The 142,813-nt window shown below is 42.7% G+C and overlaps 7 protein-coding genes and 1 pseudogene across 8 annotated transcripts in view; 6 read left to right on the top strand and 2 right to left on the bottom strand.

Annotated features, from left to right (window-relative positions):
- The window catches only part of LOC139638856 (ryanodine receptor 1), a gene marked incomplete at its 5' end in the record, with an annotated part of 21,272 nt that extends 9,971 nt beyond the window's left edge, over positions 1 to 11,301 (top strand). The window contains 19 exons of the mRNA XM_071512883.1: positions 2,600 to 2,681; positions 2,776 to 4,085; positions 4,194 to 4,276; positions 4,805 to 4,979; positions 5,391 to 5,477; positions 5,516 to 5,521; positions 6,272 to 6,319; positions 7,132 to 7,275; positions 7,371 to 7,501; positions 7,883 to 7,925; positions 8,038 to 8,171; positions 8,267 to 8,327; positions 8,420 to 8,566; positions 8,776 to 8,910; positions 9,517 to 9,673; positions 10,190 to 10,254; positions 10,369 to 10,469; positions 11,000 to 11,051; positions 11,206 to 11,301. Coding sequence (XP_071368984.1) covers positions 2,600 to 2,681; positions 2,776 to 4,085; positions 4,194 to 4,276; positions 4,805 to 4,979; positions 5,391 to 5,477; positions 5,516 to 5,521; positions 6,272 to 6,319; positions 7,132 to 7,275; positions 7,371 to 7,501; positions 7,883 to 7,925; positions 8,038 to 8,171; positions 8,267 to 8,327; positions 8,420 to 8,566; positions 8,776 to 8,910; positions 9,517 to 9,673; positions 10,190 to 10,254; positions 10,369 to 10,469; positions 11,000 to 11,051; positions 11,206 to 11,301 — 3,057 coding nt within the window. The remainder of the gene's footprint in view (positions 1 to 2,599; positions 2,682 to 2,775; positions 4,086 to 4,193; positions 4,277 to 4,804; positions 4,980 to 5,390; positions 5,478 to 5,515; positions 5,522 to 6,271; positions 6,320 to 7,131; positions 7,276 to 7,370; positions 7,502 to 7,882; positions 7,926 to 8,037; positions 8,172 to 8,266; positions 8,328 to 8,419; positions 8,567 to 8,775; positions 8,911 to 9,516; positions 9,674 to 10,189; positions 10,255 to 10,368; positions 10,470 to 10,999; positions 11,052 to 11,205) is intronic.
- A 3,409-nt stretch (positions 11,302 to 14,710) lies between these two features.
- On the top strand, positions 14,711 to 20,704 carry LOC139638851 (galectin-4-like). The gene is made up of 13 exons (XM_071512877.1): positions 14,711 to 14,801; positions 15,723 to 15,811; positions 16,486 to 16,690; positions 16,995 to 17,108; positions 17,875 to 17,934; positions 18,037 to 18,063; positions 18,189 to 18,272; positions 18,365 to 18,400; positions 18,523 to 18,549; positions 18,645 to 18,674; positions 18,889 to 18,977; positions 19,113 to 19,278; positions 20,299 to 20,704. Exons 1-13 carry the CDS (start codon positions 14,757 to 14,759, stop codon positions 20,443 to 20,445), a joined length of 1,119 nt encoding a protein of 372 aa, XP_071368978.1. The 5' UTR covers positions 14,711 to 14,756; the 3' UTR covers positions 20,446 to 20,704.
- On the bottom strand, positions 20,704 to 51,678 carry LOC139638850 (tyrosine-protein kinase receptor UFO). The gene is made up of 20 exons (XM_071512875.1): positions 51,153 to 51,678; positions 46,788 to 46,998; positions 46,196 to 46,296; positions 45,551 to 45,733; positions 42,850 to 42,930; positions 42,199 to 42,314; positions 39,371 to 39,566; positions 34,015 to 34,154; positions 33,128 to 33,272; positions 32,695 to 32,718; positions 31,464 to 31,593; positions 31,070 to 31,161; positions 28,813 to 28,908; positions 28,324 to 28,401; positions 27,523 to 27,615; positions 27,178 to 27,299; positions 26,457 to 26,566; positions 26,152 to 26,311; positions 25,156 to 25,292; positions 20,704 to 24,196 (listed from the first exon to the last, which is right to left on the bottom strand). Exons 1-20 carry the CDS (start codon positions 51,313 to 51,315, stop codon positions 23,731 to 23,733), a joined length of 2,844 nt encoding a protein of 947 aa, XP_071368976.1. The 5' UTR covers positions 51,316 to 51,678; the 3' UTR covers positions 20,704 to 23,730.
- Positions 51,679 to 67,677: 15,999 nt separating this feature from the next.
- On the top strand, positions 67,678 to 99,808 carry LOC139638852 (cytochrome P450 2F5-like). Of its 2 annotated transcripts, XM_071512879.1 has the most exons (9): positions 67,678 to 67,975; positions 89,422 to 89,584; positions 89,675 to 89,824; positions 90,071 to 90,231; positions 92,767 to 92,943; positions 94,072 to 94,213; positions 98,128 to 98,315; positions 98,486 to 98,627; positions 99,279 to 99,808. In XM_071512879.1, exons 1-9 carry the CDS (start codon positions 67,805 to 67,807, stop codon positions 99,458 to 99,460), a joined length of 1,476 nt encoding a protein of 491 aa, XP_071368980.1. In that variant the 5' UTR covers positions 67,678 to 67,804; the 3' UTR covers positions 99,461 to 99,808. The 2 variants fall into 2 exon arrangements, with proteins under 2 accessions (XP_071368980.1, XP_071368979.1); XM_071512878.1 differs by having other exon boundaries at positions 89,422 to 89,824.
- On the top strand, positions 85,120 to 88,661 carry LOC139638849 (E3 SUMO-protein ligase ZBED1-like; annotated as a pseudogene).
- A 4,076-nt stretch (positions 99,809 to 103,884) lies between the features above and the next one.
- LOC139638855 (uncharacterized) lies at positions 103,885 to 116,592 on the top strand. The gene is made up of 18 exons (XM_071512882.1): positions 103,885 to 104,055; positions 104,307 to 104,469; positions 104,616 to 104,765; positions 105,230 to 105,390; positions 105,765 to 105,941; positions 106,242 to 106,383; positions 106,537 to 106,724; positions 106,905 to 107,046; positions 108,547 to 108,724; positions 109,745 to 109,973; positions 110,921 to 111,083; positions 111,182 to 111,331; positions 111,463 to 111,623; positions 112,431 to 112,607; positions 113,205 to 113,346; positions 113,711 to 113,898; positions 114,162 to 114,303; positions 114,525 to 116,592. The coding sequence occupies exons 1-18, from the start codon at positions 103,885 to 103,887 to the stop codon at positions 114,704 to 114,706; spliced, it is 3,006 nt and encodes a 1,001-aa protein (XP_071368983.1). The 3' UTR covers positions 114,707 to 116,592.
- Position 116,593: 1 nt separating this feature from the next.
- LOC139638853 (cyclin-dependent kinase-like 1) lies at positions 116,594 to 123,834 on the bottom strand. The gene is made up of 10 exons (XM_071512880.1): positions 123,490 to 123,834; positions 122,969 to 123,157; positions 121,975 to 122,096; positions 121,066 to 121,138; positions 120,660 to 120,750; positions 120,071 to 120,271; positions 118,432 to 118,514; positions 118,276 to 118,332; positions 117,437 to 117,589; positions 116,594 to 117,176 (listed from the first exon to the last, which is right to left on the bottom strand). The coding sequence occupies exons 2-10, from the start codon at positions 123,134 to 123,136 to the stop codon at positions 117,075 to 117,077; spliced, it is 1,050 nt and encodes a 349-aa protein (XP_071368981.1). The 5' UTR covers positions 123,137 to 123,157; positions 123,490 to 123,834; the 3' UTR covers positions 116,594 to 117,074.
- Positions 123,835 to 128,329: 4,495 nt separating this feature from the next.
- Positions 128,330 to 140,050, top strand: tgfb1a (transforming growth factor, beta 1a). Its single transcript, XM_071512881.1, has 6 exons — positions 128,330 to 129,097; positions 134,743 to 135,009; positions 136,768 to 136,999; positions 137,479 to 137,629; positions 138,489 to 138,599; positions 138,718 to 140,050. The coding sequence occupies exons 1-6, from the start codon at positions 128,767 to 128,769 to the stop codon at positions 138,763 to 138,765; spliced, it is 1,140 nt and encodes a 379-aa protein (XP_071368982.1). The 5' UTR covers positions 128,330 to 128,766; the 3' UTR covers positions 138,766 to 140,050.
- The last annotated feature ends 2,763 nt before the right edge of the window (positions 140,051 to 142,813 follow it).

The following is a 142,813-nucleotide window of genomic DNA, read 5'->3' as shown; positions in this document are numbered from 1 at the left end:
ATTTGGTGATATTTAGTTGAGTCAGAGTTGGAAAGTAAGCCATGAATTGTGTAGTTTCACTAAAAGATGTGAATGGGACCGGCGTTAGTGTTTGGTTTTATTTTTTTTAATGTTGTATTACTTTCGGTTGGTCAGATTAAATTTGACCCACATGCATGTTGACTTTTATATTAATACAGAACAGGATTAATACAATACAACACAATGTCCCTAAACATTTAATTTCCTGGTGTCCTTTTTGTTTTACCATTCACAGATTCAGAACATTCATTAGCTAAAAGTTATTAGTTAAAAGTCTTTCAAAGTATTACATTTGGCTTTCTGAAACCTGTAGATGCCCTGGTCACCTCTTCAGCCTCCACTGTGTCCTAAAATAAACTTGTTTGAAGTGGTGCAATTAGTTAATGACATGGATGTGAGTTTAGATGGCAGAAACAATCTGATGAAACCCTGTTACTCTCTCTTTCTCTTACTTCCCCACTTAACTGTTCTGATGTTTCACTTTCTCTCATTTTACACATCTCTAATTCTGTATAATGAATCCACTTCACCTAATTGAAGAATCTGTTCATTCTGTACTGACTAGAGCTTTCAGTTTGACAGTCCTTTAGACAATAATGCGTGTCTGGTTTGTGTGAATAATGTGTCTGCAATCTGTCTTGTTTGACCTAACAGGGAGCTGCAGTGTGTCTGACTCAATCTAATCTTGTGTGACAGTGTGATTGCTTACCTGATGCTTCTGATGACAATGCATTTTTGTATTTCTATAACTTGAATATCTCTCTGAGTTTAGAGTTGTAGGCATAGAGCAAAAATAGAACAGGATAAAGGAGATATTGCGGAAGAAGTTGTAGTTTAGTGTTTAAGGTTTTTGTATTTAGGTTTTTAGAAATTTACAAAATCATTTGAATATTGGACTGTAAATATGTTATGTAGATGTAATTTCTTGTGTTTTAAATTGGGCAGTAAAGCTAAACGTGTTTCTTTATCAAAATCTGATTTCCCAAAGCAACACTATACAGAAAATAGCATAGATGTTGGCCTGATGAGGAGTCTAGAGTAGAATTGCTGCTGTCAAAGTTTCACAGAACTAAAAGCTCAAGACCAAATGTATTTACATAAACTTTGAGAGATAGTATGTAGGCCTAGACGAATACAAAAATGAAGTAAAAATGTTGATGGGTAACATTTTTATTCTCATGTGTAACCCCCGTTAGATGCACCCCGATCCCGGACAACGAAATGGCGTAAGAATCTGTGTCTCTTCACTGATGCCATCTCATCCACAGGCCCCTCATGCTTCTTTAAATAACTCACGCTTCATCTCATTCTCCGCTGCCCAGCTTAACGCCTGCATCCTCTTTATTTTCCCCTTCATTTATTTATTCTCTCTGCGGCAGTTAATGTTTTTGTTCCTTTGCATCTCCTGGAACACATCGTTTTTCCTTGTTGGTTTTCTTTAAACAAGCCATCGAGTCAGTTATATTTGTCTATGAAAAGACTCCATTCTGATCATTGCTTATTCAGAGAAGAGACATGAAGTTACTGAAATGCCTGAGGAATTAGTGATAGTTAAGCTGCGTTTTAAAAGTTTGTACCCTGTTCTCTAAGGGGAACAAACTGTACACACCACATGGAGAGATTAAAGACATTTTTATGCCACGCTTTATAGATTTGTTTTGGAAATAGAAATACATATCTCATGATTTACTGTCATTTAGACTCGCTGCGTTCCTTTAGACTCTGAGGAGGCCCCCATGTGAAAGGCAAACATTATTGGTCCTCTAGTTCTTCCTAATTGAAGACATTTTTTTCCCTGTTGCTCCCTAAAGCCTCTTAACCTTCTGCTTAGCGTCTGCTCATTTAGCTCTTGGTGTCTTTGCGCCTGCTTTATTGTACTTGTTTTATTGTTATTTATTGTTTCTGTTGTAGAGGCATTGAAAGGCGCCATTGGTGATTTGACTGCCGTTTGATGCTTGCCTGTCCCGTCCCCCTTTTCCTTTAGATCTCCACCAGCTTGACAACCACCGTAAACAGCCTAGAATTACTTCTGTCTCTTGTTATCTGCTGGTGCAGGTCTTCAGGAGTGCTATGATCAGCGTCTGCAAACATGTTTATGTATTCCTTGCTCCCATGCTGCAGCCACTTTTTCAGGCAAAGGGGAAAGAAAGGCTGTGCTGTTTAACAGAGGCATTTCCCTCCTCTCTATCATTCCTGCCTTACTGTGTCTTTCCAGTGTCTGTCTGGCTGTCATCACATTCAGTGACAATTGTATGTAAGGTATTTGTGATGAAATGTTAAAAATATATATGTATTTTTTTTATTTAAAAATGCAAACCCAGGATCATTTCTGGAGTAGAACACACTCTGAGGTAGTGTCTCTCACACTGTTTTATCTTTTACAATGTATCTAGTTTTGTAATTAACTTTCACAGCAGAAGCCTACCAGAAAGGAGCACATATCCTCTCAAATTAAAAATGCGATTTTATTATATCATTATAATGAGAATTTTTTTAAGTCAGTGTCTGACTGTTAAGAATATTGTTTTCTCTACTGTACGTGTGTTTTCCTTGTGTGCGTTCGGACTTTGTGTTGCAGGACTCCAGTCAAATTGGGCTGTTGAAGGAGCTGTTGGACCTGCAGAAAGACATGGTGGTGATGCTGCTGTCTCTGCTTGAGGGTAAGATTGACATCTCAACCTAATATTATCCTTTCCTATCTATCGCATACTTTCTAGATTTTCTTCATCTCCTCTCACCTCTCACTGCTCTTAGGCAACATTGTGAACGGCACCATTGCCCGACAGATGGTGGACATGCTGGTGGAGTCCTCCAGCAACGTGGAGATGATCCTCAAGTTCTTTGACATGTTCCTCAAGCTCAAGGACATAGTGGCGTCCGATGCCTTCCGTGACTATGTGAGTGACCCCCGTGGGCTAATCTCCAAGAAGGACTTTTCCAAGGCCATGGACAGCCAGAAGCAGTACTCTCCCTCAGAGATCCAGTTCCTCCTGTCCTGCTCAGAGGCCGATGAAAATGAGATGATCAACTTTGAGGAGTTTGCTGACCGTTTCCAGGAGCCGGCCAAGGACATTGGTTTCAACATTGCCGTTCTGCTGACCAACCTGTCGGAGCACGTTCCCCATGACACGCGCCTCCAGAACTTCCTGGAGCAGGCCGAGAGCGTGCTCAACTACTTCCGCCCCTTCCTGGGCCGCATCGAGATCATGGGCGCCAGCAGGAAGATCGAGCGTATTTACTTTGAGATCAGCGAGGCAAACCGCAACCAGTGGGAGATGCCGCAAGTCAGAGAGTCCAAGCGGCAGTTCATCTTTGATGTGGTCAATGAGGGTGGAGAGAGCGAGAAGATGGAGCTCTTTGTCAACTTCTGCGAGGACACCATCTTTGAGATGAACATCGCCGCATCGATCTCTGAGCCAGAGGGAGAGGGTGTAGAAGAGGAAGATGACGACGAGGAGGAGGAAGGCGGAGGAGAAGAGGGAGACTCCGGAGAAGGAGATGAAGCCAACGGAGAGGAGAAATCTATGGAGTCCACCTCAGCCTTCGCCGACTTCCTGAAGAGCGTGGTCGACTTCTTTAACATGTTCACCTTCCGTAACCTGCGGCGTCGCTATCGCAAGTTACGGAAGATGACGGTGAAGGAGATGGTGGTTGGACTGGCGACCTTTATCTACACCGTTCTGATGGGTATCCTGATCTTTGTCTATAGTATATGTAAGGGCTTCTTCACACTCATTTGGAAGGCGCTGTTCGGTGGAGGCTTAGTGGAGGGGGCCAAGAAGATGACGGTGACTGAGATCCTTGCCAGTATGCCGGACCCGACGCAGGACGAGGTTCACGGGGACCTTCCTCCTGAACCGGGGGCCAGAGAGGTACAAGATGCAGACGGAACGGCAGACCACATGGACGCAGGAGGAGGAGAGGAGCAGGAGGAGGATGGGGAGGAGAGGGAAGGTGGACGCCTGCCTGGTTTCGATACTCCTGGTGGACTTGGAGACTTTGGTGAGACGACTGCTGAGGAGCCTCCGACTCCAGAGGGCACTCCGCTGCTGAAGAGGAAACTGGTGAGATGGTCTTTCTGATAGATACTGTATATACAGTATGTTGCTTACTGTTTGTGCGATGTGTGCATTTGCCATTAACCAGTTAATTAACTGCTACCATTGGAACAGTTGGAAGCAGCAGCGGGAGGACCGGGAGAGGAAGGAGAGCCTGAACACGTGGAAGAGCCTCCTCAAGAGACCGAGAAAGCAGAGTAAGTTTTCTACCTGTTGGTGATATACGGCAAAACTAAGCAGGTTTTCTCTCTCTGTGATTTATAAGATAAGACAAGATTAAATTTGATCCCTGTAGGGAAATTGCAGCAGCAAAGGATAGGATATAGAGTAGATTTCAATACAACTAATAAAACATATTTAAGATAACATAACAAATAGAACATACTGAAGATAGAGATACAGTGTCTTTGTCATGCTAAAAAAATAGCGCTATGTTCACTACTGGCAGATTTACAGGTTTACATATGTTTACAGCATATGTGCAAGTGTACATCATCATCTGTTAACATTATCAAATTTGCAGATGGAAGAATATGTGTACACTAATGTGTCCAGACAAGCAAATGTGCATTGTTAGCTATTCACATTATCAAATCAGGTGTTGAAACGTTGGCAGTTCTGTCTCTCTTGGTGATCTATGTTAAAACCTACAAAGTTATTTTGCTTTTGGTAATACATGTTAAAAGCAACCTCACCTAAGTTTCCCTCCTCCGTCTCTCCTCCAGCACCGAGAATGGCGAGAAGACAGAGAAGGCGGAGCCTGAACCCGAGGTAAAAGAGGAAGAGCCTGAGCCGGTAGAGGAGGAGATAGTGAAGACCAAGGCTAAGAAGGAGAAGAAAACTGCCGAGGAAGGCTTCGAGCTGTGGAATGAGCTGGAGATTCAGAGGATTAAATTCATGGTAAGTGATTCCCTCCTTTATAATAATATTCTGTTACAGAATACATTTGAATTCATGTTGTTAATTGCTATTCGCACTGTAAGAGAAATAGATGATTGGAAATTAGTAAAAGCATCATGATCAGGCAGTCTGATGTGGGACGCTTTATTTTACAATGGCCTTACTCCAGTGTGCTTTCTTTGGAAAAGCATGGCAAGTATCTAATAATACTGAGTAAGTACCTAATGAATACCTCCTTCATACATAATGTGCTTACAGGGGTGTAACAACACAATGTAAGCACAAGTACTAACACAGTTTTATTGCTTACACTTTTCCATGTGTTAATACACTGGAATAAGGCAATAAAATGTTACCTGTATGTTTTGGTGAGATTATTGAAGTCTTGCCCTCTTCTTTATTCCCTCTCAGAACTACTTGTCTCGTAACTTCTACAACCTGCGTTTCCTGGCCCTGTTCATCGCCTTCGCTCTCAATTTCATCCTGCTCTTCTACAAGGTCTGTTCTAGATAAAGTGCTGTTTTATGTTTCTTTAGGTTTCTGTGTTTCCCTTCAGCTCAACACTATTCTCACCTAGTATATATGCAATATATTCCAAAAGAACATATACACCATTTGGAAAAAGTGGCACTGATAAAATGATTGTTGGCATGTAAGTGAAAAAGATCTTCTGCACACTTAGATCCATGAAGGTTACAGTTTTGAATTTTTCATTAGTTTTAATTTTTAGATCGTTTTTAATTTTATTTCAATTTCAGTTTAATTTTAATTTGTTTTTATTTAGTTTCAGTTCTAGTTTTTTGTATTTTTGGTAGAGATGGTATTAATAAAGTATAATGATAGAAGTTCAGAACAAGTATTTTGTACATAATTGCAACAGGTATTGTGTAATGCAACAATCATAAATTATTTTTGAAATGTATTTACATAAATTTTTCAAAACATCTTCAACTAACTTAAAGACTACTTGGTTTTATGCTGCACAAATGAAAGGCACTAGCAGACTCAACAGCAATATGAATTCAGACAAGTAAACTATTCGACATGAACAATTCATTCTCTTTTTTACCCTGCACATAAACACAAAGGTGAAGACTAAAAGCATTTCACAGGTATTTTTATTTTATTTCAGTTTATTTTTACGGAAGCCGAGAACAGCCGTGCTTGCAATTATTTTTTTTAATGCCGTTATCTCGAGATCACAAGTTAATTATCTCGTTATCTCGAGATAACAAAGCTCGTTTTCTCGAGATAATGGGTTAATTTATCTTGTTATCTCGAGAAAACAAAAGTCGTTTTCTCGAGATAACGAGATAATTTATCACGAGAAAACGACTTTTGTTTTCTCGAGATCACGGGATAATATGGAGAACTCGAAAGAGTGTCTGGTTCATTTGATCACACCTGATTTCAGCCTTCAAGATCACTGTCATGACTGTCGGGGAGGATTCATAACTGAACAGGAAGCATAAATGTGTAGTTTTGTTTGCTGCAGTTACGATTTACAGCTTAAAAATCAGTTGCTACAGTTGTCAAGACGCCATATGCATGCTAGCATGGCACTCCTGATCTCTGATAAACATTATAAGTAATAGGAGGAAACGACATTTTGTTTTCTCGTGATAACGGGTTGATTATCTCGTTATCTCGAGATAACAAGCTCGTTTTCTGGAGATAACGAGATAATTAACTCGTGATCTCGAGATAACGGCATTAAAAAAAAATATTGTAAGCATGGCTTCCGTATATTTCAGTTTACAACAATGTTTTTTAACACCTAAGTTTCATCTTAGTTTTAGTTTACTATAATATCTACTATAAAACCTTGGATCCATGCATTTGACATTTATTAGGCCAAGGTTTAGTCTGCAATACCCTCATCAGATATCCAATCAATAGCAACTATTTTGACGACAACATCATTCATATCTTTGAAATATTGTTTGAATTTCAGGTAAACTTCCTCCAAATGAACATACATAGCGTTTTGAAGTGAACCCCTTCCTATCTTCCCTCTCTTCTCTCTCTCTGCTCTCTCCAGGTGTCGGACAGCCCCCGGGGCGAGGAGGAGTTCGAGGGTTCTGGTCTGTTTGAGGGTTCCGGCCTGTTTGAAGGTTCTGGCGGCGAGGAGGAAGGGTCCGGAATGGATGAGGGAGGAGACGATGACGATGATGAAGGTCCTGTGTACTACTTCTTGGAGGAGAGCACGGGCTACATGGAGCCTGCCTTGGCCTTCCTCGCTATATTCCACACCGTCATCGCCTTCCTCTGCATCATCGGCTACAACTGCCTCAAGGTATGACAAAAGTCAACCCATTTGTTGACGTTTTGTAGATTTGTAGATGTTTGTAGATTTCATGCAGTTTGTTTGTCCCCCTCATCCCCCTCCAGGTCCCTCTGGTCATCTTCAAGAGAGAGAAGGAGCTGGCCAGAAAACTGGAGTTTGATGGTGTGTATGTCACTGAGCAGCCTGAGGACGATGACATCAAGGGCCAATGGGACAGACTGGTGCTCAACACACCGTAAGAGCCTTGTTACATAGATAGATAGATGGATAGATGGCTAGATTGATGGGCAGTTGGATAAAGAATTGATGCATTTCATTCCAAATTGAGACACCTGTCATTTGAAAAAAAAAAATCTTACAAAGTTATCGTTGACATGAAATTAAAACTGTTTTGGAGCTATTTTAAAGGTGCATTAAGTAATCTATAATGTCCAAATACTGACAATGTTGGAAAATATAATCATCTAGATTTTTAAACTACTCCTGAGTGATGAATTTCATGTAAAGTTTTTTTTCCTGGAAAAGGATATCTAACATTTTAGAATGAAAGCCTTCAGTTTACTGACATTACGCATGAAATTCAGATTAACAAACCTATGGTGTTTTTCGCACACAGCACGTTCCCCAACAACTACTGGGACAAGTTTGTGAAGAGAAAGGTGAGTTTTTGGGACAGCTTTGATTCGACATGTCATTCATTTTTTTCAATGTTTTGCATGGAAATGACTTGGTAAATGACATCTGTGTATGACTATATATGTTTGTGTCTAGGTGCTGGATAAATATGGCGACATCTACGGCAGAGAGAGGATTGCAGAGCTGCTCGGTATGGACTTGGCCTCTCTAGACGTCAGTGCCATGACCCATGAAAAGAAACATGAACCCGACAGCTCCATGTTCACCTGGTATGTAAACTCTTTACAAAAAAGAGTTCAGACTACAATCAGCTTGCAGTAAAAAAATTCACAGAGAACTAACAAGGTTGACCTTCTCTCTGCAGGATTACATCTATTGACATCAAGTACCAGATCTGGAAGTTTGGCGTTGTGTTCACTGACAACGTGAGTTAAGGAAGCAGTGTATGGTGTAGTGTAGACATTGAGGTAAGGTCTGTTTGAGTTCTGTGTTAATGACACTTCTCTTCCTCTTTTAGACCTTCCTCTACCTGGTGTGGTACCTGTTAATGTCTATGCTTGGACACTACAACAACTTCTTCTTTGCCTGTCATCTTCTGGACATCGCCATGGGTGTCAAAACCCTGCGCACCATTCTGTCCTCCGTTACCCACAACGGCAAACAGGTGATGGACGGGCCTGTCTACTGTCTCTATTTACAGTCTCTTATTGTGTTTTGTTCTAACCTACAGCAGCTAAAAGTTTGGAGAATTTTACAGGCTCAAGCATTTTCACTGTAACAATGCGCTGTGATGCTCGCTGCAAGCCTGTTTTCCTGTTAGTAACAATAAACCGACTGACTTGTGCTAATGATCCATCCATCTGTTGATGACAGTTGATGATGACAGTGGGTTTGCTGGCTGTGGTGGTGTACCTCTACACCGTAGTGGCCTTCAACTTCTTCCGCAAGTTCTACAACAAGAGTGAGGACGAGGACGAGCCGGACATGAAGTGTGACGACATGATGACTGTGAGTGATTAGAGGAGAGATCAACCCAATCAGTGACTGTGAGAGTTAGGGTTTTAAAGTTGAAGAATTGATCTGATTTCTGATATAGTTATTTAATGTGTATTCGTTTATTGTATATTGTTTATTGTGGATCCCCATTAGTTGACGCACAAGCGACAGACTAGTCTTTAAAATATCAATACAAGACAGTCAATGTTAAACATGTATGTAAAATTGAAATTACCAATTACAACAAGACAACAGTTAATACCATAATTGCAAGAAAATTAATAATATGACATACACAGTACTTCAAACTGCGAGAGACAATTCATTGAAATCACATAACACTGAATACAACACAGAACTCTAAACTAAAAACCCAGTTAAACAAATTTTAAAATGCAACAGATGAATACAATGGCAGGAGTTTGGATAATAGACTGAATAGTAGTGTTATGGTAAAGGCTAAAAAAGTGATTTTACTTTTGAATTCTTCCTTCCCAGGAATGTGTTATATTTATTTAAGTCAACAGAAATAAAAGTCAAGTTTATTTTGGGTTCATTTTTGCGGTAAATGTGTCATGAAACAGTGAGATGATTCCAACGTGACGTCTGTCTCTCCAGTGTTACCTGTTCCACATGTACGTGGGCGTACGTGCCGGCGGTGGCATAGGAGATGAAATCGAGGACCCGGCCGGTGATGAGTACGAGCTCTACCGAGTGGTCTTTGACATCACCTTCTTCTTCTTCGTCATCGTCATCCTGCTGGCTATCATCCAGGGTATGGACAGTCCTGCCTCTAATATTTTTTTTTCTTCCAAAGTACAGTGTTTCTTTTCTCAAACTTAAGTGCTTTGTAATGTATAAGGGTAATTCAGAACTCCTCACACCCAGTCATTATGCCACATTCACGTCATGTCAGATTTACCATAAATACAAGCTGCCGACTGGGAAAATACATTCATGTCACCAGTTATACTCACATGAATACAATCAGCTTTCCTAACAAAAAGCGATCAATATCTGCTGCAGTTTGTTGGATGGATGTTGGTGTTCCAAAGACACACATGCTTCCAAGTTGCAGCAACGAGATGTCATCCCATTTTTCCTCCTTTTCTGATATGATGTGAACGCTGGCCCTAAGTGGTTTGGGGTGACAGTAACCTTGAGGTTAGAAAAGCGGACTTGTGGCCAGAAGGTTTCAGGTTTGAATCCTGGACCTGCTGGGAAACTGCGAATAAGAAACACTTCCTCAACAAAAAGTTGACTAGTAAGAGCTTGTATGTCTGTGTTTCAGGTCTGATCATTGATGCCTTTGGCGAGCTGAGAGACCAGCAGGAGCAGGTCAGAGAGGACATGGAGGTAAGATGATGACGCTCAGTGGGATTTTGGTGAGCTTGATAAATCCTTCAGTTCTCCTTCAGTTACAAGACAGGGACGTGTGTCATCTAAACCTTTCTCCCTTTCTCCCTCTAGACAAAGTGCTTCATCTGTGGAATAGGGAGCGACTACTTTGACACGACGCCGCACGGCTTCGAGACGCACACCTTAGAAGAACATAACTTAGCCAACTACATGTGAGTTACCTTACATATATGTGAATTAGACCGCCTGAAATACTAACACATTTCCTTGATGTTGCTCAGACTAATCACAATGAGTTTCAGTGTGTTTAACAGAGTTCTCGTGGGCGTTGAAAATCTGAATTTTAGAAAAATAAGGCGTTAAATGCTTTTGATTACTTTGAAAGTACTTGACTTTAATTGACTTATCAATATTCCTCAGCTGTCTGGACCTTCACATCCTGAGGAAAACCCTGTGATGGAGATTTGTGTTGATATAGCAGCAGTTTTAAAATCAGTGACTTCACACATGATTTCTTTACTTTACAAGATCATGAGTAAAAAAAAAAAGAGGACTCTCTGATGTCTGATTTTGACCAATGACATGTCTTACCCCAAAACCTGGCAATTTACTTCCTTGAATTTCACCAAACAAGACCTTGAAAGTCACTGGAAAATCCTTGAATTCAATGTCCAAGTCAGTGTGGGAATCCTGGTACAAGGTTGTGTTATATTGCTCAATATTTCTCTCTCTTTCCCTTCAGGTTCTTCTTGATGTATCTCATCAATAAAGATGAAACGGAGCACACAGGACAGGTCAGTTAAAAAGCAAACTGCAGTCTTCATTGGTTATCTTTTGCCTTCATAAAGGTCTAAAATGATAATTTCTTTTACCGTATCCATTTCTATCCAATGTTGTGACTCTATTATTATCTACCCTCCCCTCTCTCTCTCCCTCGCCGCCTCTCAGGAGTCGTACGTGTGGAAGATGTACCAGGAGCGATGCTGGGACTTCTTCCCCGCTGGAGACTGCTTCAGGAAGCAGTATGAGGATCAGCTGGGATAACATAACCCTACACCCTGACTGTGTGTGTCTGAAGGAGAAAGAGAGAAAGAGAAAAGGTGGGGAGGGAAATTAATTTAAGAGAAAGGAGAAGTTAGAAATTCAGCGATAGAACACATCTGCATCGTGATTTTGTCTTAAGAGATTCACATTTCTCTCTCCCGTTGAACCTATGCACACTTCAACTGCACTATCGCACCCCCTGCAGCAGAATCTTGATGGAATTTATTTGAGAGAGAGCCAACACGGAAGAAACAATACGAGTAAGAGAGAGACATAAACGACATAAGAAGCCTTGGGCCTTTTTATCCTGCTGTAAATACACTACATGGCCTTTCTTTTGGTGTAAATTATAGATTGCCTTGCATATCAAATTGCGCCTATACACACATGCCTCTTTCAGTCGCTCTTGCTGTAAACGTTAGAGTGCCTATAGCAGCGTTCATGCTTTGATTTCATTGCGATCTGATAGTTTTGGTTTTCTCATGAACACTTTTATTTGAGATTGTAGAGTGAATACATTTTATTTATACTGTTTGCGAGGATGGCGAGTTTTTTTTTTTTTTTACGTGACTCCTGCCATTCGGGATTTCATTTCAGACTTCTTCTGGTATTGTGTTGTTTTTTTTGTTTTTTTTTTTAGTTTGCAGGGAGCGCTTGAAAGAAACTGATTTGGATGAGAGCAGCTCACATGTAGTGCCTCTAAAACCCCTGAGGGAGCTTTCACACCCGCTAGGCCGCCTCTCGCTCTTTTTCTTCCTCTCTCAAGGTTTGCAAACTCATCTTCAAACAAGCGATCACTTATGGAAACTCTTGTGCGATCGACGTGCCAGTGCGATCGACAGAGTGTCTCCCGTATCTCTACATGATAAATACTGGTATGAATCCGCTGTATAGACGACCCAGTTTGCACTCTGAAGTCTTATTACGCGTCCCTGGATGTATGTGGTCCCCTATCTCCACTGGTGTCTCTGTGCCATAGAAGATAGCGATGATGTACACACACACACATAGGAGGATGCCATGGTTGTTTATTTATTGTTTATATACAGATCTAATCTTCTGAAGACGACGATTTTAGCCCCGCTGTACTGCCGGGCCACAATCTGTTTTATGACACTTTATGCACAAATAGGTTTTCGTCAGTGCATTGAAATAAGTAATGAATGTATTTAATGTATACATTTTGGCCAAAGTGTCATCTGTATAACTGAGTAATGACTAGGCTGCTTAGAGGCCTTTTGATGAAAAGACATATTTTACATAAATCATAGATACATATATTTTTTTTCTTTAGGGCTTTGATGAATTAAATCAATCCATGCTACTTTGTTGGAAATGAACACTTAATGTGTCCTGTGGGTGAAATCCATAAGGGAAGAAGGAATCTGAAGTTCATGCCCGGTTTGCAGTCAGAAGAGCAGATTAGCTTTTGTGTTTTTGCTAGTTAGGTTTTTATGATAGCTATTTTTAGGAAATCTGCATATCAATTATTTTTCTCAATCAAGAAAGTCATGCGTGATGCGTTGATCTCAGACAGTTCTATCTCACTATGCCACTTTTTAAAATAGATCCTTTGCACACGTGCAAACTCCCACTCTTTCTCTCCATCTTGAGTTTAATGTTGTTATTACTACTCACTATGTCAGAGGGAGAGCGTACGGCAGTGTCTGTTTGCTGAAGACCCTGAAGTGAAGTGTGCATTTACAGAGTCAGTAAATGCTATGGAGCTGAATGGAGATCACTACTTTACACCTGACTGACTGAGTGTCCTCTGACTGAACCCTGTGTTTCAATACAGAATAAACAGATTATTTTAAGATGACCTGGAAAATTTGACCTCATTTTCTTCGTGATTGTCTGTGTGTGTGTGTGTGTGTGTGTGTGTGTGCATCCATGTGGTCCTATAAATGTACATGCAGGCATATGTGTGTGGAAGTCAGCATTTATCTTGCATATAAAACATAAATTTAAATACATTATTAATACATTTGCTAGATTTACATGTGCACAATAATGCGACTAATGCAAATACTGTGAGTAAGGCAATAGTCTGACTTAGTTGTTTACATGATTCCATAACTTGACAACTCCCCACTACTTATTTTGATTATCCAGAGAGAATTGTGTGAATAGGAGTTTTTTTTTTTTTTAACTTGTTTCCTGTTCCGTCCTTATCAAATTTTACATTTTAAATTTTAGCTGTCAGTGCTTTCCCAATGTACGCAAACTTGTTAAGTTGTTCTGACAAATCCACCCTCCTGGAGTTTTTGTGACACTCGTCTCGATGGCTAAACTTTATCTTACTCAAATATCGAAACTACATCGTTAAGCATTAAACTTATTAGGAAACACCCATGCATCTCTATGACAAGCATTGTTCCCTTTAAGATTATGTACATGCAGTATGTGTGTGTGTGTGTGTGTGTGTGTGTGTGTGTATACCAGCACATACTAGTGTTTCTGTTTGCTTTAGGTAGTCAGGCTCGTCTGGACATTTCATGATTCATACACACACCCTCCTGCAATTAGTTTAATTTGAGGCCATTAGAAAGATTATATCTGGTAACTGACTTGAAATATGAGCTGACCTGAGTGCCTTGTGCTGCTCTCCTATACAGGTACAGCTGACGTTGAAGTCCCTCTTTTTACTGCAGTGTTGCTGAAATGTTGCTTCAGCCCTGAAAGGAATTCTTTGGAAAATTCAAAGTTTGCTCTCTTTTCAGCCACCAAAGACAACAGGGAATAGTTTGGTAACCAGTTGTTTGAAAACATTAACATAACATAACATTATACTGATTTTGTTCTATCATGTAACATTCAAGAAGAGAACAGGATGTGGTGCTGCAGTAATAGTGTAGGATGGATTTTGGACAGACACCGTATATTCATGAAGGGGCAGGTACTATAAATTTTAAGTAAATATACATATATATATATATATATATGTATATATGTGTGTGTGTGTGTGTGTGTGTACATGGGTATATGGTTATGCATATATGTATACAAATGACATTAGTCATTAAGTTGAATATTTTGTTTATATATATACATACTCTGTTATTGTTAAGTTAAATTATCATAATACATTGCCATGAACAAAATAAAAATAGCAATAAATCAATCAATCAAATAGCTGTTAAATATGTATCAAGTGGCTGCTTCAGTTTCCAGTCATGTTAGTTTCATCACACACACACACACAAACACACGCTCTCTTTTTCTTTTGTTGTAAAGGGCCACTCCTCTGCTAGGTTAAAGATTAATGTGCATCGTCGTGCTAAAGCAGGCAAAGTAAACAGGGTGATGTGGGTTTGGTTTGGTCCCGGCTCTGGTCCCGGTCTGCCCCTCCCTTGGCCACTTGTATAAAACTGAGCATCCTGAAGTGATCCGTTCCCGACTCACTCAGTAAATCTCCTGCTTCCACCTGCCTGTCCATCTCAGTGACTCTTGCCATGGCGTTTGTTGCTCCTCCTGGCTATCAGCCCGTCTACATCCCGGTAAGTATCCAGACTGATTGATTTTCCAAGTGTTTGATTATCCCTGTATAGCTCAAAGGGTAGAGCATGGCACTCAGGGGCCAACTTAGTGATTTGGGGGCCCTAGGCAAAGGCAAGCATCCCTGACTCCCAACCCTCTCCCTTTTTAATCCATCCTTTCTATACAGTATACTGTATATTACCTTCAAGTAAAGCTGAGAAACATATGCATGCAAGGGCAATTTTTTTTTTTTTTCTGCCCCTCTTGTGTAGCTTTACTTATTTACAAATTGCATTAGAAGTGGAACAGCCCATAGCCTGACTGAGTAGGGGGGCGACCATGACTCAAGATTGAAATTATTTATTGTAACAAAAAAAGTGTTTTTCCAATAAGTAAGACTGCCCCTAATGGCACTAAAACTGCATAAGTTTACCACTGGAGCCACCCATGCTAAAAATATATGGACTTATGGTAGTGTGAGGCGCGTTGGATAGAAATGTTCACCAACAGGCTTTTATCAGGTGTTCCCAAACTTTTCATATCAAGGAAACCCCCCAAAAAAGATTTGCATTAGACCACAGACCCCATTTAATAAGATTTAAGATGTTGACCTATGGAACCCCATCTGAGAAGATTATTATTGTCAGATATGGCTTGGCATAGAATAATATAACTGTATATGTAAGTGAAACGATACCAAAAGGGTGGAGGGTGAAAAGTGTGACGAAAACATCTTTATGCACACAGCCATTGTGCTAACTGCCATGGGAGTGAAATAATAGTGAAATTAAACTGTTGCTCATTTGTCTGGGGAATCCTCAAGGACCCACTTTGTGAATCACTGGCTTAACTTATGACTGAGATTTGAAGTTCCACCTTGCCTACCTGCTTGCATTGTATGGACGCTACATGTAGTTTTGTGTGTTCTATCTATCTTTCAGAGTATTCCCTATCTTGGCCCCATCTATGGCGGCCTGAGGGACGGGGCGTCCATCTACATCCAGGGCTCCATTCCTGAGGACATTACCAGGTGAGCTGGGAACTAACAATATAAAAACTATCTTTCAAGTGTGTGATATATTTATTTTGGAACGTAGTGATATTCCCTGTGAATAATGCACTTTCTAAACTGATAAAAAAAAATATTTAAGAATATTTTTTCTGTCTGCTGACTGAAAGCAGAGAGCCAGTATTGCATTAACCTCCAACTGCTGGGCGAGTTCAGTACACACTGTCTTAATGGTTTCCTAGTAGGCAACAGTGTTATCAGACTGTGATTAATGTCCAGTGGGACATTCTTTGCTTCTTACCGTAACCTTTTGACATGGTTTTAAAACCAAGGATACACCTTGTGTAATCTCACAGTGGGTGGAGTAGGATACTATGCATTGTATGATATCAAAGCAGACCATAGGCACACACCTCCACTTTTATCTATCGTTTGTTCCTCCTCTTTTCAAACTAGTAATAGTTGTGTTCCCAAAGTTACAGTTTACTTTTACAGGCCATTAGCAGACAAAGTAAATACTGTAGACGTTTGACTGTTTCCCCACATATTTTTCTCTTTTGTGTTGAGATGCTTTTTATAAGATCCTCAGGTTTTTACTGCACGCCCCTCCTGCACTGTTAAACTAAACTAACTTATCAGTTACTTCAGGTCCCGGTGACATAATGTAAGTCCCTGGTTCCTGTTGATTTTCACAGGTTCTACATGAACCTGCTGTGTGGAGAGTCTGAGTCCAGTGACATCGCCCTCCACTTCAACCCCCGCTTTGACGGCTGGGACAAGGTGGTCTTCAACTCCTGTGAGAATGGGTCCTGGGGGTCAGAGGATAAGACTCATGACATGCCCTTTACCAAGGGCGAGGCCTTTGAGATGGTCATCTTGGCCACCTCACAGGAATACCAGGTCAGAGCAACCAGAGAGGGAGCTTGTCAAAGTCTAGTGTTTTAAAGACAAAACTGATTTCTCATTTTTATAAACTGGAATCTAACTTGACTCTAATTTGTTTGGAGATCATTACAGTTTCTGAATTTTGCTGAATTCCCCTTAAACAGCTTTATTATAGATGATTGATGTTTGTTATGTTCCTTCGATTACAGCACTTTGTAACTTTATTAAGAAAACTGCTTTACATACAGTCATGAGTATTATTATTAGTGTAGTATGTGCCATGTCACAAGACTTGACTTCGTGTGATTTTCTATTGCAGTTCAAAATCAACGGGAGAGATTTCTACACATTCGCACACCGGATGCCTGTGGAACGAGTGTGTGCTCTGCAGATTGCAGGAGACGTTTCCATCCAGACAATTAATGTCATAGGGGTGAGGCCTCCAGTCCCTGAGGGTGTCAGCTTAATGCTTTGCGCTTTGCAAGGGCAAAAAAATTCAAGAGGCTTAAATCATAAATCATGAACCGCTGATTGCTAACGGCTTTTGCTTTTGTGCCAGGGCGGTCGAGGTGGCATGAATAGGTATCCTGGAGGAATGGGAGTGAGTATATGTGAAACGAGAAAAGGTTCAATATTCTGAAGAGCATTTGTGTGCTTGCTTCTGTTTGACAGATTAAATATATAATTCATAGATGTTTAGAATTTGATTACTTGGAGCTTAAACATTTTAATGAAATGGAATGAAACTGACTTTTGTAAATACAATGAAATGAAGTTTGATCATGTGGTTGCTGGGGTGTTACTAGGTGGTTGCTAGGTGTTTGCTAGGGTGTTACAAAGTGGTTGCTAGGGTGCTACTAGCTGGCTGCTAGATGATTACTAGTGGTTGCTAGGGTGTTAAAAAGGTGGTTCCTAGGTAAATAACAGTGGTTGATAGAGTGTTACAAGGTAGTTGCCAGGTGATAACTATTGGTTGCTACCAGGTGGTTGCTAGGTAATTACTAGTGGTTGCTAGGATGTTACTAAGTGGTTGCTAGGCGAATGGTTGCTAAGGTGGTACTAGGTGGTTCTTGCTGAAACAAGCACACTAATATGACATTTGGAGAGAGGGAGAGAGAGAGGCAGAGAGAACTCTTTCTGTGCACTTTATGCTTAAAATAGGCATGATATATACATGAGTTCTTTGTTTTGTCTTTTAGGGAGGAATGGGAGGAGGCATGGGAGGAGGAATGGGAGGAGGAATGGGAGGAGGCATGGGAGTAAGTATCCTTTCTTGAGAGGCTCGTGTTCATGAAAGCCTGGGATGCTTTTTGAAGTGTCAAAAATTCAGTAATATTTAACATGTTTTACACTTTCAACAGGGAGGATATCCAGGAGGCGGCATGGGGGTATGTTGACAGTGTTGGTGTCTTACTGTCTTTGTATGCAGTTGCCCTTGAATATAATGCAAAATATTGGCGAATATAGTGAAATACATTTCCAGTAACCCTTGCCTCTGGTTATTGACATCCAGGGAGGATATCCAGGAGGCATGGGAGGAGGCATGGGAGGTGGCATGGGAGGAGGCATGGGAGGAGGCATGGGAGGTGGCATGGGGGTAAGAGCTACTATGACTCCTTCTATTTCTAATTTCACCAGTGTCCTGATCATGCTGTCTGCAACTTTTTTTGTTGACATGTTTCTTCACAGGGTGGATATCCAGGAGGCATGGGAGGCGGTATGGGGGTATGTACAATATTTTATCTTGATTGATTTAATTTTCTTTACTTGTTTTTTACACATTTTGATGTTTTGTACCATCTCACCTGATCATTAGACTAAACTAAACAGATTTTTCTACTCATCAGGGAGGCTTCCCAGGATCAAACCTGCCGGTGAGAATGCTGTTTGAGTAGATAAAACATTCATAAAAATTTACTGTTTGTATACCTGTCATTTTGATATCTTGCTTCTGTTAATCTTATTTTAGGGAATGGGTGGGCAACCAGTATACAACCCTGTAAGTAATGTACACTGCATTACAAACAATACTTTCTATTTTCCTTTACTTTTGTATGTTCCACACTTTATTACAGCAAGTGATAAATGAACTGATAAAAATGTAGTTGTTCATAATTATGTCACATCATGTCACGATAAATTCCATTATGTTATATTATGTCACGTCACGTCACATTAAATTAACTCTCTTGTGTGGTCTTTGCTGTTCGAAGCCTGTCCCCTACTCCAACATGATCCCAGGAGGGATGTCCCCTAAGAGAACCATCGTCATCAGAGGCATGCTGCCCTATGGAGCAGAAAAGTGAGTGTGTGTGTGTGTGTGTGTGTGTCTATCATTCTCTCTGTTGTGTGCATGCATGTGTGCGTGTGCATCCATGTATGTGTGCGTTCACTGACACAGCGTACTCTACATACTCTCCTTGTCTCTCTGCTGCAGGTTGTGCATCAACTTCGTGGTGAGCAGGTCCCGGGACATCGCCTTCCACATGAACCCCAGGCTGAGGGAGGGGCTTGTGGTGAGGAACAGCATGACTGGAGGCAGCTGGGGCCAGGAGGAGCGAGAGCTCAGCCTCAACCCCTTCATGGAGGGACAGTACTTTGATGTAAGTCCATCTTCATGTCTGTCATACACAGTGGTGGAAGAAGTACTCTGATCCTTTACTTAAGTAGAAGTACTAATACAGCAATGTAAAAATACTGTATGAAAAATCCTACTTAAGTGAAAGTACATAAGTATTCGCAGCAAAATGTAGTTAAAGTATTAAAGTAAAAGTAGTGGTTTGATCCCTCTGACTGATATTTTATTATATATGACATCATTAGATTATTAATACTGAAGCATCAGTGTGTAAGCAGCATGTTACTGTTGTAGCTGCTGGAGGTGGAGCTAGTTTGAACTACTTTATATACAGTTAGCTAGTTTAGTCCAGTGGTTCCCAACCTAGGGGTCGGGCCCCTCCAAAGGGTCAGCAGATAAATCTGAGGGGTCGTGAGATGATTAATGGGAGAGGAAAGAAGAAAAAACAAAGTTCTGATACACAAATCTGTTTTCAGTTTTTGGACTTTTTTCTCTGAAATATTGGATCATTTGAACATTTATTGAAATGAAACCATGTGAGGTTTAGAGGGAAAAATCACTATTTGGTGGAGCTGTCAACAACTCATAGACATCTGAAATGTGACCCCGACTACACACTGCTTTTTGTAAGACGTCAAAAGCCAAAAAGGTTGGAAACCACTGGTTTAATCTTTAACAATGTGTTGTATTTTAAAAGCTTGTTATATTATCCATTGTGTCAAATCTCCATCTGAAAAGTAACTAAAGCTGTCAAATAAATGTAGTGGAGTAGAAAGTACAATATTTCCCTCTGAAATGTGGAAGTATAAAGTAGCATCAAATGGAAATACTCAAGTAAAGTACAAGTATCACAAAATTGTACTTAAGTACAGTACTTGAGTAAATGTACTTTGTTACTTTCCACCACTGGTCATACAACCTGACTTTTTCTGTCCTTGTGGTCGACTTCTTTCAAATGCTCTTATCATAATTTGCTCCCATCACGTGGTTTTGCAGTGTTTTCATTTATTCTGACTGTCTACAATTTCATGTTTTTGTTCCTCAGATGTCGATTCGCTGCGGGAACCAGAGGTTTAAGGTGTTTGTGAATGGACAGCACTTGTTTGACTTCTTCCACCGCTACCAGCCCTTCACTGAGATCGACATGCTGGAGATAGAAGGCGACGTGCAGATCTCCTACATCCACTTCTGAGACCACACACCCAGCCACTGAACGGTCATAGGTTATTAGATTACATCATGTAATTTTGCAGGTATTATGTGACATTTCAGAGCTTGGTGGGGCCTGGAACATGATGTACGCTCCTGCTGTGTGAACATAAGCCACCATTAGACAAGAAGTTACCTCATCATCATGTATTGTTCCTACCTGGTTAAACTGAATTAATAAACGTCTTTATAACACATTTTTTTATCAGTGAGATTGGTAATGACTAAGGTAAAGCGCAGCCACAGAGCGTATTCACGAATGAACACATTTATTTCATATACAAAATACTGTAGGTATAAAAATTCTGTTTACAAATCAAGGCAGTGACAATATAAATGTAATTATAGCACAGTCTCCTCCCAGATCAACATGCTGTCTGTAGAACCAGGAGAATCATAAACCATACACACATCTACTGTAATACAAAATACTGGCTCTCTGAAGGCACTTTGTAAGGTTGTAAAAATCTGCTTAAAGTGAAAATCTGATTAAAGGCTGAACTGAGCGTGATCATGACGGAGGAATTTCAGTATATACTGGAATCGACTTAGAAGATCAGTTTGTCTTTTTTGTCCATAAACACTCATGTGAAGACCAAAAGTTTCCAAACACACACAGCCTGGTCCAATACAGTTTGTGTATCTGCATTCAAATTGGTAAAATATTGATAAAGACCAAATGAGACCAGTGCCTCAGTCTCTGCACCACTTCCCGTGGTTCGTGTACAATGCAGGACTAATACTTCCTGCATTGAATTAAGTATACAGTACCAAAAGTAATGCGAGAAATGTACACTATGTCTTAGCAAGGAATTTCAGTAATGCTAAGTACCACTGTATACTATCTGATAGGAACTTAGTACCTTTGATTTATACAACTGAGAAACACAGCACCGCACTTAAACAAACCTCGCTCCCCTCCCTAAAATGTGTGTTGGAATATGGTCAAGTCCATCCCAATGAGGAATGCATAAACTCAAGCAAATATATATAAAAAAAAAAAATAAGTGCATGCATGATGCGAAGTTGCAGCTGGTGAACTTCCTCAAAGCGGAGGGTCGGACGGTCTTGTTTTCCCTTGGCTGCTGCTTTCTGTCTCCTCCTCCTCCTCCTCTCTGCTGGTAACAGACCTCTATTTACAGTGCTTAACCTCTAGAAACAAAAATATCTCTGAATAAACGAAAGCCGCAGCGGCAGGGTGACGTCACACGACAGAGGTTAGTCATGTCTCCCGGTCTTGCTCAGTTACGGAAAAAAAAACAGCTTAACGCCCCTGTAATACTTTTACAGGCCTTGCTCCCCCGCCTGTGTGAACATGGAAGCTGTTATTTCATGACAGGCACAACAGTGTCTACAGGCTGACTAAGAATGTACGGAAAGTAATTAAAAACAAAACGAAAAAAGCGTAAAAGATATACAAAATATAGACAAACGTACATTGATATAAAAACGCATGTTAACATTAGTGCAAAGGGTGTAGAAATACAAAAAAAAAAAAAAAAAAAAACAGCATAAAAAAAAATCATACAAAATGTATAATAACACTGTGCTTGAGCCAAAAGCAAAGGTGGAGCAAAGGAGTGTGCCCCACTTTTTGCCTAAGGTAACTCCATCATGCCTATAACCCTACTGTTACCCTATAGTGAGTCTCTCTCCACCACCTCAGATTCCCCACTCATTTGTTCATTTGATAACCCATTTATGGTTTGTACCCTCTTGATGCAACCAGACTTGACTAGTACCTCTGTCCCTGTTGAGCTGAGTCTCAGGTTCCTGAGTTATGACAAAGACGGGAAGACGTGGAAAAGCTTAAAAAGATCACAGAGTGGCCAGACCATATAGATGTGTATAGTTGGATCAGGCCTTGCCACTGTACAGGAGTCAGTGAGGAAAAAGTTGCTCGGTGTGAACTGTAAATGGCTCACGGTGCTCGACGTACAACTCTTGAGGAAAAACCCCTGGAGAAGATGCTGCTAGTTTCTTCCAGAGGCTTGTTAGATGGATACAGTATGCTGTGATACAAACTAGAGTTAGAACAATATTTTAGGCCGATATTTATTTCATTAAATATCGGATATTGATCAGTCAGTGTCGTCCACCTCCGTTATGATGGAGGCTCCTCCCTGACCACAGCTACATAAAACTGTAAAACCTGCAGTGGATTGTTATTTTCTTACTTCTACTTTCTTTACTTATTCCTTTAATTGTTCAGTTATGTTTTAATTTAATGAATTCTTCATTTTAAAGGCCTAATGAAAAATTTCCAGGTGTGAAGGGGAGTTTTACTGTCCCATGATGGTCTACATGGTGATGGTCTACACACCTGGCCAAGAATCAAATCCTGGGGGAAAACACAGAATGCTTGTAGTTTTTTTGGCATGAAAATGGTCAGATGTAAAGATATTGAACATCAGAAAGTACCGACTTCACCCTAAAGATATCGGTAGATATCGGTCAGTCGAACCCCAACACACACAGCATTGTGTTTATCAGACGGCAGCTTCAGTGAAAGACGCTGCTGCTTCTCTCTTTCTGTCTCTCCCTCTTTGAGTTCCCACCAGTCCTCCTGTTTTTTTTCTGCTCTAAATTACATAGAAGCAGAGAGTCAGATGGGTGAGGCCGCTCCACACACACACACTGTTCTCCAGCGCTCGCTCGCTCACTGGAAAGTTCAAGCTCCTGAGTCGGTTCACCAGTTTGTTCAGTTGTACACATGGTACGGCAGTGTCTGAGCTGGTTTCACGGAGACATTTGATTTTTTTTAGCTTAATCGCACGGCAGATATCACTACATTGAATACGGGTGGTTGCGGCAGATGCGGCATATTATTGCTATGTTGACTGGGAATTCGTTTCTCTGATTGTGCTGCAGTGTATGTGGGCAACAGCTAATATGTGCTCTGAATGTTTTTGCTCACTGTTGATGGTCGGTCCTGGTATTCCTCCTCACCCATTAAATTTTACACTCACTTTGATATGTGCTCATTTTAGAAGAGAGAGAGGTGGGGGGGGCGGGGCGGTGAGGAAGAAAATAATCCCAATCGTTCACTTCCTTGGAATGCCTTAGGCTGTGTGTGTGTGTGTGTGTGTGTGAGTGTATTTGTGCAAAACATGTATGTACGGGCACACTGAGTTCATTACAGTCAGTACCAAGAGGCGGGATCGAGTTCTCTGATTGGGGTGGAAGGATGGCACACATTGGCAGCAACCAGTCTTCTCTCAGAGTCTGTTTTTTTTTTTTTTTTTTACAGTGACAGAAAGTGGAGTCGTCACTGCCAGGGCGCTCTCCTGGAGCCGCACCCCTCCCGGTCCTCCAGCACCTCTACCGTCGGGGTGGGAGCTGGGGTGGGGGTGGGGGTGGAGTGGCAGGAGGGCTGGAGAGGCAGCGTGGCGGTGGAGGAGGACACCGGCATGTCCAGGCTCTCCAGGGAGTCGGACAGCGCCCGGTTGGTCTCGTGGTGGGGGCAGAGGACGTAGCGGTTCGGGTGGTGGACCTCCACTGTGGTCACAGAGTCCAGGCCCTTCAGGCAGAGGGGGGAGGGGCCCCCGACGGGCTCGCGGCCCCCGACGGCCCCGAGCTCCGAGGAGGACTCCTCCATGTTGACGTACAGGATCTCGTCGGGGTCCTGGGTGTCCGGCAGGTCCTCCAGGGCCTTTTCCAGCTCGCAGCGCAGAGACTCGAAGCCCGGGCGATCCTTCGGGCTCAGCAGCCAGCAGGAGAACATCAGGGCGTAGCTACAGAGAACAGAAAATTATTATTATTATTGCATTCTTCAGGTCTAAATGTCAGTAAAATATGCCAAAATCAAGTGAAAAGGTAGATTCCAAAATGCTATTTATCCACTTAGGGGGAAAAAAAAACAGTATCATGAAAATAGCGAGGATCCACTCTGTGAAGGTGCTACAGTTTTACCAACCAAAGACTTAAATTACCTACAATCCTTTAAAAAGTACCATAATTTATACTGTGTGACTTTTTTCAAATGGTGGATATCTATATTTTGGATGGAAACTTTTCAATTACACCACAAAAAGTAGAAAAACTATTGAATAATGATGCATACATGTTTCTGTATGCGTGCTTGTCAGTGTTGCAGTTTGGCTTAGTTACATTTTCAGTTTGTGCAGTAAAGTTAGGTTTATTAAAAGAGTCATAAAACCACAGAAAACAATCGAAGCATGAATTGAGTGTCTTGAAAAACAGACAGGAGGCTGGAAAGCATCTTAACCTCTGATGTTAGAGACAGAAGGGTTGGGCGCTCTGTGGAAAAAGACTGTTCTAGTCATGAGGAAAAAGAAATCACGGAGCAATTTTATGTCGATTAGCTGTTTAAAAGACGTCTAAACAGTTATAGACGTCTAGGCTAAAATTAGGGTTTAAAAGTTTAAGTTTAGTAGATGTCTAGTCTTCTGGGGTATGACAAAAATAAAGCATTATCTTGTCCAGATGGACTTCCCTGGTGCATATTTTTTTATATTTACAGCTGTTTATGCAGTGTTTAAGTATATAATAATGTATTCGCTGTTTGGTCTAAAACTACTGTTTGGCTATACACAGCCAAAAAAGATCCTGGACTATGTGAGAGCTAAAGCAGAGACGCCACGTTGAAATGACATCTAGCGCTCAGTGGGAAGCCGCTCCATCAGCTGAGTGTGTTTTGTGAGGAACGTGCAATCAAGAACCAGACACTCACATGCTGTCCAGACAGTCCGGAGGCTGTTTGAGGCGGTTGCCCTGTCTCAAATAATCATAGATCTCGCTGTTTTCGACCCCGGGGTACGGCGTCTGCCCGCGCGTGGCGATCTCCCACATGGTGACGCCAAACGACCACTAAGAGAGAGAGTGGAGGGGGGGGGGGGGGGGATAGTAAGAGGCCAAGAGAGAAGGGAGGGAGAGGGGAAGGGTTGAGGGGTTTTGAATTCCTTTAGGTCTCACACACCTTGCCACACACTCCTCAAACATAAATCCACACTGAGCAAACACTGGCTATGGAAATAACATTGCTCTGTTTGTCTAGGCTTTCAGAACATCCTTCTTTATACATGAGTTACCAAAGAATGTACTTTTTTTTTTTTTTTTTTTTAAAGCTAATGTTGCACAAACATGCATTCACACGTGCATGGACACTAGGACAAATATGCATATCCATGGACTCATATTACCAGCTGTTATTGGTCTTTCACAGATATCAGTAATGGCATTTATTCCATTGATAGCTGCAATACAATTAGCTCAAAACACAGAAGTCTTTGGGTCGTGAGCGGGATATGATGATTTTGTTACTGGTCAATTTTAGAGAATAAACGTATTGCTAATTTTCTCCAGTGAGTGAAATAGGAATTGGACCCAAAATTCTCTATATGGCCAACTGCACATGCACACACACACACACATACACACACACACACACACACACATATAAGGCTGGGCGATATGGTTTAAATCAGTATCATGATAATAATGCTTTTTTGGATATTGATAAAAACTCATACTCAACTTCATACCTCATTTTGTCAGAGTTTTTAAATAAAATTAACTTGTTACCATCAATTTAGACAGCAGAATTGTGTGTCACGATATAAAAAAATCACCATATCATCGCGATACGATTCCACTGAAAGACGATAAACGATAACATTGACTTATCGCCCAGCCCTTCACATCCCACACACATATCAGGTGAACTAACCACGTCACTCTTTGTGGTGTAGACGCGGTCAGCCAAGCTTTCGATGGCGATCCACTTGACGGGCATCTTGGAGATTCGCCCCTGCCTGTAGTAGTCTCCGTTGTAGATCTTCTTGGAGAGGCCGAAGTCGGCCACGCACACGTTCATGTTCTCGTTCAGCCTGAGACGAAGAGACCAAAGAGTTAAAAGCGCCGTGTCATCTGAGACGGAACCACGCAGGACGAAAAAGGAAAGAGAAAGTCCAAGGGAGAACACACATACAGGAACCGAGAGCGTAAAAAAACAGAAGCGGAGACTGTACTTACATGCAGTTGCGGGCAGCCAGGTCTCTGTGGATGAAGTTCTTGCTGCTGAGGTACTCCATTCCCCGGGCGATATCGGTCATGAACTTTACCAGCATTTGAGATGGAAGGTACTGCAGGGCAACATGGAGAGAAACAGGGTTTATTTACACACCCACTACAGCTGGCATTTGCTTTCTGTACAGTAGAGGGCGCTACAACCCATCTCTTTGAGGATCTGCGGCCAGCCTGAACCGTTTGTGCGGAGCTGTGCTGTTCCCCGCTCCAGATATTATTGTCCGCTCCAGTGGGAGGGATAGGATTCAGCGCTGTTGTGTTTTTTGAACGTTTGCCTACATCATGCATATTTCAACATTCTGCAGGAACCTTGTTTTGATTAGACGTTGTGTTTCTCAACCCGGCTCTTCGGGGACTTATTGCGTATAGCGGTTCCCGCTTCCAAATAACCACTTCATCCATTAATAATCACAACTGCAGATAGCAAAGAGAGACACACATCCTATGTTTTCATTATCTCAAAGTGTACGTGCTGCCAAAAAGGTGCGGGTGGGGATTCTTTGTAATAAGTAATATACATCTATGTTGACCTTTGGATCCTATTTTGCTGACAGACTTTGTGGTGAACCCATTAAACCGTTACACCATTAACTTGTGTGTGTGTGTGTGTGTGTGTGTGTGTGTGTGTTCCTGACTCTGTGCTTTCATTGTTTGCAGTCAGACTAACCACAGGACAGTCTCCCAGTCTTGAGTAGAGCAGGTAGCTGTGCAGGTCTCCATGCTTCATGTAGGGCAGGATGACAACAGGCGAGGGGTAACCTTCACTCTCCACAGTCTGCAGACACACACCTGAAAGCAGAGGCGGGACGTCTATCTGTGACAGCTGCACCACCAATGCTGGGTTTAGCATTCTACGCATAGATTGCATACATGTTAATTCAGAGATTAACAAGATTTAACCCGTGACCCCTGATCCGAAACGTTACGTAACTCAATCTTGAATCGGCAAAATTAAAATGAAAAAGTATTGGAGGGCCAAGCGGTATAAATCCTGACTCTGTTTTCCTCTCACCTAGCAGCCTCATGACGTTGAGGTGGTCAAACTCCTTCATGCAGGCCGCCTCGCGCAGGAAATCCTCCATCTCAGATCGGGTACAGATGGCAACTGGAGAGGAGACAGAGGTGCAGAGGTGAGAACATGTGGCGCTGTACAGCTCAGAGGATAAAACACTAACACTGCCAGGCTGAAGGGTTCAGTTCTCACAGGGTGACAAATTAGCTTTTGTTTCAGAGGCAGAGGGTTTCAGAGGGTTTTTCGCCCCCTGATAATTTTATGTAACTATGAAATAATACATTTGGCATATTGGCAAATAAACACTTTTACCACTAAGGTTTGTTTTAACTTCTTTCCCACAGCTGGAAACTGGTGGAGGTCCTTACAGAAAGAGGATAGTGCCCTTTTCCCCAGTCTCTGTCCCCAAGCAGTCCATATTTCATCCCTTAATTGTTGAGCTTTTTACAGCATTGGTTGTTTTTTTGTTGGCGCAGTGGTTTGTGTGGGGTCGGTGTTTTCTTCTAGCTGCTGCTGGCTGCCTGGTGCCAAGCTTTTCTGCTGCTTCAGGCTGCACGCTTGGCTGTTTTCTGATCAAAAAACGCTCCATTTTTATGAGGCGGCATTTTGCGCCCCCCTCGTTTTTTATTTCACTGGCATTTTATGAACTCTCAACTTAATTTCTGACCCTCAGGGCCACTCATAATAACAATAATGGCACTCATGGTACTGAATAGTGCTTTGGATACAAGCGTCTACCAAATGGCCTGTGTTCCTAAGATAAGGGATTGGTTGTAGTCACTATTTATACTGTCTACTTACTCTTCATGGTCTTCACAGCAACTTTGAGAACAAACTCCTCCTGAGTCAGCAGCCCCTCCATCACAGAGCCAAACTCCCCTGAAGCAAAAACAAAAACACACACACAGGACATGAACAAGTCTCTGTGACGCAGTGTGACTAGATTAGATGTCTCTCTGAGCTCTGAGCTTAGTCTGTTAGATTCACAGGTGCGTCTCTCATTGAACAGTGAAGAGTAGTTAAGTTTTCAGGTCTCACAGGCGGGTCACAGAGTCCCGGGTTATCAAATAGTTTACTGTTACCAGTCAGAAGGTATCAGGCTGGTGGAAATTACTTGAGATAAGTGGAATGTCGGCGCTTGTTGCTACGGCAGATAAGTTCTGACCATGTATGTTCTAGGCACCGACCATGATATAAAAATGCTTACAAATGCTCCTTTCACCTTGATGTTTGTCTGACACTCCCTGTGACTGCCCTGATACTTTTCCAGACGAGGAGTGGCACACTTACCCTCTCCCAGGGTCTTTCCCAGGGTCAGTTTATGTCTGTCCACCATCACATCTTGCAGCTTTTGCTTCAGCTCATCGCTGATGCCCAGGCTGTTCACTGAGGGGGGAAAAATAAGGAATTTTAATGGTGCTGGAACACAAAGCTCTTTAATGAAGAACACAGGAGAGAGAGGAAAACAGACAGATTATGCCAAACAGCCTCCCTCGCCTATCCAAAATGGAAAAAACACTAAAACTGAGACAAAAACTAGATGTTAAAAAACCACTGTTGTGAACTGAAATAAAAATAAAACCAAGACTTTGTTAAATAATTTAAACTGAACTAAAACTAACTTGTCTACTTAACTAACTAAAATAAAATAGAAATATACATAAAATAGTTATAGTTTTTGTCTTTTTGTTTATGTGCATGGTAAAAAAAGAGAGAATGACTTTTGAAGTGGTCCCAACTTTAAGTTAAATGAGGATGTGTTGAAAAATGAATGTAAATACCACCGCCACCAACAATGCCAAAAACTAACACTGAGACTATATAAAAACGACTAAACATTTATAAAAAAAAAAAAAAAAGTAAACTAAAACTAAACATTGGTTAAACAAATAAAAACCAAACTAAAACGACCAAACCCACACTGAAAACTAACTGTAGATTGATAAACTATGTGAAAATAAAAACTAACAAACAATCCAAACCCCGCAATCCACACTGCAGCCAGAGAGTCTGACCATTACTCAGGTGGGGGGGGGGGTCAAACGGTCATGAGATCGATCCTGGAGGGACCAGTTGGGGGGGGGGGGAAGGGGGGAGCACAGGAGATGAGGTCAGAGGTATTAAGCTGTTTGAAAATATCCCCGAGTCCCTTCAGTTTCCGCCAGCTGGCTGTCTCCGCGGTGACAGACGACAGCGCTGTTTTCACATCTGGACCGGGATGTGACAAGGGAGCGACACGCCGGGAGATCCCCCCCTCCAACCCCCCCCCCCCCCAACCCCTCCAGCTGCTGCCGCGCTATCAATCTGCCACGCGTCGGACAGCGATGTGCTCAGTCCGCAGGCATGTCCCAACACATGCGAGCGTGACCGGCTATTATCCAACACATGCAATGACTTGGAACCCCCCCGGGTCTTGACTTGAGAATTGAGAATTGAGGCCCAAAAAAAAAATTACTGGTGGACATCAGCGGCATAAATCTCACCCAAACTCTGACCCTCTCCCTTATTCCCAGAGCGCTTACCCCCCCCTCCCCTCCCATTCACTCTCGCTCCACATTATCGCTATCTCCACATCTCTTTCTCTTGGCTCCTCTCATTTTACTCACTGAATAAGTTTTTTCTACTTTTTTTTTCTTCCTTTCTTTCCCTTGGTCTCTTTGTGGTTGCGGCAAGCTGAGACTTGTGTGTATAAGGTCTACCCAAAATTGTGGATACACCAGGGACAATGTCAGGACTTGAATGTGACCAGGCTGTGTGAAATATGACTCTGTAGTCTGTGTTTATGGGTATTTGTGTCTCCAACCATGAGCGCTGACTGGGGCAGGTTGCTGGCTGGTGAAAACACGCCACCTGCTCTCTTCAGCCACTACCTTTTAGGTTGTTGATCTAGGAACTGCGAATTCTGTAGTTGCTCTCACTAGAAGTCACTCTGGACAAGCTTGTCAGCGAAATGCGTAAAATGCAAAATGTAAATCTACGGAGAGAGCGTGAAATTTTGCCCTGCCTGCTGAGAGATCTCAAAATATTTACTGTATTTGCTGCATTCAAAATGTAATTTCACAGAGCATGGTTTCGTAAACTGATTTACTGTACATCTAGTCCTGGGTATGTGATTACAACATTAGATTATATAGTATAAGGGGCACAGTGTTGAGGAATAGGTCAGCTGACTGAGCACTACAGGACTGTCTTCACAGCTGTGAGGATTGGATTAACCCTTCGTTTGTCGCATCCCTGCCTTTGATCAACCAAACCACCTGAGGACCATGATTCCTGTCTTGAGCTGTCAAGAGCAGAGCTGTCTAGTGTGTCATTAAGGCTACAGGTTTCCTTCCTCTCCCCTGTTGGTTCCAGGCCTATGGGGCATGATAGGAGACGCTATTATGCTACTTTTGTGTATCTGTATCTATCCCGGGGACAGATGCAGGTTTGGGCATGCAGGAAGATGCTCTCATCTCCTCCCGCTCCAGGGACAGGTGCAAGCGGAGGCAAAAAGAGAGTCTCATCTTTCACAGGTACGTGCACGGGCAGAGAGAGAGGAACTCACATGTGGCTTCTGTCGTCCTGCGGCTGTAGGTGCGGCGAGCGCGATACCTCACAACCAGCTCCCCGCTCTCCATCATGGGTTCAAACGCCTCTCTGTGAACGCACACACCCCAAAACACAAAACACACAACACACAATAATTAGGGGGTCACTCCAGCAGACGCTAGCGTAAACACAGCTGAAAGCGAGCCATGGCTTCCTAATTCACAAGAATGCACCAATGACAGTTGGTCTTGCAAAACAGATGTCTTCTACTCCATCCAAATGCTTCAGAATGCATGGAGAACTGAGGCAAATAGGTCAAGAGGAAAAAAAAGAAACATGGCTTTTCGGTTTTGGCAAAAGCCATCGAGTCACTCCCTCCCGCCCACAAGGAGCGCTAGCAGCCTACGCACCCGAAGCGAGTCTCCTTGCGCCGCAGCTTGGCCACGTAAACAGCCATGAGCACAGCTATGGACACAGCCCCGGCTATGGCCATCACCACATACCACCAGTGCCAGGAAAAGGCCGGGGGCGATGTCAGACCTAAGGGACGGGGTGGGGAGGGAGAGAGAGAGAGAGAGAGAGAGAGAGAGAGAGAGAGAGAGAGATGAGGGTTTAGTCATGTGGATCTGAAGAGAAGTGAGAGTTCAGGGATGATGCGTAATAAAATGATACAAAGGGTGCAATTCCACTCCCTTATTCCAGTGTATTAACCTGTGGGAAAGTATTGCAAGTACACAAAAATACTGAGTAAGTATTTAATTAAATCTCCTTACATAATGTCCTTACAAGGAAGTAATAACACAACACAAGTTCAAACAATTCCGTTTGTACACTTTGTATTGTGTTGTTACACCCTTGTAAGAACACAGCGTGTCCTAATTAAGTGCATACACAGCATTATATTGTACTTGCAACACTTGTCCATAGGTCAAAATGTGTTACCAAATTAACTAAGTGACCTCAGCCTCTCTGTCCATATTTACAGAGCTGAAAAACCCCTCCAACACATTTCATTTCACTCAGAAAATGCTCCTTTACCTCATTCTCAAAATATCTACAACTCTCTCTTCCTCTAAATTCTTAGTGTCCCATCTCTCACATTAAATGCACTCCACCCCCCACCCCCCACCCGCCCACCCATCACCCCAAGCTACCGCTAAACTTTCTACAACCTCCACCCGCTGTTTTCAACTTTTCTTCCCATTCGCACCCATCCACCCCCTCTTTTCCTCTTTTTTTTTATCTGCCATTCTTGCTGTCTGAATTGTCTGTCTGGCTCTATTAGACTAAGCAAACAGAGATGCTACACTGTTCCTGCCTGTTATAAATATTTATGACCCCCCCACACACACACACACACCCTCCCCCCCCTCCCCCCATCCCCCTTCCCTTTTCCCGTCTCTCAGTGGTCTCCTCTTCTCTTTTTTCTCTTCCTTCCTTTTTTTTTCTGAGATTCACAGGAAGGGAACTATCGGGCGAACGGAGGAACACGGTGATAGAGAGAATAAGAAAGAGAAGTTGTGTTGTTGGAAAAACACCATGAGCTCACTTCCACTGTCACCGTGTCATTATGTGCCCCTCTGAGAGGTCACATCGGAGGGTGTTGATAGGTTAGTGTACACAAAACCCATCATTACTCACCTCTGGATTTCAGTTCCTCCATTTCTGTGGGAGGAAAAAAAGCAGAGCTTATGTCAATATTTTGACTTTGACTTCCAAGAGAAAAATAACATCTTTTGTTCTATAACATCTAAAAAAACATCTATTTATTCTCTGAGAGTTTATATAAAGAGACACCTGACACCTTGTCGTAATAACTGATTGCTGGTATAAATGTACAACTCATTATGGAATGCTATTGAAGTTACAAGCCCAACTAAGACCTTTGGTTATGAAATGATAACACTTTTGAGGGTGAAATCACCCTTATTTATAAAATATTAAACAATTCATTTCAGCAGTCAGTTGTGTGTCAAAATAGATGCATACTCTCTTGGATTTTTTTTATATATTATTTCATTTTGCAGTAGCTTTAGACAGTCCTTTTTATTTTTGCCCCATTCATGTTACTCACCAGGAGCAATAAGGGTCAGGGTCTGGACGGGGGTCCAGGGTCCTTGCCCCGCCCCTGTGTAGGCACACACCCGAAATGACACATTGGACAGGGGCACAGACAGATTGATTGACAGCTCTGTGTCCAATCCAGTATCCACAACAGCCTGTTGACAAAGGGGAAGAGGTAGACAGTCAAGATTGAGCAGACTGGACTTTTTGTTTCCTGGAGACAGAGCTGCTCTGGAGGCAGAAATAATCTGATTGGTTGAGTTAAACCTGAATGGGCGGAGCCAAAAACAAATCTCAGTTTTCAGAGAGCTAGGTAGCTAACTTTCAAACTTGAATGACAAAGAAGAAACTCTGGTCAAAAATATAAATAAAATGACTTCTTTTTTTCATTCATTCATGACATTCATGATCTTTGAAGGTCAGCAGCTAGCTAACTAGCTTACCTAGATAGCTGTAGGCTAGTATGAACTTGGAAGGTCAGCTAGGCTAACTAGCTAACCTTGATAACCTTAGTGTGCTAGGCTTCATAAAATTTGTTTCCTCCTTAGCCCTTGTCTTTTCACTGGGCTTCAGTCTACATTACTTAACCAGAAATTATTGCTATTTATATTTTTTATTTTCAATTTGACCAGAGCTCCTACTTTGCCATAGCCCTTTAGCTAAAACTGCGCTCTGAAAAACTGTTCTTTGGCTCCGCCCACTGAGGTGTAACTCATAATGAGATTATTTCTGCCTCCAGAGCAGCTCTGCCTCTGAGAAATGTTTGTATAACTAAAACTCCAGTGTGTCAGTAATGATCATAATTTGAGTAAAAGAGCACTGACCATATCAAGTTTGTGTTGTGTTATGTTTGTGTTTGTGTATGTGTTTGTGCATGTTTGGGTCTCCCAGACTGACCTGCTCCATGTTGGGGGTGTTGTACTCCAGCATGTACCCCTGTAGATCTCCATTCATCTTCCCAGGAGGCTCCTCCCACATCACCAGCACCTCTGTCCCATTAAGCACCGCACTCACGTTCACAGGAGGGCTATCTGGCACTGAAACACACCGCACAGCAGAGGTTACACAACAGCACTCTCAGGCATTTCACATTTCACACAGCTACATGTTGTATTTCCCATCCTTTCTGTTTTTGTTGTCTTTTTTTTTTATCAGAGTAGGGTTAGGTAATCATGTGTGGTGTGTCAAAGGTTTGTGGGTATGAGCGAGGAGCCGGCAGTGGGCCCGGGGCCAGGGGCCAGTGGGCTGGGGGTTAGCCAGGCGTGTGTTATTTTGACAGCCTGGAGCCTCTAGGGTGTGGATAACTACACCAGCTGGAGGGAGAAGATGTCAGAGAATGTGAAGAATTCGGCTTTATTAGGGCAAAAAAGGCTAGTTAAGGACAGCACGGACCGGCCGCTTCAGCTGAGTTCAGGAGCCACGGCCCTCTCTCTGCCACAGCATGGTCGGACGAACACAGATGGACACATGCTGAGGCCCTCTACTCTGTCTCTGTCTCCCTCCTTCACGCTCTCCGCTTCTTTTTTCTGTCCTCCTCTAGCTGGGCTTTATTCTCTGTTGCTTGCCTTTTTTCTTTCTCACCCTTTGGACCAGAGAGCGAGAAAAAAAAAAAGGCTGTTGGCAGCAGAAAAGCCCAGTGGAGAGAAAAACTAGCTGAATAACATGCTAGAAATAGTGTGAGGAATGTGTGTGTGTGTCTGTGTGTATATATGTGTGTGTGTGTTAGTGCTCTGGATAGTGCAGGCTATCCAAGAACCTTTCACAAGGAGACGACGGTGCTTATTTCCTTTGTTGCCGTTTGAGTTAAGGCTCTCTTTGTCTTTGTTTCTCGCTCTCTCTCTACAAGCTTACAAAGCACACACAGTCGCACACTAGTCGCACACACACACACACACTCATACATACACACACACACCCAGTCAGTGTGAGTTTGGGAAACATGGCCCAGCCTATGGATGATGTTATCAGGAAGCGTTTGGCGGCTGATTGTTTCCACATGTGGTCCCTGGTCTGACTGCCAGCGGCAACAAAAACAACCTCCATGTCCGTCCGTTGCACCACTATGTCTCCACCTATGTCCCCGTCATCCATCCCTCTCTCTCTCCCTCTCTCTCTCTCTCGACCTTCTCCTCTACCTCTCCGCCGTCCCTTTCGGGCCAACCCCGCTCCCCTCCTCCCCTCCCTCTCTTTCTCTCTGTCCCTCGTTCAGCATGATTACATCTCCTCCTTTTCCAAGTTTTCTTCTCTCGTTGCTGCCTTCTCTGTGGTAACGTCTCTCTCTCTCTCTTTTTCGTACAAGGAATCGAGCCATGAGCTCAAGTGAACAAAGATGTTAATTGTCAATGTAAAACTTAAGGGGGGGAAAAAAAATGGCCTTACTTAAGTCCAATTGCAAGATTTGGGAAGTTTTAGGGAGGAAAACTGAAAAAGAGATGTGTGCCAGTGCCTTTGTCTAAAATGCAGAAACAAGAACTATTAAAAAAAAAAAAAAAAAAAATCTCAGGCTCAGTGTCTCGTGTTGTTCCTTTCTCTCCCACATTAAAGCAGCCCAGACTTGGCATGAAGACTAAGAAACAAACGCTTTTCAGCCACGATTAGTTCACAACAGCCGAGGTTAACATCTGCATACATGGCAGACTACTACTGTTTCACATCCTGCTGCATGCTGTTATTGATGAGCCGGTGTCACATAACCCCGCTCCGAGCATTAAACATCTTTTCGGAGGCAGCGGCGTTCCTCTATTTCTCTCTCTGGGCTTCATCATGCGGCTCTCGGTCTGTTTGTCTCTGCGAGGGTCAGCGTGAGGATGGAAAAGGGTCATCTTTAAGCCAAATACTGACTCACAACCCTGGGATCTGGATCCACCGTCTGTTCTCCATAAATAAAAACAAGCTCAGCACTACACAGGAAACATCTTTCCCAGATCAGTCGGAGCATGAATGTCGGTGTCATCAAAAATGTCACAACATCCAAGAACATCCACCTCTTTTAATCTCTTTTTTTTTTTTTTTTTTTTTATTACAGCGGAACAAACTGTTTTCTTTAGCATCTCATACCGTTGAACCGGATTCTGTGAAACAGAGCTGTTTAATGATTGTGGTTCCGTTTTTTTCAGGCAGAGACATTAAACGGGATAAAAAGTGACGCAAATGTGTGTGTGTGTGTGTGTGTGTGTGTGTTGCGCCACGTCGTCATGACTCACTTTCAACTGCCAGAAAGCTAGACTGTCCCGTAATACTGGAGTAATTCAAGCATCGTTTTAGGGGTACAGACAGATGTGACATAACACATAGCATATAGAAATTATGATTCTCCCTGTAGCCATTTAGGGTGCTATACTTCATTCCAGAATATTAGTGTGTGTATTAACCTATGTAAAAGTCTTGGAAGTACACAATATGACTGTTTTGGTAAGTATTTTTTGTGTTTAGATTGTGTTGTTACACACTTTCTCAGAAGATGCTTTTTGTGTGCATGCAATTCACCGGGTTCATTCATTTTCTTTGCTGGTAGGAGAGATGCAATTCTGGAGCTATTTTAAGACGTGAAAGGAAAATCCATTTACAGAATGGATGTGTAAAGTATAATCTCATTGCAGCTTTAGGATCAGGAGTGTGACGTGGGTCGCGCCGCTTCCTCTCCCACCGCCCCGGCCTTTCCCCTTCTTTCTATTCTCTCATCCCCCGGGGAAGAAAGTGGGCTTTGGGAAAATAGCAAAATGCATGTTTTTACAAAGCCCCCCCCCCCTCTACCCATCCCTCGTTTCCCTGCTCCTCCATCCCATGCCTACGCCCACCATCGTCCCTCTCCTTCGTTTTTTCCCACAGTGCCTAGCTGTGTGTTCATTCCTATTTTTTCCCCCTCTGGAAAGTGGAATCACAGGTCAACTGGGGTCGAAAAAAGGGGGAAAATGGAAGAAGGAGGAGGGGACTTGAAAGACGGGAACAAGAGAAAGAGAGAGAGTTTTGCTTGTTTTGGAGATGCAGGAAATACATTCCTCATAGAGTTTGTAGGATTTGGTAGTGAGAGAGGGAAAGGGATAGTGCAAGAAAGAGAGAGAGAGAGAAGGGGGACAAACTAAGAGAGAAGAAGTAGGCCCAGGCTACTTGGGGAAAGGGCGGATGGATATGGGATGAAAAGAGCTGGGCAGGAGAAGAGTCTACAATGAGGTGAAAAAGTGAGAAGAATCAAGGACACATGTCAAGGATACTGCAGAACACTATTGATTAATGAGGCACAAATGGAAGAAGAAAGAGTTTGAGAGGAAGACTTATGGCTCTCCAATAGATCCCTATGGGTGGTTGGCAATAGTCTCCAGCAGTAAGACCAAAGAGAAAGATGTGGAAAATATGGCAGAGCTGTCTTCACTCTCTGTCTACCTCTCCTCATTCACTCTCTCACTCCCTTTGACCTCTGTCACTGCTTTAACTAGCCAGCTGAATCTTATCATCTCTTATCATTCTTTTCTCACCCTCCGGCTCATTAAAACTCACAGGACAAGTGCAGAGAGAGCTGCCAGAACTAGAATGAAACAATATGAAATGTCGAAGGGGGAAATTATAGAATTTGGCGAAACAGAGGAATTTTTCCACTGAAATGAAACAAGGATCGCTAAGATTTTGTCAAATGAAGAACAGAAACTTTTTTCTTTCTGGGAAAAGGAGAAATCCTCAATGTAGCCAGCGTATCTCAAAACCGCTTTTAGTCCTTCTCCATTACAGTAGCGAGTTAAATAGTGCTACTTCTCTCTCTTTCTGTTTATGAGAAACGCTGCGTCGAAGTATTTTTACATTGTAAGCAACTTCCATCATGGAAAGCCCCGTCATCTCTCCCGTGGCATATCTCTTCGCTTAGTATACACTGTTTCCATTCCCATTCATCCAGGGATAGAGACAGCGAGCATGAGCTGGCATGGAAAATCCCACCTCAGTTTAAACTCCAACACACAGCAGCCTAGCATTACAGTTTGGACAGAGTGCTGCGATCCTAACTGAAGCCTTTCAGGAGAATTTACCATCCACCCTCCCTCCCTCCCTCCCTCCCTCTCCCCTTCTCCGTCTCCACCTACCCTATCCCAACGCTACCAGCCCTGTTTCTACCTCAACGGTTTACATTTGAAACCAGGTTGTAAATTCAAAGAGGTACAGTCACTAGTGTCTGGCATTCTTCATAAACACAGATGTAGTTAAAGGGGCACAGGAAGGAATATTATGACTCACAGTTCACTGTAACTTGAATCTCTGACTCCTGATAATCATAACTTCTCTAAAGGCCCTGAGTCACAGAGAGCAACACAGAAGACGGTTTCATTCAAAAGCAGACTGCACACTTGGAGTGAATTAAGTTCCCCTCATAGCAGGATCAGAAATTAACGGGGGCTCCAGGCAAAAATGCCATTGAAGGTTCATGAAATGCCTGTGAAATGAAAAATGATGGGGGGAAAAACACCCCCTGATAATTAGGAATACCCTTTGATGCATTTCATTTTGTTTTTTCGTTGAGTTGTCAAATTATCACATGTGAATGCGACTACTGTCCCCCCCTGGGTCACTGTATGGGATTCTTTCCAGTGCGTTCTGGAGCAAAAATAGAGCAGTTTTTTTTTTTTTTTTAGCAAAACACAACCGAGCACACAGCCTGAAGCAGCAGCAACTGTTGGCACCACGCAGCCAAGAGTAGGAGAAAATACCGACCAACACAAACCACTGCAGCAGCAAAAAATAAAACAACCAATGAAGTAAAAAAAACTCAATTGAGAGGTGGAGGATGGACTGACTGGGGACAGAGAGGGGAAAACAGCACCATCCTCTTCCAGCAGTGGGAAAGAAGTTAATACTTAGTTGTACAAATTGAGCATATATGCCAATATACAATGCAAATGTATTATTTCATAGTTGAATAAAATTACCCCCTGAAAAACACCGAAATGCCCCTAAAAATAACAACAAGAGGGCAAAAAATGCCATCTGAAAAAAAGTTAATTTCCCTCCTTGCAGTCAGTGCTGAGCAGCTGGCTGCTCTTTAACAACAGGAGCAGCCAATAGGATCGGCCCGCACTAGTTACTGTACACAGTAGGAGCGGGAGGAGGCTGGACTTGGACCTCCAGCAGTAGCCAGATAACTCACCCTCGACCATGACCCACTTCAGAGGAAATGATCCCATACACACACACACACGTGGACACACTCACACTCACACACACTTGACATCCAGGGTGAAAACAAACATCTCCTCACTCGGAAGGCTCTTACCTCCTTCTTTGGTCCTCAGCTCCACCCAGGGCGTCCAGTCAGAGGGCCCCTGGCTGCTGTGACAGGCCACCCTGACAGCATAGGGGCTGTGGGGCTCCAGGTCCGCGATCAGGTGGGCGGTCGGGGGGATGTTCACATTCTGGTTGTGGATCATCTCATCTGGGCCTGCGGCGAAGGATTCCCCCGAACGCTTGGCCTGGAACATTCACATAATAAACGTCCATATTACAACCAGAAGATTTGTCGCACAGCTTAAAGGTGCTGTGTGTAGCATCAATAAATCATTAGCACATTAACTTTGACACATTAGTATAATTATCATAATAAACAAGACACAAATCAGGAAGGTTTTGTCGTTTTGGCTGTTCCTCCAGCACAAATGGAGATAAAACTTTCAGCGTTTCTGGCAATGGTAGACGGTGGAAAGAGTGAAATCACTTCCAACATGTTTATCCTCTTCAGGAAAGCAAAAGAGAAAACCTGTGACCGAAGAAGCAAAACAAACACATGCAGAGTGACGGCGGGGAGGACGAACAAGTAGCAACATTTTCTTTGTGACAGGAAGCAGCGGGGTTTGTGGGATACGTGGTTTAACTTTGAGAAACACTGACAAAAATACCACTGGCGTGAGGTAGAGGATACCAATCATCTCCACCATGGTCTCTTTTGTTTACAGTAATTTAGCCCAAATATTACAAATAATTTAATAATGATATATTGATGGTTAAACTGTAACACCTTTTAATGTTTTACTCCAACAACGTCAGCACACACTCAGTTCAGCAGACAGGACGCTCTGATGAAGTTCTCCTCGACTGAAATCCCAGATATTAAATGTAAAATATGCACTGAACTGAGTGTGCGGAGACTCCTTTTCTTCTACAACACCATTGGAATACATCAAATACATTATTTTGTTTCATTATTCATTTCATTGTTGGGGAATTGGGGGGGTTCGGGTGGGGGTCGGGTGTTAGTCGTCAAAAATCCTTTTTAAATCTGTTTCATTGCTGTTGGATGCGGCCCAGCAGGCTCAGCGAGGTGCACAGAAAGCAGAACTCATCAACCGAAGATTACAGGCAGAAACCTGCTGCCTCGGCAAAGCTGCTGCGGTAAACACATTTAAAGAGGAACACAAGGGGGGAAAAAAAAACCCGCTTGATCGCAACAATCCTTAAACCACATAAAAGTCTCCGGTCTGGACGATTGTTCTCTGCTGCGTTGCTCATTACAAAGCTGCTGCTGCTACTGGAGGCTACAGGCTGCAGGCTGCAGGCTGCAGGGTGGGCTTACAGTCAGCTTATATTACATGACAAAAACACAGTGAAAAGTGGAGTTCAAATGTCAAGGATCAGCTACACAAACAGATTATTGTACACTACCAGTCAAACGTTTGGACACACCACATTATTCTTTATTTTTACTATTTTACCACATTTTAGAATAATAGTTAAGACGTCAAAACTATGAAATGACACAAATGGAATTATGCAGTGACCAAAAAAGTGTTAAACAAATCAAAACTATCTTATATTTTAGATTCTTTAAAGTAGCCGCCCTTTGCCTTGATGGAAAGGCAAAGGCTTTGGAAAGAAATTCTTACATAGACATCAACTTCAGGTGTGTCCAAACTTTTGACTGGTAGTGTGTGTGTGTGTGTGTGTGTGTGTGTGTGTGTCTGTATGAACAGGTGCTATTATACACTGCTGTGACAATGAATCTTAGAATAATAGGAGGATGACTGAGAGGCCACATAAGTAGTAGGGCAGGTTATTATCCCTCATGGCGTGAGTTGGGTGGTGTGACAAAGGAATGTTTAGTCGTGTGTATATGAATGAGGAGTGTGTGTGAATGTGTATGTGTGTGTGTCACAGAGAGAGAGGGGGGAAGTCATTCCTGACTCAGTGAATCACCGTCCAGCCTGTAAACAGGCCTGCTTAATCTAATTGAACAGCTCAGCCTGAGTCACACTTTGGGAGCATTCCCCTTGCATGGCTCAGACCCGCAATACCTGCTGTCAGTGCCTTTTCCTGTTTTCTTTGACTGCCTTCCTTTCTTCCTCTCTTTCTTTTTCTTTCTTTCTTTCTTTTGCTTCCATTTCTGGCTTGCTCATTCCCCCATTCTCCCATTTTTTTTCTCTCTCTTTCTTCTAATAGCACAATAATATCTTTCAGCCCCTCTGCACTGTAGCTTTTTCATGTTTCTGTTCGCCACACAATGAACCGTTAAATTCAGATTCTGCCCCATTCTGCTGTAGCTGGCCCCTTGGCTGTTCCCCTGTGGGTGGGGGGGTGGGGGGGTCGGGGGTGAGTGGGGGCGTAGGGGGCAAGAGCAGCATGGGGTATAAGCAGTGGGGTGCAGCAGGGGCGGCTTTATTAGAACCAGACGTTTAGGGGTGGTGCTGTGCTGCTCCCTTTTCCAGGAGAAAATATTCCTCCTCTCTCTCAACTACGAGCTGTAATGGCCATAGTGGGAGAGAGACAGAGAGAGAGAGAGACAGAGAGAGAGAGAGGGAGAGAGGGAGGGAGTGGTGCTACATGAGATTAGTCCAGGAGGCCACTTTCCCAGAGTGAAACTTGATCCACTGCTACATGAATAAGAGAGGGAGGGGTAGAGGATGAGTTAAGAGAAGAAAAGAAAGCCAAGCTCTCTTTTCTCTAAAATCAGCCTTGCAAAAGGTGAGGCCATGGTCTTCAGAAAAATCACAGCCCCATTTATAGATCAGGAGAGTGATGTGTTTGTTTAACTTGCGGGTCAAACACTTGTGGAGATTTTTTTCCGTGCTATTTTTCTCAGCCAGTTGCGGAGTTTATCGTCTGTTGTCTCACCTGGACAGAGCAGCGGATTATGGGATAGTCGCCTCCAAAACCAGGCTGCCATGACAAACGCAGACTCGTCTGTGTGATCTCTATAGCTCTTAAGTTCTGAGGCTGGGATGGGAGAACTAGAGAAAGAGAGAGACAGACAGAGAGAGAAAATGAGGGGGTATTATGCAATTAACCACAGTTTAAACAGAAAGAATCCAAATTGAATGAAGTGAGAGTTAAGAGGGATAGTAGACATGTATATACTTTGGGATGGGACGAATTCGCAATGCAAAAAAGTGAGGCAGAAAAATGAATTGTGATACTAGCTACATTTTATTCTGCTGTAGCAATCACAACTGAGATCACAATTCCACAAGCTCTCCATTGAATTATTTGCACTTGCAATGACAGCATTTTTAAATTGTTGTTTGTTTGTTGTATTCTAGCAAGCCAATGCCATCACTAGAAAGATTTGTGGCTCAGAAATAAACAGAATTCTGCACAGTCATACAGCTGTACTTTTATTTATCACATCGTATCGTGGTTGTATCGAATCGTGAACCCCATATCACGTATTTACTCGTACCGTGAGATAAGCATATCGTCCCATCCCTAATACTTTATAAATGTCCAGATTTCATCCCATCTGCTCTTTCACAGTATGACACCTACCAGTGATGGTACCCGAACCAGATGTGGCCACTCCCTTGCGGTTATGAGCCTCACAGGAGAAAGTGCTGGTCCTGTTCAAACCTGGACAGAAAAATCAAACAACACACGGGTGTGAAGCGGGAACTTCCGGCATCTTTCAAAACCAACATCCCTCGCTCAGCAGCCTGAGCTGGACGTTATGTTGATGTGAGAAAGAGAGGGCAGAAGTTCAAACTGAAGTTCTGTGAAGGAAATAGTTTCCATAAGGTAATGTGATCTCTCTGTCAACAGTGGTGAAGGATTAGGATTAGTTTTGGTGTTAGTATGTACTAACTAACTGTGTTGATAATGAGAGTGTATCCGTGTGAGATCGGCCTACATTGCATAAACATCCATCTCAGCAAGTCATTAAGTCTAGTGCTGAGTCTTAAAATCGAAACATATCCTCTGCCAAGAATGATGCAGGCACTCCTTGGGCCAATCAGTAACAAGATGCATCATCCCTCCAAATTTCAGACTGGTGGTGTAGCAGTTATGGCATTTCAAAGTTTGAAATCTTGACCTTTAATTATAACGCCCCCATCAGGTCTATCAGTGTAACTTGTTAAACTCCAGATCTTCCCTCCAAGTTTCGTTAAAATCAGGCCAGTTGTGTGTGAGATCACAGACGGACACAGCCTGATCCACTGATCCCCATAGATGTTTCATGATGCTTCAAGAAATGTCTTTAATCAAGCTACTATGTCTTCATACTACTAACAAAGTGCATGTGCCTTATTCCAAGATATTGTCACTTTTTTGAAGATGTTTGAAACTGGTGAAGCTACACTGACTAAAACAAGGAACATTATCTCACCCCGTTGGCAGATTTTTTCCATTTGTTTCTAATGAAAACAAGATTTGAAAGACTCAACACTAGACCAAATGACTTGCTGAGATGAACATTTTTTTCTGCAGTGTAGCCGGGAGAAGGAAGCGAGCGGTCGTGCTGAGATCCAGGTGTAGAGAGAGAGCTGAGCCGCTGCTTTCAAGAGGCTGGGGCTCTGAAGGGGGCAAAACACTGTGACACACACTGACATTCAGCAGTGAATGAGTCCTCTCATACAGTGACTCACAGGGCGCTCACACACTCAAAACTACATTCCACACACATACACACAGGCACACACACACACACACACACACTGAAACATGTGACATTCAAGTTTTATCACTATTATCTAACACCCCAACATTGTCACTCGGCCACAAACTGAGAGTCACACAGAATCACGCAGTGTGTTGCGCAGCGCCGACGGCACCATGCCTCCATTGTGTTGTGGCCGGAAAGAGAACAGGGGGTACGATGCCTGGGCAAGAGGGGTTGAGGAAAGGGAGGGAGGGAGAGAGGGAGGGAGGGAGGGAGGGAGGGAGGAGGACTGACCACTGACTGTGTGGGTGAATGAACTGCTCATCAGGCCATCTCGCGATTGCGCCACTCTCCGTTCTGTCTCCTTCTCCTTCCCCCAATAGCCCTTCATCAGCAAACCGCAACACAACATCCCCTAACCAGCCAAAAATGTCATAATCGGGTCACGGGGGAGAAGTCCTGAGCTCATGTGCACGCCGGTATTGACCAACAGCTTCGTACTGTTTACAACGTGCAGAGGTAGTTCCTGTCAGCTGGGAGTGGACAGTGTGTAGCTCTGGGTAATGTAGATGGGTAATGATTTCCAGTGTGCCCAAATGTCCCATGGGACTGGGGAACGTTGGGAGGGTTTTCTGTGTATTTGAAGAAGCGGGACTGCGTGTTGCCTGTGATCCCTCGTGGGCCGGCTGGATTGGGCTCCGTGCCATCTCCCTTTATGGGCCTATTGAATGAATATTTTTGCTTGCGGTGGTTTGGGTCTGCGGTGTGCCAGAGCAGCTGTCCATTCCAGAGATGTGAGTGTAGGTTACCGTCAGATACTACTGGTCAACACCAGCCGACCTGCTCTGATGAGTCAAACCAGAGCCCTTAACCAACCGCCCCTCCCTCCGCCCCTCCCTCCTTCCGTCTGACTCACCCGGCTCTGCCTATCCTCCTACAACTGGACAGTGCACAGGCCGGCTATCTGGCAGGCAGCTGCGGTTTGCATTCAAGCGGCGACAGAAGCCTCCTCCTTTCTCTCCCTCCCTCTTTTATCTGGCTGTGCCCTCTTCACTTCTATTTTCCAGCCCTGTCTCCTTCCCCCCCAATTTTCCCTCTCGTGCCTGCTGCTCTCCCTTTGCCCAGCAGCCCCGCAACCACAAGGCACATCCTCAATGGATCCGGTGGCGCTGAGCCAGGCAGCCTGCACAGTCTTTGGAGGGTGGTTATTTGGTGGCCGTGTTTAAGTGAGGGAGGGAGGAGGGGGGGGGGGGGTTTGGGAAGTCTTTGAAACTAAAGAAGATAGCTGCTCTGTAACTTTTGTACCAGTAAATTATAAGGAAGCCGAAGGGATTAAATGAAAGCCAATATTTTTGAAACTGTCCTGCTTCTAGGTATTTAAATGTCCTAGTACTTGGGAACACGAGCTGCTGACAGCCGCTACTTGCTTGACTGATTTATTGATCATTGGATGCTGAGCCGTGTTTGGGGGGAGTGGAAGCCCTTGAGCAGTTGATTGATGCGGCGTGTTATAGTTAGTAGTAATAATGGGTCTAACTAAGCCGTCTACACGTGGCGCTGAGTGCTGTGGCAGTAGTGAGTGAAAGCTGATACCTGTGAGGTTGAGGGTGGAGGGCGACAGGGCCACTGGGTCCGTCAGGGCGTTGAGAGGAGCCCCGTCCTGCAGCCAGATCACCCGGACCGGCTCCGGAGGCCCGTGGGCCACGCAGTGCAGGCTCAGGGAGACGTTGGCCACTATCGACGTGTGCTGGGGCTCCACGGAGAAATGAGGCAAGCCTGAGAGAGAACGAGGAGAATCAGACTCCAGACTCCATTAACAATACAAATAAAGCAGACTGCATCACTCACATGAAGTGTGTTTATGTTTGTGATTGTCTCCGTGTATGCAAGCACACTCCATCTTAACAAGTCTATTATAAATAGTTCTCAAAATCATAATTTTCTTAGAACAAGTGAAAAAATCTGCCAGTGGGGTTAGATAACTTGTTTCCAATGCAAATCCAACTTGTTTCAAGAATTTTGTAGAATCAAGTGTCATTTTCTTGATAGAAGTCCATTGATCTGCCTTATTCTGACTTGTTTTAAAATACGACACTCATTTCTAGTGAAGTGAAACTGCATTGAGTTATTTCCCACCATTTGGCAAAATCTTTCTCGTTTTAAGAGACTGAATATGAAACTGAATGACTTGAGATGGACGTTTTTTGCAGTGCAATCGCTAAACCCATCTAAACTCACCCTCCAGCTGGATGTTCCCCTCCTCAGACATGGTCCTGTGTTCCTCTGACAGCACAGCACAGCGGTAGGAGCCCATGTCAGGGAGCTGGACCTTCTCAACCCTGTTATGTGGAGAGGATGGTGTAACTTGACAGCTTTCACAAAGATCAAGCAACCAAAAATGAGATTGATAAAACAGGGACATACAGGCAGACAGACACATAGAGCCTGATTACTTTCTCTGTGAATGTCACAATAGGATTAAGTGCATTAAGTTACAGGAAGTGATGCACAAAAATGGGATTTTGCCTGTGTTATATCAGATCTTCCAGACTCAATTTGGCAGCGGTCCATGGTGTTCAACATAATCATGAAGCAATCCAGCAACAATACCGGTTAAGCTATGACAAAGAGAAAGGGCGGAGGAGCAGGAAATAGTAGCGCGAGCACAGATTTAAATACAATCACTGGAGATGCATAACTGACACTTTCAGGTCAGGTGTGGCTGCACAGCAACGCGGCCTCATCAGATCTCAGAAAGCTGCACTGACAATGACAAGAGCAGCAGCCAGAGGGGAACAGGCAGATCGTCACAGGAAAGACCGCCGCCTACCTGAGAGTGCTGATGACCATCCAACTGTCGCTGTCGATGGGGACTTGGATCTGGTTGGTGTCTGCGTACTCCAGCGGCACACCGTCTCTCAGCCACAGCACATCAGGAGGGTCCTGCTCCTCGCCCCCTTTGCCCCTCAGGGAGCAGTGCATCGTCACAGGCTTTCCCAGCGACGAGATGACGGTAGTGGGACTCCGCACAAACTCCAAATCTTTGATTAAGAGAGGGGGAAATCAGGATTAGGGGTTTGTTTTTATGTCACTGATTAAAATAAAGTTAATCTCATGAATGCAACACACATTTCTTGTCTTTGCATTGGCACTGCAAACTAAACCCTTATCTTAAAACAGCATGCTTTCCTGCTGTTGCTCTGTGTACTTGCTCTGATAAACGTCTTGTGTTCATCTAAGAGCTAAACAGAGCCTTGGTTTCGCCTTGGCTGTGATATGATAAGGACAGGTAGCCCAGAGTTTATCCACCGCCACACTGACTTTTGGATCAGCCCAGTCCTCGTCTGTCCCTGACTGATAGAGCCTCTGACCTGAGAAGGACAGAGCTGATACCGGGACAATGGCTCCTTGTTGCAGGACGGCTGCTCCTACTGGTCCGGCAGTGTCAGAGCGCAGGGAGCTCAGCGCAAACACTAAACACATTCAGGCTTTCTCTCAAATGTCTCTCAAACGGCAATGATAGGCCTGCGGAGCGCTTGCCAAGATGTCTGCGAATCTGTTCAATGTCCAAAATACAAGGCTGGGAGGGTAGTCATAAATATGATGAGCATTAACCTCTCCTGCTGTTTCTTCCTCTCCTTACTTTTACGGCATTGAATAGAACAGAAATGCTAGGTATTCCTGTATCTGGCAAAGGGCAAGGCATGCATGCTGTCTTGTTTTAAAGATAAAAGAACGGTTGCAGCCTTGATCTCCATTCCAATACAAGGCTGAGAAGGAGTCATAAATATGATGGGCATAGATCTCTCATATTTCTTCTTTTCTTTCTTTTGCACCATCAAGTAGAAATGCTAAGCATCTGTGTTAGTTGGCCAAAGTGAGTCACACCTACTCCCTCTATAGTTTTAAAGATAAAAGTGGATGATGAGCATCTCTTTATCGTTATCATCGTCTTTTTATCTTTTATCATCTTTTTATTGTCTCTTTATCGGCTTTTTATCATCTTTCTATTGTCTTTTTACGTCTTTTATCTTAACTCTATCTTAATTTTATCTTACTTTTATTCTATTATTTTATTTATTTTGGTTTTCATCCTACGATTATACCGCTATTTACTTGAATGTTTGCTCTTTTCCACCTCTGTCCTCCTATGAATTTAATCCCTGTTTATTATTGTTTTATTGGCTTTTAAATTCATAATTTGAGTATTCTGCTTTTATTTTGTCTGTCAAAGCACTTTGTAAACTCTGTTTTTAGCATTATTATTATTATCTCTTCCAATTAAAAGCTTTGGCTGGACATTAGAACAGCTAGTCAGGGAAGAGTGAACTTGTTTAAGATTATTCTTATTTTTATTATTATTTGTTCGCCTATTCTGCATTGCATGTCTGCTGAATGTTTGTATGTTTGCTTAATGTAGTATTGTGTGCTGGCTATACTGCTTCCTGCCTTCTAATTTCTTGGAGGACCACATTAAGTGTTAACATTGTCCTGTGCCATCCTCTGGGTTCAATATGCCAAGTCATTTAACATGTTTGATTATTTTTTTTGCCCATAATAAATCCAATCGATCAATCAATCAATCAATCAAAATAATGTGCAGCCTTGGTCTCTATTTCTGGGTTTCCAGAACAGGAACACATAGCCCCTCTTTCACTGAGTGACGCCTGTAAAGACTTTCTCAAGCTTGTCAACCCGCCCTCCTAGTCTGTTTCATGACCAACCTTCGACCTTTGACCCCTCCGCCGTGACCCCAGAGGACTCCATTTCACCCTGTCTCTCTCTCTCACACACACACAAACACACATAAACACACATCATTCAACCTCTCTCAGCTCCTGCAAACAGCCAGACTTCTAATGCAAAAAGCATACATGTTCTCCACTTACTTTACTGAAAAGTAGATGTCAACAAACATAATCATAGTCCATGCACACACACACACACACACACACGCACACGCACACACACACACACACAACCCGACGTTCAAAAAGCTTGTTCTGGGAGTGTACGCTAGATGAAGGGGCCCACTGAATCTTTGCTTCACCGCCTCTCTGTCTCTGTGTGTTTTTTTGGCGTTAAAAGTCATTCCTTCCTCCATCTTTAAGCTTGGCTGATTTCTTTTAGAAACCTGCACAGTCCAGACTTTTCTTTTTTTCTTTTTTCTCACTGGTATACTGGACAAAAGAGCTCTACTTTCTTTCTCCTTCTCTTAGCGCTGCATTCAGATAATAATAAGCTTGTTGCTTTCTGTAAGAATGCAGAGGTGGATAGATAGAACGGGCCATGATCAAACAGTATGACTGTCCGTCTGTGTGTGTGTGTGTGTGTGTGTGTGTGTGTGTGTGTGTGTCAGTGTGTGTGGCCTGTCTCCAGTGATTCACTTGAGCTTAACTGCTCCATCTCCTCTCTTTTGTCCCCCGTTTTTCCCTCGAGGTTCCTCTCTCTTCTTCCTGATCTCTCTTTTCCATCCCGACTCTCCCTCTCTCTCCCTACTCCTGCTCTCTCTTTCATAGAAAACACTCAGATGAAGTCAGATTAAATGTCAGTGGACATGCACATACCAAAAATACCCAACACAGACAGAACGTGCATTTATCCTTCTCTCCACTCCCTCCTTTATCTTTCTGGCTTTTTAACGCTACATAACTCAGCCCATCCATTCACTCCCCCCCCTCCCCTCTCTCTCCCTCTTTTTCATTTACCCTCCTTTTCATGCCATTCTTCGGATTCATCGCTACACATTTTGCCACCTCCCCTCCCAACTCTTTCTCCTCCACTCTTGCCCCCTTACCCCATCCATCATTTCCCTGCTTGCGTCTGATTCAGACCAGCTCTGACTCACAAGCTAAAGCATTTGGGTTTCTCCCCCCACCCCCCTCCACCTCCCCCTCCACCCCCGCACTCCTCCACCCCAGCCATCCTTACATCCAAATAAGAACCGAGGCATCGGGCAAAAGTTTCCTTTGAAACCGTCAGTCTCAGCCTGTAAATCACACTGATGTCCAGTAATCTCTGTCCCTCCTGATCATATTTCTCAGGAGGGCAGAGGTATGGCTCTGTCTTCTCAGATCAGACAGCCCAAACCATAATGGCCAAAACACACGAGCTGACAGGTGGAGGAACCTGGAAGAATACTAGGCAACAAGGCAGGGAACTCCATTTTTTGTCCACCCGCTACAGTGGCTGATATAATTTCAAAATTCACCTGTCACTTGCAATAATTTACCAGCCAAGTTGATTTTTAGACTAGATTATGACTTCTGAACGATGTCTGGCACTGGCAGGGTTTTCCTTGTGGCTATGATGTCAAATTCCATGACTTTTCCATGACTTTCCATAACTAAGTCCTTCCATGACTTAAAACGTTATTCCTTCCTGGTTTGTTAATGTTGTTTTTCTGGTTTTCTTTTCTGGAGGAAAAACAGCTGAAAACACCATCTAATTCAATGACTCTATGAAACAAGTTGTGAAAAACATTCTGCTGTACCTTTAAAGTGATTTGTAAAACTTGACTTTCCCTGTCTGGAATACATCACTCAAAATGCCATGATATCCCAGGAACTCAATGACCAGAACCCTGGGTTGGATACCTGGGCTGGTAGAGTAAACAAACTTTCCAGACAGTCCAAATTTATCAGCACTGGGATGATGTCTGGAGTTAATTTCCCATGAAGCACCTGATCTCAAAAACACTAGCCAGTCTTTAAATGGTAGCCACCAGTTGTCCTTTACCTAATAGGAAAATGGTAAATAAGGCTCTATATTTTCTTCCAAAATTAAATTATGACTCTCATATCATGTGGACCATGTCATCACATTGCCTATGAATCCATTCCGGCAATGATCTAACATAAACATGAGCAGACACTCTTAGTAAGACCTTTAGATAAATCCAAAGCCTGAATTTTGGCAGACATGATCTTTTATTCCCATGTTTACTTTGTATACCTTGTGTTAAAACACTTGCATAAACCTTTTTTATGAGCGTACATTGCTTCATGTGCATTTAACACGACTTGTCCAGATGTTGAACACATTTGCAGCTGTGGTTGCTCTCGCCACCCCAATTGGTTTAAAGAGGAAGGAGCAGAAAGCTGACTAATTGCTCATTACGTTGTTTTTCTTGTGTTGAAGCTGACTAACAGCAGTCTGGTTGGATAAAAGTCTGCTGGTATGCGACAGATCTTACCTGTCAGTGAGCCGGCAGTTACTGGCCTCCAAGCAGATAAAATGACCATAAGCAGCAGCAGTGACCATTTAGAGCCGCTCATGGTTCTTCTTTCAAGGAGAAAACCTCTGAAAATATCCCGCATAATAAAAGCACACATCTTGGAAACATCACCAGACCCCATCACCGCATCTCCACAGCGCAAAAACCCAAGCTGTGCTCTGAAAAGTTTTGTTGTGGCTCCGACGGATGCTGAAAAAGTGAATATCCACAGGTAGGACCAGACCGGATCCCGTTTCGGTTCCCTTTTAAAGTGACAAGTCTGTAAAAATCTCAGCGCTGCTCAAGTGCCTTGTTCCTTTTCGAGGCTCGCTGTTGTTTTGGTTGATCAGCGGACGAAACGCGCTCAGCATGGACAGACCGCTGAACTTTTAGTTACCAAAAAGCGCACAGCAGTAGGCGCTCTAAAGTTTTCGAGCACTAATTAAGTTGTTAAAAGCCTATTTCTAGCAACTGAGGGAGTATTTTTAAACCAGTGTTTCCTGCAGTCTCTCTCTCTCTCTCTCTCTCTCTCTCTCTCTCTCTCCTGTCCACCGGTCCCTCAGACTCCCTCAGATATTCCCTTGGCCCTTTCTTCTCTCTCTCTCTCTCTCCCCCCCTTCAAACAGGATTCAAATTCCTCAACTCAAGTTCTTTCCATTCTCCTGCCCCTCCTCCTCCCCCTCCTCCTGAGTCTCCCTCCTTTTCTCACAGAGGATGTGAGAAACCCTGCGGCATGCTGATTGTCTCAAAACAATTCCCTGTTCGCTTTTTAATTACACGCGGACCCCTAGAAGTTGTAAATAGCTCCGTAAATCACCCATTTCCCGCTTGAAACAAAGTATCTCCCAGTTTAGGCAAGCGCAGACCTTTGCCTGGCCATTGGTCCATTTCCTAATACCAATAAATAACTAACACCCAATGCATTTACATCCCCCCCCCCCCCCGTTTTTATACAGTGTCTATTACAGAATAATAACATAATACACCGTTTTACCTGGATACCCATAATCTAAATTCAAAAATTAAAGAACCAATACAGTATGAGAAGACAATGGAGTAGAAGCGCTGCTGGGTCTTTGTGGTGATCACAGGTGCTCTTCATCAGGTCATTTTAAATACATATTGCCATGTAAAATAAAGGCATTTTAATTTTGCACAAACCTTACAGTGTGCCTTGGATCGTTTTTGAAGGAGACTTGCATTTAACATTTTTTATTGAGACCATATTCCACTCATGCAATGAGCCCTTCACAAGATGGAATAAACCAATACAGTATGTTTGTCTCCTTATGGCATTGTCTCAATGTTTGCATGTCAATTTATTCTTTACAGCTTTATTGTGCATGGATACCCAATATGTCTGGCTTATTTTTGCCTGCATGATACAGTCTTGCTGCTTTTATTGTACTTGTCACTAGTATACTGTATTGTTTTATATGATGCATTCTCAATCTGTCCACATTGCTTTAGTGTTTTATTGTTTTTTAATGGCCATTTAACATCATGCCAAGGGACAGCAGTTGAAAACAATTGCTGGCTAGCACACACTGGCACACTTACAGTAACCTTGATTGATGTGCATTGTCCTTGTAAAAACAAAACAATGAAATAAATCAACTTAAATGGGTCCTGAATTTCTCTGAGAGCATGTATGTCAATTTTGCCTCAAGTCTGTGAATGACAAAAATAACACAGGGGAAAAGAAAAAAAAAATACTCCTTCATTTCACTATTGGCATGCATATAAACGTGATTTTAAAATCACTTTACAATTTTAAAATCATCAACTTAGTATTAAATCTTACTGTTTAATATTCTTCTAAACGTTATTTAACCTGCCTCTTCATGGGGAATGGAGGGTAAGGGAAAGGGACAAGAATGAAATAAAATAATGATAACAATAATAATCAGTCCATTCATTTTCTATTTATTGAATTATTCCATATAAGCAGGATTATGATTATGATTATGTAATCACAATGTCTCAGACTCAGTTTGAACATAATATTTCAGCTAGACAGACACAAACGTCATCGGCCACAGCAGTCTAAATAAATTCCCCTGTCCCTGATTCCCATCAGGCGGGGAGCCGTGCGGGGCTTGTGCTGTTTCAGACTGTCTGAAGGTGATTGTGCGTGTTTGGGCAGCAACACAGCAGAGGTGATGCTGGCGCCCGCTGCCTGGGAGAAGGGCCCAAAGAGTTCACATACAATTCATGAATAATTGATTCGCAGCGTAGATCCTTGTGTTTTTTTTCCCATGAAAACGATGGGAGCCGCTGGGACTCAGGTTGCGAAGACCTGGGTCCCACTGGCCCTTTAAGAGTGGCTGTGTGGACAGTGTTGTGTTCCCAGGGTCTTTAATGGAGACAGAGAGCGACTGAGAAAGACCCCATTGTATATGCTCTCTTTTCAATAGGGGCTTGAGCAATGGTGCTCCCAGATAGAGGCACAGAGAGCGAGGCAGAGAGGGAGGGAAGAGGGTCACGGAGGGGGTCCCGTACAAGAAAGAGGGGTGTTCTACTCAAAAACACAAAGTTTCGGGGCTGGACGGCCAGGGAGGAGTGAATGTTTGGGTTTTGTTGCTGGGATGTAAGGTGTGGGGGATGGGCTTCAGCTCCGGGAGTCTGTGTTTAGGTTCAAGACAATCCAAAATCCGGCAAACCTGATTAGCCGTACACCAAGACTTAAAGACCTAAGCATGTTTAGGTGCACATAGGTGAAGCACAGTGGATTAACAGAGCTGAAAAGGACAGGCTTCACCATCATACCAGTATAACCGGACACCAGTTATTATGTTCTTCCACAAAGGGAGACTACAGTGTCGGGAACCTTGTTAGTTTCCATTAGTATCTCTATGCCTGCATAACAAAACAACCTGTTGCTCTCGAAGGCCGGTCCCTATTGGCTGCCTGACATGTGAAACACCCCCCTTCCTGCTCTCCCACCCACCGACTTCCCAGCTCACCCACCACCAGGCCCTCCCAGCGGTGGCTAACCATTAGCTCACAGGTTGGTGCACCACAGTGACTTTATGGACATTTGGCTGCCTAAGGTTCAGCGAGGCTCTCCTGCCCCCTCCTGGTGATGAACATGAGGTCAAGTACTCTTCAAAGTGCCAGTCAGAAATGTTGTCATGACTACAGACCCCCCAGATAAACACAAATTAGGCCATGGACCCCAGTTTGATAAGATTTTGTCCCAGGAACCCTAATTTTCAACCCAGATTTCCATTGTTCAATTGTAGAATAGCTGCGATAGCTGTTCTTAAATCTATTCTCTAATTCTGATAATTTCTAGCAAATTAAAATGTAGTTCAATTAACTATTCTTCATGTTATGGGGACGCCCTGGATGCTCCTTCAAGGGCCCCTCGAGGTCCCCAGAGCCCAGTTTGAGAACCACTGGCCTAGTAAGATAGGGAGACCATCCATCAACTGTAAGTCGCAGGTTCAAGCCCCTGTGTTAACAAGAATCAAGCCTGCTGGAGCGCAAGTCACTGAATCCCCACCAGATCCTGTGGTGTTGTTCTGTAGCTGACCTTTGACCTCTGAAAATGATAAGAGAGCTTCCCTACAGGCAGCACTGACGAATATTGTTTACATTCCATTTCCATTGCTTTGCTGTTCTGTTTTTATGATTTGTTTTACTGTTTTTATTGCTTATTTTATATTCTGTTTTTAAAGGTTTATATTCTTTTTGTCTCCCCCCCCCCCCTGCTGAATCCTATGACTTTTGCTGCTGCAAAGATCTAATTTCCCCACAGGGATTGATAAAGTTTAATCTTATTATGATTAAGAGATAAGAATTCAGTTTTTCTCTGTTATTTTTGGTTTCAAGTTGCTTTACTTTACATGCCCCTTTGTCTCTGTCTCTTTCTCTGTCTATCTTTCTCTATCTATCTTTCTCTATTTCTCTCTCTGTGTTTCTCTGTCTCACTGTCTTTCTCTGTCTATCTTACTTACTCTCTCTCTCTTTCTCTCTGGCTTTCTGTCTCTCTGTCTTTCTCTGTCTTTCTGTTTGCCTTTATCTCGCTCTCTCTCTGTCTTTCTCTCTCTCTCTGCTCTCTCTCTGTCTCTCTCTCTCTCTCTCTGACTACCACAATCTTACAACCCATCCATCTCTTAATACGTGACCTATGTGATTGCGCCTCTCCTTCATCCCCCCCTGTTACATAATGTTATTCTAACTGTGATGAGCGAGCGCGGGCAGACACAATGAGTAGGCTTTAATCCCGATGTGAACATATGACATTGAAAAACAGTTAATATCTCCGAGGGCGTCGCTCGGAGGGACGGATGTATCTCAGGTCTAGGCAGATTAAATCTTGCTTGAGCCTATCCACACACACAGCCGCCACACCGGGCTTCCAGCTGTGTGCGGAGAATCACAATCCCTGTGTCTTAATCTGCATGGGAGCGGGGAGGTGATCCAAGAGTTGGGGCCACGCAAAGGGCACGGAGACACACTGGGGGACTAGGTAGCTCTTAAGTTTAATGATAAGCTATTGTGAGATGGCCATATGTTGCGGGAAGGATTGCAGTGTGTACTTTTTTGGCTTTTTTTTTTCATCCGTGTGTGTGTGTGTGTTCCTGAGAGACGGGAGAGAGAGTCCAGAGTGACATCTGGTAAGGGCCGCGATGCAAATCCTAGGATCTTTCTGGTGGGATTTATCCATCGCTGTTATGATTATTTGGGCCTCTTACGCTCATATGATGTTTATGTGTGCATGACTGGGGACGGCTCCAATTCCACTCACAACAGCACGGGTTTAAGGAAGGCCTAAATAGTGGGGATTATTTTCTCTCTCTCTCTCTCTCTCTCTCTCTCTCTCTCTCTCTCTCTCTCTCTCTTTCTCTCTCTCTCTCTCTCCCCCTCTCACCCTATTTTTCAGCATCAAATGCTCTGCCTCTCATTTCAGTCCCTGTTGCTCGGATGACCGCAGGCATGAGCACAGCAGGCGTACATCGGGGCTTCCTTAGGAAATATGGTAAGACTGCAGCTATTCCTTCATCTGTTGTGCACTTCTCTGCTATCATGTGATGGATGATGGACCGTGACTCTGTGTCGTACCAGTTTTCTGTTTTCTGTTCACTCCATTGTTGTGCTCGTTCTAGATGTCTGGGGTCAAGGTCAGTTCTCTTTCATTGCATTATGTTGTGTTGTATTTCGATTGTTAAATTTGGATTGCTTCAGATTACTGATGCAGGGCTTATTTTAAATGTTCCCTCTATCCACTTCTGTTTGATTGCAGTTTCTATCAGACATTTCTGTTAGTCACTATGCTTTGTTGTTGGTGTTTTATATACGTACCTACTATAATCTGTGTTGAATAATCAGAGGTGATATCATGGATCAATTATCACAATTTGGTCCATGTGGAGAGTTTTGTTAAAAAATTATTGATTGCACAAAATTAAAAGTATGGTACTTTTCAATGGACAGTTGGTAACTTAAGTCATTGGTTCACAAAATGATGACACATTTACAGACCGGATCCTCTATATTTTAGATACGAGTGATGAACTTGAACTTGAACTTGAATGTCATATTTTTTTTTCCAAAGGTGAAATGAACTCATAGTATGTATCAAGCTTCTGAGAATAGCAGTGCTGATAGGACTGTTCATTTAGCATCTAGCAATGACTTAAGAGGAAAACAGCCTCAGATCAGCACTCCCACTCTGAGATACTTGATATCTTGCGGCCTGAGAGTCACTCTGTCAGATGTAATAGCTCCCAGATGTGCTGCTGCAGAATGACGTGATGCTCATTTAGAAGCCAAGTCATGACATAGGACCAAACCAACGTTTCAGGTCTTTGTGCTTATGCTGCATCTGTTATATATCTCCCTCGATTTCTTTTGATAAGGAATCTACAGTGGCGTCTTGGTGGCTCAGTGGACTGAGGCAGATGCTGTTTACTAGCAATGTCAATAGTTCAAATCTCGCTCATGAACCTTGTTCTCCCTCAACCATCTTTCCTGTCTCTCTTTTAGCTGTGTGGATTAATAGAAGCAGAAATGCCTCAAAAATATTTGTCTATTTTGTATATGAAATCTATATAGAGCCTTGTGTGTATATACCCATGATAGCAGGCAGTCCACCTGAACTCACACACCTCTATCTCTCTATCTCTCTTGCAAAATCCACCTGTTCATCTCTAATCCCCTGTATGGAGAAATAGAGCAGACCTTCCCGTCCATCAACATGTGCTCTCCATCTATTATCATTATTACAGAATGGATGGCTGTCTGGGACACTTACAATCTGCCCCATCACCTGTGTCCTTAAACCCCATGTTCTAAAAACAAAAGCCTTTTGCTTTTGTTTGTACAGGTTAATGGTTCCCTTTGAGAGATATATAGCCTACAGATCTTTTCACTCCTCTACCACTAATTTAAATAGGAAATTTGATTAACAGGGCGTTCTTGTTTACAGAAATGGCCTGGGGGAGTGGATGCAAGGGCAGGGAGAGTTGTGCAAATATTCATACCTAGGAGCTGTCCTGAGCACTACCTGACTGTCTACATCTAGTTTACATTTCCCCCAATCATTTTACAATGCACACCATATGTAATTATATTCTTCTAACATTTACTCGCTTTTTTGTCATTTCTATAACAAAACAAACTTTACGGTGTCAAACCTAGTTTGAGATTACCTGCTGTCCCAGCTAACAAAGGTGCCCTAAATAAAAGGAGATGGATGTGACAATAAAGTTTGTAAAGCAACATGTTTTTGATGGATTATGTCCTGAAGTGATTGACAGTAAGCAGAGTGTATAACACCTAACAACAGAAACTGTGACAACCCCAAGTGAAGGCTTCATGTTTACTGTAATGGATCATCTCGCTCTGTGGAAGTTGTTTTTCATGCTGTACAAAAATGAATGGCAGCAGATGGCTTCTTCTGAAGGAATTAACACGAGCCCTGATATCTCCAACTATGCTGACAGTGTGCAGACACCAGCAGGAAGAATGTAAAGGAGAGGGGCAACCTAGACCTATAGACGACTGGCACAAACTAAAATAAAACACCAATATTATCCTTTAATTACGTCCTCTTTCCTCTTCCCAGATTTTGTCAGTCCGGGATTCTAATCTAGATTTACTCTTCTGTTGCACTCATTGTAAATCACTCAGGATAAGAGCATTATCTGAATGCTTCAAATGTAAATGCAAATCGACAGCCTTCCATTCCCAAGCTCGCTTTTTGAACCAGTCGACCGACACCGCTAACAACTTCGGCCATGATGTGTCCTCTGCTTCTTCCCCCACTCATGTCTCTCTCTCTGGGGTTTTATCGTTGCAGGGGGTTTCATGTTTAAGCAGTGGAAGGAGAAGTACCTGGTGCTTACCATGGAGGGCAGCCTGTTGGTGTGCCGCGATGCCGAGTCTCCCCCAGACCAGGTGGTGGCGCTACAGACCAACTGTGAGTCCATTGTAGAGGGAAGAGAGATCCTGGACCTGCCGAAGTTGCCTCCAGGGGGCAGGAGGGACTGCTGCTTCGCCCTCATCCTGCCTCAGGACAAGTTCCTGCTGCTGCTCACAGACAACCCAGACGACTGCAAGTGAGTCCCCCCCCCCCCCCACACACACACACAGCATACATGCACATGGTTGATACTCCCCATATTATTTTCATGATTTATTTGAATATATACAATATGTTGATTCTCTTATTTTATGCCTAATGTGCCTCATTGTTTTGTATTTTATCTTTGTGTTTCACCTCAGTCTTTTATTTCTGTGATGCACTTTGTAACTATGTTTTGTGTGTTAGTGCTATTTAAATAAAATTATTATAATTACATGCACATGGAGACATACACACACATATAGACTGCACACACTGCACATATCTGGACTGCATATACACACACACACACACACACACACACACACACACACACACACACACACACACACACACACACTTTGGAACTCGAATCTCCTTTGCCTGACTTATTATCAGATATGTTTACTGCAGACGGTGATACATGCAAACACTTATATACTTATATATATATATATATACATATATACAGTAGATAGATAGATAGATAGATAGATAGATAGATAGATAGATAGATAGATAGATAGATATTTTATTTAACCTTTAGTCTACTAGGCAGGTCACTTAAAAACCTGGCAAAAGGTTAGCTTATTGGGAGAAAGCGGAGGAGATCAAATAAAAACTCAGACATACAAATGTTAAACATTAAGGGGCATAACAGACAGACATTGAACAACAAACACTATTACCATCTACAACGGGCAGTAAAACAAAAGGAGAGGGGAGCAAAGGGGAGAGGAGCTTAAAAAAACAAAACCAAAAAAACATGCACACCCACATGCATGCATGGGCACACACACACACACACACACACACACACACACACACACACACACACACGGAACTTGTATATCCTTTGTCCCACTAACCTTTCAGACATGTTTCCTGCAGATGGTGATAAGGTTTTATTTTAATTACCAGATTGTGAGTGTGCTGTACTCAAAAAATATATAATGACAGGTCATGTTTGTCATTCACAGCCTGTGGCTGAAGTTGATCAGGAAAGTAAGAGAGGTGAGTCACCAGTTTGGACTCTGGTCTGCTCCTGGTCTTGCATCATCCAACCTGTTTCCATGCTTTCATCCCAACACTGATATTACACCTATTTATATATTTCTCATGATATGTTATGGATATCACCTTTGAGTGTTTTTTATAATGTGTGTGACATCTCTATGTCTATTACCCTCTTTACCTCTTTTCCAGATGAAACAGTTGTTTGTCTGTGTCCTTTTCCAGGGTGTCACGTCACCTGTAACCCTTCAAAGACAGCGGAGCATTGCTCCTTGCATCACAGACAGAGATCCCTTCCCAGACTCCTCCAGTGACAAAGACCCTGGGTCGCCCAGAGTTAGCGACGGCACCCCTCCCGTGTCACGAGTCACCGAACGGGGAGGCTCCTTCAGAGAGAGAGGCCAAAACCCAGGTCAGCAATCAGGTCATCTGTAGTAACTTTACAGATGTAATAACTCACCACTTACAGAAATACACAGAGTTTATGGGAGATTGGTCTGTTAGTCTACTTCACCCATCAAGTGATGAGAACATAGATACGAAAATCATCCATGTATGTATGGTAGATCATTCACTCACATGCTCCATGCAAACACACAGTTGAGCGATACAGGCAACTAGCATTGCCCAAAGTAAGAAGACTGACCTTTCAGCAATAAAAAGTTGTTAGTGTTTTTTATTAAATGGGCTCTATTCATACATTTTAAAAATGAAATATCATAAACTTAATATAACTGATGTAACTAGTTTTATGTTTGGAACTATGTCAGATGAGCAACACGTATTCATCCCTTGCACAGTGATTTTTAGCTGTAGTCTGGCTATTGCACTCTTATGAGGACGGATAAAAATCCCGGACATTTACATGCTGAAGATCCATCGGATGGTGACTTAACCGACAAGATCGAATTGGAAGCCCCAAGATTCATACTTTCATTAGAAGATCATTCTCTCCAAGATAACTTGAGAACAACATTCTCCACAAGGTCACAAGTATCGACTTGGCATTCTTGGATTTCATATTTAGCCACAGTTTCCCAGTGCCCACCTCCATCACTATGGAAACAAAACGGGCTCCAAGTCTTGCGGAAAAAACATATTTTGCAGGGACTTTTGCAAGGTCCAAATGTGGATCAGGAGAGGCACAGTCATAGCAGTTGGTGAGACGCAGGAGAATGCCAGACAGGAGGCACACCACAGTACTGATAATTTCTCAGTATCCACATCAACCCGGAACCACAGAAGGGACCGGACCAATGCCACCCCAGAAGCCCAAATGCAACCTACAACAGTAAGGATCAAGTGGCCAAGAATGAGCAACACTAAGGAGTGGGATCAGGAATCCTTGAAACCCTACTGGCAGGAACAACAGAAAAGAAAGTTGATACTCTCACAGCCATTAACTACAACTTGGCAAATGAGCACTTTGGCACAGAGGAGAGGAAGGCAAATATTTCAATGCCAAGCAAACCAAACAGGAGAAAAAATGATAATGATGAGATGAGAAAGATGATGAAGATCCACCGCCTGAGGAGCTAAATTAGTGCCAACCCTGAGATAAGTCATGATGCCAACAAAACCTCTCAACACAAACACACCAACTGAGAGAGAAGTTCAGCAGATGGTAAACAAGGCAAGATCAGCTTAGGTCACAAGGCCCAGTGGTACACCATACACAGTATGCAAGAGGTGCCCAGGGCTTCTTCAAAGGCTATGGAAATTGTTTCTAAGGATCTGGAAAAAAAAAGCACCATCCCATCCAGCTGAAAGACAGCAGAAGGAATACTGGCTGAGGAGGATCAACAAATCTGGACTCCTAGGAAAGTTCAAGTCTCCAAGGCTCATGTGGCTACTGACTGTATATGAAATCCAATTGGGAGGAGGGAGTTTCTGGGAGGAAGAGTGCCAAATACAGAGAGCTTGTGCAGGAGTGCAGGGACAAATATTAGCAAGCATGGCTGTTCCTGGTGGAGGTTTGACGCAGAGGGTTCCCCACCCAGTCAGTATGTAGACTGCTCATGGCTATTGGCCTGTCTGGGAAGGATCACAAATAAGCAGTTCACAGGTTGAGGGAGACAGTACAGAGAGCCTCTTGTTGGATATGGGACAGTAGGACAGAGTTGTGCTGGAAACCAGGAGTTGGGCAGTGACTTGGCCGCTACTGCTGACCCACCAACTGGAGAGTGTAGCGGTTCAGGGTCGAAACACTTGAGCAAGGTTGTATACCAAGTCTGACACCAAGGCAACAGTCATTAGAGTGACTGAAGGTGAGGCATCCTTTGATGTATTTAAACGAGGTGTCTATGTTCTCATCACTTGACGGGTAAATCGACAAACGGGCCGACCTCCCAGTTATTTGGTGTATTCCTTTAATAAAAACAATCAAAGTGTTTCAAAGAGTTCTCTGATTGTTTGTCATGTGTGTATTTTTGTCTTGTAGCCAGTGTACCACGGCGGCCTCTGCGGAGTGTATCCGTGGCCCCCCCTCATCGCGTGTCAGATTGTCTTCGCCATGGCAACAGCAGTGATGCTCGGGCGGTGAGGGCTGTGTGCCTGCTGATGGGAGGGGCGGCGGCCTCCTCCGCTCTGGGCTACCTCAACTCCTGCGCCCCTTCGTCTCCCCTTGCCAGCAGAGCCACCGAGATTGCCCATAGCACAGGGGGCTTCTCCGAGCTCCCTGCAGGAAGCTCCTTCCACGCCTGCAGCCAGGATGTCGACTCCCCACACTTCAACAGCTTCGACTTCGAAGCAGACTCCGACTTTGATGCGTTCGACTGTGGGGGATTTGCTTTTTAGAGGAGAGAGAGAAACTGTTCTAAAGACCTTTTTATTTCATTGTCAGAATCCTTGTGTCAGTACCTCGTCATATAAGGGCATTGTTAATTAATTAATTGTTTGGTTATCTATACTTCTAATCTATAAATTAATTAAGGTGTTCTTCCTGGCTTTAAGCCCATGCTCCTCAGGTAAATCATTCATGATCTGAACACTGTCTGTGTTGTATCACTCTTTCCATGCCACAGGATGGCTTGAGGTTAATTGAGTGAACAGTAACATGATTCCAAAATACAAGTCATATGGACATTTATGAGGAAATCTTAGACTCAGAATTTATAGTAAGAGTGTTTGTTCCACTGTACGTCTCATCATTTTATCATTCATTTTATACTTTTTTTATTTGACCACTGTGATAATTTGTTTGAGTATGTTCTTATAATATTTGTTCTTTATTTCACTGCCACTTGATCAATGCCCGCTTGCCCTACTTTCTAAAATCATCCCAACCCTTCAGTATCATACTGAGATACAGTCCAAAGGTGAGCTCTGAATAAATCCTGCTATCACAATGACTGTGTGTTTCTCTGCGTCCATCTGCTGTTGCTGGCTGGCACAATGAACACACAGCAAGCCAAGGTTTGGAAAGGAGGGATGATGGAGCAGATTTGTACAAGAGGAGGATAGTGGAGTTTGGATGGTTGGGTGTGCTTATCTGAGATTTTGTATTACAGCAAAAATAATCTCTTGGGTTTAGGGCTCATGAGCTGGACATGAACTTGTATACATGTGTGTCTGTGTGTACACACTCAGCTTGTACATTTACGTGAGCAAGCAGAGGACTGTGTGCTGACAAGATCAACATCACCAGTGTGTTTATTAACCACTGAGTGAGAGGCAAAATCAACTGAAGATGCTTTCACACTGTCAGTCAACCTACAGCATCACTCATAACACCTTTGTCACATATACTCCCTGTGTATGTGTCAAAGAGCTCACTCTGCACAGCAGTGACGTAGAAAGGTTATTTAATAAAACACAGGGCAACATAAAGTGTTTCCCCTTTATTTGCCATTCTGCAGAACAGGGGTATTCAACTGTGTACCATGGAGGGCTGAGTGTATGCAGGTTTTCATTCCAACCAAAGACTTCACTGACCGGCGCGCCTTCAGCCAGAGAGGAGGAACTAGTCAGTGAAATCACAGCGTTAGTCTTTGTTGGAACGAAAGCCTGCATACACTCGGCCCTCCATGGTACACCAGCATACCCAGCGTATGCTGCCCAACGTATGCCAGAGTTATAATCACACTGACCCATTGTTAATTTTACTAAATTGTTGCCCATGTATGGGCATATTTACACAGCAAATGACATTGTTCATTTTTGTGTAATAAATTACACCACAAACGAGTGACTGCATTTTATTACATTGGCTCATAGTATGTTTCTTACAGTGCTTAATGAAAAGTATTTTCAATGTAAGCAAATGCCGTTGATAAATGTCCTTGATACTTTCAACAAAAGCATAGTGTTGCTGTAGCTTAGCAACTTCTGAAGAAGAGTACCTTGTAACTTTGCTAGCTGCAGTTTAAAAGTAGCTTTGCCAACACTAAGAATATTGCCTCCAAATTTAGATCCAATTGTTTAGATCGATGGTCTAATCATTTTAGATCATCTTATAAACTTTTTTTTGAAGATAGGATTCATGCAAGTTTACCATAATATGATTGTTATGTAATATTTCAAACCTTGAATTGTAGAGTCGAAAATATCGAATTTAGAATAGGAAAGGTATGGGAATATTAAACTTTGATCAAGATATCAAATTACACTCGTAGGGGCACCACCTTCATAGATGAAGGGTCAGCTGAGAGAGTTGACTGGAGCTTCTGGCTTCTCTAACTTTTACTAGGCTAATAAACGGATTAACAACTCGTTCTTAAAATAACTTTAAAATAACGAATAACAGTCCTCGCGTTTCTGGTGATGATAAAAGCAAGGCTCAACTTCGTAGTATGAACGGTTTGTAAAAAGGCAGCATCACATTAGTGACAAAGAGTAGCTACAAGGCAGTGAGATCTGAATCTCCGCTCTTGCTAACTCTGTTGGTGTCAGCGTTTGTGGCCCCCGGCATAGAGCTCGGGGCGTGAAGCACATAGTTCTCTAAGTTTGTATCGGCATCGTAGCTTCCAGCATGAAGCTCGGGGCATGAAGCGCACAAGGTGACAAAGAACTCAGAGTTTTATCGTTTTTCCGAATTCCAAGGCGGAGTTTGCAGTGTAAAAAGATACTTCGCGCGGTTTTGGAGATTCCGCCTACATTTCTTTGTTCTGGAGACAGCCAACGCCCGTCATAAAACAGACAGACACATGAGGATACCGCTCTCAACTACTTTAGTACCTAGCCTATGTAATGATAAAGATTTAGAGTAACGTGTTTGGATTTTACATACTCAACCAATTACTGTTGTCAATCGGTGAACATTATGAAACCTGTAAACAAACACTTATGGATTGCATAAAACCATTACATGAAACATGATTAGACAAAACTTTCACTGTTCAAATTTTTCTGTGAACTGAGTTGTTTTAGCAGAATAGCCTAGATACATACTTATAATCTTAATATTTAAATCACAAATACATAGTAACTTTGGTGGTTGATATAGGGAAACAATGAAATAGAACATAATTATCAATGTCGGGGCCAAAAATGGGTAAATATAATCAGACCTTAGGTAGCAGGTACCAATTTAGTATATAATTCACACTATTCTGAAAACTCATTGGAGACATTAGGAAATACAAAGTAGAGAGGAGGACTAAACCAAGAATGAAAAGAATTATGGATTTATGACTTTTATGGCTCTGTCCAGAAAGGTGGGGTTTCCTACAGAACTAAAAAGAGAAGGGAGAAAGCAATTCCTGATCCTTTTGGTAACATGATACAAAATGTATTTAATTATCTAATGTGACTAATTGTCCAACATCAATTCAATAGAACTCTCTTCTGGTCCAGATAAAAAGAAATCTTCTTATTATAATTTGTGTGAGTCTGTGTGTGTAAGGAAGATCCTGGTCTGCAGTCTGATGTGGCTTGTAGATAAAACTGGTAAATTTCAGGAGAGTTGTCTGATTGATTGGTGGAGGAGATAGCCAACTAACCAAGACTATACCTTAGTCTTGGTTAGTGTCAAGGTGACACTTTTGTAGCTTTAAAGGTGAAAGGTCATTTTTGTTCCTGGGAAATAATTTTACTCAAGGGTCCATTTTGAGCTGTGGAGACCTGGTTCTGCTACAATATATAAACGCCCACTGCATCATATTTTTTAACAAATTGCAGAGTTTTGAAATGAACTGGCCTTGAAACGTATAGTCATGCTGAACTACAGTTTGCGTCAACCCTATTATTCAAAATCACCATAGCGAGAGACAAACCTCGCTCTCCCTCTGTCTCTCTCTCTCTGTTACACTCTCTCTCACTCTCTGTCTCACTCACTCTCTCTCTCTCTCGCTCTTTGCAGCACACTACTGAATGATGCGCATCAGAGGGGATTTAGAAGTGGGTATATACGGAGCCCCTAAAGTCCCGAAAGGTGATATTTTTTTATCTTGTGCGCACAAGTTATTATCTTGTGGGAACAAGTTAATTATCTTGTGCGCACAAGATATTTATCTTGTGGGAACAAGTTAATTATCTTGTGGGAACAAGTTAATTATCTTGTGCGCACAAGATATACGGAGCCCCCAAAGTCCCGAAAGGTGATATTTTTTTATCTTGTGCGCACAAGTTATTATCTTGTGCGAACAAGTTATTATCTTGTGCACACAAGATATTTATCTTGTGGGAACAAGTTAATTATCTTGTGTGCACAAGATAATAACTTGTGCGCACAAGATAAAAAAATATCACCTTTTGGGACTTTAGGGGCTCCGTAGGTATACGCAATGCCGACTGAAAAATAAGTAGGTATATGCCGTATACCTGCATATATACCCTGCACTACACCACTGGATGTGTATTGTGTGTTGTATACGATGCACAGCAACTTTGCTTGCGTTTGTAGAATGTGCACGGCTAGCAAAAGCACAGCACTCAGTTCACCCGCCATTGTTATTGTTTTGCTGCCCGACGCGTATGTTATACGTCACACTAGACGCCGACGCTGTTGTGTTACACGTCACGCCCGTCACGCCCCTTTTGCTTCCGGAACGCCGGCATGCTATATAAAATCACAACTGGGGCAAATCACATTATGCCAGCGTTGTTTGGTTCAGTGTAAAAAAGCAAAGCCGGCGTAATGACAGGTCTTCTTTATGGCATTATTGCGGGATTGTAGGAGCTATTTCATTAGTTTATTTCATTATTATTTTTGCATTTGTTTGTATTTTATTTTGTAGACACTAGGAGGCATTAAGCACCAGACCAAGCACTTGCTGGGTCAATGTCAGGTGACGCACCAGGAAGGGACATGGTTTTTTACCAGAGCAAGAGAGAGGCGGCATGATGCATGTATGTTTGCTTTTGAACTGGAAAAATAAATCAACCTAAACGTGGATCTTGCCTGGACAATGGACTTCTTAAATTGCCTGAGTACAATCCAACTGAAATGATGCATCAGTGGCCTTTTGTTGTAAGTTTTTATTTTGAAGAAAATCCTTTTGATAAATAGCCACTACAGGGATCTCTGTGTAAAAAGGGCTATTGTCTACAGGCATTAGACTTATAAACCTTGAATAACTATGTATGCAACTTCAGGAAGTCCCTAAATGCATATTTCCCCCATTTGAAGAATTTAAATGATTGTCCCAGATTACCCAAAGCATGCCGTCCCACATTCTCAATCATATTTGATAAAGTGGGACAACTAAAAAATGTTTGAAAAAATATCACAAACATAACTGGATAACAATTAGGAACATTGTCTTATTTATAACAGATTTATATCCTTAACATTAATCTTGTCAGAATCCTATGTCACTGACCTTGTCATGCAATTCCCAGGGGAGCTTCCTGATTGACAAGTGCTCTGTCCCTTTCTGTGACATCACCCCCATGAAGTCATGTGATTTCAGTCATTCATTACACCTATAGTAAAAGTCCTGTTCACTAGATTTTGTTAGAACAGTTGATAAACACACTGGAGCTTAGGTGTCTCACATTACCCAATGTCCCAGATTATTCTCTCCATGCTGCATGAATAAATCTTTATAGACGGAAGAACAAAGTTTGGTTTGAAGAACCTAGGAAGATAATCTTCCACAGCATTATGGAGTTCTGTGGCACATTAATCTTGGCAGGGCTAATCTTGGCTCTGCTGTGGCTGTTTACTATGAAGAACCGTAGAAAGTATAATTTACCTCCAGGACCCACTGGACTTCCTCTCATAGGAAACCTGCTACAGGTGGACAAAAATGCACCTTTCAAAAGCATACTCAAGGTGAGCGTTTTATGAATTCATTCTGTTACACACTGGGGTTGAGTGCCTTATTATTCTTGTATTCTCTTATATTGTCAATATAGAGGCTAATACAGATTGATTCCCCAAGTGGATACGCAGTAGTTAATGTTCGGTGAGTCGCGCCTTCATGAGTTCATGAAACCCATGTGAGTACATATTTACTTTGGTGCATGGAGTTAACATTATATTGACGTTGGTGATAAGTTGTTTACTTGATGTTCTGAAGACGGTGAAACGTCGGAGCTCGTTAATTAGCTAATATGTAAATCAGTTTCCTGATTGAGTTTAATGTTTATAATGTGTATCCCGGTTAAACTTATGACCATGTTCACTCTGTAATATAATAAGATTATAGCCTACAATATTTGATGCATATTTTAGCACTGTATTACACGCCATCTTATTAACCACTAATAGCAATATGATTGTGTGTTAATATTCTAGAAGTGACTGTAGCAGAGCCCTGTCCCATAAAGCGAGTTTACCAAATAAGCCAGGCTTCTTTTAGTTAGTCTGACTCATTTTCAGTTGATTCAGTTCCATAAAGCAAATTCAACATAGTTCAAGCTCAGTTACTATGGCAACTTATGCTGGGAAACTAACCTGGGGCCTATTCTACATAGCAAGTTCAACAAAGTCAGGGTATGTTTGAGTTAGCCGGCTTCACTAAACCTAACATTGTCGATCCGGGATAACCGGTCTCACGTAGCTGGCTCTGTCAACCCAGGATTTACCTATTTACCTAGGCGGGGTTTGTAACAAATAGGCTAGCCAATCACATGCAACATGGACAGATCTAGATCAGACAATTCGGATAAGATAAGATGAAACTATTGATCCCAGTGGGGAAATTAGATTGTTGCACAGCATGATTCAGCGGGGAAAAGGACACAGAATAGGCCTATAAGCGCAAAACTATAAAAATAAGTAATAGTCTAAAAATAGGTGAAAATAATACAATAGGCTAATCAAACAATAAAAGCCATAGAGAATAGACCTAATTATAGGATGATATAAGCCCTAATATTTCCTGCTGACATTTTCACTTGGAAAGAAATGGATAGCTACTAACCTTGGGTTCTTCTCTCGAGAAGAACAAATTCTTTTAATGAATAACTGTCAGCATTACAAAACATAACTGCGAAAAGTAAAAGTTGTTTCTGCTTCCAAGCTAGAGAGGATTACTGGAGGAACTGCCCCGTCATTAGGACACAGTGGGCATATTTTTCATTGATAAAATAGTTTGTGGACACATTGAGGCTGTAAAAAGATTTTCTTTTTTTTCTTTTTTTTTTTTCAACGTCTGTTTATTGGTATTTTAGTCAACAAACAGTAAACAGTGTATACAAATTATATAAAGTATTAAAAAAAAATAAAAAAAATAAAATAATAATAATAATAATAATAAAACAAAATAAATAAATACATAATAATAATAATAAATAAATAGACAAAAATAAAATTAAAAAATTAAAAATAGGACACATACAGAACATATACAGTATACAGTATAAATATCACTCAATGTACAAAGCTGCTTTACATGGTGATCATCGACATCCTACATTAGGTATAACCTAGTTGTTGAAGCAAAGAACCAAGAGGACATTTATTGCCTAGCCTCAACATAATCAATGAAGGGTTGCCATGTTTTATGGAACTTCTCAATGGAACCACGTAGAGTGAATCTGAGTTTTAATCTGAGAATTAATCTGCGTGCTAAAAGGGTAATGAATCCTGCCACAGTAGAAGTGAGCCCTCTAAGATGACTGTCCTCTCCCGGTACCCCAAACACAGCCAACACTGGGTCAGGTTCTACCACGTGTCCCAGGATATCGGACAAAGTTTTAAAAATAGAGTTCCAGAAATTGGATAATTTTGGGCATAGCCAGAACATGTGCCCCAGCGAGGCAGGAAAAACCCCACAGCGATCACACAAAGGATCTATATTAGGATACATTTTAGAAAGCTTAACCTTTGAAAGATGAAGACGATGCAACACCCTGAACTGTATAAGACCATGTCTGGTACAAATAGATGCCGAGTGTACACCCTCCTGTGCATCAACCCATTGCTCCTCCGTTAAGCCAATGCCCAAGTCCTCCTCCCAAGCTGATTTCAGAAGGTCCAAGGATACATCCAGTTGATTAGACATGTAGTCATAAATATATGATATCAACCCCCTAGACGAAGGATCAACAGAAAATAAAGATTCCATCTGGGTGCTATTAGGTGCACTAGGAAAGGTGGTTGTATTGGATCTAATATAATTGCGAATTTGTAAAAATCGAAAGAAATGGGTTTGAGGTAAATTGAATCTATTGCGCAGTACTTCAAAAGAGGGAAACATGCCATCAATATAAAGATCTTTCATTCGTATAATGCCATTACGAGTCCATAATTGAAAGGAGCTATCCAATAGAGAGGGATGAAAGTGGTGATTTGCACACAGAGGGGCAAAGAGAGAATTCCCATGCCATCCAAAATGCTGTCTTATTTTAGTCCAGATTTGAAGGGACTGTTTTACAACAGGATTAGTTTTAGCAAATTCCGATGGTATAGGAAGAGAAGAAAATAACAGTGCACCAGGAGAGGTAGGATGACATGAGGCCTGCTCAATTTGCAACCAGGCAGGTTGATCATTTGATTCAAAGGGCCGACCCCAGAAAGAGAGAGCTCGCACATTACAGGCCCAGTAATAACACTGAAAATTAGGCAGTCCCATACCTCCGATCTGTTTCGACCTTTGTAAAAAGTCCTTTCTGACTATAGGGGGTTAAAAGATTTTCTATTCATAAAGTAGGCCTCATGTTCTTCGGGGCTGCGGTAATGGAATATGAAATAGCCTACAACAGCCTGCTGGCCCTCCCTCCCCCGGTGCCAGCAACATCACTCTTCTTTTTTGCAGCTGCAATTAATAAACATCATGAGATTGGACAGTGAGCATCAAGCTGATTATGCTTAAGTGCTTATACAGCCTATAGGCATACTTACCATTCTGAACAATATTTTTATATTTAGTTTTCACCTGCTGCCATGTTCTTTTCTCCCCAGTCAAGTTGTTGCTGTTTAAAAGTGCCCCCCCCCCAATAAAAAGGTTTAATTTATCAAATATACATAATATATACATATATATTAAACGAGTGAACATACATTTGCAGCCTTGAGGTTTAATATCTCTGTATTCTTGTATAGATAGATATTTTAATAATGGGTTTTCTGTTCTTACTAACTGTTTGAATGTATTGTGCCCAAGATTTAATTTGGTTGTATCAAAATATTTTTGATACATATGCACATACAGCAACAATATATACACATACAAAGGGTTTCAGAAACTACACCTGACAGGCTGCAGCCAGACAAAGGTGAAAATTAAACTTTGCCGTAGGACAAAATTGAAGACATTTTTGGAAAGGCCTTGACCTGGAGAGTAACATATGTCAATATGAAGAACATGGGTGGTTCCAGCACTACAACTACTTTATGACCAGAGGAAAGCAAGTAAGATCGCGAGGGACTCAACTCATAACCTCAGCACCTGCTTTCAAACCCTGCCCAAACAAACAGGGGCAGGGCCAGCTTCATCCCCTCTGCTATCAGGCTTTTTAACAAACATAACCCCCTGGAACCCCCTTGCCCCCCCCGCCTGGAAGAACTGGCCCTGTTGTGCTAACACCCCCCCATGCAGGCACACGTGCATGCACGCACACACACACGTTCCCAGAATTAGTAGATTTTAGTCATACTTTGTGTCTTTTACTGTGGTGTCTTTTTTACTGTGATATTATCTACCTATTTTATATATTCACTGTCTTGTCTGTTAGTATGATACTGACCTGAACAAAATGAATTTCCCTTGTGGACAATAAAGAACATCTAATCTAATCTACAATATTGCCCTTTTATAATAAGGCCACTTTTGAAGGTTTATTATACAGCGACAGGTCAACTTTTCTATTGCACTTTCATGGGAATGGGGTTACTGATGACAAGCGGAACTGAGTTGGGTTGAAATGCAATATTTTCTGAAATTCTCTTGCTTCCCATTAAGATGGCTAAAATCTGAAAACAGATTTGTTTTTTCCCACCTTCAAATATCCCAGTAACAATACAAATTCCACAACGTCAACTATGGGAGAAACAACAACAAAACCCACACAACAGTGCATTTATTGTGAAGTGCTAAACAGTGAAAAGTGTAGTTTTTCCGGGTGCAAGGGTACGGTTGTGAAAAGGCAAACTGCTCAATATTATAAAGATGCAATACAATCTGAACCAAAAGGTTTATGTCATAAGAGGATATAATAAATTTTTTTTACAAAAATATGCTTTTGTTGGTGCTATTTTGCCGTGATTTCATCAGCTATGTTTCACAGGCAGAGGTATGTTTGTCATGGCACATATTCTGTGGCCTTCAAAGTTGTACTGCCACCTTGTGGCAGTTTGTTGTAAAAACGGTGATAACTGTAAGGTGTTTTCTTAGTGGTCGGTTCGGATCATGTGACTCATAGGTTGGAGGTCGGCCAGGAGAAGACTGTAGTGTGCGGGAGTTTCTCCATGTGGTCGGACAGAGAGCTCCTCTCCTTTTTTCCTTTGCGTTCGTGCCTTAGAGAGCCTTTGCTTGTAAGTTTTGTTACCTTTTCTGTGCAAATGTGCATATAAATAATTTGTAATTAATGTGTTTGGATTAAAACTGCTTGCGATGATTTCATTTGCTAAGTTTAAAAATGCTAAGCTAAGCTAAAGGTAGCTTCTTGTTGTAGCATGTGTATGGAGGCTATTTGTAAGCAATGCAAATTCATTTGTGCTGTGTTTTGGGAGCAGTCTGTAACCAAAGCATTGTAACTTTGTATTTATTTCAGTTTTACAAAGAAAAGAGAAGAGAAAAGAGGACTCAGTAAAACATTTCAACTTTACTCCCGTGTTCGACTTTCTCTGAATTTTGTTGTTAGCTATCTGTCAGTTTGTGCGTAGAAGGAACACGCAACAGGGACGGAATAGTAAAAAAGCAACCTCACAGCGGGCACTACAGTTCAAGGAAAGCAAGCTTCACCTCAAGCATTCCTCGCTCATCATCACGCTTCATACGCCTAGACGGCATTAGCAATACATGATGAGAAGAGAAAACACCTAAGATTGAAGGTTTAATGGAGCAAAGCAAAGCATTGGAGACGAGATCCATAACCTCCATATCAACAAGAGGATCAAGAAGCTCAGCAGCTAGCATAGCTGCTGCCAAGGCTCGTGCCAAGCTGGAGGCCGCCCGAGCCAGGGCTGGATTCCTCAAGAAGGAATCTGACGTTATGATTGAAAAGGCTGAATTGAAAGTAACAGAGGCTCGTATGGAAGCGACTCTAGCAGCTCTAAGGCATGAAAGTGAGGTAGCTGCAGCCATCGCTGAGACGAAGGTGCTGGAGGCAGCAGCAGAAGGTGAGCGTGGAGAGAAGAACTCAGATGTAGACTCTGAACGCATTCGTGACTACATTCTGTGTCAGTCCCAGCTAGGGTCGACAACCCCTGTAGGGGTTGAGCCATATCAACCACCTCTAGAGCCCATCATCCATGAATACAGACCTGAAACACCATTGAGGCAGCATCGCTCTACAGCTCGAAATATTAGAGCTTCTTGCGAAAAGCTTGATAATGATGATACAACACAGCAGCCACAGAGGTCAACATCAGTGATTCATCACAACTCTCCAGCACCGCCATTCACTTCTTCACCTATTAAGACGACACCACAGCCACCGCTCAACAAAGACACCAACATGAGTGACGTCGCTAGGTACTTAGCGCGCCGTGAGCTCGTTAACTCAGGACTCACCAAGTTTGACGATCGTCCCGAGAACTATTGGGCGTGGAAGTCATCCTTCATAAACGCCATAGAGGGATTGCATCTATCAGCTAGTGAGCAGCTAGACCTTCTGTCAAAATGGTTGGGAGAACAGTCTGCATATCATGTGAAGAGGATTCGGGCCGTGCACATAGGTAATCCTATAACAGGCCTAAGAAAGGCTTGGGAGCGCCTGGAAGACTGCTATGGCTCCCCGGAGGTTGTTGAGAGGTCTCTCTTCGACAGAATTGACAACTTTCCAAAGATCAGTAACAAAGATGCCGTAAAACTACGAGAGCTTGGAGATCTCCTGCAGGAGGTGGAGTCCGCTAAATATGAAGGTTACTTACCTGGACTTACCTATCTGGACACCGCCCATGGTGTAGCACCGATTGTAGATAAGTTACCTTACGGTCTTCAAGAGAAGTGGATGGCTCAAGGTTCCCAGTACAAAGCTGTACACCAGGTTGCCTTTCCTCCATTCTCGTTCTTCTGTGACTTCATCTGCAGAGAGGCACGGATACGTAATGATCCAAGCTTTGCTCTTTTATCAGGGAACCAAAGTTTGTCGAAACTGGAGCAGCCAGCCAAGAGGCAAGGGAAAAGCTCAGTCTACACCCACAAGACAGAGGTCTTGCCAGATACTGTGAATCAGACAGGCAGTTCAAGTAGTGATTTGGATGATGTTGACAAGAAATGCCCACTTCATAAGAAGCCCCATCCTCTCAAGCGCTGCAGGGGGTTTAGGAGCAAGCCTCTAGAGGAGCGTAAGACTTTCTTAAAAGAAAATGGCATATGCTTCAGATGCTGTGCTACAACCACTCATCTGGCCAGGAACTGCAAGGCAACCATCAAATGTAAGGAATGTGACAGTGACGCTCACATTGCAGCCCTTCATCCAGGACCACCCCTTTTAACCTCATCTGAGCATGGCGGGGAGGGAGAAGCTGAAGCACTTAAACCTGCTGTCACTTCAAAATGTACCGAAGTCTGTGGAGATGGTGGAAATACAAGGTCCTGCTCCAAGATCTGCCTGGCTAAGGTTTACCCAGAGGGCCGCCCAGAGAAGGCAATCAAGCTCTATGCAATCCTAGATGACCAGAGCAACCGGTCGCTTGCTAGAACTGAGTTCTTCGACCTGTTGAATGTCAAGGGAGCAAACTCGGCATACACCCTACGCACCTGTGCAGGTGTGACAGAAACCACAGGGAGAAGGGCCACAGGTTTCATTGTGGAGTCCTTAGATGGAGCGACAAAGGTGAAACTGCCAACTCTGATCGAATGCAACAATATGCCAGATGACAGGGCCGAAATACCAACTCCTGAGGCAGCGCAGTGCCATGCTCACCTAAGGCCTATTGCTCATCACGTTCCTCCACTGGATCCGGAAGCCCAGATTCTTCTTCTACTGGGTCGTGACATCCTCCAGGTCCACAAAGTGCGGGAGCAGCGGAATGGACCCAACAACACCCCCTACGCACAGAGACTCGACCTAGGTTGGGTCGTGGTAGGAGATGTCTGCCTAGGATCAGTGCACAAGCTTGCAGCTGTAAGTACCTACCGCACCCACGTACTTGACAGTGGACGTCCTTCCCTTCATCCTCCATGTCCTAACTGGTTTTGTGTCAAGGAGAAGTTCGGCGTCAAGCCTCCACCTGAAGTTTCTCTATCATGCGACACCCTCATCCTCGACGACTGCGCCATAGGGAACACCATTTTTGATAGGTCAGAGAGTGATGACAAAGTTGGACTATCAATCGAAGATAGACTCTTTTTGGAAATCATGGATAGAGAGATGTTCAAGGATGACAGCAACAGTTGGGTGGCACCACTCCCATTCAGAACACCACGCCAGCGGCTCCCCAACAATAAAGACCAGGCATTAACACGCCTAACTTCTCTCCTACGCACACTGGAGAAGAAGCCTGAGATGAAGACTCACTTTGTCACCTTCATGGAGAATATCTTTAGTCGTGACCATGCTGAGGTAGCCCCTCCCCTGCAAGAAGGCCAGGAGTGTTGGTACTTACCTATCTTCGAGGTGTACCATCCACAGAAGCCGGGTCAGATCAGAGTTGTCTTCGACTCCAGCGCGCAAAAACAAGGCATCTCTCTGAATGATGTTCTTCTTTCTGGTCCAGACTTAAACAACAGTCTACTTGGGGTTCTACTGCGCTTCAGACGGGAACTAGTGGCTGTGATTGCAGACATCGAGCAGATGTTCCACAGTTTCATTGTAAGAGAGGACAGTAGAGATTTCCTTCGTTTTCTTTGGTTCAAGGACAATGACACCAGCAAAGAGATCATCGAATACCGCATGAGGGTGCACGTGTTCGGGAACAGTCCGTCTCCTGCTGTGGCCATTTATGGTCTCCGATGTGCAGCTGCCCATGGTGAAGAGGAATACGGTTCAGATGCCAAGCGCTTTGTTGAGAGAGAGTTTTATGTCGATGACGGACTTCTGTCAATGCCCACAGCTGCTGGAGCCATCGACCTTTTAACCCGGACACAGGAGATGCTCGCCATCTCGAATCTGAGACTTCACAAGTTTGCTTCTAACAGCAAGGAAGTAATGGAAGCATTTCCCGCCGAAGATCGTGCGAAAGGACTCAAGGACCTCGACCTGGATGTTGATCCTACTCCAATCCAACGCAGCCTCGGACTTAGCTGGGACCTGAAGAGGGACGTATTTACCTTCCGTGTAGCTGACACAGAGAAGCCTTTTACACGCAGAGGGGTACTTGCTACTGTAAACAGTCTCTTCGACCCACTCGGGTTCGCCGCGCCCACCACCATCCAGGGAAAGTTCCTGCTGCGAGAATTATCAAGTGAGGCTCTTGACTGGGATTCCCCCCTTCCTGAAGAGAAGGGAGAAGAATGGAACACATGGAGGAAATCACTGCATGATCTCAAGCAGCTGGAGGTTCCAAGACCATATGCTGCCACCACCCTCTCTACAGCTTTGAGAAAGGAACTTCACGTTTTCTCGGATGCTTCTGTCAAGGCGATCGCAGCAGTAGCGTATCTCCGTGTCATCGACAGGGAAGGAGCATGTCACACTGGATTTGTCCTTGGTAAGGCGAAGCTAGCGCCACGAGCTGCTCATACTATTCCCAGACTGGAACTGGGAGCTGCTGTTCTAGCCGCAGAGATAGCGGAGACGGTCACAAGCGAACTGGACTTCACCCCAGATGCCGTGGAGTTCTACACGGATAGCAGAGTTGTCCTGGGATATATCTGTAACCAGACAAGACGTTTCTACGTGTACGTCAGCAACAGAGTGCAGCGTATCAGGAAGGTCTCAAGCCCAGCACAATGGCATTATGTCTCTACGAGGCATAACCCTGCAGACCATGCCACTCGCTCTGTACCAGCAGCTCTGTTGAGCACCACCACCTGGCTCACAGGACCTGCGTTCCTGTCACAAACCGAAAAAGAACCATCTCTGGAAGAGAAGAGGTTTGACCTCATCGATCCAGATACAGATGTTGAAGTTCGTTCTCTCGCCACCGCTCTATCTACTGAGAGCTCCTGTCTAGGATCCCAACGCTTCGAGCGATTCTCTTCATGGAGGTCACTAGTGAGAGCCACAGCTTCTCTCATACAAATCGTCCAGTCTTATAAGGTGACGGATGGTCAGGGCGGAACCTGCAGATCGTGGCATCACTGCACAAAGCCTCGCACAGTGGAGGAACTGTTGCAAGCAGAAGTAGTCATAATCAAGAGTGTGCAGAAAGAAGCTTACAAAGAAGAGCTTGCCTGCATTGCCAAGGGAAAAGACATTCCAAGGAACAGTGCTCTGAAAAAACTGAACCCTTATCTGGATGACGGAGGCCTTCTCAGGATAGGAGGCCGGCTTAAGCATGCTGCTCTGGACTTCAAAGAGAAGTTCCCTGTGATTGTTCCAGGCCGCAGCCATGCTGCAAAACTGCTTGTGGAACATTACCACGATCGAGTCAAGCATCAGGGTCGTGTGTTCACTGAAGCCGCTGTTCGCACTGCAGGGTATTGGATTGTTAGTGTTAGGAAGCGTATCAACAGCATTCTTCACAAGTGCGTGATATGCAACAAGCTTCGTGGGAAGGTAACTGAGCAGAAGATGGCGGACTTACCCATCGATCGCCTGAGCACTGAACCACCGTTCACGTATGTTGGGTTAGACGTGTTCGGCCCTTGGACAGTCGTCGCAAGACGTACGCGAGGAGGGCAGGCGCAAAGCAAGAGATGGGCCACTCTCTTCACCTGTATGAGCACTCGTGCCATACACATCGAGCTGATTGACTGCATGGATTCATCCACTTTCATAAATGCCTTGAGAAGGTTTTTTGCTCTGCGAGGACCTGCCAAGCAGATTCGCTCGGATTGCGGGACCAACTTCATAGGGGCCCGTAAAGAGCTGGAAATCCTGCTGACCGATCCCTGTGAACCCAGAGTGAGGAAGTACCTTAGTGAAGAGGGCTGTTCATGGGTCTTCAATCCGCCTCATGCATCCCACATGGGAGGAGCCTGGGAGCGGATGATAGGTGTCTCCCGACGCATACTTGATTCCATGCTGCTGCAGACCAGCCCCTCTCGCTTGACACATGATGTGCTGTCTACCCTGATGGCAGAGGTCACAGGAATCATCAATTCAAGGCCTCTTACTCCTATCTCGATGGACCCAGACTCACCCCTCTTGTTGACGCCAGCCATGCTCCTCACTCAAAAGGTCTGCACTCTCCTCCCCCCTCCAGGTGACTTCAAGGAATCTGACCTCCACAGGCAACAATGGAGGCAGGTGCAGCATCTTGCCAACACCTTCTGGAGCAGATGGAGGCGTGAATACCTGGCAACGCTTCAGAGCCGAAGCAAATGGCAAGAAGAACGACAAAACCTGAAGGAGGGTGATGTGGTCCTTCTTAAAGATGCTCAAGCCAAGCGCAATGAATGGCCCATGGCCCTTGTGACCAAGGCATTTGCTGGCAGTGATGGAAGAGTCAGAAAGGTTGAGCTCAGGGTCGCGAGACATGGGACAGTCAAGACGTTCCTAAGACCAGTTTCAGAAACAGTTCTTCTTATGTCAACCAAGGACTGATATTTCAGAGTCTTTCCTGTGGACATTCCCTGTAATCTCAGTTAGTTACATAGTGGTATCTAATTAATACCAGGCGGGGAGTGTCATGGCACATATTCTGTGGCCTTCAAAGTTGTACTGCCACCTTGTGGCAGTTTGTTGTAAAAACGGTGATAACTGTAAGGTGTTTTCTTAGTGGTCGGTTCGGATCATGTGACTCATAGGTTGGAGGTCGGCCAGGAGAAGACTGTAGTGTGCGGGAGTTTCTCCATGTGGTCGGACAGAGAGCTCCTCTCCTTTTTTCCTTTGCGTTCGTGCCTTAGAGAGCCTTTGCTTGTAAGTTTTGTTACCTTTTCTGTGCAAATGTGCATATAAATAATTTGTAATTAATGTGTTTGGATTAAAACTGCTTGCGATGATTTCATTTGCTAAGTTTAAAAATGCTAAGCTAAGCTAAAGGTAGCTTCTTGTTGTAGCATGTGTATGGAGGCTATTTGTAAGCAATGCAAATTCATTTGTGCTGTGTTTTGGGAGCAGTCTGTAACCAAAGCATTGTAACTTTGTATTTACTTCAGTTTTACAAAGAAAAGAGAAGAGAAAAGAGGACTCAGTAAAACATTTCAACTTTACTCCCGTGTTCGACTTTCTCTGAATTTTGTTGTTAGCTATCTGTCAGTTTGTGCGTAGAAGGAACACGCAACAGGGACGGAATAATGTTCAATGAGGAAACAGATTATGCAACGTATAGAAACAGAACCGTTAGTTGTAGGCGTCCAGTACTGCCGTGAGAGGTTTTACCATGGAGTCTATCGAACAAACTTTGGAACAAAGTTGTCAGACTCCGTTAGCACACGTGTCGTGACCACGTAAAGTGCATGAAATCCGCATTGGAAATGTGTGTGTTTGGTTTTGTTGTGATCAGTTGAGGGGTGTGTGCGTGGGCTGGCATGTCTAGTGTTACAGCTCATTACATATGCATGAAACCCTACTTTTGGTTCCCAGATCTATCCAATATAATTGACCGTCGTAACATTAACATTATTAAACTCAGCACTCCTGGACACTTTTAATATCAAACATGGCTATCTAAGCCCCATGTAAAGATAAAGAAATTGAATAATGCAAATAACTATTACATCACAGTTACACATAAAATTAGACATACAGTATACATTAGAGTCCACCACAATGTGATACCCAAGGTTTCATGTGTCTGTATCAAAGATTTCTTCTGATTTTGGCAACATTCCAATGGGTGTCATCTCAGACTCTCTGTCTCTTTGGGGATTACTAAAGACAGGGCTGAGTGTTGGAGTTTTATGGTTATTTACCAGGTCTGGTCCTTGATACCAGCTCTTCGGGTGAAAATGGAGTGATTTACCAAGAGGTCAGTGGCCTCCTTTACGATCCAACCACTTTCCTGATCCGTTATCAGGGAAGCGGCTCACACAGGATGCAAGGCCCTTCCAGATGTTTGATGACAATGACGGTGTGGGTGCAGTTACTACAGTGACGCCAAGGGATTTGACAAAGAGTCAACATAGAGGATGAGTTGGGAATGAGAAAGGGTTGGCCGGTAATGTCTTGCAGGCCTTTCCACACGGATGCAGGGTTGTTAGTTGAGAACTTGTTCCGCAGCTTTCCAGAGTAGTTTCTTTTGGCTGGTCTGATTCCCTTTGTCAGTGTATTCCTTACCTGGTTATACAGGGTCCTATCTCCACTTCTGTAGACTTCCTCTCTGGGCTGACGAAGCTGTCTGAGTGTAGCAGTAAACCAAGGTTTGTCGTTGTATTTGATTCGGGTTCTGGTGGGAATGCAAATGTCCTCACAAAAGCTGACATAAGATGTCACAGTGTCAGTGTACTCAGGCAGATTTTTGGCTGGACCGCAACAGCGGGGCCAGCCCTACAAACACGAATGTCTGTCAGTCACTGACTGACTGACTGACTGACTGACTGAGTGATCAAGTTACACCATTGGTCGGCCGTGGCATGTGGCGCATCATAGGATCACAGAGCCAGAAATTTTTGTTTTGTTTTCTCCGCCGTCTAGTTTCTCCGCTGAGATCAGGAGCCCGTTTCTCCCACACAGTAAGCAGGCTGACCAATATCATGCATGTAAGCTGAAGCTAAAGTAGAATCTATACAATTATATCATATCACCATTTCGATGCATATGCGCAAGCTCAGTCCACCTGAAGTCCTCTGTTCTGTCGGCGGAGAGAGAGACACAAACAAGCATGGAGGTTTCATCACGCCGAGGGCTTATTGCCGACCTTCCCGAAGTTTCCCGGGGCCACGGTTCCGGCCAGTGCCGATAGCTGGGCGCCGACTTGTTCCCGGTGATCCAGCCGAGATTCCGGCGAACAGCGTTTTCGGCACCGGCAGCCATATACTAGGTTTTGACCTAGTCTTGTTGGTTACCAATTCAAAGACACATAGTCAGTACACATAGTCAGGTGTCACAGAGTGCAGCCAGGCAGGGGCATGCCCAGGGAGTGGCCTGGGGTGGCCAATCAGATTCCAGGGATGGCCTGTGCCACCCCAGGCCACTCCCTGGGCATGCCCCTGCCTGGTGCAACCCCATTATCCTAAACTATGATTGGCTATCTCCCCAGTCAGAGGCAGTCTCTGGTGGATGCCATTTTTCTTTAGACAGTATCAGTTGCAGGACAAAACATACCACATTTCTGTTTACATACTTGCATAACTTTTCCTCTGAAGACAGTAATAATCATTCCTAAGCAAGTGTTAACTACATTCAGAGTGACCCCGACAAATGGGCTCAGCAAGACGATTTTGAAGTATTCCAAAAGTAATCCAAAGTATTTAGAATACGTTACTTAACTTGAGTAATCTAATGGAATACGTTACAAATTACATTTTAGGGCATGTATTCAGTAATCTGTAGTGGAATACATTTTAAAAGTAACCCTCCCAACACTGTCTATGAAGTAGTCTATGAAAAAACATAATTATTTCCACTGATACACCATAATAGTTATTTAAAGTTAGTTATTTAGTTATTTAAATGGATAATGTTTAACATTAGAAAGGCCAAAACCCATCTGGCATTGTTATTTTCCATTGTTAGTTCCTCCAACACTGGAGGAAAATGCAATTTTTCCTCCTTCCATAACTTTTACTAAATATGAGGGTTATAAATGAATTAAAAAAGCCACTTAGGAAATAGATACAGGCACTCTATATCGCTGCGTTGGTTTGTGTGAATGTGTGTTGCGCCCCTCTGAATAGGGGGAAAATGTGAAAAGGTAAAAAGACAGGACACGCTGCTGCTTTCACGTCTGTATAATGAATGAGGCTTTGCATTTCAATACAAACTGTTTCAGTCAAAGCAGTTAGGAAACAACCAAATATATCAGAACATCATTATCCATATCAGAATAAAACATATTTCTACACGTTCTTTTACCATTTCCACCTGTGAAGCATTCATATTACATTAACTGTTTTTATCTGCTTTAACCATGTAAAATAACAAATATAGATATATATTATTATTCACCTCTACGTCGTATTTTAAGCAGTTATCCTAATGCTTCAAACACATTATACTGTATATTATACTGAGCATTTAACAACAAAAATAGATATAGGCCTACATAACTTCTTTCAGGTTACACAAAAGAAAAACCGCTCGCTCCCCTTGCTCCAACTCACCAATCTACTCGACACAGCCCTATCACGGGTTCCCTGCTTGATGCTAGCTAACAGAGCCTGCATCGATCGCTAACATTTTGATATTTTGTCTAACCGTGTAACACTCCTTTTAACCCCATAAATAGCATGTTATTGGCGTTTTCACAAGCATCGTAACATGTAGAAAACGAGCAAATTAACAAACATGCATTTACCAACTTTCTTACCTGAATAGGGGGGAAATGTGAAAAGGCAAAAAGACAGGACACGCTGCTGCTCTCACGTCTGTATAATGAATGAGGTGCAGGCAACGTGTTCCCCCTACAGGACGTTCCTCGCATAGACAAATATACCGTATTTCCTCTAATAGTGGCCGGTAGTCAATTAAAAGCCGGGTCTCCGATAATGGCTGGGGCCGTGGTCGACACGAACAAATAAAGGCCGGCCCCAAATACAGGCCAGGGAAAAAAACAAAGGAAACAAGCGTGAATTCGCCATAGCTGCGACCATGAACTGTGCGGCTATAGGCCGCCAAATGGTGGGGAAATTTTTGTGGACCAACCAACCAACCAACCGATCGACAGAGCGAGCTATAGAGCTGCTGGTCGCAGCTAAAAACAACGGTGGACACCGGTAAACTCCTAGCGGAAGTCTCTGGAGCATGCTGTCGATTACTGTAATTATCGTAATGCATTGCAGTAACAAAAAAACGGCTACATAACGAACCCAAACAGAAGCAGATCAGACAACAAGGAGGCTTCATAAAATATGAGCAAATATACTCATCAAACAGAGGGAATTAGAAATAAAGGCCTGTCTCTAATATAAGCCTGCTTCCAATAAAGGCCTGGTAACCTCTGCAGTTGAGGTAAATAAAGGCCCGGGCCAATATTAGAGGAAATACGGTAATCAATCACCTATTCAGACCAAAGCAACAGATAAACAGAATAACTTAAAAGAACCCATATGAAAATAACATATACATCTTGTTGTACATTTTCACAACCCTTTCTTTATATCAATTGTATACAACTTATAACTTTATTAAACTGTATTAAAATAGCTAACTGTATTAAATTAACTGTATTAAAAGATGGCATTGCTAAATTAAACAGATGAAATGTATGTTTTCACATGACCCTTTTTTCATGTCCACTACATGCGCGTCTCTCTCTCCTCCGGCTCGCTTCAAGTAGGTCTGACTTATTGAGCGCAATGAAAACCTATAAAACTAATTTCCCACAGATGACATCAGGCCTTACTCACAGTGCCAAAACCAAGATCGCCAGTAAAATGGACAGTTTTCTTTGTTTATGTGACATGGAGATGTTAACGACCAGGGGCTTCAAGGCATTATCCAGATCGCCTCAGACGACCCATCATACAAGCCACCTTTGAGGGGAACTATTGTCACAAGAATTCATGAATTGTATGGCAGTGAAAAGGCAACGAAAGCGGAGCAGTTGGAACAAGCTACATTTATTGCACTGCCTGGAGACCACTGGACATCAGTAAGCAACCATAACTACCTCGGTGTAACAGCACACCTAATCGATGACAAATGGCAACTGCACTCGTTCGCTTTAGGTGTGGTGAAAACAGAGGAAAGGCATTTTGCTGAAGCATGCACTAGCCAGTTTCTTGAAGTTGCAAAGGAGTGGGAGATAACGGACAAGGGGCCTCATGTATAAAAGACTGCGCAGCTTTCATACTGAAAAATGGCGTACTCACAAAATTTGAAAAGTATGTATGTACAGAAATCGACATGTATAAAACCATGCGCACGCCAGGTCCTGCGCACCTTTCCTTTATACAGTACATCCCAATCAACGTGAAATTGAAAGGGTCGCCTGCAATTGTCGGAGAAACCCTCCTATCTGCCATCCTGCCAGCATGTGAGGGCGACTCCGACATGTGTGTCATTACTCCTGGTAAGTACATGCAACACACCATGACTCAAACCTTGCAGCTGAATTTACAGACCAGTTACAATAAACCATACATCTGTCAGTGTCACATGCCACAATCCAATTTACGCACAATAAGCAGGCTGGACACACTGAGTTACACAATGTAATGCCATTTATTGTCACATATTGTAATGTGGAAACTGGGGAGTTCGGCGCCAGGGACACATCACTACGAGCCAACCTGAGTCAGGAGGAGGAGAGGGGGACCGTGAATGTGAGGCCAGCGTCTCCACGGCAGCTGACTGTGCGCACCCGCAGGGATCCGCTGCGTCCCGTGCCTCGACTGCTGAGGGGCGGCAATCTGGCCGTGTCCTCACCAACGCTGTGCTGGAGTCACAGAACGAAATAGTGAATACAATGAAAGATATCTGCAATGAGTTAAGAAAGTGAATGATGTTCTCAGTGACATAAGTGACTCATTAAAAGAACTGGTTAAAAAATACATGCCAAGTCTCAGCTTACCACTTTGTGTTTCACATTATGTGTATTACATCCAAATGGCGCTGTATAGCTGCTGCATTTGGCTCAATGTTTGGTGGGCCAGGGTCAGGTTCATCGATCCACAGCTCCTGTGGCAGAGGTACGCCACACTGCATGCCTGCACAATGCGACACACCTTCCGTGGACTGTACAGTAGCATGCCACCAGTGCTGTCCAAGCAGCGCTACCAGCCTTTCAGCTGCCCTATGGTCCGTTCCACCACTGACCGAGCCCGAGCATGGACATCATTGTACAGCCGCTCTTGCTCAGTCAGGTTGTTGGTGAGTGGGGTGAGGAGCCACGTTTTGAGTGGGTAACCATGGTCACCTAAGGGTTTCTATTAACCACATGCTCAAATGACAATACAAACGCACCATAAGAATCGTAAAGTTAACGCCATATCTTACCAAGAAGCCAACCATCCTGCACAGCCCCAGCTTGAAGTCTGTTCCCAACACTACTACTCTGCAGGCCCAGACCCAGGCCACCGTGCCACAAAATTTGTCAGAATGAAAATGCTTCCTGTTCACATAAGCAAATTCATTCTCCGATGGTGCCCATATAGCAATGTGAGTGCAGTCGATCGCTCCGATTACATTTGGAAATCGGCTCATCGCTGCAAATTGCACTTTGATGTTGGCCTGCTCACCCACAGTGTAGGGAAATTTTATGTACCTGGGCGACATACGGATTATGCCGTCCCATACGGCTGGCATGGCACGGCTCAGGGATGATTGGGAGATACCCGACCGGTCAGCCAGAAGTTGGAAAGCTCCCGCTGCAAGGAACCCGGGATTGGTACGCCGTGATTCCTTGCGGTCCCCCTTTCCAAAGCCGGGCCCAGTTCAGCACAGAGTTCCAAGAGGATAGCTCTTGGCAATCTGAATCGGCTCATAAGCCAGTCATCATCTTGGGCCAATAAATCAGTGTGGTCCCTGCACACACGCTCCCTCCGAACTCTGCCATTTGCGATGTGCTCCAGCAGCACCAAAGCCATTGCTTATCAAGTAGGCACCATCATGTTTACGCATCCTTTTATGGGCCACACCTAATTGCCTACACCTTGTTGACTTAATTACACATCATCCACGGGATCACTGCGGAAATGACGATGCCAGTTGGGTTTTGGCCTTTCTGATGTTAAACATTATCCACATAAATGATCAAACTATTATGGTGTATCAGTGGACATAATTATGGTTTTTCATAGACTACTTCATAGACATAGCACAGTAACTGGAGTGGAAACGTTATTTTGAAACATTTGGCAAGTTTCAGTACTTTGTAGTTTGGTGTTGCCAACTGACAGAGCCAGACAAGAGTTTGTGGGACGGCCCACACATTCTCACGCCACGTTCATTTTTATACATCCCGCGTGTGCATGAAAACCAGCATACGCAACCTTTTTGTATATGCGCACCGTTTATACTTGAGGCCCCAGGTCAACACTATAGGAACAGATAGCGCTCGCAATATGATCGCGGCAGCAAGGAGTCTACCATTCGAACATATGCCCTGTGTAGTGCACATTATACAGAGGGTAATCACAGTGGCTCTCCGTGACAGCGGGTTTGATGGTGCTTTAGCCAAGTGCTGTAAAATAGTCAGACATTTCAAACAGTCCTGCAAACTCAGCAAGCCTCTCATGGGCAAGAAGAGGAGTCACTCATCCAGGATGTACCCACGCACTGGAATTCAACTCTCGAAATGATAAAGCGGGTCCAACACAACAAAGACCAACTGAAGGCAACGCTGGCACAGCAGAAGCACAACTTATCCATGCTAACCTCAGCTGAATATGACAGGCTGGCAAAGTTGGAAACACTGCTGGAGCCATGCAGGTAAGGTGATTTCCCTATCCTCTCCAATTTTATTTTCTGACAAATACAATTAATATAATAGTCACTTTGTTATTGTATTTTAGAAATAATTTTAGGCCTGGGTGCTATCTGAATGAAAAGTGTAGTGATTAATTCTGTTGGTCTTGTGTGTTTGTAGATATGTCACTGAGCTCCTGGGTGGTGACAAATATGTGTCCTGCTCTGTGGTGCTGCACTCTGCCACCTCTTACGTACGATGGAGGTCTCAGATGTTGACCCTGCCTACATAGTGCACTTCAAGGCTGCATTCACAGAGGATCTCTACAGACGAAAGGAGAACACAAACCTGTCATGGCTAAAGGAGCTCAGGTGCCTCTCTTGCCGAAGCCAGTCGGGAGAAGGGCGAAAACATCTTTTCTATCCAGAAAAGCCTTCAGTGCCGTTCTTTGCTCTTCTTTCAATGAAGAAATACTCTCCAGTTCAGAAATAACTTATGTTATAGCAGCATCTACGCTAGCCTCTTTAGGAGCCGCCATGTTGTGAACGAACAGTCACTTCTCGCTGTCGCCACACCTAAACCACACCCCTAGCTGCCCTCATAGGACGCTGATTGGTCCACATCACTGTGGTTCAGTCACAAACGCATAACTTGAAGCCTGGCAAGATGGATTGTTTACCTTGCGAATCCAGCTGCCTCGCAAGGTAAACATTGTGCAGAAGAAGAGGTCAGCTTTGTCATCTGAAAATGTCAACAAGCTAGTCTGCTTGAGCAACTGGTTAAAAGAAAAGTAGACTTTATGAACTGGTTGACTGGAGTCATATCACACAAGTTCACACTGTTTCAAGTAATCTTATTCAACTAAGAGTGTGAAAAGGGACTGTTCACTTTGTCTCTTCAAAGACACTATGGCAGTTTTAAATAGACCTACTCACTGTAGCATTCATTTGGGTGAGATGTTACTTTGCAAAAAATGTACAGGCAAGCTGTTTACATTCACTTTGTAGCAGACGTTACTTTGTAACTGCTCTTTATGTAGTTGTCTGCTAATTAAGTCTGCAATTCATTATGGATGTTGTGGGCAATGCCAAGCACTCCCTTTTTTACTTTTTTACTCTGCAAATTAAGAGATTCTAATTCAAATTCAGAAATCATCAAAACTATGCTGAGATGTTATAATAAACTAAAAAAAAAAAAAACTCTGATTCCTCTAACCAGTTTGTCATGCATTTCTTTATTCCAACACCACACATGTATTTGTTTTATCTCCCCCAAAAAATACAAGTAAATACTAGTATTTTAAACCTGTGATTAATCATGATTAATCACAGCCTATTATTGTGATTAACTCGATTAAATTTTTTAATCGATTGACAGCACTTGAAGAAACATATTCCACCTCCTCTATTTTTCCCCAATAGCTCCATGACGCAATCTGCTCTGTGGAGATGAAAGCCAGGAATACATAATGCGTTGTCCGGGATAGATTCACTAAGCCAGGTTTCAGTGAAGCACAGGGCAGCAGAAAGTGAAAAGTCCTTATTTGTTCTGTTGAGGATTAACAGGTTATCCATTTTGTCTATTCTTGAGACAGAGGTCTAACCGGGTGGGGAGGCGAGAGGAACACCTCCCCCTGCGCCCTCTCCCAGTAATAGTACACCAGGGTTCATTGGATAAGGGAGTAGAACAGGCTAGGGATTTGGGCTTAGCTCTTAGACCGATCCACAGGTCCTCTGAGGTCACCGGTAGTGTGCTATGGTTGTCTGGAGCACTGGAGGCGGCCTCGGTGTGGTGGTGCAGAGAAACCCATGGAACAGTAGCCTACAAACTGGCTGCGTTGTTGGCTTGACAAGCTCTGGCTGCAGTCGCGGCAAGAGAGTCCTTCATCTTCCATTATCTGATGGAGCAAAGTGATTAGTCCTTCCAGCTCCACGACCCTCTGGCTCAGGCAGAGGCAGCTTGCACATCCAGGCAGAGAGGCAAGCTGTGCCATGGCTGACAGTGTCCAACACCATAATTTATTAACTAAAAGTAGGGAAAACAAAGAGGAAAGATGAGGTGTTGGAGGTCTGTAGTATCAGTAGCGTAGTGAGTGGATGCATGGAAAGAGTGTAGTATGTGTTGTACACACAAACACAAGCTACATCAACTCAAAAGAACCAAACAAGAGGTGTGCTGAGGTGAGGAACGAGAGAGTCACTAACGGTCTGAGGGCTTCTTAAGCCTAGGAGTACACTGGGCCCAGGTGCACTCCGTCAGCACCGATGACGACCCCGCCCACCAGGCTCCTGTAGGACAGACAAGAGACACACACACAGATAACCAGCCGGCAGAGCGGGAGGGTCATCACACCTGTTATTACTGTGCTGAAATGTAAAGTGCTATCATAAAGGAATAAAAAATATGTTTTCTGAGAGGACTAACATGTCTATTATGTTGTGAAATACCAAAAATTATGTTTTCTTGTATCTTTGCTTGTAGTGAAACTTCTGAAAATACCAAATGGCACCCATCTCACGAAATCATTCCATGAGATGGGTGCCATTTATATGAGGAATTCAGTTGGAATGAAAATGTTTCTTTCTATAACAAAGCATGTCTTGCTCCAGCTCAGTGAAAGCTATGGACCTGTGATGACCGTGCACCTAGGCTGGCAGCGGGCTGTGGTTCTGGTAGGATATGACGCTGTGAAGGAGGCCCTGGTGGACCAGGCAGATGACTTCGCTGGCAGATGGCAAGTGCCGTATCTGCTCAAAGCAAGCAAGGGCTATGGTAACAGAATACTCTCTGTATCAAAATGGCTAGAATGTACTCTACCTACCTGTAATTGCCCAATTTATTCTTCACATTCCATCTTCTCAGGCTTGACCTTCGGTAATGGGGAGCGCTGGTACCAGCTGCGACGTTTCACCCTGACAACACTTCGAGAGTTTGGGATGGGACGCAAGAGGATGGAAGAGTGGATCCAGGAGGAGGGCAAGAACCTGGTCGCCCACATAGATACATTCAAAGGTGTGTACGGTTTTCAGCTGTTGACATCCAAGCCCATATATTTTACACTGGGTTGATTTATCAGATGATTATCATATAATCTGTCAAGTTTATTTGAATATCCCTTAATTGTTGTCTAATTTGATCTGTCCCTCTTTTTGAGTGGCAGTGTATGCATTGTAAATAGAATATGCTACACAAACTGCAGTAACACAGGACTATGGGTCAAGTTAAGAGTTCACTCTGTGTTTTCCCTTCTTCCTCCAGCCACACCCTTTGACCCAACCTTCTTGTTGAGCTGCACTGTGTCCAATGTGATCTGCTGCCTGGTGTTTGGCCAACGCTTCAGCTACGATGACAAGCACTTCCTCCGTCTCCTCAACAACTTTACTGAAATTGTAAAATTCGCCAGCTGTCCTCTTGGCCAGGTAGGATGAGGTGGCACTCAAGAAGGGAAAAGGAGAGAGGCTGAAGAATGTGGTCCTGCAAATCCTTCCCAAAATAATGGATTAGTTGGCAAAATACAAAATAGCATTACAATTCATCCGTGATAGCAAGGTAATGATGGTGGCTCGCCTGAGCCCTGTGCCTCTTCCCCGGTCATGATTTCCCCACCACTGGTTCGCTCCATAGACCCAGTGGTGGAGGAAGCACTGGCGATGCAGGGAGACAGCGAAGACAACTTCTCTTCTGTCTCCTGAGTCTCATGGCGGCAGCCCATCCAGTGGTTCCATCGGGACTGCTCCACATGAGACGCCTACAGAGATGGTTCGCCAGGCTGTGTTTGGACCCACAATGTCACAATTGGTGACCATTCCCCAATAGCCACGGAGGACCTGCCGTATTGGGGAAACTCCCGCGTACTGACGGAACACATTTCTGGAGAGTAAAGGCCCATTCACATCTAGAATGATAACTATAAAGATAACTATAAAAAGATTTAAATCAGTATAAGTAAATAAACAAGACTAGGTCAAAACCTAGTATATGGCTGGATTGTGTATGAGTGTGCCGCATGCCACGGCCGACCAATGGTGTAACTAACTCCGCTGTAGACTGCTAATACAGAATAATAGTCCATACATCCATACTGATCTCTGTTCCAGCGCGTCCCTTCTCCTCTCTCCGCCGCTGTCGTCTCCACCGCGCCCACGGCCAGCATTGATCCTGCCGATCCAAGCGCCAGGCGTTCTAGTATCCATCGGTGCCGAAAACGTTGTTCGCCAGACACCCGATGATGTATCGTCGTCGGGACCCCCGCCAAAATCTCGGCTGGATCACCGGGAACAAATTGGCGCCCAGCTAGCGGCACTGGCCGGAACCGTGGCCCCGGGAAACTTCGGGAAGGTCGGAAATAAGCATAAGCATAAGCGAAACATATGCATCGAAATAAACGGTGAAATGATATAATTGTATAGATTCTACTTTAGCTTCAGCTTACATGCATGATATTGTTCTGCCTGCTTACTGTGTGGGAGAAACGGGCTCCCGATCTCAGCGGAGAAACTAGATGGTGGAGAAAACGAAACTTCAATTTCTGGCTCTGTGAGCCTATGATGTGCGACGTGCCACGGCCGACCAGTGTAACTTGATCACTCAGTCAGTCAGTCAGTGAGTGACAGACATTCGCGTTTGTAGGGCTGGCCCCGCTGTTGCGGTCCAGCCAAAAAGTCTGTGTTCACACTACAACTATAACTAGATAAGACGAATAGAAAATGATGTCTATATACTCTCGACCACTTAGATGATTGGTTCTGCGAGAAGGAGAGGGAAAGTGATGGCTTGCACGGATTGGATATTGAAAGCGAGGGAATGCGTTGGTTAACGGTGATTGGATAGAGAGAAGTTTGAATGAAACTAGAGAGAGGGGCGGAGATACATAGTCTTCCTGATTGAAATTACGCAATACTTCACTTGAACAGCTTCATTTGGTGACTACATTAGCTCTCATATAAACAAAGCACAATGTCATGACAGCGCCGTAAAAGAGCATTATTGATTCTGCCAGCCACTCTCTCTTTTGCAGCAATTCATGAACCCAAATCCTTTGGCTATGTCGTTATTTACTTTAGAGAGTGAGTAATATAAAAGCACTTCAGTAAAGTAATCATGCTCCACTTTTTCTTTGAATATTCTCCGCCAATATCATTGTAGTGTGAATGCTTGAGAAACAGTGTATCATTATAGTTTATAGTTATCTTTATAGTTGTCGCTGTAGGTGTGAATGGGCACGTTGTGGGGCTGTTAGAAATATTGATCAGCGGACATCAGGTAACATTTTCCCAACATGGATACGCAGCATTTTGGAATGAAAGCCTTCACATATTCAAGAATTTTGTAAGTAATATCCTAAATCCTTACAAACAAAACTATGCATCCTGGCCTCCTCTGCACCTATAACTTGGACCCCCGCCTTTTCCCCCTAACCGGCACTAATAAGTTATTGACTCTTGACTATGCTGCACAAGGATATTACGTTCCTCTGGAATATATCCATAGACTTATCCAATATCTGAAATTCTTAAATTATTATTTACATTTTTATTTAAGATAAGATAAGATAGTACTTTATTGATCCCCTTGGGGAAATTCAGGAAAAAGCTAGGAATCGAACCCCGGTCACTGACATCGAAGGCAAATGTATGCGCCCGTCCACCATTGCATTTACCTGCATTTATTTGCACTGTCTACACTACACTGTCTATTGTCTATTGTTGTATATTATGTACATTACCTTGATCTCATTTTAGTAGTTATTTCTTCTATTACCTTGCTGTACTTGAATCATACTTGACATTTCCTTGGTATTGTTCGCCAATTGCTGCTGTGGCACTTGAATTTCCCCAAGGGGATCAGTAAAGTGCTATCTTATCTTATCTTATATTATCTTATCTCATCTTATCTCATCTCATCTTATCTTATCTTATCTTACTTATCTTATTTTATCTTATTACCTCCCATAGATATATAATGTCTTTCCCTGGCTCTTGGAGCGTCTGCCAGGCCAGCAGCACACCATGTTCGCCCTGATTGAGGAGGTGAGAGAGTTTATCATGATGAAGATCCAAGAGCATCAGGAGACGATAGACCACGGCTCCCCGAGAGACTACATCGATTGCTTCCTCACCCGACTCAGTCAGGTTGGATAGCACTTAAAGAATATTTGTTCTTTTGAGTAGTGGACCTAAGATGTAGCTTCTCAGATCCCTTTTCAGACAAAAAAGTTCCTGAACAATACCCAGCATTTCAAAAATATTGATTATTTCATTCTCAACTAGAAAATGTGCTCAGTAGAGCACAGACCTCCGCCATGTTTGACAACACACTGCAAGGACGTTATGCACCTTTTGGTGATATGCCACCCCCACCACCACGCCCCCTTTTGGCCAATCGACATGAAAGGTTAATCAGTTCTTCCTTGGCCCATAACCAACCTTCATACAAGTTTTTGAGATATCCTGCTAACAGACAGACGGACAAACACACAGACGCGGGTGAAAACATTGCCTCCTTGGCGGAGGTAACTAGATGGCACTCAGTAGACCACTTACCTCTACCAACACTATGCAATTGTCAAGATATGCCAGTTCCATATGTTGAATTTTCACCAAAAGCTAATTTCTTCCATGCCCCATAAACAACTTGTTTAACATCAGGAGATGCACACATTTTCATGACTCTACCTGAAATGGGACATGAGATATGTTCAAATTGTTGGCACTTTTAAGCATTTTAGCCGATTATTGCAACACCACATGGCCAGTCAGCTCTATATCTGTTCAGTTTCAGTTGCTCTTCTTACACTGTACCAAATTTTGGAAACATTAACAGGGCAGTTATGTTTAAACCAGAAAGTAGCTCTCTAGTGCTCCAGTGTTTGATTGGGCCAATAATGGATGGTTTGCCTCTTCTTATGTCTGTGGATCGGCACACAAAGTTTGATGGAGTTACATGAAGCGACGCCCACCACCACGCCCCCCTTTGGCCAATTGGCAAGTTAGTCATTCATGATGATTCCAATCTTTGCACAAAGTTCCATGCAAATCCACCGATAAGCTTTTGAAATATCCTGCTAACGGTCAACCAAAAAAACGGACAAAAACTCTGTCGGTAAAAATGAGTAATTGGGTAGTAGCTAATAACAACCTGAATGCTCTGCCATAATGAGATTAACTTTAATGCCAGGAATCATCAGTAATTTTTCAAACGGTGTGGATGTCTAATTTTTGGAATTAAACTGTTAATTTGTTCCAATTTTGTCATTTTAGGAAAAGGACAATCCCACAACTGAGTTCCACTATCAGAACTTGGTGTCTACAGTGTGGAACCTGTACCTGGCAGGAACAGAAACCACCAGCACAACTATCAGATATGCACTCAGTATACTTATCAAATACCCCAACATACAGGGTAAGTCTCCTGACAGAAGACTCAGTCAAACAATATCTATGTTTGCCTGGTCTGAACACTTTGTGGTCTGGAATTGAATCAGCCACTTGACACACTTGCCTAATGACATTTATAACAATAGATTTGAGTGTAAATTCTGCTCTGCAAACCTAGAATTATGCCTATCCGCTGTCAAAACATGGCTGTCATGCCCAAAAACACAATGGCCTCTTGTTGCAAGGCAAGGCAAGGCAAGGCAACCTTTATTTATATAGCACATTTCATACACAAGGCAAATACAATGTGCTTCACATAAAACAGAAAAAATACATAAAATGACATTAAAAACGAAAGAAAGAAAGATATTGAGCAGTCACTCTCACACTGGTGACACCTCTGGTCAGCCAGTATAACTTCTCTGAGAGTGACTCCCTCAATTTTTCCTCTCAAAAGGAAATCAATTTAGATGAGATCTTGAAGGATTCTTTGAAGGATTCTTCGAAGGAGTCTAGAGTCTTTCCAGTGGTCTTACCCCACCCTATAGGGAGGCCCCACAGCCCCTATAGGACTTGTAAAATGTTCCTGTAGAACAATACACAGATCATCTAAACAATTACAATTATAAACTTCAAGAAATCCTTCAATTCTCAATACAGGTTTGAGGATCCCGTCAGAGCAGATAAACTACTCACCAGAGTTCCTCTAGACTCCTGTTGGGATCCTGTTCGTGACGCCAACTGATGAATAATTTTGTATAAAATAGGTAAAACATAAATAAAAGAAATAAATAAAGATAACACCTGTTACATCTACATACAGATGATTTAGCAGAAGGCCACAGAGAAAAGGAGCACATCTCAGTGCTTCTGGAAGTTTATTCCAGTAATTTGGAGCATAATTACTAAAAGCAGCTTCACCTGATTTAGTTTTCACCCTGGGAACAACTAACAGACCGGTCCCAGATGACCTCAGAGGTCTGGGTGGCTCATATCCTAGGAGCAGGTCAGAAATGTATTTTGGAGCTAAGCCATTTAGTGCTTTATAGACAAGCAGCAGAATTTTTAAATCAATTCTATGGCAGAGTGGAAGCCAATTCAGTGACCTAAGAACTGGTGTAATGTGTTCTGTTTTCTTAGTCTTAGTCAGAACTCTGGCAGCAGCATTCTGAATCAGCTGTAAACACCCCAGAGTTTTTTGGGGGAGACCGGAGAGAAGACCATTGCAGCAGTTTAACCTGCTGGTAATGAAAGCATGTATCAGCTTTTTCTAAATCAGGTTTTGACATAAGACCCCGTACTTTGGTTATATTTTTAAGATGATAAAAGGCTGATCTTGTAATGGTATTAAAATGTTTGTTAAATTTGAGATCAGCATCCATAATAACACCAAGATTCCTAGCTTGGTCTTTACTCTTGAGAGACAGGGAGTCAAGGTGAGCCCTAATTGTCTGCCTCTTTTCCTTAGTACCAAAGATAATTACCTCAGTTTTGTCTTTATTTAGCTGAAGAAAGTTTTGGCACATCCAGTCATTGATTTCCTCAATACACTGAATCAGTGAATTTACAGGACCAAAGTCACTTGAAGAAAGAGATATATAGAGCTGAGTGTCATCTGCATAACTGTGGTAGTGAATGCTATTTTTCTGTATGATATGTCCTAGTGGAAGCATGTAGAGGTTGAATAAAAGAGGGCCGAGGATTGAGCCCTGTGGAACTCCACATGTCATACTGACCCTTTCAGAGACATAGTCACCGATAGACACAAAGTAGTTCCTGCCTTGCAGGTAGGTCTTGAACCAATTTAAGACCGGGCCAGAGAGTCCAACCCAATTTTCTAGTCTATCCCCTAATATTGTGTGATCAACAGTCTCAAATGCAGCACTAAGATCCAGAAGTACAAGGATAGAAAGCTTGCCTGAATCTGTGTTTATACGAAGATCATTCACAACTCTAATAAGGGCTGTCTCAGTACTATGATGGGGTCTAAATCCGGATTGGAAATGGTCAAAGTGGGCATTTGAAATTCAATAGTTGTTAAGCTGGTTGAAGGATGCTGGGAGATTTATCAGTCTGTCAACAGTAGTAAAAGGTGTACATGCATTATTTGTATTTTCACTAATGATCTTGGCAAAAAAGGATTGTCTGGCATTTCTCAATTCTATGTTGTAGTTTTGGAGCTCCTCGTTGTAGATATCATAGTGAACCTGGAGTTTTGTTTTTCGCCATTTACGTTCAGCCTTTCGGCATTCTCTTTTCCATTGTTTTACAGACATAGCATTTCTCCGGGGTGCTTTTTGCTTACCAGAGATTTTCACCTTAACTGGTGCAATGTCATCAATGGCATTCCTAATTTGATAATTAACATTTTCAACAAGGTCATTAATACAATGCGCAGTGGGCATTTGTGACATAGACATTACGTTCATAAAAGCTGCAGCAGTATTATCATTGATGTAGCGTTTTTTAACAATTTTTGGCCTAGCTTGTAGTTCCAGATTTATAGACACATCAAAGAAAACACAGACATGATCAGATATGGCAACATCAATAGCAGCAGTTTTAGTGATATTGAGACCCCTAGTGATAATCAAGTCCAAGGTATGCCCCCGATTGTGGGTGGGCCCCGACACATGCTGAGACAGACCAAAAGCCTCTAGCATGCTAGTCAGCTCTCTAGCATGGTTATCATTTGGATTATCAATGTGAATATTGAAGTCACCCGATATAGCCAGACAAGTAGTTCACCAAATTCGTCAAAGAAATTGTTGGACTGTTTAGGTGGTCTGTATATAATCAGAAATAAAACTTGAATAGTACATTTCAAAGTAAAAGCAAGGTATTCAAAAGATGTAAAATCCCCAAATGACACCTGTTTGCACTGAAACACATCAGAGAAAAGAGCTGCAACACCTCCCCCTCTCCTGTCAGCTCTAAAAACATCTAAAAAATTTAAATTGGGGGGTGCAGATTCAATAAGAACAGCCATTCTGCCATTTCTGTCTAACCAGGTTTCAGTTAAAAACATAAAATCAACTTTATAAGTATTAATTTGGTCATTGATCAAAAGAGACTAGCCAGAGACCTAACATTAAGCAAGCCAAGCTTTATGGTTTTTGGGCTAGTTTTAGATTATTGGTCACAGGCCCTGAGGCAGGATGTCTGCAATTGTCAAGTTGTTTCACTCTTATCAAATTTGATAAGTTTGCAGCATGGAGAGGGTACATCTTGCTTATTCTACTGCTAGTCAAAACAGGAATGGGGAAAGTTACAGGCACTGACGTAAAAACTCTTGGTGGTGGTTGTGATCCAGCAATACGTGTACTGGGTCCCATCTTGATATGGGAAATTTCATGAATACCAGCTACATTGCAGCGGGAACCCCAAGGCCATCAGTTGTTTGCTTCTCCGGTGCTGATATCAGCAACGCTGGTTTGACACAGTGCGCTTGGATGAAGGTCGAGGGGGGCAGGGAGGGGGAGGATATCTGGGAGTTGAAGAGGGGGGGCATGGGCGAGGGGGACGAGGGGGGAGTTGCAGACGTCACTTTAAATTTTGGGGACTGCTTAATTACCCAGAGTCCCACAGTTAAAGATCTTGCAGTTACATTCAACCCAGTTCTCTCATTCGACTCCCACATTAAGGATATCACAAAGATAGCTTTTTTCCACCTTCAGAACATCTTTAAAATCTGTCCTAAATATGGCTGATGCCGAAGCCTTAATACATGCTTTTGTTTCTTCAAGACTTGATTACTGTTTGTTGTATTATATTATATTTAATTATTATTCAAATGTTTGTCCTATATCTTTCTGTTCGATGGTTCATTGTTGATCAGTTAGATCAGTTTGGCTCATTCTCTGTACAGTCCTTTGAGACATGCTTTATAGAGGGCTATATAAATAAACAAACTTGAACTTGTTTGTTTTGCCCCTTTAGAGCAAATGCAGAAAGATATTGATACTGTCATTGGAAAAGAGCGTTGCCCCAATATGGAGGACAGGAAGTCTCTCCCCTTCATAGATGCAGTCATCCATGAGGTGCAGCGTTTTCTGGATATTGTCCCCTTCAGCCTCCCTCACTGTGCACTCCAGGACATCTCTTTTAGGGGCTATACAATTCCCAAGGTATCCTAGTTTCATTATTGTTCTCATTTTCATCAGATAGTGTACATGTGCAAAGATTGCAGGCTTTAACATGATGTTGAATAAAAACATATTTCAGAGAATTACTATATGCCTGCATAGTCAGTTACATAATCTTTTTATCAGATAGACATGATACCTTGTTTCAACAGGGCACAATGATCCTTCCCATGCTGCACTCTGTACTGAGAGAGGAAAAGCAGTGGGCGACCCCCTGGTCCTTCAATCCCCAGCACTTCCTGGACCAGAATGGCAACTTTAAGAAAAATCCTGCATTCCTGCCATTCTCTACAGGTAAAGCACAAAGACAAAACTCAGAAACTTATTTTAAAATGCACACACAGTTTCAAAATATAGTGAAGTAATGCAATGATATTTCTCCACCACAAAACTGTGGTGAAGTGGACTTCAGCCTTTTTGGCTCAAATTATAGGCAATATTGTGTGCAATAACTAAATCTAACCATTAAGAATTGCAACAACATTAATAGAACTTATCTCCTCTGAAATAAGTCTCTGGCACACCCCTCCCCTTGCATTATGATGGCCTGAAATATACATACAATAAAGTCACAACAGTAGAGTAAGCTACTTAATAAGAGCAGAGATCCAACAGAAATGTCTAGTGAAGAGTTAATATATCACAATGTAAAATACTGTAATAGTGATACTGCTTTGTCATTTGCTTTTTTGGCTTGAGATTGAGATGTTTAGCCTTTGTAGCTCAAATGTCTTGCAACCGTCTTGCATCAGTGAGCAGCTCATTGTCCTGAAATGGGCGGGAAGCTTTTGTTACAAAACAGAGGACAAGCCAGAAACTCTGTTTTGAAAGCCAGAAATCTCATTACCCAGCAAAGTAGATATTTACTGGCATTTGTGCTATGGGGCAGTTAATATGTCACATACTGCCCCTTTACAATCACAAGCACCTGTTTTCTCTCCTTAGGGAAGAGATCCTGTGCTGGAGAGTCTCTGGCTCGCATGGAGATTTTCCTCTTCCTGGTATCACTGCTGCAGCGCTTCACCTTCTCCTGTCCTGGAGGCCCGGACAGTATAACCCTCAACCCAGAGTACGGCAGCTTCGCCAGTGTGCCCCGCCGGCACCAAATCATCGCCACTCCCCGGTGAGCCGACCAGGAGATCGATCCAGAGCATCTACCATGGCTTGTGTCATCTGGACCTTTATAGTTGTGATCAGAGGTGGAAAGTAACTAAGTACATTTACTCGAATACTGTACTTAAGTACAATTTTGAGGTACTTGTACTTTACTTGAGTATTACCATTTTATGCTACTTTATACTTCTACTCCACTACATTTCAGAGGGAAATATTGTACTTTTTACTCCACTACCTTTATTTGATAACTTAAGTTACTAGTTACTTTGCAGATTCAGATTATTAATACAAAATATAATCAACTAATAAATTGTAATGTATTATTATAAATTACTGTAAGCTACCCAGCAGTATATAAAGTAGTGGAAATGAATGCTTACACATTAATGCATCAATAATTATAATTCAATAATGTGTATGTGTTAAGTAATGTATTATTCTGAAATGGGCCATTCTGCATAATGAGTACTTTTACTTTTGTTGCTTTAAGTACATTTTGATGCTAATACTTAGCAACATTTTGAATGCAGGACTTTTACTTGTAACAGAGTATTTTTATACTGTGGTATTTCTACTTTTACTTACGTAAAAGATCTGAGTACTTCTTCTACCACTAGTTGTGATACAGCGGTAAACAAATGTGTACAATGTTGATGCTTGCTGTTGTCTCTCTGATGTGACAGGAAGGAGTATCAGAGTATCAGTCTGTCCAAGCATAATTTCATGAATGCTCTTGAATGCTACCTTTCATATATATTACAACCCATTCTTGATTTCTGTATTAATCATTAACATGCTCTATCATGCAACAAATGTAAGTATTATGTGCCTTTATATAAATGGCAACAAATTATTTCCAGACTCAGAGAGTGGTGCAGAACAGTGTGTATTAAACTTATTACACAAGGCATATTTCTTTGTGTCACATATTGTATAAATACATTTTTATTGGAAGAATATATTTGTAATGAAGTATGATGTCAAAATGAAATAAAATCTTCACACAATCACCACTATCCACTCCACTCCTTAATTTCAAGTGTTGATTATATGTGTATAAGGAAATTAAATATGAATAGCTTGGTCAACAGCACAATCAAAGAATGTTAACATCACTTTGCAGCATCACAATTACCAGAAAACAACTAACCTGAATTACTTACTGACACCTAACATTATAATGAGCAACTTAAAGCAGAAACTAATGAAACCCCAGCACAAGTACAAAATAGTTATAAAAACAACAAATAACAATAGATGCATTTCCAATATGAGGTATTCTTTTTCCTTTTCCACAATTCATTTTGGACCATACTTTACCATTAGCCGACTCTTTTACTTAAAACACAAGCACTGAGAGTGCCACGCTAACAGTAATAGCCCCAAAGCTCTCATTGAAGTAATTTAATATAATTGACTAATCAAAAGAGAAATAAGTCAAACAATTTAGTAAATTACTAATTCAAATGGATTTAAAATGTGTCAATTAAACTTGTTTTATAATAATCAATTAAATGGGAAATAATATAATATATACATTTGATAATATGATTTCATAATACTTTCTGTAATCCTTAAATAAATCACTCATTAATTTGCAAAACAAGACATTTAAATTCATCCTTTCATTTTTCCATTTCCTTATTCGATTTGAAAGCAGTACAAAAGAACATCTTCTGCCTTTTGTCTATTGTTCATTTGTTTTGATATTTTTTTTATTGTTGCCAATGTATTTGTCAATATTTCTTAATTTATTTATGTTTACAGAACACAAGTAACAAATCATTTATTTATTGATGGAAAGATATATTTGTCTTTCTGTTTATTGCATTCATACATATTTGTGATTTGTAGTATTTATGTATCCTTTTCAATTTATATTTAGGGGTCCTAGCACGTAGTGCTGGAACCCTATTGTATTTGCTGGAATTATTCTTTCTTTCTTTTTCTCCGCTAAAAGTATCTGCAGCTCGGAAACCGCAAGTCCTACAGCAACCATATTTGGCAGGTGGGCTCCTACGGCGCACCGCTACTCAGGCAAGGCAGCCCATGCACATTGGCCAGATGGTGGTGCTATAACAAGCAACTTTACATTTTGGCCAATAACTTCTGAACCATGTGTCGTAGACTGAAAATTCTTGCGTTCCTAGATTCTTTGGAAGGTGCCGAGTCGAACCCATATATCACTTTCAATGTCCACCATATTGCATTGTCCATTTTGAATTATTTAAGAAACACTTTTTTCGCAACTCTTCCTAGGCCATTCATCCAATTCACATGAAACTTGGTGTGGAGAATCTTGGGACCATCCTGTTGTATAAAGGTTATTGATAGGTCAAATGGTTTTGCTTTTATCGACCAATAAACTTTTAATGAAACACACCATAACACTAAATTGGCCATAACTCATTAACCAATCATCTAATCAAGCCAAAATTTGAAACAAATGTTGAGAAGTAAACCAAAAAATCAATATTCCAGCGCACACCAGGATACTAGGATTGACACATTTTATTAACAGATTACATTAAAAACAAAAAGATGCGAACTACGCGTTTCGCATGTTGCTTCATCAGACTCGCACTGTGCTTGATTGCCATCAGGTGTTTCTTTAAATAATCAGGTGCTGATTAGCGGAGAATCCAACAGGTTCACATTCCCCGATGCAAATGCACTTAAAAAAATCAACAATAATAGCCAATAGCAAATATATGTTGAGAAGTGTTGCGTGAACACACCCACAAAAGCATTTTGAGCTATACACTAGTGGCCGCTACAAATGCAAAAAGTTAATATCTCATAATTGACTGCATAGATTTTTATGAAAATTTTTACACGTTCTAGGGTGATGTCCAAGTCGATCCATGAAATGTTGTCATTATTGATGAAAGTGGGCGTGACTTATTGCATAATAACCAAATCTTCATCGGTATTAAAGTCACAACTTCAAAAATTCATAAAAAATCAGCTGTATGTCCAAGAGAGCTGAAATTTTCAGAACATGTCGGCTGAAGTGAGTTAAATCTTTCGTACACTGGTACCTACCCCCGATTCTGATGTCGCCCCCCTCTGTTTATAGCAAAAACTGACTGTGATCCCACAGTGTTGTCCTCCTAAACCATACGTTACAGGAAAAAAACAACATGATTTTTGAAATCATGTTGTATAGTAGATGGAAATGAGCAGCTGCAAATAGTGCAGCTGCAAATAGTCTGATAAATTGCCAATGTGTTATGTTCAAGATAGTTTGATCATCTTCATCAAACTAAATACAAACGATGTCTGGACTGTCAAGATGATGTCTGTAAAGCCATGTATAAATTGATTAATGTGACGTGCTAGTAGAGTTGTAATATTCTTTCTGAGGCTTTCAATATGGTTTGGACTAGCACCTGTGCCCTATCACTTGTCGCTTTGTTTTGTTTCCCAACTGTGAGACACTGAAGTGGAAGTTGGCAGAGTGGTAAAGCTCAGGTCTTAGGACCACAAGGTTGTGAGTTCAAGCTCCTGATGAACTTTGACCATTTTAAAGTTTCATGAAAAGTAAATCAACTTTAAATCACACAGTGCAGAAAACTCAAAGCAGGTGTTTGACATCATCTGTCAACGGCAAAATACCTGAATGTCATCAGTAATTTGGGTGTGGCCAGACCTTTCAACCCCTAGAGAGCCGTGCCGCAGCAGTTTTCTGGCCCATGTGACTTACTATTGTTTTATTCGTTGGAGAGCACTACAATGTTTTATAAAGTGATTAGCGCTGTAAATCATAGGCTGCAGTATCACAACACTTCTCCCTTTAGTTATTTTCTCCTCACTAACCGTGTAACAGGAGTTTTAACTCAGTAGGTAAAGTGTCTGCCTCTTGTGTGGAAAGGTGTGGGTTCAAATCCAGGCTTATCCTTTCTGAAGGCATTAGTTGTCAAGAACAACTGGTATGTGTTCTAATAGAAAATCTGGCCATTGTGAATAACTTGAACAATGTGTTTGCAGTGAAATGATTAACCTTACAGAAGTCACGGGCCAACACAAAAGCTGGTGCTAAGCCTTAACTAATAGAGTGGGTGTCCGATCTTCACAACCTGTCAGCTTCTGTGTGTCTTTCTACCTTACTGTTACTGTTTTGTCTGTCTTTTCAAATTGTTCTTGGACCCCGCAATTGCCGCTTGCGGCTATATTTCTATTTGTGATTTCTGACACAGATTTCCTTCCATACAAGTGGCGTCTACAACACACGGAGAGTCACATGTTTCACCTCCGGCCTAGTGCAGCAGACCTGCCAACTCTGTTTGACATAAACATGAAAATTCAGATATCAGATCCAGAGAGTGGCATTGCCTCTGAAAAGCAAAGAGGATAACAGAGCACAATAAAGATCTGTTAACCAGCTAGGAGACAACTAAAAGGCAAAGTGGGATATTTTCTTGTAAACAGCATTATGGAGTTGTCTAGCACATTGATCTTGGCAGGACTAATCTTGGCTCTGCTGTGGCTGTTTACTATGAAGAACCACAGAAAGTATCATTTACCTCCAGGACCCACTGGACTTCCTCTCATAGGAAACCTGGCACATGTGGACAAAAATGCACCTTTCAAAAGCATGCTCAAGGTAAACATTTTTAATTTATTTTAAAGATAAGATATCTCTTTATTAATCCCCTTGGGATTTACATTACACATCGAGGTCTATGCGGGTACAACGATATATCCTGCAATCTGACAAGAATAAGTGAGGACAGACTGCCTCTTGTTTTCAGGCTATTGTCATGTGTTTTACTTTGAGTAAAAAATGAACTTCCTCTGCATAGGAGCAATTCAATTGTAATGTTTTTTGCTCTAACAAAGCATGTCTTGCTCCAGCTCAGTGAAAGCTATGGACCTGTGATGACCATGCACCTGGGCTGGCAGCGGGCTGTGGTTCTGGTAGGATATGACACTGTGAAGGAGGCCCTGGTGGACCAGGCAGATGACTTCACCGGCAGAGGACCCCTGCCATTCCTGCTCAAAGCTACCAAGGGCTATGGTAACACGGGATGCTTTACATCTGTTGTCAATGTCATGGAATAATTTGTTTTGTTATAGTTGAGTGATCTAAAACGTTTGCTCTCTTGCATGCTACCTGTAGCTGTTTAACAAGCCTAATTTATTCTCCACATTCCACCTTCTCAGGTTTGGGCATCAGTAATGGAGAGCGATGGCGCCAGTTGCGACGTTTCACCCTGACAACGCTTCGAGACTTTGGGATGGGACGCAAGGGGATGGAAGAGTGGATCCAGGAGGAGGGAAAGCACCTGGTAGCCCGCATAGATACATTCAAAGGTGTGTAGGGTTTTTGACTGTTAATATCCAAGTTCACATATTTTACACACGGCCGTTTTATCAGAGGATTATCACAATCTGTCAAATCAAGTCTATTTGAATAGCCATTAATCACAGTTACAGTCTCAAAGGTTTTCACATGCCCACATTAAACACAATAAATGAAAAATGAAAAACAAAAAACACAAATTTAGACCAACCTTAGAGAGAATGAGAAAAAGGAAGAAATTATTAGGAAAAAAAATGGAAGAAACTTTGGATAGGGTTACTCAGAGAGGAGCCCCCCCTGCCACGTGAAATAAGTGCCAAGAGCAGGCAAACAAAAATGTATTATTGATAACAAAACATAAAAACACATAATTCTGAGGATACATGAAACAGTGGTTCATGTTGCACAACCTGCTGTAACATAGGGCTCGGGGTCACGTTGAGAGTTCACTAAGTGTTTTCCCTTCTTCCTCCAGCCACACCCTTTGACCCCACCTTCTTCTTGAGCTGCACCGTCTCCAATGTGATCTGCTGCCTGGTGTTTGGCCAACGCTTCAGCTACGACGACAAGCACTTCCTCAGCCTCCTCAACATCATTTCTGAAATTCTAAAATTCGGTAGCAGTCCCCTTGGCCAGGTAAGAGGAGGTGGGAGTCAGAAAGGGAAAAGGAGAAACTTAAGACTGAAACTGCAAATTGTTCCCAAAATGGTGGTCCAATCAATTACAAATAGTAAAATCACTATTATAAAACAGATAGCCCCAATCCTCAGTGCTGATTGACTAAGCATTTGAAGCTTTTGTAAAACACTTGATAATCACATGCATAGTTATTAATTTATATATCAATGTGCTTGTACGCACCCAGACCTCGCTCGTTCGCATGAATCTTCCCCACTTCAGTGTTTACACTCCTATGCAGAGGTCTACCTCACAAAAACTGAGAGAACTCATATCCTAACTTCTTAGAAACAAACCTATGCAACCTGTCTCCCTCTGATTCCCTCCCATAGCTGTACAATGTCTTTCCCTGGATCATGGAGCGTCTGCCAGGCCATCAGCACACCGTTTTTGCCCAGATGGAGGAGGTGAGAGAGTTTATCATGGTGAAGATCCAAGAGCATCAGGAGACGATAGACCACGGCTCCCCGAGAGACTACATCGACTGCTTCCTCACCCGACTCAATCAGGTTGGATAGCACTTGAACAGCATTTGTTCTTTTTGAGTACTGGACCTAAGATGTAGCTTAGGTGTAATTGAAAATATACATTTTCAGAAGAAAAAATATTCCTGGATTATTCCATCCTCAAAAATGTGTGGTTTATTGGCAACAGTCTTAAAATAGCTAATAACCTGAATGCTCTTCCATAAGAAGATTAACTCTGACGCCAGGAAGCACTTTCTCAGTGTAGATATCATTTTTTGTCAAACAATGGATGCCTCATTTTTGGAATTAATCTGTTCAATTGTTCCAATTTTGTCATTTTAGGAAAAGGACAATCCCGCAACAGAGTTCCACTATGACAACTTGGTGTCTACAGTGTTGAATCTGTACCTGGCAGGAACAGAAACCACCAGCACAACTATGAGATATGCACTCAGTATACTCATCAAATACCCCAACATACAGGGTAGGTCCCCTAACAGAGGACTCAGTCAAATATTTTTTTAAGTGGTCTAAATTCTTTCTGGTCTGGATTTGAATCAGCTGCCTGACACACTTGCCTAATGACATGCATAACAATAGTTTTGAGTGTAAATGCTGTTTGTTTTTACCTCTTCAGGGCAAATGCAGCAGGAGATTGATACTGTCATTGGAAAAGAGCGTTGCCCCAATATGGAGGACAGGAAGTCTCTCCCCTTCACAGATGCAGTCATCCATGAGGTGCAGCGTTTTCTGGATATTGTCCCCTTCAGCCTCCCTCACTATGCACTCCAGGACATCTCTTTTAGGGGCTATACAATTCCCAAGGTATCCTAGTCTCGTTATTGTTCTGATTTTCATCAGATGTGTGTAAATGAGCAAAGATTGCTTTAATAAGATGTAGAAACATTACAAAACATTACATTTTAGAGAATTACAATAAGCCTATATAGCCAATTACTTAATCTTGTTATCTTATCAGATAGACATGATACCTTGTTTCAACAGGGCACAATGATCCTTCCCATGCTGCACTCTGTACTGAGAGAGGAAAAGCAGTGGGCGACCCCCTGGTCCTTCAATCCCCAGCACTTCCTGGACCAGAATGGCAACTTTAAGAAAAATCCTGCATCCTTGCCATTCTCTGCAGGTAAAGCACAAAGACAAAACTCAGAAACTTCTTTTAAAAATTCAGTTTCAAAATATATATAAGTAATGCACTGATATTTCTCTGAGAAAACTGTGGTGAAGTGGACTTAAGCCTTTTTGGCTCATACCCAATTGTGGGCAATGTTGTGTGCAAGCTAGCTAATAATTAAATAAAGGATGTAAAATGTGTTAGTGAGGGGGCATTGAGTAATCTATGACTTTTATTGAACTTTATTAGCAACCATTGCAAAAACTTGTCTCCTCCTACACAAGTCTCTGGCACAGCCCTCCCGTCCCCTTGCATTACAGTTGCTGGTAACTGATACAAACATTAAAGTCGTATTTTCACAAGAGACAACTAAGCTAGCTAATAAGGGTGGAGAACCAAGAGGAGGTAATATATCACAATGCGGGGTGGGGGTGGGGGGGCTTGTTGTAAACAGAGCACAGGACAGAAAGGGACTTTTGAAATCCAGAAATCTCAGTGCCTGGCGAAGTAATCATTGACCCATTGATTGATTGGTTCTGATCAAGAAACCTATCAACCCCCTGTGGATCAAGCGGCCAAAACCACAGGTGAATTTTGAAGCCAATCCGGAAGTGGCGGCAGCGGCAGCTCTCCTATTGTCCCCTAGGGGCCGACTCCAAAAAGACTCCAAACCCAGCCCAACTCCATGCAAGTCAATGGGACCACAGCCCGACTTTTCGCAAAAATTATAAAGTCAGTAAATCTTTTTTGACAAGAGGTTATGGCCTCAGTAGCTAATTTCACTTCTTCTAATGTGTTGTTGGCATGTTTTGACAATTTTAAAAATAATTGTGTTAACATTAACATTTACAGGATATAATGGATATAAAACAGGGTTGTTTTCCTTGTGATTAAAAGGTCGCCTGTCCAGCACCTATGGGCCAGTAGTAGGCAGCGCTGTGGCTTTCCATACAACCCGAATTCCCTTTGCCTCACTTTGGCTGCTCTGGCTCCAAAAAAGGTCAACATGGCAGCGACCATAAACACAATCTCCAGCCTTCAAAACGGCCCTTCAGAAGCCAGTGGGTGACATCACACTCACTACGTCCATCTCTTTTTACAGTCTATGCTGCAGATATATTAGTCATTTTGTGCTATGGGGCCGTTAAAATTTAGCATATTGCCCCTTTACGGCCCTGCTCCACTACAGCCATCGGGCATCAGCCATCGAAGGAATGATTCCTTTAAAAGTACTGAACGATGCTCCCCTGTTCGCGTTACGTTCGTGTTGCTTCCGATTGCGTCCAAGCTAAAAGATCGCTGAGGTTCAATTCTTGATGGCTGACGCACGTATTCTCCCGCATTGAAATATAGTTGATATTGGTTGTTTTCTGATGTATCCATTCACAACATCACGCGCCCTGTAGAGCAGATTGGCGCAATGCTGATGGCAACACAACGCAGTGCTGGTATGTGCAGCTCAAGAGTTACAATCACAAGCACCTGTTTTCTTGTGACTGTGTCTGTCCTCAGGGAAGAGAGCCTGTGTTGGAGAGTCTCTGGCTCGCATGGAGATTTTCCTCTTCATGGTTTCACTGCTGCAGCGCTTCACCTTCTCCTGCCCTGGAGGCCCTGACAGCATAGACCTCAACCCAGAGTACAGCAGCTTCGCCAATCTGCCCCGCCGGCACCAGATCATCGCCACTCCCCGGTGAGCAGACCAGGAGCTCCATCCACAACATCTTCCCTGGCTTGTGGCCCAGAGGCTCATTCACCTGCACCTCTATAGTTGTGATACAGCCTATAAGTGTGTACACACAGGAGCATCAGAGGCTTCAAGCATAATTTCATGAATACTTTTGAATGTTATCTTTTTGTCTACATTTTCATTTTTGTTTGTATTTTCAACTCATTCTTGATTCTGTATTAATTGTTAATGTTTTCTCATGCAACATAAATAAATGTATTTTGCTTTTATACAAATGGCAATAAATGATTTCCAGACTAAGAGAGGTGCGGAACAGTGTGTATTAAACATATTAAAAAATAGGTATTTTTTCTTTGTCACATATACAGTATTTTATAGTAATTAATTGTAACTTTCACAGCCTTTTATGTCTATTTAACACCAGCCTGCACATGTGCACCTGACCCACTAGAATGCATGTGTTAAAAATGACCCAGTAATACAATGGGTGTATATATTCTTTTACAAATGCAAATGTGAATAATTTATAGCCACTGTTTGGTTTTCTTATCCTGCACAAGTTCCAGTGAATCAATCTAAAATATCTGCATTACAGATCCTTAAATTTAGAATTGTAGCTATTCCATACAGGCCTATCTTGTCCATGTCACTAGCCCATAATGTTGTTTTTTATTCATGTTTAAAGTATGGGTTGAAAATTGGTAGCATTTAGAAGCTTTAGAAATTTTGAATGGATTCTATACAATGTTGTGCACATGTTTTACATGTCATACAGGTAATCACATAACCCTGTACTCCTTTATACTCTCTGGACTCTATAATAACAAAACTTTCAAGGTTGGTTGAAAAAGCACTAAGGAACCAGCTCCACTACTAAGGAGTCACATGGTTCCCCTCCAGCCCACTTCCTTATCTGCCAGAAACAAGATCATGTAAACAAAGGGTTGTGCCTGCCGTAGCTATGCTAGTGTGTAGCGGTGGTATCTACATAATGTAGGTGCTCTCCCTAAATACCTGCTAAAGACCAGCTAAAAGGAATCAAGCAGAAGACAAAGTGGGACATTTTCTTGTAGACAGCATTATGGAGTTCTCTGGCACACTGATCTTGGCAGGGATCATCTTGGCTCTGCTGTGGCTGTTTAGTGTGAAGAACCGAAAACACTGTCGTTTACCTCCAGGACCCACTGGACTTCCTCTCATAGGAAACCTGCCACAGCTGGACAAAAGAGCTCCATTCAAAACTCTATTGAAGGTGAGAGCTTGAGACTGACAGTGACACTTGTACACAGTGGTGTGGGCCAGTCTGTGATAAGGCCGCAGAAACAGTTCAGCAGGCCTCAGTGGTCAGTGATAGCCGTATATGGTGCTTCGAAACTACTTTGACTCATTTCTCTTTCGATGCACAGTCTCAATTATAGGACTGAAATTTTGTAATGCTTGTTATAAAACAGCTAGTTCCTGTTAAGTAATTTGATCGGACAGGAGGCATTCCATTATATAACAGCACTGGGATGTTTTGCTGTACGTATCACTCTGCTTTAAAGGTGTCCTAACAGTTTATGTGTTGCTTGGCAACACTCAGTAGGGGATCCTGAGGGAACTGATTTTGTTGGCGGAGACAAATAAAAGCCATAAATCATAATCTGTTGTCTCAAATTACCATTACGTGATAAATAGCTTTGTTTAAAGTAAAAGCAATATCACACTGTTATACTGTATATCAGCAACTTCACCCCTACTTTTCTAATTATTTTGTCTTGATTGTATGTACTCCTGCCACTGTCTGTCATGTGTCTGTTGTTGCCCAGCAGTAACTCGCCTTATGTACCTGAATTTCTGCTTTCTTGTGCTGCCCCTTAATCGTTTCCTGGCTTTGTTGCTTATGTGACTGCTAGTGTTTCTGTTTTATTTATTTAGCATTTTATTGCTCCTGGATCTGCTCTCTTTTGTGTTTCTGACCTGTCTGAGTTTCCTATTTGTAATTTTTTATCGATTTAATCCTCTTTCCCTGCCCTCTTCAGGAGTCTTTACCCTGTCACTGTAAATAAGAATTTGTATATAATGTCGCTGCCTGGATAAATACAATACATATTAAGGGGGAAAAGTTAGATTTTAATGCTGATGCTTTAAAATGTGATTACTTTTGTGTATTCCTGGGTACGAATTAAATGAGTGCTTGTTGCTCTGCTAAACCTCCAGCTCAGTGAAAGCTATGGCCCTGTGATGACAGTGTACCTGGGCCGTCAGCGAACGGTGGTTCTGGTGGGGTATGATGCTGTGAAGGAGGCGCTGGTGGACCAAGCAGACGAGTTCACAGGCAGAGGACCTGTTCCTTTCCTGCTCAGAGCTACCAAGGGATATGGTAATTTGGGAATAATGTGGTGATAACGTTAACAACGACAGCTACAGGCTGTCTTTATTTAAAGGTTTACTTTAACTGCCACTATTTCATCTCCTCAGGTTTGGCCATCAGTAATGGAGAGCGCTGGCGTCAGCTGCGACGTTTCACCCTGACAACGCTTAAAGACTTCGGGATGGGACGCAAGAGGATGGAAGAGTGGATCCAGGAGGAGGGCAAGCACCTGGTAGCCCGCATACATAGCATTGATGGTATGTGTGTGCTCTGTTCTCCATAGGTTTTGATTTATTCAAGATTCACAAAATATGTTCCTTATCCTGCTGTAGGACAAAACTATGGGTCATAGTGATACTTCACTCAGTGTTTTCCCCTGCTCCTCCAGCCACACCCTTTGATCCCAGTTTCTTCTTGAGCTGCACCGTGTCCAATGTGATCTGCTGCCTGGTGTTTGGACAGCGCTTCAGCTACGATGATGACAAATTCCTACGTCTTCTGAAGATCATCGCTGAAACCCTGCAGTTTGGTAGCAGTCCCTGGGGCCAGGTAAGAGGAGGTGGTACTGAGGAGGTGAGGAGGCACAGTGGAGGCATGCTGGGCCAAGAACCCAGTGGGCTGATGGAAGAAAACACCCTCTGCTGACTTTATAACAACCTTTAGGGGCAGCAGGGTGGGTTAGTGGTTAGACAGACCATTCTTAAATTTGAGGACCCAGGTTCAAGCTTTCTCCTCAGCAAGCATTCCACCTGCTGAAGTGTCCTTGAGCAAGTCAGTGAATCCCTGCCAGTTCCAGGGACGCTGTTCTGTAGCTGACACTGCACTCCAACCACACTGTACGGGCCGAGCAATAAAGTGTCACATGAATTGTATTAAATAAGGAAGAGACAGTTGAAGAACAGGTGTTTCAAATGTTTCCATTTTTTTTTTTAGTTTTTGAATGAGCACTATACAGCTGGCCATTGTTTCATTATTTTCTGATGCATTTAAAAAGAAAGAAAATACTACTATTATGAATTCTTATTCTGGTATTGCACATTACAAATAAGTGATCATTTTGGGGTTTTTATGGTTGTTCCACAGTTAGTCAATTTTTAGGGAATGATTTGAGGCCTACCTGCAGGAGGGAAAGTGGTTTTTTTTTTGTCAAAAGCCCTTAGTGTCTGTTTAATCCAATTTTAGATCATTAAATCAGTATTTTTGAAATACTGATCAATGGATGTCCGGTAACATTTTTCCAAAATGGCAGCATTGTGGAATGAAAACCTTCAAATATTCAAGAATTTTTGTATGTCATATACTAAATCCTGACAAACAACCCTATGCATCCTGGCTCCCTCTGATTCCCTCCCATAGTTGTACAATGTCTTTCCCTGGCTCATGGAGCATCTGCCAGGCCAGCAGCACACCGTATTCGCCAGGATTGAGGAGGTGAAAGAGTTTATCAGGATGAAGATCCAAGAGCACCAGGAGACGATAGACCACGGCTCCCCGAGAGACTACATCGACTGCTTCCTCACCCGACTCAATCAGGTTGGATAGCACTTGAAGATCAGTGTGTGGACTTAAGATATAGTGAACCTAAGATGTAGCTTCTCAGCTGCAAGGAGTGTAACTGAAGAGTTCCATGCCAAAAACACTCTATATCCATTTTCAAGAAAAAAAAAAAAAGTCCCTGTATATTATTCAGCATCTCAAATATGTAGATTATTCCATTGTCAAAAGGTAGTAGTTTATGGGTAATAGTCTGAAAAAAAAAGTAAAATGAATGCTCTTCCATAATAAGATTAACTTTGATGAATCATTGATGAATCAGTTTGGCAGTGCAGGTGTAATTTTAAGCCCCGCGACAGCAGGGGCTCTATGGATGGTATTGTTGGTGGGCCGGTCGGTCGATCTCTTCACAACTTTATGGGTCATGTGGCCCACAGGGAGTTAGACTGCAGACTCTCAAGCAGGAGACCCGAGTTCGATTCCTGGCAGAGACACTTCCACAAAATTCAGCGTCACGGGGCTGTTAGACTCTTAGTCTTGTTTCGAACAGTGGATGCCTCATTTTTGGAACTAAACTGTTTAATTGTTTTTTTTTTATTGTTGTTATTAAAATGATGTACAATTTTGTCATTTTAGGAAAAGGACAATCCCACAACAGAGTTCATCTATGACAACTTGGTGTCTACAGTGTTGAATCTGTACCTGGCAGGAACAGAAACCACCAGCACAACTCTCCGATATGCACTCAGTATACTCATCAAATACCCCAACATACAGGGTAGGTATCCTGAGAGAAGACAGAAGACACTGTTAAAGAATATCTACGCTTGCCTGGTCTAAGGACAAGTCTCACTTAATTTGATAAAAGAAATACTCTTAAACTTCTTTCTTTTCCAAGCACTTCTCTATTTTACATGATCATTCTAAGGACACAGGAATATTTTGGTAGATCTATTGTCAGGGCACTACAGCTCTGACCCTTGTGCTCTTATTATTGGTCACTTGTAATGTTGATGATCTAGGGGTTTCATCTTATTCTACTCTTGCACTCATTGCAATTCACTCTGGACAAGAGTGTCAGTTATGCCTAAAATGTTCGTTATACGTTCCTAAATGATTCCTTATTTTCCTTCCTCCATCAGAGAAAATGCAGCAGGAGATTGACTCTGTGATTGGCCAAGAGCGTTGCCCCAGTATGGAGGACAGGAAGTCCCTCCCCTTCACAGACGCAGTCATCCATGAGGTGCAGCGTTTTCTGGATATTGTCCCCTTCAGCATCCCTCACTACGCACTCAAGGACATCTCTTTCAGGGGTTACACATTTCCCAAGGTAATCTGGTTTCATCATTGTCCTGTTTTCATCAAACAGTCAAAATGTACAGTACGCAATGTGCCCAGATAGGTGACTTTATTATCATTGGATATCCAAGTTCTCACTTCAATCATCGTGACCCTTGTCCTTCTAAGGCTCCACCCACTCAGCCCCAACGTGGGTTAGAGTAGTCAGCAAAGGGGTGGGGCCCTTGGTGCTGATGTACTAATGTAAGCCAGGATAATATAATGTCCCTTTGATATAATATCTTGTCTCAACAGGATACACTAATCATTCCCCTGCTTCACTCTGTACTGAGAGAGGAAAAGCAGTGGGCGACTCCCTGGTCCTTCAATCCCCAGAACTTCCTGGACCAGAATGGCAACTTTAAGAAAAACCCTGCATTCTTGCCATTCTCTGCAGGTAAGGAAATTCATAAGTAAATACACAATAATCCCTTCAACTGGTTCATATTTCACTGAGAAATTTAGCTGAACATTGGACTCCTTTGGCAAACGCACTGTTGATGCATGCCCTCTGTGTGTAAGACAGCTAATTATTAACCCAATCACAACAAAAACTGTCACCAATCTCAAGCACACATTTTCTTATGAAGTGGTTTGTTTGTGACTGTGTCTCCTCAGGGAAGAGATCCTGTACTGGAGAGTCTCTGGCTCGCATGGAAATTTTCCTCTTCCAAGTATCACTGCTTCAGCGCTTCACCTTCTCCTGCGCTGGAGGCCCAGACAGTATAGACCTCAGCCCTGAGTTCAGCAGCTTTATCAATTTGCCCCGCAGGTACAAGATCATCGCCACCCCCCGCTGAGCAGAACAGGCACTGCAAGACCAGAGCACCATAAGATGTATCCTGGGCCAGTGGTTTTCAACATTTTTGTTGGCTTGCAACCTCTAAAAAGGGGATCAATTTCCCGCGACATGGTATATGACAGAGACATGAAATTTGACCAAATGGCAGATAATGGTTGTGGCTTCTTACACAAACCAGCACGTAATCCTTGATAAGATGGTGCTTGTTGCTTGCTAAATTGACTCACCTGGGATATGAACTTGAGTCTCTGGCGTGGCAAACCTAGCCCCCATATTGTCCACATATAAGTCCACCATATTGGATTTTTTGCTAACTTGCATTTTTTTCAGTTTTTGACCAATTAACACCAAATTTGATAAACATGCAGAAGGGACTCGGTAGATAAGTTCAGTAGAGGAACTGAACCATATCAAAGTATTTTAAATTGGCCCACAGGAGGCGGTACCAATTCTAATAACATGGAGCTCCTATTGTGATTGATGTAATTTCACAAAATTTGGGCACATAATTTAGAGTGAAGTCTTCGTCAAATGGAGTTTTGGTTAGGATTGGCACAAGTGTGGCATAGGCGCACTGGATGTGGCCTATCACATAATGGCTTATAACTCAGGGTGGTTTTGCACAGTCACCATCAAACTTGCCATAGATGGTGGGCAAATGCCTCCCAATAATACTACCTCAAATCTTGGGTGCTAAAATTAAGGTCAAATTGTAAAACTTTGATGGCCATAATTCCAAAGTCTGTCTATTGGATTTTCTGCTAATTTGTGTTTTTTGAAAGGTTTGCCGTTTTTAACTTACATTTTTAGGTTTTTCCCTTGATCATCTATCAACATCAAAGGTGGTACACATGCATTGGTTTCCATCTGTTTTATAACAATAGTTTACACTGTAACCTCAGCCCACCTAGTGTATTAATTGGCTATGCCTTTACCTGGTATGGGAAAAGCTATTAACCTATTATACATTTTTTAAACTTTGCACAAAACGTTCAACCAACTGTAAAATCATGACAAAGTAATCAATCCACTTGAAATTCGACAGGTTGGTCAGAAACATCATTTTAAAGCTACATGTTGATATGTTGAGATTTGAAGAAAACACTCAAATACCCACAATGCCTCGCAGGGCAATATATACATTTTTATTTTTACTATTTTAGTTGTCTGATTATTGGAAGAAGCCTTGTGGTTGCAAATAGTTATTTCACAAGCAAAATGCATTAATCACAAAGATTAAAAAAACATGAAAATGAATTTGTATACAAGAAATATATTTTTTTAGATTCCATAAATCATCTTGTGACCATTTGCGAAGGCCTGACCCTGATATTGAGACCCACTGGCTTAGGCTGTAAGAAGCAACAGCGGTCAGCATAGTAATGTGTTACAAGGAGTTACGGCTGTAATTTGATGAGAGTTCAAGGTCGGGTGATCGGTCAAGCTATGTGTCAGGATGTCGTGCACCAGTGCATGTTCCAGTGTATCACTGTCTTTGTGTCTCAGCAACAGAGTAAATGTCCATGTTAGACTGCGGAGATCACTGTCAAAGACTGAGGCTGCAGTATGCTAGAGGACCTATCAAATTACATTGGGAGAGTATCAGCTTTCCATTACAAGTTTTATTAAACCTTAATAAGACGTTTTTCATCTTTTGTTACTTAGGAGTCAAATTATATTTATAATACAAAAAACGTGATGCTTAAAATGCTTACTCTAAGTCTACCCTATGATTTGATTGACTGGATATTTTTGTAATATAATATGTCTGAAAATAAATTCCATTTAAAAACAACACAATAATGCCTTATCAAATAATATCTTGTGAAACAGATTAGTCTCAATGTGCAATGAGTATACTACAGAGTCTGCATTTACCTGAACAGGGAAATGTTTTTATTGGTTGTCGCACCAGAAAACAAGAAAGCTATAGAGCTTTTTATCCAAGTGATGATGGCACACCAGTGATTTTCACAAGAAATATTTTTAAAGAGCTGTACATAGTATCTATTGCATTTGGTGTGGTGTCTCTTCAACATTAATATCATAGAATGTACTTGATATTCTTTTAAAATAATATGTTGATATTACCTAACGTGCTGCTGTAAATATTTCACCTCAACTAGGGATCTTGTTTGCTGTATATGAATCTAAGCGATTCTGTCTGTGGGCTAGTGAAAGTTGATATCTGTATGATCATACAGTCAAAATACACTTTCTCACTCTCACACCAACAATTTTTGTACCTTCAAATTGGTATGTATTCAAATGTTGCACAAAGCACAACACATGTCCATCTTGACAAATTCAGCCAAAATCTTGTACATCGAGCTGTTGCTCTACGTAGAGTTCCAAACCCTGCTCAGTTAAATGTTGGGCAGGTGATGGTCATATTTATGCTTCACCTGTTTCTTGACATCTGGTGCCGGTGAGATGTTGCTGCTTGGTAGCTGAGGCAGGTACTGAGGCTAGAGAGAGAGAGAGAGAGAGAGAGAGTGGGAGAGAGAGAGAGAGTCAACTACAGGAACTACCAAAGACACTGAATTCCTTCTGTACTAGATCTACTGTATAATAGACCCTGTGCTCTACCCCCGTTGAATGAGCAGGTACAGTGACCAACTCTAGGACACTTTGACAGGACACATAGGCAGCTGCAGGGATCCAACCCGTGACTTATTGGTTATGGGACAGTTTCTGCAACCATTAGGCCACCGTGTTGCATACATACCCCTGGTTGTCTGCGTCTGGAGCCTTTGTCATGTCGTCTCCCGGGGCGCTCGCCCTCGCGGCCCCAGTTGGCTCCTCCTTCCTCCTGGAAGTAAGGCAGCTCCAGCAGCTCTTCACAGGACAGCCTGAGGGAAGGGTCCATCACCAGGCATGACTGCTCACACACACAGACAGGCATCCACAGTTGGCATTTCAAAACATCAAGCATACCTCACTTCATATGTCAGGCGTGCATACATCTCAGGGATTGGGTCAACCTACTTTCAAATTCAGAAAATACATAATTGTCCATAATTTGTCAGTAGATTGAATAGATAAGAGGCGTTTTACTTTGAAAATGACTTTGTTTAAAACTAAAAAATTGCCCTTCAGTCACTCATTTTCCTTTTTGTTTATATTTGCCTATTGGCAGCTGGTCTCAGGCAAACACACACACAAACATAGCTCACTGAGCAAAAGACGTGATTTCAACATCGCGTCTACGTATGCTTTAGCTCTCATATAGCCCAGGATCATTACGGCTATGTATAGACCTTTTTTAGACCAAGCAGTAAATACATTATTACAATGAATAAACATCTGTAAATACCAAAAATATGCACCAGAGAAGTCCTGTAGACTAGCCTACAAGATAATTATCTGAGCACAAGAAGTAATTTCAACATTGCGTCTATGCGTAGCTCTCATATAGTCCAGGATAATATTGTCTATGTATAGACATCTAATAAACTTTCACTTTTCAACCCCATTTAAACTTAATTTAGCCTAGACGGCTATGGCCATTTAGACGTGTTTTAAACGTCTAATCAACGTAAAATTGCTCAGTGGGAGTCTACATACCTTCATAACCTGGAGAGCATGAGGAGACACTCCATGGAAGCGCTTCTCCAAGGGCTCCTAGAAGTAAAGTGATAAATGGAATGACATAACATAAACCACACTTGATCACATCTCCATTAAGTACATATGCCATCGCCATGGTAACAGGATTCGTACCGTCGTGTCAGGTTCGGGGATACTGACTCCGCTGAAGAAGACATTGGAGCGGAACACCTGCTGGTGACGAGGGATCAGGTCACCTGAGGTCAAAATTAAGATGATCAGAATCTTGACTGGGTGTCAAAATTTCAGTCAGTGTGTACATTGGTGGAAATACTGTCTGTACATTTTATTCTGCTGTAGTAATCACAAATGAGATGGCTTGCCCATCACAATTTCACAAGCTCTACATCCAAATTATATTATCTGCACTTTGTAATGACATTTTTACATTGTTATTTACATTATAGCAAGCCAATGCCATTGCTAGAAAGATTTGTGGTTTAGAAATAAACATAATTCTGCACAGTCAGAATTTGTTGTTATTGAACTTTTATTTATTACATCATATTGTGGCTGAATCGAAACGTGAACCCCATATCGCAAACGTATTGTGTGATAAGCATATTGTCCCATCCGTACTTCTTTCTAGACTCATCATTTTGCACCAACAATCATGCAGGGAGAAATCCATCGGAGAAATCCAATTTCTCCACCCACAGTAGCCTCAATAGACTGGAATGCAATGCAACATGGCATGATGTGTTTTGAGTAAGGGGCGTGGCCGCGATCATAGATGTATAACCCACAGCTGAATGATCACACTTTTAAGCTATTTATATGCTATAGGCTGAATCCATCGCTGGTAGAAATTCCCTGGCAGATTTTTTGCCATTTTAAGTTGCCTTGATATTTGGTCATTTAAATCATTCAGGGTTTCCCGCAAAGCTTGACAAGCATAGATAGCTGCCTTTACAAAAGATGACCCTGTGTTGACTGTAAAACCCTAAAAACTCCATTATATACTAGTTTTGTTTTCACTGAGACCAAAGTCATGTTGAACACAGCGCCTCACCACGACATCTGCTGGCCAAAAGCAACATTGCTATTAATGAGGAGCATATTATTTTGGGGGTGAGCATCAAATCCTGTGCGTAAAGTTAACTAATTGTTACAACTTAAGGTGACATTAAAGACACAATAATATCTATATATATATATATATATCTAAAACATCCTGGGTTTGAGTTTGGCCTGGGACCTTTGTCACATATCATCCCCCTCTCTCTCCCAGTCTTTTCTGTCTCTCTCTACTTTGAACTATCAAATAAAGGCAAAACAAATGCCAAAATAATACTCCAAGAAAAGTGTTTATTTCCTTCATGCCATTGCAAGCCATGACTGCACACTACACTGCCTCCCTCCCAGTATTTACCGGTATACTTCACTGGCCTTCAAGTATGCTGATACAAAGTTGACTCTCCAAACGCAGAGCAAACTAATTTAATTGGGTTTATTTGCCTTTGCATATTTCACTGAAATGGTAGCTAGAAAACATTAATGTACAAACTCAGTTCCTTGCGCATTTAAATGCTACGTGTATGTACTTGTGCTTGTGTGTATGTATGTGTGTGTGTGTGTGTGTGTGTGTGTGTGTGTACACGCTGAACGCAGGGAATCATTAACGAAAGTAGAACTAGACAAGGCAGGTTGAGGGACAGTGGGTACACCAAAAAAGTCAATTATAAAGTGTAAGATTATCCGGGGGTGGATTTTTCCTTAAAGTGCCCTTTGATCTGGGCTCTTCTCAGTGTACCTAGCGTTTTCCGGATGAGGTAGAGCTGGTCCACGTCCGACCTCCCGGGCCAGAGCGGGTTCCCGTGGAGCAGCTCTGCAAACACACATCCCAGCGCCCACACGTCCACGGGGGGGCCGTACTGAGTATCCCCCACCAGCAGCTCAGGGGAGCGGTACCAGCGGGTCGCCACGTAGTCCGTGTAGTCGTCTCCTGGACCCGCTGAGAGGTATACAGGCAGACAGACAGAGAAAGAGATGGAAATGAGGATGAGCAAGTGACAGGGTAAGGAAAGGGAGAGCACACAGGCACACACACTGAATATTGAACATTGAATAACATGTACATTACAGGGAAAGGGATTACAAGGCGCGCTGAGTGACTACATGTTAATGTATGGTAACAAAACACCGAAACCAAAGGCAGGCTGGGTAAACAGAGACACTGACACACTAACTGGCTGACTGGTCCTCCTATGCAATGCTTTCACATAACATTGAAAGTGAGGAGGCCCGAAACAGCAGCTGATATAGGTTCCTTGTTGAATAAGTCATTAGAGGCACATTGACACTAAATGCACATAAACGCGTTGGCTCTCTGGATGACCTACTCAGAATGCGGGCAAAGCCGAAGTCACAGAGCTTGATGACTCCGGTCTTGGTGAGGAGGATGTTCTCCGGCTTCACGTCACGGTGGATGCACTGCAACACACCCACAAGAAGACGGGATCAGGGATTTAGGCGACATGATACACAGTCTCATAATGACACAGACACAGGCTCATATTAAGGCTGACAGATTAAGAATGGAAGTGGAGGAACAATAGCGAAAGAACAAAGGCCTAGACATATTAATGAGGAAATTATACGTTAGATTAGAGTCAGTGAGACTTTAATGATTCCAGTGAGGCAACAAGACATATTTCAAACAATATTAGGAGTGGCTACAGCATACAAGTTAAGTCTACTAAATTAAGCTTGTTCTTGCAAGCAGAAATACTTTAAGGATATACTGACATTGTGTTTGTGGCAGAAGTTAACAGCCTGTAGAGTTTGCCACACTATACTCTTCAGCTGAGCCTCAGGGACCCTACAGGGAACAAGAGACAAAGGAATACTGATTGTTGTAAGTGGAACAAAACACAACCCATTTAATAGTCACGTTTTCACATCTATTATTCCGGCTATTTCAAAAAGGAGTGGTGCTTTACACAGCCCTCGTCACCCGGGTAACCGTATGCCTGTCTCCAACAGCAACCGGCGCCTTTGTTTTCAGGAGCAGCTAGAGTTTCTGCTGCACAGCCTTGTGGGAAAGGGAAATGTGGTCAGGCAGCAACTAGCCATTGTGGCCTAGGCTAGCTGTGCAATTTCGCTCAACACAAACCAAACTCTCCTTTTGTCTTGTGACCACAGATTATGCGAGGGAGTGTGCAAAGCATGGAGGAGAGAGAATGTCGTCATTCCCTTAAGACTTTGGCACTCTTTTCTTTGAGACATGGCTGTTCCTCCCTCACTCTCATGCTGCCAACATTCTCTCTTGTAAGTCTCTTGGAAACAGTCTTGCCTCCCTCTGTGTAATTCACCCTGTTGCCCTCTGCTGCCCTACTGTCATAACCAGCAGTCTGACAAATATACAAAATATACACGTTACGACTGGATTATGTGGTAAAGTGTGTGCAAAAAACAGATGAGTCCTTAAAAAAGACCTGCAAATTGTTGGCCAGCAATATAGCGACTCCATACACATGAGAAGATGGATAGTGAAGGACTAACATCACCTTTTTAACTTTAACTTTCAAAATACAGGTTGAAGCATGTGGCCCTTCAGTATCTACCACAAATCAATGGTACGCTAAAAAAACAAAGGTTGCTTTGGGATCAAACCTGTAACGTTAGTCAGTTACAACAGTGTTGCCCCTGACCTACCCCCGGGGGTGTTTGTCCAGCTCGTTGAGGACCGTCTGCTCACAGAACTCAAACACCAGGTGGAGCCGTCTTTTCCTCCTGAAGACCTCCAGCAGGTTGACCAGGTTCACATGCTTCAGCTGCTGCAGGACCAACAGAGGACATGGACACTGTGTCAGTGCTCTGCTGCCCCAGTAGGGCTGGGCAATATGGTTGAAATCAATATCATGATAATCATAAGGATTTTTCTCGATATCAATATATATCACGATATGGTTCATGTATGCAAAATCATGTTAAATAATCAAATTAATGTTCATCTCATTGAACCGAATGGTAATGTTAGGTGTGATGTCAAACAAAACAGAAATATTCAAATAATATTCCTACCATACCTCATTTTATGAGTTTTTAAGTAAAATTTGCTTGTCATCATCAATTTAGACAGCAGAAATGTGTGTCACGATATTAAAATATCTTAATATCATCACGATATGATTCCACTGAAAGACGATGAACGATAAAATTGAATTATCGCCCAGCCCTATGCCCCAGTGTGTGAAATGTTTGATTAAAACTAGTATTACTGCTACCGCTACTACTAATGTTAGTACTATTGCTGCTGCTACTATTACTACCACCACTGCTACTGCTGCTGCTGCTGCTACTACTAATACTGCTACTATAACTACTACAACTACTAGTAGTACTACTACTACTTCTACTGTTACTACTACTAGGCTACTACTGCTATTACCACTTCTATTACTAACAACAACTATAATAATAATAATAATCGTAATAATAATAATCTTAACATACAATTCTTAACAAAGTTGCAAAGACAATAATATTACAATGTGTCTTTTCACTCTGTATGTGTGTTTTGGCCTTTGTGTATGTGTGAGTGCATGTGTACCTGTGTGCGTGCACGTGTCTGTGTGTGGTGTTAAATGTGAGTAAACTTGATACCGTTGGACTAAAGTACACTAAGGTGATACTAATCTCTTCTCACCTTCAGCATCCGTATTTCTCTCAATGCTATCTTCTTAATGACCGGGTCATCTTCAGATTCCACAAACTTCTTGATGGCAACTATCTGGCCAGTATCTCTGTGTCTACATTTGAATACCACGCCATAGGATCCCTCTCCAATTTTAGCCAGCTTTTCATATTTCTCCATTGGGCAGGTAATAGCTGTCACCTGTCAGATGACAAATGCTGTTAAGTTACCACAAACCATTCAGCATCTCACACAAGTTCACATGGATGTAATGATTTTATATTTTATAATTCCCAAACAAAAATCACTATAATATGACTATAATATACCAATCAAGACTTACAGTTTATCCTGTCATATCTGTATAGTATCCTTCCAAAATGTACTGAAGGATTACTTGTTATTTTTCGAAAGTGTGTAACCTGAGAGACCTGAGAGAAGTTTCCAGCTGCAGGGTCAAGAGGAAGTTGTGTTTGTCTGTAATGCATGCATACCCAAAGTGTCACAACCTAAGAACTGAGAGACAAACTTACCACTTTCTAATCTTCGAGAGGGTCTTCATCGACAAGTCAGCAGTCTGTCTGTCGATGATTTTTTAATGTCCATAAAAAAAGTTCGAAAAGCTACATCTCTGTGTACGCAGCCATGTCTCTCTGCACTGGCAGGTAAGCTACCTCAGCCCCTCTGGGCTGACATTCATGTTTTGCATCAGTGGTATATTCGTGCAGTCAGGATTTCAGAGGTCTAGCTCTCTCTCTCTGTCCCTGTCTCTCTCTCTCTCTGCCTCTCTCTTTCTGATGTCGTCGTCCTGTGCGTCGCCAGTGCCTTGGTTACCCTCCCCGGTCATTACCGTTCAGTATAATCCACCGCTAAGTCATTTTAGGTATGCATGATGTAGCCATGTTGCTATTAAAGTAAAATAATGCCCCAGAAATTGTGGGAAAAAAGAAACTACTGGTCACTACGACGTCGACCTGACTCCATGGAAACAGCGCGGAAAAGGCCAACAATCGAGCTAGCCTATTCACAAAGTAGGCTACGTAAAACACGCATGTACATACACTGCACTGTTTAGGGCTGGTTACTACCTACCTGCTGGTGATGATGATGATGATGATGATGATGATGATGATGATTCTTGCTCTTCTTCGGTGTTAGGTGTGGTGGAAACACGTTAGTATGTTAAGTTAGTTTTCCCAGTAAAGAGTAGTGTAACTAAATACTAACTTATTTAAAATTTAGTTGCTAATAATATTACGGTTACCAATCAAAAAATAAGCATTGCTTTTGTTATCAACCCCTATAAATAAGAGAATGAAGTAGAAGTGTAAAAAAACAGCAACTAATCTTCATCAGAATTAACGTAAGTGAACGTAACGTTAGCTAACATTAGATCTCTTTTAGATCAGCATGTAGAAGAAATGAGAAATATGGCAGAAATTTTCTCCAGGTGGAAGTATTCCCAATACTTCGATTTTATCGATTCGATTTTATCAAAAAATATTGAATATTAAGCTAAGCTAACTTAATTGGTTTAACTGTCCATTCAAATCAATGGATAGTTAATAGCTAATTAGCTATCTAACGTTAACTTAGCTGTTAACTGCTATCTGAATTGTCCCGATTTTAAAGCTAACTATACAGTAATGCTAACCGCCAATTTTTTTAATGTGTAGCAGAAAAGTAATAGCACGAATGTAACAAATGACTGCTCCCAGGGAGTAATAGGTAAGGTAATTACTTTTGTAATGAGTAATGCAATACTTTTTAGAGTAATATTTTCTACTACTTCTGTTTCTCTTCTTCTTCTACACCACTGTAAGTAAATTAAGTAGCCTACTCACTATGTACTTACAAATACTTTACCATAGATTAATACACATACAATAACCTACATACTGGAATGCATTTGTACAGTATTGCTGTGCACTAATACTTTTTTATAAGGTAATACACAGGTTTTTGCAGTTATTGGTTAATGCACTGAAATAATGGCCAATTAATACGTGAGGTATTATCCAAATAACACCAGTTTATGGCAAAAAGAACCAACTTCACTGTAAAATCAGGTCACTCCCATCTCCTACATTCCAATTAAACACTATTACTAGATATGTAACCTACACTGTGACATACAAACTCACATCACAGACTGTTCAGAGAAGCTACAGTATCTCTGACCACATTCAGAAATGCATGCTGTCAGGACCCACTCTGTTAGCAGTGACATGATTTATAACCTATCTGTTCTCTCGGTTGACTGTGAATGGGGGTTTTTTCTCAGCGCCCTCCCTCTGCTCGTCTGGCTCCAGGACTTTGCCACAGCTCCCTGGGACCCTGCATGACACCCACTGCAGAATCACCGGGGGGGAGACACAGGTCACTTCACAGGGGAAGATGGGAAAGCAGACGATGTTGCACTCTCGCCCTCAGAGACAGACAGAGGCCTTGTGGTGAAAGGTATGTAATGACCCATCACAGACTGGTAAGACGTGATGGTTGTACGTAGGGCTGGGCAATAATTCAATATTATCATTTATCATCTTTCAGTGGAATCATATCGTGGTGTTATGGTGATTTTGGGATATCGTGACACACAATTGTGCTGTCTAAATTGAAGATAACAAGCAAATTCTATTTAAAATCTCTGACAAAATGAGGCATGTTAGGAATACTATTTGAAAATTTCAGTTTTGTTTGACATCACACCCTAACATTACCATTCAGTTAATGGTAATTTGATTATTTAATTTGATTATTTGACATATGATTTTGTGTGAGCCATATTATGATATATATTGATATCAGAAAAATTCTTACCCATACAGCATGTTAAACGACCAAAAGGTGAGCAGAGAAAATAGTTCTGAACATTTAAATATATGGCTTGAGGGCAATGACAGGCATGACAACCCCAAACTTTGAGTAAACATTGTAATGGGTATCATTAACTTAGAAACACATTAGAATTCAGAGCTCTAGTCAATGATGTGCCATTTTTCCCCACCAGGAGGCATCGCATACCCATTAAAGCTCTCACAAGCCTACATGACAGGACAAGTAAACAGTTGTTGATATTTGATAGCCATCCTCACTGCATATCACCATCCTATCATGCATGGCAATCAGATAAACAGCACTTGACACTGTGGCACAACTGTCTATGGTATCATTGTTTGAGTGCTTATTGTTTTCTGTTTTTATAGCTTTACTGGGTTGGTATTTTAGGGGATTTTGTCATGTTTCCTTGTCAGTGTTAAATGTCTTTTTCCTCTTAACCACAGAGATCTGGTGTCATTTTCTGATGAATAGATTATTCTTCACTACTGTTTTCTTTTCTAAAAATTTACTAAGGGGAAACCTCACTTTAGTATCTTTACTTCCTTGTAGAGTCATCCCTCAGACAGAGACACAATGATTGAAGCTATCACTGGTTTGTTTGAGTCTAGCTTTGAGTCTCCCCTTTGAAAAATATACAATCCCAGACCTGGGACGGCAGAGCGCAGCCCTGTTGGCTCTCCATCCTGTGAAATTCACCGTTCTACTTTTAGACCAGCCAGTCCCCAGTGGCTCAGCTCTTTTGCCTGGCAGCCGTTCACCTTCGCTGGCACCAGGTAAATGCGGCGGTCAGTTGGCGAGACACTAGTGCCATGCAAGGCTTGTTGACTTGTCAGTCATCGCGGCCGCAGGGGCAGACAGGCCAGATAGTGTGAGGGAGCCGGTGCCTCTAAAGTCAGTCATTCAGCGTGTTCTGCTCCTGGCTTCCTGATGTGGACAGAGAGCAGGCAGCAGAGCTCTGTTAAACAGCAGATGTTTTACACTGCGGCCGTTACCCTCATTTCCTGGGCGGAGAGCTCCTCGCTCTATTAGACGAGTAACAGGAACCAGAAAAAAGAAGAGTAAGAGGGGGGGAGAGAGAGAGAGAGAGAGAGAGAAAGAGACAGAGGGAGGGAGTGCAAAAAACACAGAGAGAGAGAAAAGTTAGCTGAGCGCAGAGCTCCCACAAATCACTTTGTCACCAGCAAGCTCTGACAAGCACCAGGAGAGAGGGAGCTCGTAGAGAGAAAGGGAGGCAGACAGGGAGTTAAATAGAGGGAGAGTGTGAAAAGGGAGAAGACACAGGAGGAAAGGTGTGAAGGAACTGCACAGGGGCTTAAAGGAGGAGATACCGATGGATGGATAGAGGGAGGAGAGGATAGAGACGAGACTGCAGTCCGATCCCCAAGAGCTGAGAGGGATTGTTACTCCGGCTACTGCTGTTGTTACTGCTGCTGTGTCAACCTGAGGTCTGCTTGGTACACTCATTTTCAGAATCGGTGTGTTAAACGTCTTAAATTTTGTTACAGGAGGAGAGTGTTTCAGTGACTGAGGGAGGGTTCTGTTTTGTGGTGTTTTTTCTCTGATAGCATCACTATTTGAGCTGTTTTCACCTCAGGCTCTGTCTATACAGAGTGTTGAACGTTATCGTATTATCGCGGGTGAGAATGAGGACATAGTTACATAGAGATAGCTGCTTTGTGTGTAGAGTAAGTATTATTTTGAGGTGTTGACAGCAGTTTCATGTGAACTGCTGCTTTACACAGATCACATGCTGTTATTGCTAAAAAAAAAAGAGGTAGTCAGAGCAGGGAACCATAAATGTTGTCTGATGTGTTTTTGTGTACAGACTTTCTGCTTACTGGCTTGACTGCTGTTGTTTGCACACTATTGTAGCATGAGTAAACGCAAGTGAGAGTCAGAAATACTGTATTTTCTCTCCCTGCACCTCGGATATCTGATTAACTCTGAGCTGACTCAAGTCCCCCGAGAGATTTATCTGGCCTGTGAAGGAAGCCGGAGGTCATCTGATCAAACTTCAGAGACAGAGATATAGGAAGGCCAGTTTTTTTCCACTTTGAGCAGAGTATACATCCTCGTTCATTTCTCCTCCTTGGAAACGGTTCGAGAGGGCACACTCGACAGCACATGTGCATACAGGACAGGACTTAACCAAGTCAGAGGCAGCAATAATTCCTTCGTGATCTGAAAAAAGAGACCTTGTGGGTCAAGGAGGAAAGGAAACGGTGACTTGGGATCTGCCAACATCACTCTTCATTTTGTCGAGTGTTACACAGGCAGTTCCCCTTCACACTCACTCTGCTGGTCTCTGGGGTCATGTAAAGAGAAACTACATAGCAGTGAGCTGACACGTGGAACTGTATATATTTGCCTGCAGAGACACAGGATTTAATTCATATTGCTAGACCGGGGGTTGAAATAATATCGAAAACACATTGGTCTCTGAGTAACGGCGGCTCTGTGAGGTGGTTTGGGTTGTGGTAGATTGTTTTGGACTGCTGACTGCTGTAATGGTCTTCTGAGTCTTGGGGGCGCTGTCTGTGTGTGCATGTTCTCTCGGGCTGTATTTGCATTTGACAGCTCCGTTCTGGGCTCGCTTCAGCGTCTGGGACGTCATTGTGTTACCTGCGGCTGAGTCAGAGGCTGGCTCATCACTTGATGTCTGTCTGCCTGCTGGGATTCTCCCCTCCTGCTTCTACGCAAAGAAGGCAGAGGTGTTAGGTGGTTTTCACAGCAGCAGCGGCACCAGCAGCGGCACCAGCAGCCTCTCGGAGCGACTGAACCTCCAGGACTCTCCACACTGCTTTAATTGTTCTGCCGCCTGTAAACACGTTGCGTCAGTCGCACCTCTCCACGGAGTGATTCACTGTTCCCTAAGCATCCCGGGTCGGAGGCAGGCAGGGAGGGAAGAGGTGAGGGGAGACTCGCTGAGAAACCGAGTCCAGAAGAGCCGCAGCAGTCAGGTTGGCACCATGAGGCTGGCGTGCTTGGCGATGCTGGCTGTGTGCATGGTGGGCAGCGTGAGCGGCATGTCTACGTGTAAGACGGTGGACCTGGAGCTGGTGAAGAAGAAGCGCATCGAGGCCATCAGGGGCCAGATCCTCAGCAAACTGCGGATGCCCAAGGAGCCGGAGCCGGAGCAGGCCGGAGAGGCGGAGCAGATCCCCACCAACCTGCTGTCCCTCTACAACAGCACCGAGGAGATGCTGAAGGAGCAGCAGTCCGAGCCCCTGCCCATCTCCACACAGCAGGAGGAGGAGGAGTACTTCGCCAAGGAGCTGCACAAGTTCAAAATGAAGGAAGGTGAGTACCAAATAGCTCAGGACTATAATACATCACTCATAAAAATATACGCATCGGTGCACACGGGCACGCATAGTCAAGAATGGAGGCAACTGCTGATGGTTTAACTACTGCACTAGGACTGTGACTTCATGATTTATCACCCCACATTTCCAATGTACGCTAAGGCTCACTGCTCAAGGTTCACATACACGTGGAAGCATATTTACGCACACACAATCCTGGAGACACATTGGTAGTTTCCATTAAAAAAATCTGGTCATGGTTCAGTTCTTGTATTAACAGTTGCTGAAAGTCCACCTGTGATGCAAAACAACGTCACTACGACATTGACTGATTGCTCCTGAAAGCATATGTTGATAAATCAGTGCAGCACACTAACTTTCTTGTCCACTGGCCACAACGCCCTACAAACAACCACAAAGTTCGCCAGCCAGCTATTTCACCAGCCAGCTAGTTTTTTAGAATAGAATAGGACCTCTTAATCAGAAAAAATCAAAGGAGCGCTATTTGGTAACAGAAATGTCAATGGCAGAAAGTAATCAACAGGTGCTTTTCGGAATGTGAATTACAAGAATGTATTGAAAAACCAAGGGTCCAAGTTCATAAGTACCTCTTTATGACGGTTGGTTACCTGCTAAAGCGGCTTGTAGGCTAGACAGACTTACCGGCTACAGACAAAATTAACCAGCATTTGCCCAATGGCTGGTGTCAACTCCAATTCCTGCCATAAATTCACTCAACATGTGAAACCCCTTCTGATCTCCACCCAACATCTTCAGGCAGCTTGAGAGGTTCAGAGATCACAGGCGTAAGAAGTTACAGGACTCTGTTGCATCTGTTCTGATGCTCTGCGTTGCTCTCATGGTATCCATGGCATTTTTACTGCTCCATTGTTTGTTTGGCCAGCCTGCATTTGTTGTTTGTTTAGCCAAGTGGTCTTTGGCTGTAATTGCAAAATGACTCCCAAGCTATTATGATAAACATATTTTTTTGGTTTTGTTTCTTTGCTCCATTGTTCTGTACAGGCCAATTCTGCTCACTCTTTCAGGCAGGCATCCTCACTATCCCTCCCTTTATCCACCACTTCAAAGGAAAGACTTGAGTGGATGGACCGTGTTCAGGAGCGTACACACCAAAGAGAGAACAAAAGAACCTTGAAAATGAAGGGCATGGTTTTGTTCTGCTTAGATGGGAGCCAAAGAACAGGAGGGAAAGGAGAGAATATGGGATAAGAGAAGACATGCAGTGCACTCCTTCACCCTCACCCTGTCTCATTCCCTCTCTTTCTTTTTCTTTTTTTCCTCTCTGTCCCTCGGGGATTGGGGCTTTCCTGTAACTTGAGTATTGGGTTCTCCCTGCATTACCCTGTCACTTGTTCTCCCTCATATCTCTTTCTCTTTCTTTTTCTCTGACCACATTCTGTCTCTCTTTCTCTGACCAGTGTAGGTCTCTCTGTCCAGCTCTTTCTCTTTTTCTCTCTCTCTCTCTCTCTTCCCTCTCTTTTTCTCTCTCTCTGGTTAGCTTCCTGAGCTTATTATCAGTGTGTTTGCAGTGTGTTTGTGACAGGGCAGCTTGGCAGGAAGGAAGGCAGGCTGATAGCCACTGAGATCGTGAGTGACTCAGGTCCGGTGCAAGCAGTGCCCATGGGGAGCCTGTGTTTCCTACTTCTGTGGAAGGCCAGAGAACACCCATCCACTGTCTTAACCCTCAGCCTGGCTCATTAAAACGCACTCATCTTCCGCACACTTGGAACGGGGGAACGGCAAGTGTATGAGTGTACGTGTGTGTGTGTGTGTGTGTGTACGTGTGTAGGCCTACGTGTACACAAGGCAGGAAAGAAAAATGTTTTGCAATTATAAAAAAAAAAAAAGACAAGGGGGTGTGGGAGGCAACCAGAGTCCTGCTCTTCACTGAGAAAGACTGAAGAGCTCTGTTTGAACAAAGTAATTAAAACGGAATCTAACGGCAGAGCAAGGTTTCTATTTTCATTAGCATTCATCAGCAGCGTCGTTTCAGCTTGTGGTTCCTTTTTATTGGACGACTCACACTTTCCTGATAACCCTGGACAGCCTACAGGGATGCATATTTGTGTGCACAGCATTTTATAACCTAATAGTTTTAGCCTCCATTATGGCAATTGTGTGGTGGATGAGGCCAAATTCCTCCAGCCAGTTAGCAGTCATCCTTCCCTTGAAGCCCACACAAATTTACCTCTCCCATTTAACATGGGATCGGTCCAAAAGTAATTCAGCTTGCATACAGAGGGAACTATTTTCTCCTCTTGAATCGAGCCAGTAGAGGAGAGAATTTAGTTCAGTGCCTCGGTGCAGCATCGGTTATGATTTTATTTTCTTGAAGATGAATGAACCCGCTGCCATCGTGCTATGATGTGGCAGAGAAGTGATGGGGTCGGAGGCCGTGAGATGCAGGGTGAGGTGGGGAAAACGAGCAAGACGAGCGGGCCGTGGGAGGGTGGAGCCGAGCGTATGAAGGAGGCAGGTATTTAGCCTGTTGCTGGAATCTGGTTCCTCCCACTGGTAATTACAGAGCTGTCTCCCTACCTGTCACAACAGCTGTCCCCGGCTTACCTGGGGATAGGCCCTGATTCAACACACAAATCCCCCCACACCCATGTTAGCACGCAGGGCTAGGGTGCTATCTTTCCCCACTATCTAGAAGAGCGGGGCCTGTTTTCACCCACACTCAGCCGAGCATGGAGACGCAGTTTTACACTTTGTTCCCTGAAGTGCTGTATTTTGATCACATGAGCTGCTCAGTGATAGGCACCGCTAAAGCACTGCCTCCAGAAACAATGCACGCTGTGTTAATTGGAAAGTAGAAGTGATGATAAAGCTGCACCGTAATTACTGCACTGCAACCAATACGGCTCTTGGGGAAGTGACTTAATTTCCTGTTTCGTAAACACTTCTCTAACCCCTAACACATTTACCTCTGTTTGCTCTAACTCGCTCGAGCCGCTGACTTTTCCGAGCTTGGTGTCGCGTGGTACATCACTGCCAGGCCACGGCTATCCATATATACTACTTTGACACTCTATATTTCCATTCATGCACCTTCAACCAAACATTTCATGTCCGCTCTCTGGGCGGGTCCAGCAAAATGTCATCTCATTTCCCTTTACACTCCACACCAGCTCTTTTCAGTTTCAGTTTGGTGTTATTATAAGGAGTGAAACACGAGCTACGCTAGGATGGGGATGGTGATGTTAGTAAATGATTCACAGGCAGTCATGACGTATCTAGAGGACCCTGGTACGGCCTGGACCGACCAGGTACAGTAGAAGCATGCGAGGCCTGGTTCTGGCCCCGCAGCCGGAGCTGCTGTCAGAGAGTAATTACTGGAGCTGAGATCCGAGAATCCCGGCTTTGGCAGGCTGGGGCAGAGTAGGAGGTTTGGGCTCGGGCCAGACCCCAGGCTCCATTGATACACATACACATCTCCAGTTTCCCTGCCAACCCCCTCCACACACACACACACACACACACACACACACACACACACCTCCCTCCATACTCCTAACACTATTCACATGTCTGTGTCTTATACTTGTACGAGTGCATTCTTCACTTTGCTGTGTTTTTTTTTTTTTGCATTTCTCTTGTCTCTTGTTACACCTCCCCCCACCTCCCACCTCCCACTTCCCACCTCCCACCCCCAGTAACCGTTCCCATTCCACCTCTCACTCTCTCTTTCTATATGATGTTTCACTCTTTATCTGCCTTGCTGCGCTTATCTCTGCATGTCTCTGTCGGACTTAATCCTTCGTAATGGAATGCTGGTAAATTTACGGCGTTAAAGCCGTCAGTAGCTTGGCTCTGTTTTCTGTCCTCCTGTCATGTTATGGGCAGGCTCAGCAATAAATGTTGCAAATACGGGCAGTAATACAGTAATACAACAAAACACTCTCTATGGTCAGCTTTACAACAATTGGAATGGCTGTTTCTTTGGCTTCAGTTAAGATAATTGTGCAACACTTTACAATGGGTGTACTCCATTCTATGAATGTGTATTAAGCAATGAAAAAATATCAAGTGAGTAAGTGGATAATAATGTTGTCTAAGTAGTAATGAACATTTCTGTAATACATTATGTATGTTACGTGGTAACATGGTAACAAGTATAATGTACTAACATAAGGACTTATAAAAAAGAGTTCTAGTTCCAGTACTTGAATAATGAATATTTTTGAACACACCTAGTCAAAATGTCACAACTTGAGCAATGATGCCTCAGATAAGTTAGCATGAGTCCTAGTTAGTAGTTAAGTTAGTAGTTATTATCACTACTAGTAGTAGTTAGTACTTATTTTGTTCACATTGTACTTGTGTTGTTACAACATTCCAAGTACATTATTTATTATAGAGATTTTAGTTAAGCACCTTTTTCTTTGGTTAATACACATGAATGAGGCCAGTGTAAAGTGATATCAGTAATTGCACAAATATATAACCCTACATCGTCAGTGCCATCTAGGACCTAGTAGAGTATTATTTGATACTTATTCAACACTGTACAATATAGAATAGCTGTATAATAAATTATATAGTCAGTCAGTTGCCGGTTATATATATTATTTTCAGTCGGGAAGCTACTTTTATGCTTTTAAACACTGAATTTGCTCTGAGGCTGGGTTTTAAAATAAAAACAAAAATTTTGATCAGGAGCAGAGTCAGAACAACTTCTGTTTAAGAGTCAGATTCTCCTCGAATTGTTCCCATTAGTTTAAAAGTGATCCTCTCTTGTGCCCGGAGATAATAAAGTGGATAAGTCCATGCTGTAAGTAGATACAGGCACACATGGTTCACATGGTGAAGTTCAGATTCTCCCTTCACAAATGCATCTATTCTGTATACTGTTACCCTCTGGCTGAAGGTTCAAAAGTCTCCTCTGTAAAACGTGCTGCAAATTTATCCCAACCAGCATCAACTCTCTAAACAAGGACTCTTAACTACTTTACATGTCATGTCTTGAATGTCCATGTCTTGATCCGTGTCATCTTGTATACGTATGTGTATGCCAATGCCTACTATCGCAAAAAAATTTCCCTGTGGGATAATAAAGTATTCTGTTCTATTCACAGAAATATGCATGTTTAAGGTTAATTTAATCAGAACTTGTAATTTAATACATAGAAAAGGCATCATTGACATGAGGCCATCATCAGTTGACAGTTTTACAAATGATGCACAAGATGTGAAAAGAAAAAAGCGTAGAAAAATCTGTAAGTCTTCCCTTCCTCTCTTGTCTCTTGTCTCCCTATTTCTGCTAGGAGACACGTGGCAGTGAGGGAGGAGAGGGAAGTAGGAATATTAAAATGTTTGGGAAGTACTAGACAGATTATTTTTGGATCTATTCCAGTGAGAGCTGGCAAAGTGAGTCTTGGAGGTTGAAAGATTGTATCATATTGAGACTTGAACTGACAGAGATGAGAAGATTGACATTGCTCAAAAATGCAATTTCCCACATTTCTCTCTTCCTGCATATTGTGCTTATATCCAGAACCTCAGTCATTCTCTGGGTTGAGCCTCATTCGTCAGTTTCTTTTCTTGATTGAACTCCAAAATAGTCTGAAAAAGTTCCAAATCTCCAAATAAATAATTGCCCATTTTTCTGTAATGCAGGTAACAGCACCAAGCAGTATCACCAGATGCTGTTCAACATCACGGAGATGCGGGCGAGTGTGGGGAACTACCACCTGCTGACCAGCGCCGAGCTGCGGATGGTCATCAAGAGCACCGCAATAGCTACGGAGCAGCGGGTGGAGCTGTACGAGGGCCTGGGCAGCTCGCCCCGCTACCTCGCCTCCCGCTTCATCACCAACGAGTGGAGAGACAAGACGCTGTCCTTCGTTGTGACCGAGACCATGCAGAACTGGATCAAAGGGACCGGTGAGTTACTCTCATCCACTAACATAACATTGATCATCTTACATAAGATATGATCTGGATGGCTATATTAAATAATCTATTATGTTATTAAATATTCTATTTGATACTATTCTATACTCTATATATATATTCTATATTCTATTTGATGCTATTCAATCAATTCAATCTAGCAGTTAGATTATATTCATTTTACAGTATTCTATTCATATTACAGTGTTCTACCTATCTATCTATCTATCTATCTATCTACCTATCCATCTATCTATCTCTCTATCTATCTATCTATCTATAGTATAGAAATATCTAGATATATAGTATAGAATGGCTTAGCATAGCATAATATAGCATAGCATAACATAGCGTAGCATAACATAGCGTAGTATAGTGTATGTAGTACAGCATAGTAGCATAATATAGAATTATGTATTAATATATTAGTATTCTATACTGTATTGATAGTATTACACTATTGCAGCTATTCCCAAAGTGGGGTACGCGTACCCCCAGGGGTACTTGCAGTTAAAAAAAAAATAAATCTATAGTACCCTCTCTGTGTCAAAAATAAACCCACACTTAAAAAAACCCCACTTCAGTCACTAAGTCAGTCACAGTCAGTAATTGACAGTCGGCAGTCGCATGATCTTTAGCAGTGTGTCATTCTGCGAAGACTTGCCCCTACTCTGCCTCATTGGCTCTGTCTCTTTTACTGGCCGGGTGTGGCTACACGTTTTGACAAATAAAGGCCAGTCTCACTTAGAAGCTGGTTGTCTTTGACGCTGCAAAGCAGTTTATTTTTATTTTTTTTACTTGCACTCAAACGTCAGTCACATTTGCTGATCGCCATGGCGGCACAGAGAAAAAGTAGGGTACGACCTGAAATTCAAGCTGTCAGTTGCTTAACAAAACTCAGGAGAAGCAGCAGCAAGACATTTCTCTGTTCTTTTTTCGGCTTTCATCCTTTCTAAGGTAGGCTACCGGTATTTTGATACGGGTCTCTCTCTCTCTCTCTCTCTCTCTCTCTCTCTCTCTCTCTCTCCCTCTCTCCCTCTCGGAGCGAGATCAAATGAATGATTCGTAATTGATATGTTATTCCACAGCCTAATTTTGATACAAATAATATTCATACTGGTTTAAATAAACAATTTGATAGTATTTCCCCTCTTTGCTGAGCAAGAGTTTTGTGCGAAAGGAATTAAAGGCCTGTCCCATATAGACGCCTGTCCCAAATATAGGCCGGTTGAGTTCAGTGTTTGAAGCAAATAAAAGCCCGGGCTATTAACTGAAGTTTTACGGCACTTCCTTTTTGTAGCAGGCTTACAAACATGGCAAAATGTAACATCATATGAGAGTTGGCTGTCTGTAGAGATAGAGGGGGTACACAGCAGGAGGTTGAATGTTTGAGGGGGTACAGGACTTTAAAAAGTTTGGGAACCACTGCACTATTGTATATACAGGGGGTGGACAAAATAAGAGAAACACCACATGAAAACAGGACTTTTATTTTGAAATAACTAAGTCACAATTACAAAGGCAGATACACAGGCAGGTCATATTAAATAGAATGCCAATAAGCAGTATATGTCACCACTTTTATACAAAATATTAGTATTGCTATGACCTCTGTTTTTCTGTTTAATCCACTAGTAGCTCATGTGCAACCTCCAAACAACATTTACTCACATGGAGGCAGTCTTACATTACTCACTGTTGTGAATGTGTGTGTGTGTGTGTGTGTGTGTCTGTGTCTGTGTTGACCAGAGGAAGAGCAGGGTTTCCAGCTCAAGCTGTTCTGTGAATGCGGCCTGTCAACCGTGGACAGTCAGTTCAGTTTCACCATCTCTGGGCTCCAGACTGGAAGGGGAGACACAGAGATCCTGTCTAGGAACACGCAGAAGCCCTACATCCTGACCATGTCCATCCCTCAGAACAACAGCAGCCAGCTCACCTCGCGCAAGAAACGCTCCACGGGAACAGAGGAGGCCTGCACAGAGTAAGGACTCCTGTATATCTCACAACGTTTCATTTCGTGGACAATTTTTAAAGCTGCACTTGGCAACTTCGCACATTGGCGGCTCCAAATGGCAGCAAGCAAGTAACTGTTTGAAAAATTAGAATTTCAATACAGAGAAATCATGTAAGGTGACAGCGGTAAACTGCACACAGCACACCAACTCTACTGTTTAGGAGACAGTTTGGATTTCACTGTATTGTATTGTATTTGTGATTTAGGCTGATAAGATGGGTGTATTTTTACATAAACATCCTGCCTAGTGCAGCTTTATAACCCAGATTTAAAACCTACATGCATCTCAAAGTTATGAAGGGTAAAACAAAGTCAATGACTTATTTAGATCACTGGTCTTAAAAATGTACTTGCTGCAACATTGTCTATGCTCTGAAAGATTTATATGACATTTCACTGCTCAAAACATCCACTTAAAGGACGTTTTCCTCTTTTCTCCCATGCAGCAGCACAGAGAGTTGCTGCGTGCGGAAGCTGTACATCGACTTCAGGAAAGATCTGGGCTGGAAGTGGATACACAGACCAAAGGGTTACCATGCCAACTACTGCATGGGGTCCTGCACCTACATCTGGAGCGCTGAAAACAAATATTCCCAGGTACAGTGCGACACCTCTCTGTGGTGCACAGCCCACATCTTGTTACATGGTTGAATCAGGTATGGTGGTTTGGCCAGTTTAGACAGCAGTGCGACTAGAAATTTGCTCTATTTACAAAATGGCTGTTTTGACCCGCTCCCCTGTGGTGTGTCCTCTCTTAGTCGGTTCTTGGTACGAGGGTTCAACCAATATGGCATCGGCATAATACCAATATTATGCCGATAGTCAATATCTTTAAATTTGACCATTTCCATGCCAAAATTGACAAGTATTCAATTTTTTTCTCATATTTTTTATTATTGGCAGGGTGGAAAAGCCTCTAAAACAACGTTTAGACCATGAGACTCTGAAACTCTCCTCTGCACCTATTCAATAGTAGGGGAAACTCTGGGATACATGAGGCCTTTAAATGAAGAATTAATTTACAAAAAAAATAATTGAACAATTAAATGAATAAATAAAACATGCAAAGAAAATAACATTCAGTTGCAGGTTTTCTAGACCGTTTTCCTGTAGCTTCACTGTAGCTTCACATCACTGAATAGCCGATATTTGATATTTAATAAAAGCCCAATATCATCCCTGTTTATTGACCAACTGATTCATCGGTCTAACCCCTACTAGGTGGCACTGTTACAGCACGGTGCGAGTCAACAAGACCCATGTCCTGACCTGGATCCCCTTTCTCTCTCTCTCTCTCTTTCTCGTAGCCAACAGACATGTTAGCCCTCTGCGATTTAGCCCCTGCCTGTTACAATTGGCAGAAGTCATGCTGGTGATGAAATTTTAAGTACTGAGTTCTCTTTGCCTCTCTCTCTCTCTCTCTCTCTCTCTCTCTCTCCAATATAATCGTTTACAGATCTTGGCCCTGTACAAGCACCACAACCCCGGAGCCTCTGCCCAGCCCTGCTGCGTACCCCAGACCCTGGAGCCGCTGCCAATCCTCTACTATGTGGGCAGGCAACACAAGGTAGCTACACCGCAGCAGAGTCATATTCATTCTGAGGTGAAGTGTTTACGGGACATTTTGTGTGACGGCGGCAGTTACGGGCGGTTGATCATGTCGCTGTTGATTTTTCTCCTTTCAGGTGGAGCAGTTGTCCAACATGATCGTGAAGTCCTGCAAGTGTAGCTAAAAATACAACGTGGCCTACGGCTCTCTGGGGGTCTCTGGGGGTCTCTGAGGGTCTCTGGGGGTCCTGTCCCCTCCCCTCAAACATATTATGGACATATACAGACATGGAAGAAGTTGCGTCTGAGCCCACAGAGAGGAGTGTGTGAGAGAGATAGGAAGAGAGCAATGTAGGAGAGGAAAGGGGAAGAAAACAAACAAACAAACATCAGTATCTTCATGGTCCAGCCTTGACATCCCTTCCTCCTGCAAGGCCTGCCCTTATCTGGGTTGCCATGTTTGAAGCCCACCAGAACATGGACTTCTTTTTATAGATATATAGATGATATTTTCTATGTGTATATATACTTTTTTTTCTAGTGATAGCCAGGAAATATCTGTCTTGAAATGAATTAATTTATTTGTTATAGGACAGATCTGTAAAGAAGTGTAAAAATGTTTTCTTACAAAAAAAAAAAAAAAAGATGCCAAAGGACAGGAGGGACCAAACTGACTTCGACGGAAGGAACGCTTCTATTTTACAGACAGTCGTTCAGGACATTTTTTGTTTGCCACATCATCTTCCTAAAGAGGTCATACTCAAAGGTGCTGAATCCCAGGTCTGGGAAACGGTAGTTGGTGGGGTTTTCCTGGTTGGACCAGGTGTTTTCTGGATGAGCTCCACCATAAAGGACAGCAGACGGCCACGCCGCCAGCGGGGACGTCCCGCCTGGGGAAACTCCCACTGACTGAGAGGCTGCTGTCGCTGGCCAACTGAGCTACCGTAGCTACATGTTTCACCTGAACCGTCCATCACTTTTACTTGCATTCTGTTTTGTTTTTTTACCCCATGTGTTTTTACAATGCTCTGTCTGTGAATGTCAGCTTATCCTTATGAAGCCTCCCATGCTGTCAAAGCCATGAGTAATATCAGCGGTTGTAAGAGTGGTGACACCATGTTTATCTCCCCCCTGGGTTTACAGCCAGCTTGTTGTCTTTAGAGGGCTAGGGTTAGGGGATGTGGTTGTGGTGTTGGTTTTAGGGGAGTACCATTAAGACTCTGTGCACACATTTGCTGGTTTTTATTGCCTTAGTAAATTAGTGACAATTTATTGCCTTTTATCTAAGGACAAGTTTTTACTTTTGTCTGTAGTGTGATGCTCTCTTTGCACAATTCAGCTCTCTCTAAAGAGTTAATTCAGCTTCTATGATTTCAAATTTAGCAATAAAGCAACAAGTGTTTGTTTTTTTCGGTATACCATATTGCACTTATTTTTTGGAAATTCTCCTCCTTTCTTTGTAAATATTTTAAGAACTTGAAATAAACATTGATGTTAAATTATCACGTGAGTGTGGAAGACTTATTGTGAGTAAAATACAACCACATGGGATGTTTCTACTTGTCTGAGCTGTGTTGTGTAGATGTGCGTATGTGTGTGTGTGCACACTTGTCGGTGCATGCTTGCATGTGTATGTGTTTTTATTAAGACAAGTGGAGTCAGCACAGTCTCATGAAATTTCATGAAATGAGCACAAACTCTGAAATGCAGATTACATGTTGTGGACACGAATAAGATGAAGATTATGTTCCTCCACCATGAAAGCGTTGCATGCCGAAACCACAAACTGGGCACACCATTTTCACGTGTTTATCACATGAAAAGGTTAGCGTAGAGTTAATGTTACCCAGCTAAAACTTTGGTGAAGGTTTTAGCCATGTTTAAATAAGAATTGCATGAGTTGGGAATTGAACCTAGGCCACCGGAGTTGAAGGCAGATGTACTCGCCTATCCATCACCTCCATGCTAGTTCAATGTCAAACTTCTGCCTGTCTCTAGTCGTGTCTCCTTCACATAATCCTTTGGCGCTGGGGAAACATATTTCTCTCACTTTTCGTGCACTGAGGACGTTATTTGCATTCTAAAACATCATACTCATTTCACAAATTTTTGTGAGACCAGGTTGTGGAGTCAGTGATGGCGGTCCAGTGTCCGGCGAGTGATCTAGCAGTGGAAAAGCGCGGTGTATGCCAGGTGTGTGTGGTCTATAGCTGGGCAAACACCGGATACCTGTTTACTCTGGAGGACTCCGGCCCGGCTGGAGAAGAGCAGCAAGCCGAGCTGGGTGAGCCAACTCCAGGATTCCCGGACGCACAGCCCCATTCCTGGCACTGCCTCTACCTGTTGGGATGCACTTGTTTTTTGTTTTTACTATCTCTATACCCCCCACCCCCACCCCCACCCAACCCAACCCCCAGCCGCACCCCCACCTCCACCTCCCCCAGCCCCACCCCTCTCCCTCAGTACTCAAGGGATTACTGGCAGCCCACGAGGCTGCATTGGGAATGAGGAGAGCAGGTCCAGACCCGTTGGTAAGTCCCAGACTTAAGGGCAGTGACTACATGGAAAATTAAACACACATACTGTACACATGCACATGCAAACACTGAACCCACTGACACACAGCCATGGCTCAAGCAGATCAACGTCAAATGCCTTACATAAGCTGCATGCTCGCGCGGCGGCGTGGGGGAGGCGCGGCCTGCTAACAAGGTGACAGTGATCTGTGCTATCTTGTTCCAAGGCTGGTCATGTTACGCTGGGCTTTTTTGGAAAGCACAGGAATTTTCCCCTGGTGAGCCGACATAGAGAGGGCTTGTATGGAAAGTGCCCACCGAAGGAAGATAAACAAAGTAAAATGAAACATGATCAACATAATTGAATCCCCCTTTCTCTCACCTCTCGAAATCATTCAGACTGATCTGCTGCCAAGTCCTGATTTTTAATGATGCCGAAGCACAATATGTGCTGTGTTGCCTTGGCAGGGCCAATGTAATGGGGATGTTAAAAGTGCAGAATGATTTCCCAGAGAAAACAGAATCATTATCAAAACCAAACACGCAAAACACAAGTTTTGTTGGAGGAGACAAGATCATTAAAGTTCCTCACAATGCCAGCACTTCCACCTGTTTTACTTTCCCTGTAATGACCAAACAAAGGGGTATGAATGTCAAGGGGCTCATAAATCTATCATGGTGTTAATGGGAAGGTCCCAGAGGGAAGTCAGACTCAAGCAGGCTTGTCCTTCTTGCCAATGTTCATTTCTCAGCAGCTGCTTCCTCCTGAGCCCTCGGGCGCTTTACGGCCCTGAAACAAACTGCTGACACCTCCTGCCGCAGAGCGAGGCCCGTCCCGTGACACGCTCCATCCACACAGGCTCAGTCTTTCGATACGGCTCGTATTTCTCCATGAGAGAATCGCAGAGAGAGAAAAAAGCGCGTTCAAATCCATAAAACTATCGTCATATGAATGTTACACAAGAGAAAGGAGAAGACCCGCTGCCCGCTGCAGTTCGAGGTTGAGCAGGTGTTGTTTTACCACTAACGCAATCCACGTGCCAGGTTTATACGATCGCATGAGTAACCAGAAAATTGTCCTGTTGTTGCACTTCATCAGAGAGAATAAGTCATTCAATTTTGACATAATTGGCCCTTTAATTGCATCCATGTGCTGGGTTTCTCTTCTTCTATTTATAAAAACATAAAACGGTCAAGGCGGCTCCATTTCAAGTCATGCTGCCTTACACATTTGCTCTTTGTTGCGCTTTTACAAGACAACAATGAAAAGTGATCATGTTAAATGCGAGTTGGGTCATCGTGCCACTTGTCTTGAAATAGTATTTTGGGTTCTGTCTTATTAGAACATCTATGACATTTGCAATTATACGTCCACTGATCTTTCGCCACAACTGCTCATTAAAAGTGGAGCGGTAAAGTGGCCGGGTGTAATTCCTGTGGAATTAGCCGGAGCTGACTGTGACCTTAATAACACAGCCTGGTGTCCTGCTGCTGTTAGCTCTGCTTCACAAACACACAGCTGCTCAAAGCCATTGTTGCTCCAGGTGCTGTGCACACACACACACACACACACACACACACACACACACACCTACTCACAAACATGCCTTCCCGACATCCCCCTGTTATAGTAGTTTTGGGCTTGGGGCTTTTGTTTTAATTAGGATTTTATTTTCAATTGTGAGTTCAATCTCAATTTCATTTCACTTTGAAATGT

This window comes from Centroberyx affinis, unplaced genomic scaffold (genome assembly GCF_046629955.1).
Source record: "Centroberyx affinis isolate AG114_WGS23_722 - 3 ecotype Tasmania unplaced genomic scaffold, CSIRO-AGI_Caff_v1 ptg006598l_1, whole genome shotgun sequence".
Lineage (NCBI taxonomy): Eukaryota > Metazoa > Chordata > Actinopteri > Beryciformes > Berycidae > Centroberyx > Centroberyx affinis.
Note: the sequence above shows the minus strand (reverse complement) of the source record. Positions and strands in the feature narration are given on the sequence as shown.

Coding starts and splice junctions, on each gene's coding strand:
- LOC139638851 (XM_071512877.1), top strand. CDS start 14,757: ATGGCGTTTGTTGCTCCTCCTGGCTATCAGCCCGTCTACATCCCG. Junction 14,802..15,722: donor ATCAGCCCGTCTACATCCCG/GTAAGTATCCAG, acceptor TCTATCTTTCAG/AGTATTCCCTATCTTGGCCC. Junction 18,273..18,364: donor GCATGGGAGGTGGCATGGGG/GTAAGAGCTACT, acceptor GTTTCTTCACAG/GGTGGATATCCAGGAGGCAT.
- LOC139638850 (XM_071512875.1), bottom strand. CDS start 51,315: ATGGGGTCTGGTGATGTTTCCAAGATGTGTGCTTTTATTATGCGGGAT. Junction 46,999..51,152: donor AACTGCCGGCTCACTGACAG/GTAAGATCTGTC, acceptor TCTTAATCAAAG/ATTTGGAGTTTGTGCGGAGT. Junction 24,197..25,155: donor CCGGACTGTCTGGACAGCAT/GTGAGTGTCTGG, acceptor TGTTCTCTGTAG/CTACGCCCTGATGTTCTCCT.
- LOC139638852 (XM_071512878.1), top strand. CDS start 67,805: ATGGAGTTCTGTGGCACATTAATCTTGGCAGGGCTAATCTTGGCTCTG. Junction 90,232..92,766: donor CCAGCTGTCCTCTTGGCCAG/GTAGGATGAGGT, acceptor TACCTCCCATAG/ATATATAATGTCTTTCCCTG. Junction 98,628..99,278: donor ATTCCTGCCATTCTCTACAG/GTAAAGCACAAA, acceptor TTCTCTCCTTAG/GGAAGAGATCCTGTGCTGGA.
- LOC139638855 (XM_071512882.1), top strand. CDS start 103,885: ATGGAGTTGTCTAGCACATTGATCTTGGCAGGACTAATCTTGGCTCTG. Junction 111,332..111,462: donor CCGCATACATAGCATTGATG/GTATGTGTGTGC, acceptor CTGCTCCTCCAG/CCACACCCTTTGATCCCAGT. Junction 112,608..113,204: donor TCCTCACCCGACTCAATCAG/GTTGGATAGCAC, acceptor TTGTCATTTTAG/GAAAAGGACAATCCCACAAC.
- LOC139638853 (XM_071512880.1), bottom strand. CDS start 123,136: ATGGAGAAATATGAAAAGCTGGCTAAAATTGGAGAGGGATCCTATGGC. Junction 118,333..118,431: donor TCCCCGAACCTGACACGACG/GTACGAATCCTG, acceptor CTTTACTTCTAG/GAGCCCTTGGAGAAGCGCTT. Junction 117,590..118,275: donor ATGCTCTCCAGGTTATGAAG/GTATGTAGACTC, acceptor GTGTGTGAGCAG/TCATGCCTGGTGATGGACCC.
- tgfb1a (XM_071512881.1), top strand. CDS start 128,767: ATGAGGCTGGCGTGCTTGGCGATGCTGGCTGTGTGCATGGTGGGCAGC. Junction 135,010..136,767: donor GAACTGGATCAAAGGGACCG/GTGAGTTACTCT, acceptor TGTGTTGACCAG/AGGAAGAGCAGGGTTTCCAG. Junction 137,000..137,478: donor ACAGAGGAGGCCTGCACAGA/GTAAGGACTCCT, acceptor TCTCCCATGCAG/CAGCACAGAGAGTTGCTGCG.